Raw genomic sequence first — 144,179 nt, forward strand, 5'->3', positions numbered from 1 at the left:
ATGTTGTTGCTGGACAATGGTAATATGTATCAACTGCCATGACCCTGAAACAGCTAAATTTAATTTAGCTGCCATTCACTTTATGACTTACACCTGTTTCCATGTCTAAATGTCTTTGTGTAGAAAAGGCTCATGTTTCATCCTCATGTGCTGAGATGATTAGATCATATTTCAAGGTGATAGTTGATCAAAATGTCCACATAAGTTTCTTCACAAACTAGTTCTGAGTCAATTGTCCATTAAATTGGAAAATAAAATATGTGCGCAAGCGTGTGTATGTGTGTATCTACGTGTGGGTGTAATGTTATCACCACTTTTCCAAATCCGATTCGAATGAAGACAGAAAATTTAAACAAGCTTATTGGAGGATTGACCTCTTATCATTATTCTTCATCTTGTCTCTTTTCCATTCGGATATCCCAAGCATAAGGGAATCATATTGAAAACACAACACAAGCGTAAGAGGTTTGATTTTATTTAGTCAACTTTTAAAATTTACATTCTCTGTTGAGATTCATTAAAAAAGATAAAGCGTCATCAGCTTTGCAGTCTGCGTCACAAAGAGACTGCAGTAAGGAAAGAGTGAAGTAGAATGAAGACGACTTAGTAGGCACATTTTTCAAATGATATATGTTAATCTAACTGATGGCAAATATGTACAGCAATGATTTTATCTTGTGGCAGCACATGCTCGGGACTGAGAGTTCACAGGTTAGTAAAGCACAGATCTACGCAGACAAAGACTTTTTCACCGTCTATGAAAGATGTATCAAGTTGATGAGGCAGTCGGATTTCCCAACACTGTATGCCTGTTCAATTTTTAGAATTAAAATAATCCTAAAAGGAGAGAGAAATGAGGAATATCAATGAACATGTGAAACTAATTGACCGGCGTTCGTCAAACTAAGCATTTTAACGGACTCTAGAAAATTTTCCTCCATATGAATCAACAATACTGAGCTAAAAGTGGACATGACTTCCACCTGATGAAATAAATTGAGAAATAAATTAGAAGTGGATAGTTGTATTAGTTTGCATTTATGAGGAGTACCTGATATTTTTTCTCTGTAGCCTAAGTTTGATACCTTTGCATAACTTATAGAAAACCTGTCACGTTCTAAAAACTCACAGTAATTCATTCATTAATCACAAGTCCTGATACCACCGTAGAAAGGCACAGGATTCTACCCTGCAGAATCCACATACGTTCGAGCCAAACACACTGGATATTCCATACAAATAAAGGACACTTTTCCTGTTTATATACATAACACTTTTGTACAGTCTTTGCACTTCCATTTTAACAGATTGAAGCATCTCCACTCACAAAGTAAATGGACATCTAAATCATGTTCAGTGGATTAAACCTTGAGTGAATCCAAAGCTTCACTAGAGCACTTGGTTACATGTAAAATGAACAAGTTCAACTGCCTTTGCATTAAAAAAGAAAAAACTAAGGGATTTGCTTTGAAGTTGCCTCAGACAGTTTCTGCTAAAAAGGGAGTAAAACTGAGCTGTGGATGGCACCCAGGGAAACTTCACCCCGCTCCAACCGGATCAACTGAAAGTTAAAACGCCGCTAACTGTGCTAACCAGTGTTGCATTGTGTTATGATCATGTTATCAAGTGATTTCTCTTACACTTCAAAATAACAACAAACAGCATTATAATTTAAGGAAATGTTAACTCTGGTTCAGCGCATCCGGCCGTTGAAAGGTGAACAAAACAAAAAGGAATCCAATCGAGGAGGCAGTGAATGTTCAAAGTTCATGAGTCTACTTAAGTCAAACCCGGAGGACAAGTCCAGTCGTTCCACCTGCTCTCACACTGCACACAGCTTATTTCTGGCGCGCACGTCTTCCTACAACTGTACACACAGTGCTGTTTTGGCCTGACAGCAATGTAAACTAAAAGACAGTTGAGTGGCTATGAAGCTCCACTGGCCCCCGACACACAAAGGATCCTGTTGAGGTGGAACGTGGCGGCTGGACCGGCTCAAAGCACAAACCAGGGCCAACACGAGGGGGGAAATGGCCCACTGGTTTGTGGGTTTGAAGGGTGGCTTGGTGGTTAAGGCGACGGTGTCACTTGGTTCCTTTGGAAAGGGTGTCTGTCTCTGCTAAATGGCGGCCATCGTTCCAGGCCTCCCGGGTGCTCTTAAGGGCTTGTGTTCGTTGCTGGTCCACAACCACATAGTCAACACGCTCATCTGATGCTGCCATACCAGTTCCATTGCTTTTCATCTGAACACGGAAAACCAATAAGTTCGTAAATGTCAGAGTTGAGAATCCTTCCAACTTTTTACTCTAATCGTGAAAGTGTGGCTCAAGGTGCATTCCTACCTTTCTAGGTGGGGTGGACTTGCCGGGGTCAAGATCCAAATCCAGGTACTCCACCTGTTTGTCTCCTTTGGGCTTCACCATGGGGCTGCTACCACCATCCGCGGTCATGGGCGCAACAAGCTTCACGTTCTACAGAAGCCAGAAAAGGATGTTTTTATTTAGAGAAGGGTAAAAGAGAGTGCATAATCAAATAAAGTCCTGTGTTGTCACAATAACCAAAATATCTTTGAAAGTTGATATTTGAATTAGGGTAAAGATGGTATTTAGCACCGTCTTCACAGGGTTTACACTCAGTTACAGATTGTTTGTGGATTTGAATGTTTCCAGAAGGACAGAGAGAGGAATGAAAGATTAAGTTGACTATACAGTCCTCAACAAAGTCACTGTCCATGTGCTGGTTGTTAAATCAAGTAGTACACTGTGGAGGTATTTAGATGAAGTTGATCATTTATTCATAATTAGAATGTATTTGTTTACTTATTCTCACGAAGATGGTTCCATGTCGAACAAGCATAGGTCACTGATGGATTCAATGTCTCTCAAAGCCAAGTAAAACAAATTACCTTTTTTCCATCAGTTTTTCCTTTTGTATTATTTAAAGTGACTGCTTATATTTAAGAGCTGAATGATTGTTATTTGGATATTTTACGGAACTCTCCATATTTTTACAGTAGAATAAAGTATTGTTACAGTGACACTTTATATTTCCTTTTTTATGGTTTTATATCTTCACGTCAAATTTAATAAGGGTTAAAAACGTTTAGTAGAAAAAGTCAAAACTCTAGTATTGTGACAACACACTTGACAACAACAATGACAATATTTGACCTATAGGCCGTGTTAATTTTAAACTACAAGTGGTGTGGAGTTAATAGAGCTAGGATAATGACAGAACTAGAATATACTAAGTGTAAGGTAAGTGATGGTATATGACGGCTGAAACCACTGCAAACTATTCAAGCCGCTGTTTGTGGCTGAAATAAATAAAGCAAAGTCTGTTCCTTCTACTTCCTCATCTGCTAACACCTAAAAACTGTTGACCTCACGTGTTCTGACAGGGCAGGCCATGCATGTCGAACCTGGCAACCCTGCTCACCTCCTCTATGGTGTCAAGTTCCTCCACCTCCCTCTTTACAGGGGTGATGGGGACAGTGCAGTAGAAGGACTCCTCTCTACACACAGTAAGAAGGAAGTAGCCGCAAAGGGGGAAGAAACAAAAGAGAACAGAGAATGGTCAAGAACAAAATGCAGGAAAAAAAGAAAATTGATGAAGCCGGAGCCTGATGAGGTCAGAGAAATGAGGAACAAGGGAGAAAGAAATGAGCGTGAGTGAAGAAAGAAAAGGAAATTAGCAGAACATATTCAAGCAAATGTAGGGGGAAAATGTAAAATTGTTAGAGCAAGAAAAATAGGAAAACTCTACATCTAATACCCAAACTGTAAGAGAAAAACTCCCCTGTTGACAGCAACGTCATCACATCAGTGTAAACTAATGTCGCCAGTGTTACTCTTTAGAATTTAAAAACTGTAGAAGTTAACTACTGGATGACGACAAAACACTTCAACTTGTTCCATTTTATCCATCCCCCATAATAACAAAACAGGGTCTTTTGACTTACAGTAAGGGTACTGATTTAACCAAAAGAAACATTCTTTAAAAAACCTGAAAAGCAAAGGAATATAAAATAAGAGGATAAGGAAAACTGAGCAGCAGGAGAAGAAGAAGAAGAAGAAGCTGCAAAGAAAGAGTTAAATTGTCGAGGAGTCCATCTGCAGCGACCAGAACTTACTCCAGGGAGAGGAGCAAGGACTGGAGATTATCATTTCTATTTCCAACCCTGAGAACATTTATCAACCTCCTACCAAATCTTAAATATATCTGTGGCGCATCTGTATATTTGATATAATTACCTGATATCACAATAAAAGCAAATGAGACATTCACAATATCACAACAATTTCTGTAGCCTTTTCTGTGATTGGAGAAGTAAAGAAAAAAGGAATCATGCAACTTCTTATATCAGAGGATAGTTATGTGTTACATACTGGTTCGTCTGTGGACATATTAGGGACCATGGCTACATAATTCTCTTCACACTCCTCGGAGTCAGTGCTGGAGGCCGTGCTATGCACTGACGGGGGTCTCGCTGGCATTGGAAACCTAGAGAGACTGAGCAGCATTCACAAAGTTTACACACCGACTTCCAGGCATATTCAGTCTCTTGTGAGTAGAAAACATAATACAAGACATAACAGCCACAGCTATAAACCACTGCAGCCCAGAGAGTTCCTGCAGCACTAAGCACAGAAATAGACCTCATCCCGATAAGACCACAAACTGAAGTCTGTGTAATGTAGCCCTGAGGCAGATCCCAGGCCTGTTTGTAGGAACAGTGCTACTTAGGTCACAAAGTGGCTACAGTAATGCATGAAGGGTTAGTGCCTACTTCTTCAGTTAATTATATCCACTATTAAAAAAAAGGCATGTTCACACCAAAAGACATGATCCTAAAGAAAGTGGAAGAAATCTACAACCTGCATTTTATGCTGGTAACATAAGGAGCAGGTAGGACAACACACATACACACACAGCTCCCATAAAAACATCATAGGCTTTAATCACCAGGAGATGAACAGCAGCCATTTATTGCCATTGTCCCACATTTCTTGTTTCTCTAAAAAACTTTTTTCAACTTTTGAGAAGCTCAACACTCTTCCGCAAGATGTTCCACAGCATCCCCACTGGATGTCCAAATAAAAACACAGACCAGGCTCATGGGGAGGCAGAGAACAGTGTGAACATGCCCTTAGTAGTTAGAAAAATGGAAAATTTACGAAAAGGTCTGCACAAGAATGTCTCGATACTTACTCTCGAGCGAATGAGCGTGTGACAGGCGAGCGGATAGGCGTACAGGGCTCCTCCCACTCAGGCAGCGGTATGATCTCCAGTGGAGCGGGTTTTCCTGAATCAAGGTACACATACCAGTCATCCACTGCTAAAGACACATACTTCATGTACATGTGCAGAATATAATGGTGGAGTTAATAGACCTGTGTGTGCATTAGTGTTGTATATCACAGTTATTTCTAATGCAGATTAAAAACATATTATCACATGATGAATTTACATGTAAACAGCACAAATGTGGCTCTTTATTTAACACGTTTAGCTTAAATCTGAAAATGTACAAAATTACAAATTATACAATAACCTTTTGTTGTAGTGCAACTCTAATTGCGTCAAATAAATTAATAAATCCATAAATAAGATTAAAGAGAACACTCGCATTTTAATCCCTGCCAAAACTTCTGTTCCCAAAGTACCTGCTGTATGCAAACCAGCAGGAGGGTGGATTATATGTGTCTCTATAATTAGAGGATGTCACTGTTAAATTTCTTCCTGAGGAGCTATCTGCTACTTTCCAGAGTCTATGTGAGTGTTTGTGTGGCTGTTTCATCTCAATGTGTATTTTGAAAGCACAACATGTTAAACTGCAAACAAAAAAAAGACAAAACAAGAACTGTTTGGAAAGAGAAATGTTAGTAACTTATGGTCCTTGGATGAGGGGATATATAAATAAAGTATTATTAAAAGTTATGTTTTCAAGGTAAGTTGCAGCTGTACATGAGCTCCATTACTGTGACAAGTGCAATCCAACATGCATGAAGTGCACACCATGGTACCCCTGCTTTTATTTGGGAGTTTTCACAGTCTGGTTTGATTTCTCCCTCTGGGGGATTGTGAATGAACCTCGGTCCGACCCAGGTGTCAGGTGGACTATGGAAGGGTGAGCTTAAAAAGCTAGGTGTGCTTTACATTCTGGACTGTGAGGATGATGCCTATATAGTGGTGGTAGCAGCTTACTGGAGAAATAACCATTTAGCTGCGCACTAACTGATTAGTTATACTGTTGTTTAGTCACAAACAAAAAAAGATGTATGATGCTTTTTTATGAGTCGGAGGACAAATTTGACTTATGATCCCAGGTCTTTAAACCGTTGTTGAAAAACAAAACAATCGGCTGAAGGAAAACTTCAGCTCCTGAGCAAAAGATTCCTGGACTAAAAAGTTATGTGTAGTTTTGGTTGGAAAAGCAGCTTTTGACCAGCAACAAGGAATAGGCTAACTTATTATTTACATTTCACTTTCTTGCTACTGCTCAGACACATATGGTCGATAGGTGAATACAATATGTGTGTGTATTTGATTCATATGAAAAGGAATCAAACAGAAGCTCAAATTTGACCAGAGCAATCGAACTATGGTGTGAAAACTTCCAGACAGTTGATTTAATATTTTCGAACCTCTGGATGAATGTGCTCTTCACAGACAGTAAATATGAACATGAGTTTTAGCGGATTCTGGTGTGCACACAGTTAATCTCCTACAGATTCAACAGGCCTGAGAGACAAGAGAAACCCCACAGAACACAATTTTACAACATGCAAAGAATCCAGATGAGGTAGAGTTTGGACAGATCACATCAGAGAATGGAAAGTTTTCAGATACACAACGGCAGATCAGTGTGGGTTACCTACCCTTGCGTCGTCCCCTTGGGAATTCACCTACGGTTTGAGAGTCGGTTCGCTCTAAACCGACACCTTTTGCTCTTATTATTTTAGGACTCTGACCTGATTGGTGAAAGAAGACTTATTATACTTTCTTTTGGTGATCACAACAGTTTAAGCCTGCCTAAGAGCGGCTCTGCCATGCAAAGCAAAAGACGAGACTTCACCGACACCCTCGCGTTCACCCAATCACCTGTTTGTGCAGCACAGTTATCAAGAGGATGATTGTCATGACAACGGCAGACCCATAGTACCCAACATGCACCTCAATCCATGCACCACGGCTTCCCACACAAAGACTGACATCACAGCTGTGCATGCACGATGAGCAGTGTATAAGCACTGTAAAAAATCATGTCATGTTGAGAAGAGCAAAAACAAATCTTCAGAACAGAGAAACTCACTGAGGAGGCACGTGGCCTCACATGAACACACGGATCAGAACGAGACGTGCCACAATCTCACACTGAGAGAGTTAATCTCTCTCACAAACGGTGTTAATGCTAGTGCTGACTGGCCTTGACCACAGATGTCAAAGCCTTTACAACACACGGTCGAGATGAGCAGAGAAAGAAGTGCACAAAGGATGAATACAGTTGATAGTGGGTGGAATTAGAACAGAGTACGGATGAGTTTTGCATGGCTCATGGTGAATAAAAAAATGATCCAGGCATAAATCTGAGGAGCAAGTGGAACGTTGACTTATTTATAAAACATACTCTCATCAATACTCTCAGCTTTAAACCTAACATTCCAGGTGTAAATGCTTCTGAAAAGTGGTGCATCTCATTGATAGTTATATCCCTTCAGTTTTAGTCTGATAATCATATTCACAACATTCAGTGATGTCAACTATTAAGATTTCTCTTCATATTCTGAATTCATTACAGACATTGGTCAATGTGTCATTTTGAATTTCAAAATTAGCTGCAATCAGATTCAAGTGTCTTAAATCCAAAATCCTAGCTCCCGTGTTAACAACATTTTGTACCCGGTGCCACGGTACTGAGAGCTGAATCTACACCCATAAAAACATATCACTTTTATATATATAATATGATAAAATAAATAACAGGTCAGGGGATGTGAGCTGAGTAGGTGGTCCTCCATCTGCGGCCCAGGACACATTTGTTTTCACACAGCAGTAAGTGAGTGGTCACGTGTCCCACACCACATCTGAATGTAGTTTTAGTAATCGGATGTCACGATGCATTTGTGCGTATTCACACCTGTACTTACAGCTGACCACAGATTCTGAGACTTCTCCTAAAACAAATATTCAAGTCTGTCGAATAAGATTCTGTGGCGAATAGTGTTAAATGTGAATTTAAAGTAAACTTAGAAAGTCAAACACAACAAAAATATGAGGGAAACGACCAAGTGAGACATGGGATTTGTGGTTTCAAAAACTGAAACCACAAATATAAATACTGGCAATATGTTTGTTTTTTTTAATCGGTTGTTGCTCAACCTGAGTTTATGTAGTAACAGTGCAAATACCACAAAGTATTCAACCTGCGGAATTCTGACTGTGAGGGTAGATGAAGCTTTTATAAGTACTAAAGATTCTTAGTTATGTGTCTTTAAACGAAACATGAGCAATTCCCTTGGACTGGTTGACGATTTGGAGTAATAAAAATCTTTTAATAAATCTTTAAGACACGATAACTCAGCGATGATCCGTGCCAAATTTGGAGTTCGCTGAAAAAAGCCACTGAGGAAAACGGTATGTCGTGCATGGGAGGATTCCCCCAGTGAGAAATTTAAAACGCCATAAAATGTCCCATTTTCCTCAGAGACAAAAACAGCCCCAAATAAGGGCATAAGGTTCTGCCTATGGGACGACTCTGTGTCTCCTTGTCATTCCTCAACTCTTTCTCTTACTGCCCATTACTCAGCCTTTCAATCTGCCCAGATTGTAATTCCCCTTTGCTATTAGGTCTCTCATCAAAGAGCTCCATTCAGAAGGCGGGAACAAAGGGGATGGAGGTGACCACTCCGGGCTTCAGTCACTCCATGGCACAGGGACCGGCCCCCTCCAAAATGGTTGACAGGGCCTCTTGAGCTCGTGACAAAAGTGCTTTTGACAAGGGGTGAACTGTGTTAGATATAAAAAGATGTAGCGGGTAGCAAACTTATTCATCGAGAGGTGAAAGGCGGCAGTCGAGGAATGACCCAGAGGAGGATGGTGGTATTTAAAATGCCAGATGAGCCGAGGCAGACCAAATGAGAGAGAATCCTTTTCCAATGAATGATGATAAAGAAAGAGATTGCTTTGAGAATGGTGAGAAATGGTGGCTTTATGACCATGAGCCAGCAGTATGACAAAAGCAGCTGAGTGTAGAGCATGTAGATGCATTAGTGAACACTGAGTGGAGTGAAACAAGTTAAGAGCAGGAACAGACGTCAGCACACTTTAAACCCACAGAATATTTACAGACCAAGTCGCAGCTACACATGCACACACACACACACACACACACCCAGCCCTACACACCTACTATCCTCTCACCTTTGCGATCAGGTTTGAGATTTCGGTCCACAGGTGGGGGCTGGCACTCGCTGAGTATCGGCCTGCGAGGGGGGGTCTTGGGACTCAAGCGGAATCCCATGTGTGCGGGCGGGGGCACCTGCTTTCCCAGAGAGGAGAACTCCATGGTGCTGGGAGTCATGGGCACATAGTTGGGTTCGTGCGTTGGCTCTGACAAACTGCCCGAGTGATGATGTGACGGCGAGTTGGCACTCATGGGTACGTAGTTCTGGTCGACCTCTTCTGTGGACTGGCTGCCCACTGGCATCATTCCTTTGTTTTTCTGAGGGGGACAAAGCAAAAACACGCGATCATGAACAAATTAAGACAGAGCTTTCAAATTTCAAAGGCTGTATTGTAGTGTGACTGGGCCAAAACAGAGACAGTTTAAAAACAAGCTCAAAACGTAAACTCGTAACTGAAACAATCATCAGAGTAGCTGACTGAACTCTGGTTTTAAGTTTTCTTTAGTCTTTGTCGATATCAAGCAGCAGGAAAAAAAGTATAAAAACTTCAGTATTCAGTAAATTTCCATATTAAACAGAATCTGGTCCATCATTCTGGAATTTTCTACTATCAACAATGAATTGACTGAGCAAGGAGAGAAAAAATGCAGCCTTAGAAATGAAAATAGGGTCTTGCCTAAAAAGGCATTGCCGTGCATGACACAGGAAAGGTTCCCCCTTTAAGGTGACCTTGTTAGAAGCAGAGCACAGATCAACAGTATTAGGATCACTTACGAAGTAGCTGTTGAAACTTTCATTGAAATCAAACGAGCAGGTTTTTTCGGAAGGGAATGATCGAGGAATGTCGTAGCAGTCCTGGGATCCAAAATCTGCAAAGAAACACATCATATTACCACGTATGCACATTGTTGCAATATACTGGGAGATAATGGGAAAAACAGTGCTAATGATAGTTTTCATTATTTCATCATATGTTGTATTTTAAGTGGCACAGAGCGAAGGGCTCTAATGTCAGGTACATTACAGTGTTTTTGGAACTCTCATTATACACTGATGCAGTCACTAATGCATTTCACTTACAGCCTCAAGAACCACAACAGAGCTGGAAAGAGCGTGTGTACGGCAAATGCAAGTGTCGGCTGAGGAGGACTGAGTGGGTGAGACCATGACGGGGAATAATTGCTAAGATGTCCTCTTCCAAACAACAACAAATCCACACAAATATGTCTCAAAGGATCAGATGAAACGAAGTGAACCTACGCTTCACAGTGAATTTTCATCTTGGTTCCTCTAACACCTCTGGACAACCTGGTCATCAACATGCAGAGTGGAGATCAGTCCTTCCACCCAGTCTCATGTTCAGAGGGATATTCACGGCAGCCTTAACCCCATTCAGCGTGAAATCATACGACTCAGCCTCAGGCCGACCTTAGATATTCACTGTGTGTGCAATGGTTGCTAGTTTAAGAGCTTTTATAAGTGTTGAGCACAGTTTAGAGTTTCACTAGAGACTCGCAATCATTTTGCCACTAATTTTTCTGTAATGACATTTGTCACCACAAGAGGGACAGCTAATGGGGGAACATACTATTTTATGTATGTATTATGCATTGATTTTAAGATTTGTGCTATTTAGGGTTAACTTCATTACTCTCTAATTTTAAACAACTGCTGTGATATAATTAATCCATCTTCAATCTAGATCTTCTCAAGTTTGGATATGACCGATATTCAAACTCCTGTCCTGCGCCCCTTTAACACAGCCTGCCCTTTAACACAGCCTGGTCAGGGTGGGAATGTTGTACATCTCATAATTCTGTAATAAAAGTACAAAAACAGAATGGAGGCACATTGTTCCACATTAAGCTGACGGTGGAGAAGGTCACAGAACCAGAACATCTGCATAAACAAGCCGGCTTAGAGGGAGACAACTGATGTTGTTGTGTCATACATTATGCCCCTGATTCAAGAACATGGCTTGTTGGGCATGTGTTCTAAAAAGAAAAAACAAAAAATGCCAGTTTGTATGGTTCCGTGTGAAAAAGCAAATGTGGCATCGCAAGCCTCCTTCTTAAGAAGAATTAAAAGAAAATAAAACATAGTGGAGGTGATGATGCTGGAGAGATATAACTGTTATTCAATATCGACTTGTGAACATGTCTCACAACAATAAAAGTACTACTGATACACCAGCTGCTGCTACTAAAGCTATCTGTGGCAAGTGACGACTTATGAAGATAACCCATCTTGCTTGCTTTTAAATGTTAAATCTGAGTATTGTGTACTTAGGACCAGAAGTGCTGCACAAACCATCGTCAAGTTCCTTTATCATCGAGACCCTGAAGGCACCTGCTAAAAACTGTTAAGATCTGATAAGCTTTTGACAATTTGAATAGATTGTGAACAAGACAGAAACCAGGATTGCGGCTGGAAGAAAACATGCCAAGAGCTCCGGTGATCTCCTATCATCCATCAAAAGAAAGTGAAAATGGTGAACGCCAACTAGTCAGCTGTGCAAAAGCCTAATACGTCAGTTTATAGTGTTGAAGAAAAATATCCCTTCACAAATTAGGTCAAGACTTAACTGAGGAAAGCGGCTGTGTGATTGTACGATTGTTATATTGGAGGATAATCAAGCATATTTTCTGTTTTCCAGAGCAAATTAAATTTATACTCCCAAAAAAACCCTCTTCCGACACCAACCTTTGCGAAGGCGTGAACTGTCCACGGTGCCAATAGTGTTGCTGCGTAAGGTCTTATTCCCAGCGCTAGTAGGCACACAGTAGTTCCCATCAGTCTCTGAGGCTGAGCGGGGCACACAGTAGGTGTCCGTGGGTGAGCGCTCAGCAGGGGGTGGTGGGGGTCCAGAGATGGAACTGAGCGAAGGCTTGGGTGGTCTTGGAGGGGGGACTACATCTCCCCCGCCCTCTGAGCCTCCAACACTTGTTGACGATGACAAAGTGCGGGGCACCTGGTAGGTACAGTTTGCACCAGGTGTGGGTGGAATATCATAACTAATGGAAAGGTTCCGCAACTGCGACTCCATTGAGGGCTTCCTCGAAGGTGTGTTGAAGACGTAAAGCTCAGAGGCATCCCCGCCGTCCGGGTGGGCTGGAGGCGAGGAGGCTGACTTGGGGAGCAGAACGGTGTCTTGCGAGTAGCTGCGAGGGAGGTGGTAAAGGCCGGCGTCGGTCGTGAGCGAGGCACCACGTGATGGGGGAGAGTCATAGATGGGAGAGGTGGAGGCGGGGGCCGGGTGCTGGGGAAAGAAGCCGTTGTGCGAGGTGTGTTTAGATGAGGAGCTGGAGGACGTGGGGGTGCGGTGCAAGGGGAGGTTGTCATTCAGGTCTGTCTCTGACGAGGTAGACTTGGAACACTCAGCATGGGCTCTGAAAGAAAACATAAAGACCAGAGAATCAAATATCCACAAGAAACATGATGATTTAGGCTAAATCTATTCAACAGCATTTCAAAGTAAAACCATATCTGTCCGTTTTAGCTCTGTATCAGTTTGAATCCCTGTTCATACTAACTCGCCTGTAAACGCTTATCATGTGACCAGTCACAAACTGGGCGTGCACATGTGTTTGTCAGTGTACGCGGGAAATGTCCAAACTATTAGCTTGTCTCCTACGCATGCAAGGAGTAAAATGCAGAATTTAACACCACAACAACTGTAAGCAAAGACGACAGGGTCAGCAACACTTGTGATTAATTATCCATGTTGCAGTTTGTTTTCTTCCAGGAAAGGGTTATGTGATAAGAACCTGACAGATAAGCAAAGGCTACATTTTGACCGAAATTACCACCCAGTCACCCAGTGGCTGCCAGGTCAACGTCATACATCTCTGTTTCAGACTAATACAGAGCGCCAGGAGTAGTGTGGATGCCAGGAGCATCCGAAGCAGAGTTAATGCACTTTACAATGAAGACGTAGAGAAGTTCAGTTATTCAAACAGTCATGGTCAAACTTTACGGCTCTGTTTGCAAGCCATCATTAACCGTCTAAAGGGACGTTCAGACAGTTCTTATCACTGATCTTTGGCATTTCTTCAAAAACAAGCCACCCTCTTTTGGGTAAAGTGGACGAGTCATCGGCGGTTAGGTCATTTCTGGACATGCAGGCAGTGGCAGAATCAATACAATGATACTGTAAGTAATGTAAAAGCTAGTCAGTTTTGATATGGAAAGTAGCAGCTAAAGATTGAAACCCCTCTCATCAAATGATCACTAATAATCGTCTGCTAAATCCATGTAAGTCAATAGTAAAGCGTATGAAGTGTTCTTTTTATATAAACACATGTAGCACAGCACACAAGCAGGCAGTTCCAGCTGGACGACTGGCCACTCACAGACTAGCCTGTGGAGGAAGAGTCTTGCTCTCACAATCCTCCAGGAGCAAATACTCCTGGTCTCCCTCCAATGGAGAGTGAAGCAGCACTGAGCTACACACACCACACAGCAGAGACAAGGACAAGAGTGGCAGTACAGATGAAACACACAACGAGAACAAACGGGCTGAAAAAATGTACAGACAGAAGCTTATATCACAGAAGAGCATTGCAGCAAAATGAATGTGGAGAGTTATCCATATAATTATGTAGAGCTATAAACAGAAACAAAGACTCACCTGTTGGGTTCGGGCTTTTTACTCTCACAGTTGACGAGCCACAGATAATCCTGAGGCTCCTCAGAACTGGACTGAGAGTCCAGGTGTCGCACACTGACCGGCTGGTAAGGAGGCGGCACGCTGGTCAGTATTCCGGAACCCAGTACTGGATGTGGGGGCGTGTCCACTACCAGGCCTCCGATGGCTGACTGGTGAGCAGCTTTGGCAGCTTCTTGAGAAAAGAAACAAGAAGGCACAGGATTAGCTCACACTCAATTGACTGTTTAGTGTTTTCTTCTTCTGAATATCAGGAATGGGAGTGTGTAGTGCGATTTGGCAAAAAAAAATGATTGAAGTCATAAATTATAGTGCATTAACTGAATTGATCATAAATAATGAGACATTATTATAATCTGTCAGACTGCGCTCAGCACACATTAGTGAGTGACTGATCAGGATTAGACACACTCCACACTCTGTGTTGTTGTAATAAATCAGGGCAACACAAAGCCAGAGGACTAATTTCACTGGAACCTACCTTTTAATTCTATTATTCCAATGTGTGGTTACATATGACTCCTGAACCCTAAATTCAAACAAGTAAGGTTCTTCTACTTCTATTTACCCAAGGCCACAGGGAGAGTGCGGCTGATATTAAAGAGGGAAAGTAAACAAAACAAAAAAACAAGCAAACAAAATGGTGAAAACACTGTGAGAGTAAACCCAGACCCAAGCTGTTTCCTAGCAACCCAATGTCTGCAGTCAGTGGCAGCCGTTCTGATTGACACTACATCAACTCTACATCTCTGTAATGTCCAAAATTGGGTCGCTGGTGTGTGTAGTTACACACTGATGAAGCAGCTACTTGACAGATCTCCGATTTCTCTCTGGAACAGCTCCCCGTATTCTGTTTATTTAATTCAACCCCTCAATCACAGCAGTGAGTCTGCAGCGATAACACAGGGTTTCCCATTTCAGCTGATCCATGAAGCCACAACAACCTCTAACCTCACCGCGGCAGATTTCCTGAGAGAAATAAAAACCCTTTTAACAGTCTGGCTTGAGGCGAAGGTTCTGATGTATGGGTGACAATATTCCCTAAACAACACATTCACCTGGCAAACTCTGAGATTACACAAAAACAACATCATGATGAAGTATTTTCATCATTTTTTGCACTCAAAACTTCTATTAGTTAACAGTCTGAATACTGCGTTTGCCTTTCGAAACCCACACACTCTTTCTCAGACAGCATTTCCTCAAGGTCTCTGCTTTGTCACACCAGATATCAGAGTCCTTTCCAAACCCTTCTGCTGCTGCTGCTTGGGCCAACTGTTGCACTGCAGTCAGAGCAAAGATGCGTAAGCCGAGTGAAATATCTTTCTCCCTTTTCACAGTTTTCCTCCCACTCTTTAACTGTTGTGCTTTTATCCAGCACAAGGTCCCGTATTTCTCTGTCTCTTCATGCGTCATTTGCTCCTCTCTCCTGTTATCGTCTTCCCTTTTCCCTCCATTTCTTGGTTATAAGGTTAAAAGCTGATTCATACAGGAAAAAGGGGAAATCCCCTCTGCTGATACGCACATTTATATATACCTCCTACACTCTCTCTGAGCCTTCGAATCCAAGCCCACCTAATGTTCTTTCCTCTACTATCTGCAGTGTAGCGTGGCCACTTACACTTCTCTGCATGTGAGACCCAGCTCCCACTCTTCTGTTGTGTGTGAGGGAAAGCCAAGGACATTCTTTTGTTAGAGGAGCTGCGAGGAAGCCTATCTGCAGAGATGTTTGTCTTTAGACGTAGTTTCTCCTTGAATAATCATATTCTGTAGCAGAAGTGCCACGAGTGTTACTATCAGAGTTGCCCTGCAACACGAGCTGCGTTTGTGAGGCGGAGGCATTGTCACAATACCGTGAGAGAACGACCTTCAAGCTGACTAATTGGTGTCTCGTTTGCCAGGTTTAAGAAGTACATTCTTCACCTAAAATAATATCGTGTTGTGATATGCCAGACGGTGAATTAGTCCAACCTCTAAGCCAATTGTTGTCACACTAAAATGCTTACACATTTAGATGACAAGAGGGAGAAAGAGGACCAGAACTGAGATGTAAATGGTGCAGCTAACATTGAGGCTCAAAGACGGAGAGGGAGACGAGAGACGAGAGGGAAAGAATGGAGGAGAGAGGCAGTGAGGCCTGCAGGCACACAGTTCTTTGATTATCCAGCACTAGGAACTGGAGTAACATGAGCTTAGACACAACACATGGATCAACACATGGACTATTACATTAGACCTTGGCTGAGAAATATGCTGAATAGTGGCCTTCTGGCACATTATGCTGCTTCATCTAACTCTTTCAAAGAGAAGGAAAGAAGATATTTGAGAGGCACAACAGTCAAAAGGGAGACCAGTCAGATGTACAGTGGTGAGCCAGCGAGCTGATATTGTTTTAGTTTCATCCTAACTAATTATCTGATCACTGCTGATGATGAGAATCGGGCGATTAAAAATTACTAAATTATTTCTGCCCTTCTGTGAATTAAGTTTGGCATTTGAAACACTACACAAAGCTGTCACAATGGCTAGATGCAAAAAAAAAATAATAAAAAAACATTCAACACTGATGAGCGAATGACTTTCGAACTCCGATTCTTACCGTCATCGGTCGGGTTAAAACCACAAATGTCGCAGATGCAGCAAACCCACTTATTCATCTCGTCTTCGGTGTCAGCCACCAGGTAGAAGACACGGTCGATGGTCTTGATGTCGAATATGAAGCTATGCTCCAAGTCCTTCTTTTTGAACGACAGCCCAGCATCCACCTGAGGGGATCAACCGATAGGGGTTAGCTTCTATTTACCGCCAGACAATGAAAGCTCCTACGAAAGCTACATCTCAAAAACTTAGTAGCATGCAATCTTTGACGACCTGCATCTACTGGCTTTCTTAAGAGTTATTAATTGTATATGTGGAGCTGGGCCCTTCACTTTGGAGCCTGGTTGCACACACATACCTGCTCGCACAAGTTGAGATCAATCACGCGGATGGGCTTCTTGGCATGGTCATTCTTGTAGTACTCCAACACGTCTGGGTCGCCTGTCAGACGGCCACTGCGAAGTACAAACCACCGCTTCTTCCATGCCTGCAGGGAGAGCACAGAAATGGGGGCAAAGGTCACATGGGTGTTCTCACAATGACTGCTCCATTCCCAACTGACCACAGGCTGGCCAAATGCTTTATTTTTCTAGTTTAGCCGATGTGTCCTAGCGTAGCTGGTTTCTGTGTGTGTGCATTCCCCACCAGCTGCAGTGCCCGCGCTGAAGAATAATGGGGGCCAGAGGGGAAAGGCCTGCAGCCAGAAATATGTGCCTGGGATAACCAGAACAAAAGCCACATAGTTTGGTTTAGCACCCAGAATGGAGTGAATAACAAAATCTATAAGGAGAAACGGGCCATTAGGTCATTTCTGTTAAATGGGATTTGTTGCCAGTGAGAATAAGACATGGCTGTTTAAAGTCAGGCATAGCAGACAGATAAAAGCGACATAAGCATACAAAATGTATGACTTCCACTCAGTGTACATAAATAAAGGACAGTTTAGTAATAAAATCCTTAAGTGACAGTGCATTAAAAGTATTAAAGAGAAAGACGAGACCACTCAATGCTCTTCTTATCTGGGATAATTGAATAAATCAGTAATGGATTACTGAGAGCACACTAACGAAACGTCACTAGCGCCGCCCTGTGTCACTGTTTACTTAAAAAATACTGCTTCAAAACCTGTTTACATATCATGCATGGTTGTCACATGGAGTTGCTGTTTCAACGATAAAAGGTCAGTGAGCGGGGAGAGGCCTTCAAAATAAATACAGAACAAGAACAACACTGACACTGTACCCCTGCTTGTTTTATTATGTTTGTAACTTTATTTTAGAGAACTTATCTAACACTGACTTATTCAAACACGGCTTAAGGAGGCCGGAGAGATCTGATTTCCCTCAATATATAAGCTCTCCACAAAATAAGAGCACGACTTGTCTGAGTGATCACAAGATGTTGTGGTGAGATAAGGATATTTCCAAAAGTGTTTCACTTCCTCCTGTTGCCCAAGAAAGGGTATATGTGTCAGGACACTTTGTACAAGTTTCGACAACCAAAGAGCGTCTCACTAAAAAACACGAACAGCAAAATAAGAAGATCGGCCGAAGAGCAGAAACTTTCCAAGTGCTGTTTGAAATGATAGATGAGACCCAGTGAACAAACAACCGCTTCAGAGATCAGATAGATCGGGCAGCATACCAACAGAGTGAGAGGAATGCAAACTAAAGCTCTGCTGTTGTTGTTTTGGGAATAGGGTTTGAACGTATTAACAATGCTGTGGGCCTGGAGATTCTTCTTCTCTTTTTTTTATCCCCTAGCTGTTTTTCAATCCACAGGGTGTCCTTTGTTAGTGGGCCAGGTCCCGGGCCGAGACAGCGTGAAGAGCATCAGACCTTTTCCTCCGAAAACAGGATGAAGAAACAAGCAGCCCAGTAAGGCCCTGGATTTTAGACTGCACACACACAGGCATACATGCAAAAACAACTACAAGGACAAAAGCACCAAAGAATTTGATAACACACAGAGTTTCCTACAAAAAGGATCAAAACATCAGTCACACCTTCGAACTATGCACACACACATGCAGCACATGTTTCACACGGTGTGGCTCTAAAGGCCTGTATTATATAATCACTCCCACATGAGGCCAAATGAGCTGCTTAAATACCAAATTTAACCGTAAAGGCTGAAGTGAATGAGCAGAGACAACACTGATGTATCTGTGCAGGCTGGATAAAGACAGTGGGTGTGGAGAGGAGAGGGGACCTCTCTCTCTATCTCTCTCTCTCTCTGGCACATGACAAAGCAATCCTGGGTCAAGTTACCCTGTGGGGAACAGAAGGACCAAGAGCTTGGGTTACAGCAGGGCCAGGCCCGCCCAGGGTGAGTGTTGACAACTGTGTGTTGTGTACACTCAAGACAGAGGAAAATGAGACCTGTTTAACAGAATGGCTCAATAGTCATGGAGTTGAGCTCCTTTGGAAATTCAGACGACAACAGGTCACTTACAGTTAAAAGAAAATAAGTAACGCAACGTGTGAATGTCCAAAAAGAGAACCACAAAATGCTGATCGTGGCCAATGAATGTAATGTTGTGTTTTTGTTGAGTTTCATCAAGTCATCATGACCGAGCAGACCAAGGCAATATATGCAGTAATCACAAACACATGTGGCTGTGAGCAGTGTCTGCTAAATCAAAAATTTAACAGCACTTCACAAAACTGATGACCCGACACCGCTGTATGAATACTGTTTGAAAACACTGTATAATAATCACATTAATAATGCAAACATCATGTATTATGCCTCCAAGAAACAATAAATATAGCAAATAGACAAAAGACAAAATAACTATGGATGTCGTGTATAAAAGATGCAAATTTACTTGCAACCTAAAAGATGTAAAAGAATACCACAGAAGGTTCGAGAAGTAAACATATCTCTCACTTCATTTAACAATCACAAGAGAATTTGTTTTCCTGTGCAGGATCCAACTAGTCAATGAAAGGATCCAGACTATGCCATTATAAGTAGTAAATTATTAATTTAATGAATTTTGTTAAAATGTCAAGAGTAAAGGTGTTTGTTTATGCTGTATGCTAATATTATTGATATGACTTGACTTAACATGCATGGCCAAACATCTTGGTCACTGAAATACAAGCAGTCCACAAGCACACAAACAAGCAATGACCTTAGATCAGATAAGATGGTTGGTTCTGTTGGTTCTCAGCTTTCTGAATGCAATATCCAGCAGCAAAGTAGAGGGACTCTTAGATTATTATTGAATTATTCTATACACATCAGAAAATGCACCTTAAAGGAGGGCACATTATGTGAACAGACAAGGTATACCCTATATATATATATATATATATATATTTTTTTTTTTTTTTAACAAACTTAATCTCTTTTTAATCAGTGGTTTGCGATTCCACAAGAGATTCTGCAACTGCTGCTACATTAGCATGGTAAGACTACTAGCTCACGGATGACAAGCTGTGCAGTAGCTGGAACATCTCTCCACCATCTGTGGGCAGTCACATTCACACAGATTTGCTCTGTTTTCTGCCACTGATTTGCTCCCAACAATCAGCACCAGACACGTGCATAAAAATAAGCAACTATATAGTAACAAGCAAATTAAAACACTGTTGAAATAAGTGATGACATCCTAACATCTAGGCGCCATCACAACTACGAATTTAGTCTCAACTACATTTATACACAAACAAGATACAAGGTAAGAGGGAGAAATCAGAACACAATTTGAGAACACATTTATATGCACTACAAACCCTGTTATAGTGACATCCAGCAGTAGTCAATCAATAGATTACTTTACTACCTCATACGTATTTTTTTAAATACAAGAAGTTTTTGTATTTTAATAAGAACACTTGGACTGGCAGCGCAGTGACAGAACAGGCTAGTTCACAGAGACAACTGTTTTCCTAATGTCCAAATGTGTCTAAATTTGAAAATACATTTCTGCTGAGAGGGTTGCTGGAAGATATGGACCAGAATACATACTAGATGTTCGTTTGTAAGTCAAAGCTTTATGTGAGACGTTAAAAAATTTTTTTTACTGAAACCGGTTACTAGTTTACATGGCCTTACAAAACCTGGCATCACTGACAATGAACAGGCTTACAGAAAACACATCAACCGCACCAATGTCCATCAAATCAGCCTTCCTCAAAATCCTTCCACCCATTGCTGTTTTAAGTGCATGTAAAAACATTTGATATCAACACGACGGATATCAAACACACCAGAGTACTTTCAAACCAATGCCACATACACACATTTGGCCAGTATGACAACATGATCTTTGCCACACACCAGTACATACCTTCTGCCAAGGTTTACAGAGTAACCTCTGGTCCTGCTTTTACTATTAAAAATTCCATTTCAGCCAGCATGGAACCGAAGGTTAACCCTTAAAAACTCAACGCCAGATAGCAGTATCAACAACTGGCAGATAAAGATATATCCATTTCAGCTTTCCTTAATACACCAACAGATTTGGAGCCGCTTATCTTATCCAACAATCAAAGCCCACTTCAGCTTGTGGGAGTCTAGTGTTCACTGCCCCACAGTTAGGAATGGGACGGCATGGGACGATACTGGACTGGGTTGGGGAGGGCTCCTCTGGCATGGCAGCTGTCCCCGCCAACCCCTTTCTCTCCCCCTCCCCCCACTTCCTGGTGTCCCAGTGTCTTCTGATAGGGTCAGACACAGGAAGGGACCCAATATTTGCCCGTGGGGGACGGACAGAGATGGTATTGAGGGTCTGACTGGGATTATGATAGGGGAAGGGGAGGGTGGGAGGTTTTGGACAAGATGCCAACTGAGTGGAGTCACACTGTCGTCAGAGGCCTCGAGATCCAACATCACTGGATCATGACAAAGGCTAAAAGGTCTCATCCAACTCAACCAGGAACAAAAGGTCCCATCCTTCTCAGCCAAAAGGCAAAAGGTCCCAACCAACACTCACCATGTAAGAAAATACATGTAGTAAAAAAGTTAGTAACATTAAGTGTCAAACTATTTCTTTAGACGCTGACGGGAATCAACAGAAACAATATTGCAAAATTTTGTGCACCCTTTAGTCTCATTTCTGTTGTGCCACTAATCATTCTTTTGTGTAATCATTTATCAATGGCTTTGCTTTGTCTAGGACAAAAGCCACGAAAGTACAGTCACAAGTTCAAAACAAAGCCCAAACTCAGACAATGCAGGAAACTTGTCCACAATATTAACATGTGACAAAGAATCATGTGGATGGAAAAAGATAAGATTCAAAAAGACATGGCACCAAGGTCAAGGAATAACAAGAAACAAAATGTATTGTAATCTGGACATGAAATGACCTCTATCAGCACTTGAGATTTTGGTTTTATCAAACAGACCCATAAAGATGTGTTAATATGCGTCTGCATTCAAATATCAGACATTAGAAAATCCCTTATTGGCACTGCATCATCACCAAAATCGACAGTTTACTGGCGGAAGTAAAGAAATGAAAGAGAGAATATGGAATCACTCTCGGTTGAATAAAAATGAGTGATATTTGAGTAAACATACAATGGAATAGGCTCATCGTTTTGGTATGCAGCTGATAAAAGAGACCACATCAGCCTCCTACAACAGGAATAAGTCTAATTCATTAGTTAAATATATGAAACTAGTTGCAAGTGAAGCATCCTGCCAACCCCACCGCTTAAGCTCCACCTACTCCAGTTTTATTGCGCTTAAAAAGGCTAATTGTGCTCCATGGTTTAGATAGCTTAATGCAGCTTAAAAGGCCTTTAAGTGCTCTAATTGCTAATGTGAATTTGCTCTCATCACAGGCTGTTAAACTGCATAATAAACTCCTCCTCTATATCTCTAATGGTAAATGGCACAGCGACATAGGCGTTATGTATTCCTATAGCAGCAGCAGTTCGGAATTCACACAAGACTGTGTCATCAGGACATTGTGTCAGACATTATGTGACTAGTTGCATTAGACATTTATAAGCACTCATGCAGCAGCTAAACTAATATGTCCTATGTAAAGATATAGTGGGGTGAGTTTGGTCCAGACCTGACCCTTTGCTGCATGTTTTCCCTTCTCTCCCCATTTCATACTTTCAATTAAGACAGATGATTCTTTCAGTGTTCATCATTCAGTAGGTTTCTAGTGGGAGTTGAATTGCAACCGTTTCCTGTTGAAAACTATTGTGTCTATCACTGTCAACAGCAGTGTTTATTCATTATTTTTCTATTGTGTCATTACTTGACTAAGTCAGAAATTAAACATATCATCCACAAGATTCAAACATTTGAAATGCTGAGGGGTTTGAGTGATAAATTACAGATATTTAATTTTATGGATTTTACCTGTGTCAATAAACTTCAGTAGATTTCAGTTTACCTGCTAGCGTTAGCTTAGCTCACACACTCTGGATGCAGAGTTAGCACTAAGCAGCATGCGAGTGGCCGGGCCATCTGTCCCATCTGAGTGGGATGTGGGTAAATGACCTGCAACCCAGCTGCACTGACTCATCCTGACTAGGACAGCTTCTCTGTTTGTTCCTCAGAAAAACACAGCGATGGGGACTGAGCGAGGGAGCGACGGGGCGCAGGATGAGCACAGGGTGAGGACGGGGGAGAGAAGGTCAAGATTTTTGGTGATAACAGAACAAATTAGTATGTGATATCATTGCATCTGCCAGAAATCCACACCAGACACCATGTCATGGCCACGCAGAAACCAGACCACCTTTTATGGACAGTGGATATGACAAGAAGAAATATACTCGCACAGTGTATCTCACACAAGCAGGATATTAAACACACAATAGATTCCAGAGTTCCAGTATTGATCTGTTTACTTTGCAGGGCAGTCTCATTAGAGGGAACGAGGTCACATTGAGGGAGGTGAGAAAAATGTAAATGAATCAGGTGTTATCTTACTCAGCGTCCGTGGGGAAGAGCATACATTTGAATTTCATTACTTACTGCTATATTACAAAATATTTTACTTTTATTTGATTTCCTGTAGTAGCTCCTTAATAAATACTGGTTTTCCAATGATAATATACGGGAAGAATCTGGAAACATCTTATGATTCAGGCAGAGTCAATGAAAGGTTACACTCAAGCAACACAAACAGTAACAGTAATATTTAGTTTTAAATCATGATTGACACGACTACATCACTATATCTATTCCTCTGCACTGTCCGAATCTAGCAATCATGTGGCATGGAGGGACATACTGTGGGTGTTTGGAGAAACAAAAATAAGGAGTGAATTTCAGAGAGTGCATTTGACATTTGGGCAAATATTTGGAATATCAAATGGCTGCATCTGCTGACGCAGAAACGCAACAAACCTACAAAACAATTCCATGACACTGCAGTCTGACACAAATGCATTAAACAAATATGCAATCTTGCCGACCACAGTGATTCCCTAAGCCTCACTATCAGGGCCCTACGAATGCGCTGAACAAAGGCTGTTCTAAGAGAGAAGTGTCGAGCGCGTCAGAGGTTTTGGCGCTCTTGGCCTTGGTGACGAGGTCTGCAGAAAGAGAAGGAGAGGAGGGACAAAAGCTCCTTTATGCCGAGTGCCGCAAATTGTATAAATCAATCTTTGTTAGCGAGACATGACTGGGATTCTTGCTAAACAGCTATTTTTACTTCCTTGAGCCCCATGGGGCAGTTAACGTACAAGTAAGAGTACGTGTCCTCTGGCTAAGCGAGTGTCCAGCGAGCGTCATCAGCCCTCCGCCTGCTGGAAGGACAAGGGACTACCGTGAAAGATGTGCATGCCTGGGGTCCAGCATCGCACACTGCGGTTAACAGTCAGCCAAATTCTACCACCGCTCTCTGACTCTGAGGTAAACACTCTTGATTTGTACTGGTGGGATCACCGTCATGTTGTTTGATAAATTCACTGCACGCTCGACCAGACATGAACTATGGCTGACACAATATCTGGAAAGCACAAAGGAGTAAATAAGTGTCTGAATACCAGTTCCTCAATGAACTACACCGGCTTTCCCCTTAGAAAGATTCCAGGTGTCTCCCTCTTTACCTGTGATATATATATCACTCATTCACACACACATACATATTCTATGGGCAGCACTTTTTCTATGAGGGGCAAGGACACTTTGGCGGGCAGTTGGGGAAGACTGGGATCGAGCCGCTGACCTTCTGGTTGGAGGACGACCGCTCTGTCCCTCAGCCACAACAGTTTGTTTTATCAATTAAGCGTCTACAGGCTTGCTGTACAAGTGTCATTGAACATGTACAGTGACAGTAAACATCTAATGAATCTATTAATATATTCTATTAATATTAATCATTACCAATTTAGTCTGTTGTCGACATAATGCACAGTGGACTACATTTGGCTTAAAGCAACACAATTGTCACATTATATCTCATTTAGAGTTGAAGTAAACAAAATCCTGAAAGTATATATACAACCAGTGTCACTGTGTGATGCCTCTGCTATGATCCCACAAACCCCTTCATACAAACAAGCATTGTACATTTGCAGGTTAATGTTGTTTCTGCCTCTCGTGTAACCGTCCTCACAGAAACTGAGAGTGCACCCTAAGGAACAGATATAATTGAAAATGACAAAAATATCACCTTTAAATCATACGTATGATGATAAATACTTTGTATATCAGTAAATAACAGTGAGCCTACCTTCCATGCTTGTAGTAGTTGAGTGCTGCTATGAGAGAAATAGCATGTTGTTGTTGTTGTTGTTGTTAGTCTTGTTTGCGCCTAAGTTGTGACGTTATCATGTTGCTGTGTGTGTGTGAGGGTCGGCAGTTTGAGATCGCTCCCTCCCCTGACTTCCTGTTCTATGTAATCAGGTTGTCCCAGACCCTCTTAACTGCCACGGCTAAATCAGAGGGGGAGGGACAACAAGAGACCAGAGGGTTTGTGTTTAGAGAAATGTAGTGGGAGTGCACCCTGACACATTCAACTATTATTACTACTACCAATTATTCCATCTTTGTAACAGTCTTGCTCTTTTTAATAATCATGACTATCAATTAGTATTCAAATCAATATCCTATTCTAATTTTACGCATTGAAACACTTGATTGAAAGTAAAATTGAAGATGAACAACCTGTCTCTTAAGTTCTATTGATTTCGACTGATCTTTCACTGTGTTCTATCCTCACCAACGTTAAAGACATCACATTAAGCAAGTCAACCTGTCTTTTCTCACATGTCATGTTCCTTCTCCTATTTGAATGACGCTCAAAGTCCTGTCCTCAGATTACATCAATTAAATACCCATGTCTTCATTTACATTCTGCTCAAGCTCATAATTATGTACAAATATCTTAATTTGCATCTCTCTTTCTGGTGTTGCGTCTGAAGGCTCCATCCTCTTCCCTGGATGTGAGCCTCCCTCTGCTTCCTGTGGAGACTTTACGATTCTGTTTCCCATCTGCACTCTAGAGATGCCACAGCATGGACAGCTTCCTCTACACGGCCGCTTCACAAAAGGTCTCCCTTGGCAGAGCAGTGACCCCAAACACTAATTCTGCAAAGATACCCTGTCTAGAGGGTGTTAAGTCAGGAAATATAAAAAGTGTGCAGAGTGAATGAACCCAGATTTTAACCAGATATTGAGGTCCTGCAATTTTCTAATCTTCTTTAGAGTCCAGGTTGCAAGTACTCAAACTAACTTAACAAATGCATATTGGAGGAAATAATGTATATTTCATCAGGTTGTGATGTCATATGAATGTTGAACTAACTCTACTACAACAGAGCTGCAGATAGGAAAATAACTATAGAAAAACAACCAGGAAAAGAAGAGTTGATTTGAAGATTTTGTTCATCACTTAATTCCTCAGACAATTATTTACCACACCTAGGAAACACTGAAGGATAATAATGAAAAGTTTAAGTGTCATACAAAATCTCATGTATCAAAATAATTGCATATAATATACACCATGATATAGCACATTTTCTGTAAATTTTAACATGTGAGATAATATATTTGCAGGTTTAAGTGACAACAGCAGCTTTTTTCTCCCATCTCTGAGATTTGTTGTGATAAGGTGCATCAAGGACAGAAGCCTGTTGCAACATCAGACTGCGGTTTGTTTTGAGAACTCAACTGTGCTTTGGCTCTCATCCACAGACACTATGTGCGTGTGTGTCTGTGTGCTGTTTGACACAATTCTTGCTTAAGTGGTAAAATAGGTTAATGGTGTTATTAGTTTGTTGTGTGGACACAGTTTGTTGTACATTTGTATGGACTTTCAAAATCAACACTATGCCACTGAAGAAGAGGGGCCCTTTTTTAGTTACAAGCTCCTTGTTCAGTCTTATCTAGTCCTCAGGTTTGGAATTATCTACTTTCATATAACAAAAAGGTAACGATGTATATCTTCGTATCGCACAGTCATGTAATGCTGTCTTCATATAAACAACTGACAAAGGCTATCCACCTAAATAAACCCTTTAGTAGGAAATTATATAATAAAAGTATGCTTTCCTAGCAGCCATAATAGGAGGGAGGCCAATGAAAGCAGAGGAAATTAACAAGGAGAAACAGAATGAGAACAGTGTTAAAAAAAGGACCACCCAGACAAACCGACTGAAGGAAGAGCAACATTAGCTTATCTGTCCCTGTGTGTGTGTCCTATTGAACACTTGCATGTCGATCCCAAGAACACCCACAACAAGCCCAAAAATTAACTCCCGGGTGTCTCTAAACTTATCAATTATCATTCACATCCAAAGCACAGCGCTGCTCCCATGTGAGAGTCAACCTCTTCATTTCATTCCCTCTCCGAGAGAGGAACAAGAACAAAAGCTTTGTTGCACAGAAACATCACATCCTTGCTTTGTGCACGTCCGACCCATCTTCCCACACAGGTCAGAGACACAACAGTGAGGATCTCAAGTCTTGATTCTTCCACATTAACCAAAGCTCAAATCCAGAAATCCTCAGAAACAAGACATCAATTTTTCATCATCTGCAAACACTTGGACTGCAGCTAACCCTGCATTAACACAACAAGGCCTCCCATACGACATATGCTCCTAATAACCCATGTTCTAGTTTATGTTTTGTATTAAATACCATATGAAAGATCATCACAAGGGGAGTATTCCCACCCGAAAGTGCAGACTTAGATTTTGAGAACATATACTGTATATATACTTATTTCCTTTTTTTAACCATATTAAAAGGATGTAAAACGGCAGTTTGAAAATGCTGTAGCTGATTATGGGTTATCAATTTTTTTCCCTTTCATTTTGACTTCAGAGCTGTGAACCTCAATTTAAGAATTTCCTCAAGATATAATTATTTAAAAAAATATCATAAATAATAATGTATTATTACAGATAATAAAATATTAAGAATATAATACTGTTATAATGAGGTTCTGGAAAGAAACTGGTGCAGCAACGTGAGCCTGCACCAGCCTCTGTACAGGCAACAAGGCCAAATAAGTTGGCTCCATACCAACAACACAGAGCAGTTGTTTTATGCAGCTGGGTTTACGGTGGAGGTAACATTTGTGCATTCCTACTTTGCCAGGAATAAACTGGTGAACCGACATCTGTTGTGTAATGTAAAGACAGTGCGTATGTGTGTGTACAAGTTATAGCTCAGTTTGTGTTGAATCATCAGGTCAACACCAAGTTCCAGCAGCTGTGTCTACATAAGGAGCTCCTCCTGTGAGTGCATCACTTAGACATCATCCTATATATATGTGCGCTCATCATCTGTGTATCGATCCATAAGGAGCAGCTACTCTACGATCAAAACAAGCAAGTTCACTCCTTTCATCCGCCACACAAACCAATACTCCCTCCCTCAATATACAATCCCACAGTCGCTGCGCTTTCATGTGCAGCTGTGAAATTCTCACCCAGCCAGGCGGCATCTGACCCTGGCCCTAACAATCTACGGTAACTGTCCAAAGAACACAGACCCTGGTAGTCACTCTGCTATCTTTGCAAACAGTGCACACAAAGACCAACATTCAAATGAAAGCACGTCTGGAGGCCGCACAAGTGTTCCTAATTCTCGGTCTGCAGCAGGTGACCTACAACAACAAGACAATGTCACGGTTCGTCAAACTATTTTACGTCTCAAACTAAATAATCAAGTTGAATGCAGAAAACAACTCCCTGACAGTAGGTCAAACTTACAGAAGCAGGAGCTGGAATTATTTAATGATGTTTAAACAAAAAATATGAGCAGACTTCAGCGTTCTCCCCCAAACTTTGATGAAAAATATCTGCAGATGAAATAATGGAGCTTACCAATGTGTTCAACGGCAGGTATTACATTCTCTCAGGTTCCTCGGACCTAATCCTGACAGTCCAGAACCATGGTCCTGCTTTTAGTCCATTGGCTTAAACAACCGCACAACTGTGCAACTGCTGTTGTAGCTGCACTGACTCGTTCTCGTTGGGCGGGGACAGGAACTCTCAGTGAAGTAATGATTCCATATCATTCATTAGAGTATCCACAGATAGAGGGAGGAGACTGAGACAGAGAAGGTGGGGAAGATGTAAGAGAAGAGAGCCTGAGGAAGTGAAGGAGGGATGAAGTAGTTCCATTGTCTTGTTATACAACAAGAACGGTTCAATTAAATTTCTGTCAACACCTACCCAGCCTCTCAGGCTTACACTGTGCTCACAGGGTAAAGCATTAACTCAGAGGGAGCAGGTTTAAACATTAACGCAGCTTCACATCATGTATGACTGAGGGAGCACAGAAGTGTCAGTAGTTGCGTTTAATAAAAGGAAACTGTTAAGCAATCCCAGTATCGCCTTTTCATCAGAACTAAACCCACTACATCTGAGTGTGTTTTCCAGGAAACATGGGGCTTTGTGAAACTGAGAAAAAGAGAGCAAAAACACACACAAGGCAAAAAAACATCCCTCAGTGGAAGTTTCCACTTTGTTAGCGCTTTTTATCTTCCTGGTCATCTGTTCCCCAAACACACTCTGCGCAAAAAGATTTCCTGTTTTGCCTCCTTTTGTCACCGTGGTCGCATTTGGGGGTTTGTCAGATGCTAACTTTAGAATCTCTTCTATATTAACGTCTAACTTTGGCTAATGTCTCACAGTTTGTCCAGAAAACAATGCACCTGAATAGTAATGGTCTCGTCTTTCCTATGCTGGACTGAAACCCTCAACATCTATGCTTGGAGAGGAGAAACGGAGAAGGGATCACAGCTGCACCATGAAAACTCAATAACCCAAGTTGATGATTTGCTCACATTATACAGCAGGGTTTTTTTCTGCAAAATGTTTGACCAGCATTGCAGGAACAAATCCCTGTTTTGAACCTCTTGGTCTGGTCTAAAATAATACTAACGCATATATACAGTTAGTGTATAGCAGCTTTATTCTTGTTCCACTAAAACCACAATCGCACACGTCCTTGTTTGCAGCCATCACCCCGTAAACTGCAATAGCATGGAAACCAGTTTTTTCCGGAATGAGTGACCAACAAAGAGATAAAAGCAAAAGTTTACAATGATGACTGTTTTTTAACTATTTGTACTGAGCTACTTATTATGCACAGAAAAGTAGCTGCAGACAAGCTGGTGAACTGCTTCAGTTGTGTTTAAACATAACATGCATCTCCAAGCTGTCGGGGGCCAGATCTATAGAACAACTGCTAAAATAACTATCTAACCAACAAAGTGGCACCTTATTGCAGAGAAAGGATTTCTAGAGAATGAAGTTTGTTTACTATAAGTTTGCTGTGTCAAGATTTCTGATAGGAATACAACACAAACACACAAGAGCTGTCAGTGCTCTCGCTGGAAGTGGTCGCACACTCATGATGGCTATTTCCATGCAAGGGAAGGCTGTGTTATTTTTATGGGACTTAATTCAGAAAAAACAAACTGGACTTAACAACGATATCTCGTTGAGTCATTCCTTTAAACACACAGCCTGATCTTCATTAAGTGCACCTAATCACATGCTCCTTAATAAACATACCGTTCTTTTAAAGTATGCAATCAATTTCTATACAATTCACTAAAGGATTTATTGTGCTTTAATTGCTGTGTAATTATTGACACTCTTGACGAACCTATTCCCAAAACAACCCCACGATCAAGGTGGCTTTCTGGTTACGTAAGAGTCATGAATCTTTCATCCACACTTTTGCACAAAATATTTTTCATGCTAATGTTGGAAGAATAATCGTTTGATAGTTTAATCCGCTCTGATCTTCTGCTGAGAGTCACAAAACTAATTAAAATTGGTTGAAAAACGGTATTCAAATCATCAAAATAAAATAGAAAAGCTGAGTATAACAAGGTCAGTGGTTATAAAAACACAAGTCATATCTCTGTACCTGGTTCTGAAGAGTCCAAGCTTTGCCCGGAGCGAAAGGTTTTGAGCGAAGCGAGGTAAGCAAGCTGCTGACCAGCCACTGTCGTCGAGCGAGTATGGCCACTTTTCCTGCCTACACGGCCGACTTCCCTCCCCTCCTCTTACTCCGTGAAGTCTGCAACACCCTGCTCCAATAACCCCTGACCCACAGGAAGTAGACACAATGGACTGAAAATAACATACCACCTCCCCTGGCAACAACTGCCCACCCCAACACCCATTTCACGCCGCTTCTTCAGTGCAGCACACCTACACCATGCTGGCTGCAGATAGGTGGGTAGAACCCAAAAATATCGACATTGCCGTGCTCAACATTCTGTGCCCACATGCCAAAGGGTGCACCGAGAATTTTTCCAGAGTGGTGTTTGATTCACTCCTGCACATGCGTGAGTCATTACAAACAGGTCAGTCTACAATAATCCAGACTCCATATAGAGGTATCTTCTCCATGTGAAGTCCTGATAAGAGCTTGCAGTGGGGCGCAGCGATGCATGTCTCAGTGAAACACAGGATTTCACACCACAGCAGGTTGTGGGTTGAGCGGCAGACTCGTAACAGTCCCACTTCTTCCTGCAGGGGGACCATTACATGGAGAGATGGATGACTTCTTGAAATCCTGACCCCAAAAGCATCTGTGGTTGAGTGTGTGGACGTACGCGTGTTTCTTTATGAGAGTGTTTGGCTTATTTACCTCATAAAAATGTCTTTAAAAGAAAGTGAAGCTCATAGTTTTTGTATTTAAGGCTTTTTTGATTAAATACTATTCTGGATTGTAGAGATGGATCCTAGGTATCATGTTAACTCGTTTAGTCCACTCTGTGTATCCGTCTAACCTATCCTTATCCATGCAGGGAGCAGCAGCAGTCTAATCCAATGAGACCAATGAAAATTATTCCAAATCACATTTAGCTGCCAGTGAGAGGTTGCCTTCGACATGATCTAATTAGACCCTCTCCTGCCAGAGTCCGTCCAGGAGGAAATGGCTTGAGATGCCGCATGAAGAGATAAGGAAATGGACTCTGATACACACTTGTGTGTCGGCAGTGGTGTTGCTTTCAAAGACGTGTCGCCCGGTTACTCAGCAGAACAGGAGATACAACAAGGTTCAAGTAGAGTTACATTACCAGTTATTCTAGTAAATTATTATTTCAAGCCATTTCATTAAAATGGGAATAAGTGAACGGGTGAATTTGCATATAAGAAACACAACATGTTGATTGTTAGTGGGTGAATTAACCGTGGTAGTGTCCTGATCTATGAGCCGAGCTGTCGAGCATGCCCTGGCTTGTTCCACCGCCAACTTAATATGACACACCTCCTTTTTCAACCAGTCCCCTGAAACTGGTACACACCTCCTCTCTCTATTGTCACATTCAGATGATACTGCTTCACTTTCAGTTGAAAGGGAATGTGCGTGGTGCGAACACATACCTGAGGGTTGTGTGCTGCATGTGCGCTCATGTGATTTCCATACAGTGATTCATGTTTAGAGTAGAATGTGTGGAATCTTTCCCACAGATGCAGTCAGCAATGGTAACGATGACATATTTTCCGACTAAACTATCATGCAAATGACAAAACCACGTCATTTTCTCTCTTTTTTTCACACTACCCTTCTCTTTTGCTGCGTGTTGGCCTCTGTGGGTGTGTGTGTGTTCATGCCTGTAGATTTGTTCTAGAAGCCTGGAGTCAGTCGTACTCAGCTCCTCTGCACTCACATATTTTCTCTAATGCATGCACCTGCAAAGAGGCCAAATGGTAGGTTCTGACCCCACTGTTAACACCATATTTATCCATTAACTGATTTTCAAGATGCATGTATATTCGAATAAACTCATCGCTCTGATTTGACCTTAGGAAACTCAAAACAAAACTAAAAGCAGCCTTCCTTACATACACAAAGCTACCCTAGAAATAACAAGTCTGAATAAGAATAATTTAAATATAGTAGTTGTGTGTGAGAGGAGATAGGCAAAGCCAGAATCATGGCCAGCCTAATTTTGCTCTATTACTTAAGTGTCTTTGCCACTTTCTTGTAATTCATTGTTATCGCTCCTCAAGCGAGGTGTAGAGCCCATGTTGGCTTGTGGTGGCAGGAGCAAAATCCAGGTCACCAATCAATACCTTTTACACTGAAGAGTAGGAAACAACATTAAGCTTATAGGACACAGAGAATCAGAGGTTGTGCATCTACTGTTACCATGAGGGAACAGGTTGTGTTCCGTTTCTCACAGCCACTATAAAATAAAATACAACAGTACTCCCTAATTCGGTTACGAAAAGGAACCAAGGCTTTTCCAATGTGAATAGCTACAGTGAACTAACATTCTAATCTTTAGCCAGAGGATGAAGAAGACAAGGAGGAAGGAAACAAGTGAGAAATACTTGATAAAAAAAATGCTACTAAAAAATACAGTATCTGTAACTTATCACTACTGGAGTGCTGCATAACATTAGTTTCAGGAACCAAAGTTTATTTGGTGGAAAAGGGTAAATATGCGTTCGCTTAAACCTTCTGGTCCAGTTTGGTCAAATTGATACATTTATAAATTGCAATAAAGATTGTTTCCGTTTCATTTTGGGATCTTTGTAACCAATTTAATGTCTATTCGGACACTAAATAACAGCCAATGACCTAATTCATTTCTTGGTAAAAAATGACATCAGCCGCTTATTGACAGAACAACTGTTTGACTGTCTTACGTTTGACTGCTCATCTAAAGGAAACATACTGACAGAAAGACACTGTGACTCCCTGACTTATGCACTAACACCACAATTACTACGGTTCCTTTATACAGTATGTAGCCAATGGGAATCTTTGCTGAAAATGATTCCCAGACTCAATGTACTTAATTGCCCTTGTTCATTCAGTGCCCTATTCAATCTGCATACTCTGAGGACGGTTTGTGAATGCAGATGGCAGCCGACTCTCAGGCATGAGAACCAAAGCTGTGCCGGAGATAAAGACAGGCTCATCTGACTTCAGGATACGCAACTCCCCAAAACTTGAGTTGGTATCATTCCCACAGTAACTCCCCGTTGTTCGGTCCAACGGTTCTAATGCCTTCTGCAGATAAGCAGGAGGTTAAAAAACGTTGCACACTTTGCTCCGCCACGACCTTGACAGTTACATGACATTCTTGCTTTCGATTACGTGCTGCCTATCGTCTCCCGTTTTTGATCCTATCTGCCTCTGGGTCTGCTGCCATCGCCAATCTGGGCTCTCGCACAAAGTCACATGCACTTGTCAAAGCTGCATCGTTAGAATTCAACACATTCCTTTGGCATGGCAGATTTGGTTCACATGATCACGCTGTTCCTTGACCGCTGACGAGAGGGGCTTAAACAATTCTCCTTTCAGCTTCTTTTGGCTTGTGCACAGTGCAGTCAGGCCAAATGGGTACAGTATATGTGGGTATAAAAAATTTGTTCCGTTAGAGCATGACTTGAGTATTGGCATATCTGAAATTGAAGTAATACTAAATCAGGTTAAAAAACATGGCTTCTAAGAACTCATTCAAGACTTGACACATGTGCATATGTTTCCATTTCAGCACCACTAAGGTTTAGCTTGTGCAGCTACTCATTGTTATTATATGCATTGCAGAAAAATACTAGTACGAGACAAAACTTCTCTTGAACTCTAACCTAAATTGCAAGTGGGTGTATTACATAAAACACCTATAACCAAAGCTGCTGATCATAAAAAGCTTGTGTTGGAATTTCCCTTTGCAGCTTCCCACAGTGTTTTACTATTTACATAGCACAACATTTTCTAACATTGTGAATTTAACTATTTCATTTTACCGGCAAATAAATTGACATGTGATATCAATAAATAGTTATTTAATGTGAAGTAATAATATTACCAACCTTGTGCTCTGCTCTGGCAGTTCCCTAACCCTTTTAAACACTAGTTGGTTATCCAAAAGCCACGGTTGTAGAGCGGAGACGAAGAGAGTCAAGGTATTCCACAGGTTTCTAACACACACCAAAAACTAGCATGAAAAAAGAGGAGTACCAGGGAAAGTTCAGAGAACAAAACAACAAGAAAGCAGGTGGACAAGAGGAGTAGGTCCTCCACGCACTCAGCTTCCAGTCAGGCTGAAAACGAATACTCTCTGAGAGCAGGGGTCTCTGGTGCATCCCTGAATCTCTCTCAGTGTGTGTGAGTGTGGGTGTATGATTGTGTGTGTACATGTGTGCAAGTTTAACCACGTCCACTGGCTTGAGGCCAGGCCAAAGATATCAGGCAGCACCATAGTAACTCTAATGCAATCATGGACAGTGGCCACAACAGGACCACTGGTGAAAGCAAGGAGCCATCCATCTTTCTCTGTCCACTTCAGGTTTGCTCTGCAGACTCTTCTTCTTTGACACACAATAAAAGAAACTGATTTTGTAAACCAATTAAAAGACAAATGAATGATAATTCGATACAGACGCAATCCATTTTATGGTGGCCCTGTCTGTCTCACAGCAAGTTGGGAAATAACACAGGTCAGTAGCAATATTTCACACGTAGTCTCTAGCCTCCAGGTTGACCGTACCCCCCCCCCCCCCCAGCCTGTCCTCAAGATGTGACAAACATGCAAACATATTGGTGCTCACGCAGCACTGAGCCAGGGAAGAGAGGCAAAAACTACCATGACAGCAGTGGGCTATATTAAGGGGCTGCAGACACAGCGGCTAGGGTCAGATCACACAGCACCGCATAACTAGAGTGCCAGCTGCATCTGTGTGGGAGTGTGGGAAATGACAGGTGAACCTTTGGAGTTAAATGTGAACAGACACAGTTGCAGACATTTCTTCCTTAAACCCTGATCGTGCTAATCATCCCACTTTCAAGAAGAGATGATACCATTTGTCCCTTCTTGAAACGGATTCCAATAATTGGCCAATACCGAGTGCCGATCCAATACCAGGGCATTTCAAAAAATGACTTATATACTATATTTTTACAGCTGCATGCTTCTAACCATTGTTGTTATATGGCCTGGCTCAGGTTGCCCCCTTATAAAATCAAATACATACACAATTCTTCAAATGCATTGTGACACCATTAGTGTTGTAATTGGCAACAATAGTGCCAAATACTTTAGTACATACATTTGTGTACTCAAGGATGACCAACCCTGCATTTACAACTGCATCTAGGGCATTTCTGAAGCTAGAATCTGTATCAGAACATCTATACCTTCAAGCACCAAACTCCTATGGCTCAATATGAGCTGGAGCGTATGACAAATGCTCCCTGGGAAAGTCTCTTTCAATGAGCCTGGAGAATCTGGAAAAAGACTAATGTAAACGTAGCATTCATCCATCTTCTAAATGTATTTGGCAGTGTTCATACGATTCCAAGGCACACAACTTGGTCACACAATGGAAAATTGGTTGTGTTCAAATTCACCATATAAAAAGAAGCCAACCGAACAAAGCGATAGTTTTCAAGGGGTCAGAGTCACAAGACGTTTGGCAGCAATAGCTTCTCTTTGTCAGACTAACTTGATCGTAAACACCACATTAGTCGGAAATGTTTCAGTCCATGGGTTCTGGCCCCGAGGCACGGTTACACTGATAACATCAAGACGAAATGTAACTTGTGATGTCAAATTTAACTGCTGATTTTAAATCCCTCATAATACAATAGAGGCCTCACAGATGCAAGCTGTGGTTCACGTGTGAATAAGAAAGGAAACACTAACAAAAGTCAAAACACAGAGATAGCTGTTGTCTTCGATTGGTTGATAGGTATTGATAACACTACAGAATAAAAAGGTTTAAAGTTGAACAACGAATTGATTAATCAGGTATTCAATCAACAGGAAGTAAAATGCCAACTACATAGATAATTGATAGATTGTAAAGTCAATGTCAATGAATCCCGGGGGCACCCTTTACCTTTTCCAACCTCACTGATCCAAACTTAGAAATCCTTTAAACCTGGAATATATACGTGGAAAAATACCACAGTCCATATAATTAGTTAGTTAAACCTCTCATTTGTGAGACAGCCTGCATTTGTCTTTTTACCTTTATCAATTACAGAAAGTTGTGTATTTTTTATCTCTAAGTGTTTTCATTCAAATCATCACACTGTATATTGTGTCCAGGAAATCAATCTAGTATAGACAGACAATGCTTGTGCTTCCTCAAAAGCTACTTGAGGGAGAGGCAGCTTAAAAGCACAAACAGGTCAATCAGCAAACAGGGTTAAAAGGGGTCATTTAACCAAGCGAGTGAGTGAAGTCATTTGTGAATGTGTGCGTACCCTGGAAACTCATCTAAAGGGGTAATAAAGGTCTCTGTATGCTGTGAGTTAAGAGGGCCTCCTGTTGGTGAGCAGCAGGTTATTAAACCAGTGAACTGGTCACACAGCTCAGTTCTCACAAGTCCGTTCTCAAACCCACCACCATGCACCACATGTGGTACTTGCTGCTGCTGAAAAGGTGTGTGTGCTACAGTGACAATAAAGCGTAATGTTACACGCAGACTTTTAAAGACAACACAACATGAATAGGCCTTCAAAGTATACTATTCTTGTATGCGAGTCATTGTTCACACGTGAGTCACAGTGACATCTTTTGTTTTCTGAGGGTACACAGCCTGGGACGCCTGCAAGTTCAGGTTCACCATCAGTCACTTTTTCAACCACCTTTATGAAGGTGACAATTAAAAGTGGAAGCAACAGAGGCAAAAAAAAGAGATGACAATGAGATGAAAAAAATAGAAGATTTGCAACGAGAACAATAGGACCATGAAACGGCACAAAGGATGAAGAGAGAATAAGAGGGACAAAGTGTGGGACCCCTCCTCCTCTCTCTTCACCCACCATCTGGTAGCCATCAGCTCCTCACACAGGAAGGGGCGGCCATGCCTTGCTGGGGCGCCAGGGAGCGGCTCCTCTTCCCTCCCAGTGCTGTAGAAACAACAATCAGCCAGTACATTACATCGCTGTGCAGTCCAGCCCATCCTAGCTTGAGCCGAGCGGCGAGCAGCACCAGCGGCAGCCCCAGCCCAGGACCAGGCGCTCACACCCCTGCAGGCCAGCAAAGAGGAGCACAGAGCAGCCTCACATTCCTGCTGCCTATTCCTGCCAAGAGGCGCTGTGAGCGGAAAGAGAGAGGGAGCAAACAGAGAGCTGCTCTCACTGGTCGCTGTCTAATGGTGCTGCTCTGAGGAGCACTCCAGTCTTCCTCATCCCATTTGCTTTCTCTTCACTGTCCACAACAATGACGACAAACTGATTGATTGCCATTGTGGTATATCCCAGCTTGAACATCACTGCATACATATTTATTGTCTTACACCATTAGTCTTGAAGAGGCTCCATCTATTTTGCAAGAATTCAGGGAATGCACATTTCCCCTCAAACGAGACACACACAAGACTGATGGGAACAGAGACCCCTGCAGCCTGTTTGTCTGGTTAGTGTCGACCATCTTTAGCCATGTGTGTTCTCTTAATGTCGTTGTTCTATCGCCATAACAGACCACAACTATACTCTGGAAATCAAGAGCAGACTAGTGACAGATACTGCTTTTGCTTTCTGTGTAAAACAAGTATGTGAGAGTCTTGATTTATTAAAATATCGGAAACTGTATTAATGCACACAAGAGAATCCCATGGCTCAATCATAAGAAACAAAAGAGAAAAAACACATGATGATGTGTACAGATAGGCTTGCCAAATAGTTACTGTCATCTGCGTTTAATAATAGCTGCATTTGAAACTGTTCAACCTGGCACAGGGACAAATAGCACAAAAGGATCATTTTACGACTCAACTGGATTATATTCCAACAAAAAGCATAACTCAGAATCTGCTCCCGAGTTTCAAACAGGAAAACCAAGTCTGCATGAGAACCAGTTCTCGACAGTCACTCCCCGAGCTGCTCTGTGGACTTGGCACGCGGGTCAGTAAACAGCTGCACTGGGCAAAAGGAGACACATCTGTTTACAGCAACTTCACGAAAGCTTTGACCTAACTATATAATTCAACAATATCATTGTGCCGTGAAGGTGACAGATTGAGTTTAAGCTATGATGAAATGTAAACATTTCGAGGGAAATTATGCATAATCAGCACCACCCATGAGGTAAACAACACTGATGCATCGGTCTCAACCACAGACATACTGCATAGCACATTTTTTAAATCCTGAAATCGCTATAGTGAAAAAATAATTGCTGAACAAACATACCTTGCAAACAGTTTCTAAATGACCCTTCCCAAACCATGGGCCACTTCAGTTTCAGCTGGAAAGCTATTCACATGCAACAGGCACTTCAACATTTTATGACCCTTGAGTTGATTTCACTTTCTTTAAACACACAAGACCAGAGTTTGAGCTGCAGCAACTATCGTGACAGGAGAACTAACTAGACAATTAAACAATTAGTTTTCCACTACAACTTTCAGGTCATGCATCACAGGGTTTAGTTCACATAAAAAACATGACATGTGAAAGAAACAGCGTAAGGCTACTTCCACATATATGTTTCTGTTTAAAAAAAAATAATGATTCCATCCAGATTCCATACAAATTGTTTAGGTTAGGGTTAGGGTTGGCTGACATAGAGACTATGTCAGCCATAGTCTCTATTCATGCTAAACCATTCAGGTACATTGGGCATGCATGTGCCGTAAACGCACACAATAGCTGCTAAGACAACAAGGTTCAGCAACTCTTTTAATTTGTTATGTTGCATTGTTGTTTGATTTCCAACAGAAGAGGGTCACCTGATAAGGGCATGACAAATCAGGGAAGGACAAGTCCTGACTGATAAGACCCAATCAGGAGGCAAACATGGGTGACTACGTTGTTTCTATAAATCTGAGTTTCTTCTCATCCAGACTACATCTCCCAACCAGAGTTTTCAACCTAAGCCAGGCTCAGCAATGTTTACAAAACCCCTCTGTTTTAAGCCTGTTTAAATATGTGTGGAATTCAGTCGTAAAAAAGCAGGAGTTTAAAAGTTTAAATATTACTGTGGATGTACCCTAAGTGGGTCACATTTATGACAAACATAGCAGCTGACTTGAGGTTAGTTTAAAACACTTCTGTGGCTTCTGAACTATAATCTCCACTGATCCGAAGCAGACAACCAGATCCTAACAGAGCCTCCTTTTGAAAATGCATAAAGACATGAGAGAAATGCAACAGTTGATATGATCTGCAAAAAGGATGCCAAATATTATCATAAGCAGTCTTTATCACTGAAGGGAGAGACTTGTGAATTATGTAGGACGTGGCAAACACATGACAGGAAGAGCAGCAAGACGTTGAACTGGTGACAGAGACAGCAGCATACCAATGAGGGGACAAACAGACCAGCGCTGGATTTGTTTGATACCAAAACACAGCTGGTTGAGCCAAAGAGACACAAAGCAATGTCCAAAATAGATCTGTTTAGGGGATTTTGTGTGGAGGTGTTTTTCTTCATGATGCAATAACAAGATTTCAGTCTCACTACTACAGTCTCCAGAAACTGGAGACGGACCAGGATTGTGTGCAGGTCTCTGTTGTATTATATATTATAGCAAAGACAAACACCACAGTTGGGGACATAAAACATGTCCAAGGTTATACAACCAACCACTTTGAGGATAAAACAGATCTAAATATCATTAAATATACAGATGTTAAGGATACATTTATTATGTTCTTACTGTCTAACGCTGGCTCCAAGGTGGGCACCAGTGTCGCAACGATGAAAGGGATACACGTATGTATAGTGATGATATTCTGTGCCTGGAACAACAGTGGGCTGGTAAGTATAACTATTGTAGTAGCACAGATATTAATATTTAATGCTCATTTGTTTGTAATGGACATTAAATAATTAATGACACATGCATCCATTTTCAAGCTGTGGCAGATCACACACCCGTAGTGTGCTCGGACCAAATGCAGTGCTGTGGAGCTGTGTTGTCAGGACATGGTCCAGTAATTTCTCCTTTTTTAGCCTAAGAGGCTAATGCTGCACAAGTATCCCTCTGTTGCATCCCATTCGGGTTGCTTGTTTGTTTGTTTCTTCAAGCGTGTGTGGAGGGGGGGGCGGGTTAGCAGAAAGTGGAGTGTTTGTTCTCTGTTCCACTTGCTAAGCAGATTTAATGAATCCTCTACTTAATCAAAAACGCTAGGCCTTCGTATTGGTCTGACTGTGCAGTCACATTTGTTGCGTACACATTTCTCACCAGCAATCAGCAAATGGCAATTGTTTCTTCTGTCATCCTGGTGTAATGGTTGAAAGTCAATGTGGTGTGTACTGTAAATGCATTTTGTCACAGCTGAGAGGTCTCAAGATCTGCATGGAGTACGTCCTCAGTCTCCCTTTACAGCCATCAGAGGAGGACCTTCAGGGTTCAATATTTTCCTTCATCCGGTTTACCCTGGAGTGCTGTGCTCCAGCACTGAGGCCCTATTAAGGGCTGGACAAAGTGTACTACAAAATCCTAATCTGTTTCCAGCGGGTACATGTCAGTGGACTACAGGGATTGTAATGGTCCATAAAGCTATGTGCAGTGGGAGGAAAGAACTGAAAAGCTCAGCCAAATTAGGGCTGAGTATTATAATCAGAAATCAGCATCCATGTAATCTTACATATTTACCAAAGAGATTATAAACTTTTAAATAAATACCCATCCATCATCTATACCACTAATCCTTGGCGGATCGCAATGGTTTCTGTATTTTTATAAACAATAGCTGGCTGACAATTTTGCACTGCATGATCAATGGAATGATTACATTTTACATATACATAACTGCTGAAACAGAAGCCTTAGCAGTTGTTGGGTTTCATGCCTCTTTGTAATCAATTAGAGGAAGAGTAAATGTGGGATGACATTAATGTTGGTATCAATAAAGGAGTTCTCAGACATGTACTCCAGAAAAGGACCGGTCAATGGGCTCCAGACTAAGCTGGAGTTTGCATTTCACATATGAGCGTTCAGTTGAGGGGTGGTCCAGCATGCAGGACGCTGGACAACACCTCGATCTGTTCCCCACTGTCTAAGTGCCCCTGAGCAAGGCACCTTACTCCCCCAAATCCTGCTCCCCGGGTGCCGCGCATGGATGCCCACTGCTCTGTGTGTCCTCCTGTGTTCACCAGATGGGTCAAACGCAGAGAAAAAATGTCCCCCCATTTGCATGTTGTGTGTGTGTGCATGTGTGTGTGGGACCAATAAATGTATCTTCATCTTCTTAAACGTTGCTCTGTATATAACATGATTTAGGTAACATTTCGGTTATAATCACCAAAAGCTCTCAAATCTTGAAGTTAATACCTGTGTCAACTTGTTCTACGTGTCGCTAACCTCTTTTTCCTGAGACATTTGTTTGATTTTCAGTTTTGTGTCCGCTGCATGTCATAAACGTTATCATAGTGGTCCCTCAATAACGTATATTCCTCCCGATTATCTCCAGCTCTCTTATCACATGGCCTCATTCTGACATTAGGAGTTTTTAGTAGAGGGCTAGCAGGAACAACTCTGAGGATTGTCCGAAGCCTCTGACTTGGTCATTTGAGTTGTCACATACAGCAGCTCCAGAAAACCTGAAATTATCTGGAGTTCAGTGCCTGTCTAACAGCAACTCAAATGACAATGGGTCTGCCAAATTTTGATGGTGGCTTGAAATGGTTGTTGTACACAGTAGAAATATGAGCAATCTGGGGGAGGGTGGTGCGGACCTTGCAACTGCATCTCCACATCTCCTCTGGTCCCTGAGATAATACTCTGCAAATGTTCCAAAGACACCAGGTTTCAAAGCTGTTGCTTTGAAGAAGGTTTTACAAGTAGACCCTGACTGAAACTCTCAGATTGAAGGGTAAGAGAAATGAAAGAGAAAAAAGGAGAACCAGATGGAAAATGCACTGTGGATGACATGAAAAAAACACAGAGTATACAGTTATGACAAACCCTGGCTAGGACATTTTCTAACAAAGCAATAATGGTCAGATATTATCCGTAAATGAGATGTTAATGGCCAGGAAGTGTTCACTATGACTGCAGCAATAAAAATACCCACAACTAAGGCAGTACAGAATACTCTATATTCAATTTAATTCAATTTACTTGCACTATTCTCAATCTGTGAGTCGATATACATCAGGTGACAGTGACCAAAATGTGGGCATTTTTGAGAATGGCCTCTTCACACTTACTTCTTTGGTAAAGATTTGAGAGGACAACAATGCTGTCTGAAGCTAATGATGGTTGGGAATGCTCAGACGCAGGCAGGTTGGCTGATCAGCTTTCACCTTTGAGCTCCACCAATCAGTGGCAGAGCCTTAGCGGCAAACTTTGCCCTGAGTGGTTAATCAGCCAAACGGGGGGGCCTCCGGCTTCTGAACTACTGCTGCTCAGTCTGGAGGTGGGGATTAAAGTAGAGAATTGACGGTGACAGCATGTTCCCATATAATTGTACGGTGTTCTATTCTGTTCAGTTTGTTTTGTTTGGGGGTTAGGGTCATTAAACCTGCCACCAAATGTTGGCTATAAGAACACAGAGTGCTCCACTTGTGTCAGATCAAATGCTCACGAGGGTTTCTCTTGTAACTACAAGATTTTACTTCAGAACAAGCTGAATAAAATAATATGTTCTTTAGGCAACTTTTATTTAAAAAACATAACAACAGCTTTGCATCTTTCAGATTAGTGAAGTAAAGTAGTGCCGGTATGCCGTGACACAGGTAGTGTTTGGAGCTATGTCAACTGCATGTTTGAGGGATATGATATTTTGCACTAACAGCATGTGACATATGTGTTATGACAATGGATGAAAACGCTTCACCTCAGTAAACAACATTGGAAAACTATCAAATGCAGGCAGAACTGTCTATTTGGCATTTAGCTTGGCTTAAATCTATTTCACTGGTGACGAGGGGTCAGCGAGAATCCTTTCCCCAAAGTTAATGAATAACAATTTAAGATACATCAAAACCAGGAATATTTTAATATTCAAAAAAGGAGCTCATATGAAACTGCTCACGTTTAAAAAGGGGGGGAAACTATCAAAAACCTTGCATCTACACAGTGACTGAATTATCTGCCTTTTGTAGCTTAATAGAATTATTAGATTTAATAAGAGACAACTGCAAGGCAATTTACATGGAAGCCTGAGTTCAAGCAGGGTGAAAATTGAATCATGTGAGGAACAGTGGAACTTTGTTATCTTATTTCGGGGGGTAAATACGATGGAATAGAAGAGTTAGGAGCTAGCAGCTTCATTATTAGTTAAGCGATTACTAGCCAAACGATTAGTATCAGTTAAATTCAATTAGCTCTTATCAAACCACTTTATTAATTCCTTTATCAGTCACTCTTTGATAACCTCCTTGGTGGAAAACGTGCTTTAAAGGTTTACTGCTAATTTAGTTTCACTATTTAAGCAGAATTAGGCAAAAACTTAAATCTTTCCTGAAAAATACAAGTGTCTGTCCATGAGAAGAACGTTTTTCAGGCTGCACAATAAATCAGTATTGTTCTGCAAATGCTAGTGCGGCATTACTTACAATAGATGAAGAGGATTTTTGTGTGCATGTGTTGGTAAAAGGGGAAAACTGTGAATACATTTAAATAAAATCTACCCACTCTCCGACTCCTGGCAAACACATCAGGTTTGTCCTGATCATTGAAAACCAGTGTGATATTTGTGGGAATCAAACTGTAATATCACTGGTTTTAAACAGAGCCACAGCGGGTGATGAGACAAATGAAGAAGAGAAAACATCTGAGATAGCAATAATTACCCTGGTACCTAAGGTTTGGATTGACAGCTGCCGTGGAGAAAAGGGTAGTGAAATTGTGGCAGGGGACTTCTGTCGCTTGCCTTTTAAGAAGCAATAGAAAATATATATACAGTATTTGATAGGAGTTTCCACCCAGATGGTGACAAGAAATTAAAAACTACTACAGTTTTCTATCCTAAAGTGGTCTTGCTCTCAAGGGACGTTATTGAGAGACACTTAATTATATGGCACAGTGACATACAGACGGTAGAACCACAAGATTTTACTTTGGCTGATATTCAGAGTAGTAATCAGAACTCATTTTAAACTTTGGCAACAGGACAGTTTGATGACGCTGTGAAGCAGCACCGTGATCATGGGAGTTGTCTTCACCACCATTTCAGATTCAAATCTACCTGACGAATCATGTTCACGAGCAATGAATCATCACGATCCATTACGAGTGACCAATACCAACAGCGGAACTGCTCATATGCAGACGATCTCAGATACGTAAGTTTCTAACTGTACAATTGTAGCCCCCAGAATATTGAAATACCAACACAACTCTTCCATTCAGCCCTTAAACTTTCCCACTAATCCTTGTCAGCTTAAAACCACAATGTTTGTCTGTTTTGGGCACAGACTCAAACAGCTGGTGGTAAGTTGCCAGATAGTTAAGTTTTGACTAGTTTTTCATCTGCCAAAAAAGAAAAGCAGTCAGTGGTTGTGCCAATAACCCAGCCTCCTGTGACAAAGCACTTTGACCGTTCACGGAGAGGGGAGGTGGTATGTATCAGCCACCCACTTTTCTGTTAATCACTATTATGTCAATGGAGGAAAAGCCATTTGCAGAGCACATAAAATCTTGAGGCCGTACTGCATTATGGACCATAGGGGCTTGATTTGCCGATCCAGCTGATGAGCTGCGGTGAAGAAACTACTTTGATGCAGAGAGACCAACTTAAAAATATATGGGAATATTTAATGCATGGAAGTTACGATTGGGGCTGACCGTGTGATATCGAAACCTGATGGCTCAAGCACCCATCATGAGATCAGTGTAGAGATGAGGTTTGAAATCTGAGGATTCTTGGTTCTAAAGCACTGTTTTGGTTTGAGCTCATATGGAGGCTTCACTATGGGTCTCTGCAGCCAGCATGGTATAAGAATGGATGTCAGTATCTGTTCTGATAATCCGAATGGAAGACTGGTTGGTGGTGGTGCAGGTCCCTCAAGCCCCTAAAAAACATTTTCACGTGTTGCCCTTGTTTTTAACTTCGTCCTTCCTGGCCAACCAGTGATTTTAAAAATGACAAATTTCTCAACGACAAAGAGCCACAACAACAACCAGCCATGGGTAGTCGCATAAAATATAAAAGGAAACAATAATGTTGTTTGCTGATCAGCTGTAAACCATTAAAGTCTTCCTCAGGAAGAAATTAGAATCAGAAGACTTCCCAGGATCATAATAACATACTGGGAGATGTCCCGCAAGCTATACTCAACTATTCCCATGAGAACAACCAAGTCTGCCACCAGTACTCTATTGAGAAAGAACAATTCTGAATCATTCAGGCTACGGCTGTACCAATACTTTCAGTTTCAAAGAGCATTTGGAAACTAGGATGATCTCTGTCCATACCAGCGTTTTAGCTCAGACAGAAATTCAATCCATGCTCAAACACCTGTAAATGTGCATCACATGACCCTTCAGTTGGCATGTGGGTACAAACAGGAAGTCAATTTTCTACTTGTGGTTAGTGGATTGGGGAAATTCACTAGTTACAGCAGCAGGCAGGTTAGAATGAGGCAAGAGAATACAAATAAAGAACTTAAGACCTGTAGAGACAGTGACGCAACAAATGGCCCTGTCAAGTAGTTAAGTAGGATTTTATCTTCCTGTTCATCCAATTATATTTTATCATGAGTGGGAGACGGCTCCTCCCGTCTGTGTGTCTAGATTTTAGTTTTACTGCTTTAATGAAAAACATTACATTGGACCTGTTGCTTCTGTGAAAACAAACTCCCCCTCTCAAGTTGAGGGCCTCATAATTCCAATATCAATAACAGAGATATCCACTGGTCCACACGGGAAACATGTAGCAAGTTATTTACTATTTTGCGTCATAGCTGATGTTGCAGGAGCCACAAAAGCATTTTTCCCAACTGCACAACAAAACAAGCAGAGGCAACTGCACTCCAGACTGATATGAAACAGGGAATGGCTGCTTGTGGATGGGATGATCTGAGTGAGTAACACCGGTGAAAGTTTAACAGCCAGTGTGGGGCTGTAAACAATAATTGTTACAGTAGCTGTGACAAACAACACTACATTAAGTACATGGAACAACTCTCTGTAACCACCGTTTGAAATCCGCAGAAAAGTTGTCATCCACTGTTGTGTAAATTGTTAAACCCTCAGCTCATCGGGTTGCTGGTCTGAGAAAATCAAATCCTCACACGGGAAATGATATTGGAATGGGTCAATAACTAAAAGCTTAGGAAGGCTATTCCACAAACGTCTGTCTTTTTGTCGGTCTGTATGTGGAATGCATATCTCACCAACCATCTAATCAGCTCACACCTCGCATATCTACTGTAAACTGTCAGAGAAGGTTCATTCTTATTCTTTATGAAAATGTGAATTATCTTTATTGCAGATTAACCAGGTAGGATGAAAGCATAGATTTCTCAGTTCACTCCTGTTCCATAGACTGTATAGCGTGCAACAATCAGCCCCCAAACTACAAGAAGTGACAGTATGTTGCAGAACTGTTGGAGGAGGAATCAAGGAAAGCCTATTCCACGCAGGCATGTTAAGAATGTGCACTGCACCAGTAAAACCAATTCAGTTTCATTTTATGAAAAAAGTTGACTCTAAAAACCTCACTGCAGAGAAACCTGGTAGGATGGACGTAAAGTGTTTCCCCTTCGCTCTGCACCAAAGACTGTTTGTAAAAAGTTCTACACACAACGTCCAGCACACAAACAACAAAAGGTAACAGTACATTACAGAACTGTTGGAGGAGGACTCACTTATGACAAGGAAACAATATCAACTATTACACCTTCACTGCAGATAAACCAGGTAGGATGGACGCAGAGTTTTGTCAAACATCACTCTGCAACCAGGGTCTGTGTACAAAAAGGTCTGCACGCAACATTAAGCACACAAACAACCAAAAGTGAGATTGTATTGTACAACTTTGTGAAGAGGACTCACTACACACAAGGAATGATTGTGAAGTACACTCCTGGCAAGCAAACAGCCCACTCCCAAACAGGCAGAAAGCCTAAAAACAAACAAACATGTGTCCTACGTGCTAACTCGTGGTTAGGTACGCTCAAAGGAGACGCAGGTTCACAAAAAGAGAGAGAGACACACACACTGCGATAAGGTTGTCCTGCAGGAGCTGAGGCCTGCACATGTCTGCCCCCCCCCCCTACAGAACCGACACACCGCGCGCACCACTTATCAAACACAACGCAACAAATACGATATATAAAGTGCACTTACGTAACGTCTCAACTTTTTTTCCGGAGGAGACTTTCTCAGCCAGCCCGAATACACCACGTCCCCCCCGCTCATGGCTGCGGATCTGGGAATCTCTCCCGGGACTCGCGGCGGCGGCGGCTTCGAGCGTCCTGGGGAGTGTCTGCTCCGACCTGCAGCGACAAGAAGAAGGAGAAGAAGGAGGAGAAGAAAAGGAAAAGCTCAGAGTGGGACGCTTCAAAAGTTGCTTTTCCCTTCCTGAGTAAACAGCGTCACTCCTTCGAGAAGCCCAACTCACCGACACGGCCGAGGCTCTGAAATGCACGGACCAGATTTTCCGCGAGTTGGAGTCAAGTAAGCGGCCGCGTCCTGAGCGCGGAGCGGGATCGAACCTCCGAGGCGCCGCCTTCAGTGCGAACACCCGCCGTGACTTGTGCGTTGTGTCCAAACTGGAACACGAAGAGAGAAAAAGCCAGCTGAAGTTTTTTTCTTCTTCTTCTTCTTTTTGTTGTTGTTGTTATATGCGCCGCCTCGTGCTGGTTCCCGTCAAAGTGGAGCGATTCCCGGTTGGCGAAAAGAGGAGTGGTGGGTGTCCCGCAGTGACCCGCAGCATAGTTCACCTGGTCCCCGGAGCGAGAGGAAACTACAGAAACTACCGGATTCACCGTCTCTTCACTGCCATGGCTCCTTCATGGTGATTGACAGGGTGGCTCCTTCTCTCCCTGAACTCACCCTGCTCTGGAACATGGCGGCGTCAAGCTGGCGCGGCTGGCGAGGGGAGTAGCACGGGAAGCGAGAGGGGCTGCGCTTTCAAAATAAAGGGAAAGACGCTCAACGATTCGCTAGAGCTTGAGATTCAAGTTTTTATTGTGAAATTTAAGTTATCACAAGGTCAATGGAAAGACTGGAACTGTTTTAAATCATGTAATTAATAATTTATATATATATATATATACGTTTTCTCTTTTATATTTATTAATTTCAGTTTTAGTATTTTATTTAAACGCGGAGTCAGAAACAATGTTGATTTCATAATAAAAGCCATTAATTAATGGCTCCATAAAAAAGATCTTTACAAAAAAGTTAAAGTCAATACAAAATATCATGATATTTTAATCAATTCATTAATAAACGTTTAATCACGTTTTAGAAAATTGAATAGCCTTCTCATATCTATTGCTACATTTATTTGTAAGTCTAGTTTTGTATGAATACAAATAAAATAAATCAATGTGTTGATGAATCAATGTAGAAAATAATTAAATAAATAAACAAATCAAGGTGTTGACAGAACAATTTGTAATAAGTAAGTAAAATGTTGAATCGCAAGCTCATTCATTCACGTACACTTGTGTAATTGTCTTTTCATGCACGAGGCACAACCCCTTTCATCCTCAAGGGGACATTTGTTCTGAAGGTCGCAGTCGGAAGTTGTATCTATCTAGCTCTGTTGGAATAACCACTGGTGTGGAGGAGGAGGCGAGCAGGGAAAACCGAGTTCCCTGAACCGTGGGACATGTAGTCCAACCCCGCTGTGTCCAGTCCCTGAACACCAGTTGAGGGAGAGTTCAGGGGGTTAGCGGGGGTGAAACACAGCGAAATACAGCTTTTATAAAAGTTCCCTCAGACAAAGAAGAGAATCAGCTCCTGAGAGAAGGTCCCAACAAATCATGACATGGCTGAACTACAGAATCCACAATGACACATGTATTCTGGAGGAACTCCCCCCATATAGCATGTACAGTTTGAATGATGACACTGGACCAACTGACCTACTCACAGGTGTATTTTATGAAATGTATCGGTGTTACTATTATTGTTGTTGATGTTGTTGCTGTTGTTGTTGTTATATTATCAATAATGATAAACAATTACAAACTGCTTTACAAGTCAAAAATATACAATATAAGAAACAACCACAGAAGCAAACAATAGAAACCAAAAGCCGCGTGGAGCACAGATACAAGACTAAAGATATTACGGATGAGAAAAGAGTGACAATAAAATAAAACATAAGGAAAACAACAAAACAGTCTGTTAAAATTAAATAAATAAACATAAGCAATTAAAGGTGAATTCAGACCTCAAGTCCTGAGAAAGCACATGAAAAAAATGACATATTTGACAAATACAGTGTGTTTTGGCCTGTTTATCAACATGACCATGTAACTACAAGCACCATATTTCTAACATAACTTATTGTGTTATTGTGATTAATGCTGTTTTTATTTGAACTGTATCCAAAGAGAAAACATCTGATGTACCAGTACTGGTTTGATTGTCCGACACCAAACTGGTTAACGGAAAGAAAAAGGTTAAACTTGCAATCCTGGCATCGATCTGGCTTCCAAAACCTGATCGATCTCCCAGGCTCAACAGAGCATCTAAACCTGGTCTCATCCACTGAGACGTGTTGCTCCTGGACTCAGATTGCTATCCGAGGAATCTTATTGGAATGCTATTGTAATGGTAAACACATCCCCCAAAGGCTGTTCCCTGTTATTCTATGATTAATGACTTTTCCATTGCACAGGCCCATAGCCTCCCTCTACAGCCTCGCTACTGATGAAGAAACAGGGAGCTATTAAAGGCTAAGGACGCAATACACCAATTCCACTTAATTATCTATTAAGCTCTAATCTGCAGTGTTACAACTTCACATGCACATAAGATCCTGCCATGTTCTCGCTGCACCAGACTTTTACATTTCTACCTCTGTCTTCACGTTGTCTCCTATTGTTGTGTTTCACTGGTGCAGAAATCTTTTCTATACGTGGGCCAAACGGCATTCTTGTGGTCAGCTGATGATATCTGAGTTTTAGTGCATTACGGAATCCTAATGTGACATAACATTTAAAGAGACAATGTAATATATTATTCCCGGGAGGGAAGATTTTCAACAAAAATCTAATGGTTCAGTTGATTAATAATTGAGAGTCATTGATTTTTTTCTCCAAATGCCCTTTGAAAGCTTTGGTGCTACTGCTGTTTTTTTCTGATCTCCTGTAAAATTGTAATTGAGTAAAAACAGCATTGTTTCAAATAACTTGTTGTTGCCCTAGTTGGACTTTTATTTGCCCATGATTGTAGGATTAATAATAAGCAGCGATCTGTGATTTCCCAGTTCCCCTTTCAGTCACTGGTTTGCCTATTCCATATATGCAATTGTGCAAAAATATTTCGCAATCAAAACCACAAATGGAAGGATAAGTATGCAAGTCATGATTAACTCAGCAGAAACACATATATATATAAAAATACATCTCTCTCAATAATGACATGTATTTGCCATGTTTATTTAAGATATTCCTCATTTCACCTTAAAACACTGTGAAATGATTTCATATTTATCATAGCACCTGGATATATTGTGAAACATTCATATATATATATATTAATTTACATATCAGTCACTTATTGTGTATACAGTTATTGAAGTACTTCCTTATATATTTATTTGGGTTATCTTTATACTTTTACAATCAAGGTTATTTTAACTGCGGATCATGTGGTCAAGATTAAGTGGGGACTCCAAGTGGTCAGTAAAGTTTCTGCAGTAGAAATGCTGAAATATGGAAAGAAGGTAATAGGGTCATTTAGGTAAAGCTGGGCTTGACTGTTTGGATCATTACCACAGGGATGAATTACTGGAAACCACTTGCTACCTTCCACGACTCAGTTTAACATTTGTATACTGTCTTTAATTTCTGATTTTACCATTTGTCCTGCCATGTATTTAATATCACATCAATAGTCCAGTCCTCACCATCTACCCACTGATACAACTTTAAATAACTGGGAGGTTGTTTTTTTGTAAAGACAAAGACAATACGACAAACACTGATTTTTTTCCCTTGTTTGTTGAGTTTTTTACTGGAGGGAAAGGTGAAGCCATTATGAATATTAAACACAGTACAGCTGAGGTTGTAAATTCAGATCACTTCTTCAAAAGTCTGCATTAAATATCAAAAGGCACATAAAAATCTGCATGAACCCAAAAGTCTCCCTGAATGATCAAATCAGAGGAATTACATAACAATATGTTGTCAGACAGTAACCTGTTGTAACAAGGACTTTTTAATCCTCTGTAAATCCCACTAGCTGAGAGCATGGAAACAGCTTTAAATATTCTTACTGAAAATGCCTTAACATGGAAATTTTCCCAGTTTTCACTTTTCTTATATATATTTTTTTTTTCATGAATATTCAGAAATGATATTTAGGTTGTATTTACATTTATTGCATGGCATATCAAACCTATAAAACACACACCAAAACACACAGGAAAGAAAATATTTAAGTAAAACTCTGCAGCATTTGATAGCTCCCTGCAAATCAGAAAAGTAAACAAAGTTTGTTCAGGAATCTGACCGCTCAGAAAAAACTCTTACAATTGGATGTGTTATTCTTTGTCATAAATACAAGCCAGATATCAAGAGTATGTTCTAGATGTGTACATTTCCATCAATGTACTTCTATAGTGTAACTGTATGTACTGGCAAATTTTTATAAATTAAGGGAGAAAACACACTTCAATCAATGGGTGTTTTCTACCTATTTTTTTATCAATGGAAGACTACAATAATGAAATCACCAAAACCTAACCTGAATAAATAAAAATAAAATATTAAATGCTGACCATGGTACAGTGGTGTAAAAACTATTCAAGTCAAAATCAAATCTATGATCAGAACCAGCACAGATACTCAATGCTTGATTTAGATTGTTCTTAGATCATTTCAGTGCTCTCTGTCCGAGGTTATGTGCACAAGAGTACAGGGCCCCCCTAGTGTCAGTTCATGTGGGTTTCCTGCTGCATTTATTTGGTTCAGAACACCAGTCTGCTGATGGTATTGAAACCCCCTCCTCCTCCTCCTCCTCCTCCACCAGATGGGCCGCAGCTCCCTGGTGGGTTATTATCATCTGAACCGTTGGGCCTGAATGAACAGGACGATGAAGGGGCCTGCAGAGCCTGGGTCCGAGCATTGAGCTCCTGTTCCTGTTGACATCATGAAGGAAAGAGACATTTTTACACATCAGCCTATTTCTCAACTGCTAAAAATATGCATACTTGCCAAATGCATCTATGCAGCTCTATGAGACGGACATTTACATTGTTACAGCACCCTCTAGAGGTCATTGACTTTAGTCACTTATGCAAGCGTGACGGAATGTCAACCAAAAGTGGCACAGTTCAGTGACTCGTGAAATTGCACTTCACATCTTAACGGGACAGTTCAGATTTAGCTTCAAGTGCAGTCAAAAAAAAAAGATATTCTAACCCTTAGCTATCTGTAAGTGAACGTTCTGTTTGCTCTAAGCCATTTTCCACCTGAGAGAATCTTATACAATGCTTGACTTTCATAATAACCACACACTTAGGAGGTTAGCAGTAATAAGGTTTTAAGTGAAATGCATGACATGCGTTAAAAATAGGTCAGAATATCCATGGAAGTCTTTATGGATTTATGGACACTGATAGTTTAGACGTGTACCACAATGCTGAGGGAGCGGTATGGTTTCTTTTGTTCACCTTCACTTACCTGTAAATACAGCTTGTTGTCCTTGATAATAGCATCCAGCAGGTCTTTCTGCAGGGGAGGCTCAGCACTCAATCTCATTCCATTTGCTGCGGGTCCCCCATTTATGTTCTGCTCTTGTAGCTCCTGTTTTCTGTACATAAGCACATAAGCTGTGTCCTTGGGGAAGCGATTAGTAATGTTTTGCACTGATTGGAAGGAGGTGAATGTCACTCTGCTGTCATTGAACAGCAGCCAATCCTTCGCTTCCTGGACACCGTTAGGGACTGCGTCTCCTTGTTCGGATGGAACTGAGAGAGCTGAGCAAGTGGAGAGGTCACACTCGGCCTGGCCATTCCCCAAATTATCATGGAGGGCAAAGTGATTGGCTGGGTGCTGCGTTGCATCTGTTCCACTGAGGTTACGGCCGTAAGAGTAGTAGTGGCCACTCTCAGATGATATACCAGAATGCATCACCACTGAGCTGAGGACATAGGGCACGGACAACACTGGCATTTCTCCTTCTCCATTTGTCTGCTCTAGTCCATCAATCCTCTCCTTCCCCTCTTCCTCCTCCTCTCTTTGAGACGGTTTGAGTTTCTTGGCCAGATTCTCACTGCTCTCAGGAGAATCCACTTGCAGAGAAGAGGAGGTGGAAGAGGGTAGTGTCATTGAAGGGGGATGTACTGGAAGTCTCATGAGAGATGGGATGGTGACGTTTTCCAGAATCTTCCTCCGGACGTGGCATTTAGCATCATAAGAGAATCGCAGCAGAGTGAGGATCAAGTACTCAGGGGCTGACACCACTTTCAAGGTCTTCTCTGCCCGCTGGAGGGAGCTACACTTCTCACAGAAATAGGCATTGTCTTCATCTAGGGTCTCTGGAGCCAAAAAATAGTTCACCAGGTCCGGCACAGAGAGGGGAGGCTCATTTGTCACTGGCGTAAAAGGGACATTGCTAGCCGGGGATTTGCTTGGTTCAAGAATCTCACTGCCACCATTAACAGATCCCTGACAGAGAACTTTGGGCTCCTCTTGGGGCCCAAAAGGCTGAGGGCCATTCAGAGAGGTGGCAGAGGGACAAAAGGCCAATGGGAGGTCACTGAAAGGCTCTTCTTTCTCAGAGATGCAGTTGCATTGTGTACAGCGAATGCCTGTGATCAGCTTCCCACCAAACATCCTCTCTATCAAAGTCTTCCCATCATTCTCAGGTTTGGTGTCTGCAGGAGCCGAAGGCAACTCTTCACCCTCCTCTGGAGAAGTCAGACCTGTTGGGTCTTTGCTAATTGTGTCGACAGGGGAGGCAACCTTTGGCTTAGCTGATTCCAGGACCTGAATTGTTCTCTCCTCTTCATGTAACCTTGGGACCAGGAGACAGGAACCAATCATCGTCAGGCCAATCTTTATCAAAGAGTCATATCATTTCATTCTTAAGACAACATACGTTACACTAGTAAGCTCCAGTAATAGACTTAACACTTAAAATGCCTAAAGGTCAAAACATAAAAAAAAAAAAGTCTATTCATTTGGCAATACAGGAAAATCATTGGAATCTATTAGTTTTTATCTAAACTCATGCATAAACTTCACTCATTCTAACTGGGATTGATTAGTCCAGGCTACAGTACCTGTCTAGAAGGAACCTGAGGTACTCAGAACAGTCCTGCTGAGAGCCCATGTTGAACCAGGGAGGCCGAGACACTTCCAAGAAGTTTCTGGGAGCATATGCTGCCCTCTACAGGACACACACACAAAAACACACAGAGTCTCATTGTCATCAACCATTGCAATCCACAAGTAATAATATTTGCTATAAATCTGTTATGCAGAGGCAACACTAACCTGTGTGTGCGCAAGGAAAGCAAAGAGCAACTGAAGCTTTTTCATCACTGTGTTGGAGCTGTTCAGATGTAATGATAAAACGTGCCTCCTGAAACTGAGAAAAAACATCATATTCAAACCTGTGTTACATAAAAGGGGTGTGTACATGTGCATGGTGTGTGTGTGTGTGCATACTCACTCTGTGGCCATGAAGAGGGTCTGGATGATGCTGTTCATGAAACAGGTGTTCCCCAGGTTGACCAGGCCTGTCTTGCCTGTCTCAGACTTCCCAGCTTGCTTCAGTAGACCAGACACAAATGAGTTGGACTGAGACGTCCAGGCACTTTGATTCAACACCAGTTTTATCTTCTCCTCGCCAGGGTTTGGGAGATCCTGACGGAAAAAATTTAAATAATGTATAAGATACAGAACACAAAGGGTACCCTGGAAATTCCCTGTTGGAAATTGACAACGAATAATGCAGGTTTTGGTTATTTATTTATTTATTCAATGAAGAACACAAATCAATATATATTTGAAATATTGCTCATGAGGTGTTCTGCACTCTTTTACCTTGATGGCCTCTAGTATGTGGTCATAGAGGTCAGGGAAGCCGGAGTACTGGTACATCATGCAGTGTATGAGCTCCGTGAACTGCACCAGGAAAGCTTTACTGGTGGGGAGACCATCTGTCCTTAAGGATTGGACTAGATGCACCACGTGTGGAACAACCTAAGAAAGTGAGGGATGAAGGGGAAGAGAAGAATAAGGAAACTTCGGTGTTGAAAGCAGTAAAAGCTACTACTTATATTAATCACACAAATCTGCAGTGATGTCATCCAGAGGGAAGCTGCACTTAAGGAACCCCTAAGAGAGTTCAGTCTCATTTTCTGATTATTTTTATTCATTTCATGTTTTATGGATTCTAATAGGCCAACTCAAGGCATTGGTCATCATTTTAGTGCATCACATGTTTTTAATGGTGTAGCAAAAAGCCAGGCCTTAGGTTCTCGGATAAGTCTATGCAGCTTTGAAGTAATTTAAACCCCAAAATGAGAAAACCGATACAGTGGCCGGCCATTTGAGAGGGAAATGGGCTGTGAGGAGACAGGAGATCCCTTACCAAATGGAAGGCCTCAGGAGAGTGCTGGAAACTCAGCAGCATATGAGACAGCACGGTTAAGGCCCCCTGCCGCACTATAGGGTACCACAGACGACTGAATACCTGTGGATTAAAAATAAATCATTGTGTCATTAAAAGATTTAAAAAATCACTACATTCTCTCCTTCCTGAGGGCATCAATACATTAACATGAGGACTTGACTAACCAGTTCAATCTTGAGCAGAGTGACATCGATAAGGATAGTGAACTTCTGAACTGCAGCGAGTCCTTTCAACAGAGCGATGACCCAAGTGTCAACGTGATGGGCCAGAGGCCAAGAGAGCCAGTCAATCATCCTAGACAGACCGAAGAAGAGGGTGTTGAGTGTATATACTGAGCACAATGGAGACATTAAATACATGTATAGTTTGCTATACTTGAGTGACAATGTGAAAGCAAATATTGTGATGCAAACACTACAAACCTCCAGCTTAAATAAGTGTGTTTTAGTTTGTCAAAGTTGCCAATGTGTGAGCTAACCTGCAGAGGGCTTTAGTCATGCTCGCGTCTTTGACATTCTGGTCTGTGGTGAGGCTCTTGATGAGCACCGTGATCATCTGGACCGGGATGTGCTGGACCAGGCTGGCGAGGGCGATGGCTGGCTCAAAGGAAGGGTCTGCGAGATTCAAGCCACAATCAAAATGTAACACAATCACACAACTGTACTCTTTTTGTCTCAGTGGACAGTAAGTGCCGTAAAAACATGACATTTTTTTATTTGTACCATGCAGTGCAAGACCACCGCAAACTAAGGCCTCAACTTAAGTGTTGATTCTTTAAGCTTCACAGTGATGTATTCACAGCAGGGCTGGTTGTGTTGTATTTTAAGTAGTTATTGTTGCTTTATCCATCCCTGGTCAAAGCATTTAACAATCGTCTCCATTGGGACGTCTTGATTAAGCCCCCAACCCTGATCCGAGGTCTGTGCTGAGTATCTGACAATATAGATTGAGACTACATTTCTTCTCACGTAATAGAGCAGCACTTCAACGAAATAAGGCTTATTTTAACATTAAAATATTTGTTATGCTTTAACGGTTGATTAATGAAAAACTTTAGAAATCTCCTCTTAATAAAAAACACTTTACAATTACAGCACTGTCACTGAAATAGAGGGAGAATGACCCTTTAACCCACACAGGCTCTGCTCGCACCGCTCACTGTCACATGCTGTCAGTGTGACTTTCATTGTAACTGAAGCCCGATGTTTATCTCGTGCTGCTTAACAGTTCAGTCACTCAACAACAACACTGCACAGTACGCTCAGGAGACTATCACTAAAATGAACCATTAATAAAAGTTCAGCAGCTGAATGTCAGCTTTTAACCAAAATAGTCTGAAATTAACTACATCTTTGTAAAATTAAGCCTTGAGTCGCCACATTAAAATAACCCTTGTGTCAACAATAATAATAATTATAATAATAATAAGATGCATGTTTCTGTTCCATTAAACTGCATCCCCATGTGTTATAGACAGAATGAGTCTCACCTGTGGACGAGATAATGGAAAAGACTTCCTGCAGTGAGGGAAGCAGTGTGGCGGGGTCAGCCTTCCAGATGTTCTGCAGCAGCGTGCTGACCTTAGTCACCTGACCCACATACTCTCTCAGCTCTCGCTCTTGGCTGGAGAAGCAGTGGAAGTAACTGATGGTCCTGACCAGCTGCTGGCAAAACAGAACGCCTGACTTATCCCTCGGGATGCACTGCACAAAGTCCGACAGCATGGTGCTCAGGCGGGCACAAACAGTTGGCTCCGGACGCTCACAAACCATCCTTAAGACCTCCACCTGGATCATGCTGAAGATCTCCAGCACCGACGGGCAGCTGATGAGCAGCCGCAGACAGCAGTGGATGTGTTCTATTATGATTGGGTCTCTGTTGCTCAGCGGGCCATAGCCCTGCTGGAGAAGACCGAGGACAAAGTCTTTACTGAAGAAATTCTCAAACTCTGGGCGGTGGTAACGCGCATAGGCTTCCAAAACCTGGAAGCCAATCTGCTTCTGGAAGGCATCTTCACCAAGCAAGATGAGGCGGGTGGTGAGAGTAAACAGCGCCCGACACTGCTCCTCGGTCACCTCTTTCTCTGCTGCTTCCACTACCTTCTTCACAATGGCCCTCTTCACTAGAACAGAGTGATCGGAGCTCACAAGGCCCTCCAAAATCTTGTCCATTATGACGGTCTGTAGAAGAGAATACAGGAAATAATTAGCTTGACACTTCCTTATCACAGAGTCTGGCCTCATACTTGACTATCACTTTGGGGATATCACAAATTGGTTATGATGTTTAAATCTCGGTGAAAACAAGAGAGAATTTGGTCTCATTGGTGTGCCGAGCTCTTTCCACTCCAGCTGTCAGAGCGCATCAATTGTCTGCATTCACTGAGTGCACATTGTCAGCGTACAAACACAGAACATGTTTACTCAGCTGAATGGGCAGCGACATGTACTATAGACTGAGCCTCATTAAAGCCAAGTAAACTAGCCATAGCTTTTGTGTATTTTTTTAATCAAACATACAGGTTTTTGATACATTATATTGATTACAATTCCTGCAGGGATCATTCAGTATAATCTAAGATTTTTAAGACCTTTTCAATATGATATAATTTAAAATATGATGCTTGTTATAACTGTTATTCTGGTCGGGGGAGGGGGGGGGTCTTAGAGGGACCAGGCGGGAAGGACAAATACATCACTTCCTATGTCCACTAATCACACATTACGGTACACGCCTTAAAGTGTAGACAACTCGGTGAAAATCGAATGTAAATCATATTAAAGTTGTAAAATCTGTAAATCGGTTGAGCTCAAAAACTCTCTTGTTTCTCTTCAGATCGAGTAAGTCTTTCACCTTCTCAACAGTCTGACTTCATAGGAGTTTCTGACCATTAAAGCACACGGACATCAAACTAACTAACCCTAACCCAATCATTTGGCTTATTAGAGGCGGTTGTTAAACGCATTTACTTTGATGGAGATTGAAAAGTTAAAGCAGTTTCAGGTGCCACTGTTACACGTTGAATTTTCACGCAACGCCACTTATGTATGGACAAAAACTCACAGTTCCCAAAAGACCAAATCATCTGACAATATTTGGGGTTCCTTGGCCTGACATGGTTATGGAAGACGGACGAAGAGTTCGTCAAAGTGTAAGACATGCAAAAAACAAGACATTTTCTATTTCCACCAACAGGCGCTGTGATTTTAAGTCATGATTTCACGAGATGTCATCAGGCTGCGACCTATACCTACATACATTTCCAGTTTGGAGTCAAATGGATCATGTACAACCGAGATACACCTACCTCGTGTTTTGATGGTGATTCATCAATATTTGACGCCACGGTCACACCGTTTGACGAAACCTCACAATTTGAGTTGATTTTAATCTCCATCTTGTTACGATGATACTTGAATATTATATTTGAAGTCTATCTGTTGAAACTTCTAGGAAGAGCTTGTTAAAATAAACAACGTGAAATGCGGCAAGAATGGCCAATTTGTGCCGGGGACTTTTTTTTCGTACGGTCATGATACACGTGTGTACCGAATTTCGTTTAGATCGATTGAACCAGACGGAATTGCAGACGGGGGCGCTGTTGAGCCATTGTACTGTATAATACCTCAAATTGCAAAGTAGTTTGTGTACAATAGCTGTTCCCGAGCTGTTCCTGATAATTGTATTTATTTGCTTAATTTTATAAATCTAGTTACTGTATATAATGATTGTTACCTCCATCATGGTTTCATCATGTGGTTTATGTGAAGGTGCTGCTGCAAAACTACAATTTCCCTTTAAGATAATGAAAGCACTTTATCTTTACACTGTTTATCTGTCTAAGCAGATTAACCAAAAATATTCAACAAACCAAAAACGAGTTTATAACGCAAATATAATTACGTTACACGTGTTCAACAATATTTGAAACATTTTTCTCGCGGTTGTTTTTGTCGGTGAGGAAAACATCGAGCCTGTGTGGAAACAGACAGCTAGCATGCTAACGCTAGCTGTATCGTTAGCGTTAAGGGGCGCTTCTAAGACAGTTTAAAAACATGGCCCGGATGTTAGATACAGCCACAAACATCCGATGCCAGCCCTCCTGCTCCACCATGACAGCTGTTGATAAAATCACATATCTGCATAACAAATAACAAAGCCGCCAGACGGGCCTGACATTAGCTGGGTAACGTCAGGAGCCACTGACTTAGCACAAATGCCGCTAACGTGTAAATGGACGTGAGAAGAGGGGTTTATAATGCACACTTACCAAAATAGAGCATGTCAACAGTGTCCAACCTGAATATCATCAACTGTCGGTCGAAGAAAAACGACTTTTAACAGATAAAACCGTCTTATTTTGGTTCCATTTGTTCGCCCAGCTGATCAACCGTCCGCTGACGTCATCCCGTGGACAGAGACGCTGGAAGGACCCAAGCGAGAAGCAATGTGCGTCGCGTACTGTGCCTGTTCCCGCGGAGGAATTGTTTTTTTTGCATCAACACCGGAAGTGTCATGTGCAGAGACAATGCGGAGTCCTGCTTGATAACAATATTTAAATGTAGTAAACCCGTGGTTGAGATATGTATGAGCTTATATACACTACACAGCAGGGGGTCCGCGGAGGTACTACAGGGGGGCTCTACATTTTTGGTGGATTTGGTGGATTTTGTCCACAAATTTAAATTAACATGAATCAAACATATCGTAGCGAACGGATACATGGAGGCAGAAGACGTCATCTTTCTGTGTATTGATTGAATAGCTTAGTATTGAATGCACAATAATAGGGTAGCTATGTTTACACATGGCATAAGGCCCAGTTTAATATAAAACACAATTGTACACAATATATATAGTAGGGGGTCCCTGCTCCATCTCTCTATCAGTTTGGGGGTCCTTGGCCTGGAAAACGATGAAGTCCCCTGCTGCAAATCATCACTTCCCGAGCTCTCAAGTATTCACATCCTTTATGAAGACCAGCGTATATTTAACAATACTACATTGTTATGATATTTGATAACAAGTTAAAGTCAAGCACTCATATTTTACCCAAAGCATAGATATTAATTCGAGAAATGTGCTTTAAATATACATATTTAAACAAAAGAAGATAAAAGTTTAAATGAACTAAGAATTTTATCTAATCTTTTCAAGTCTAGTTTATTTATTCATATTAAAATCCCTGGAGGGAATGGCATCAGGTAAGAACTCTATAAAGGCTAGCTAGATAGAAAGGTTTCCAACGGTCCTGAAGGCATCATCCCAGAGTCTCGCGATAGCACGCACGCACCGGATAACATTATCGGGCTGAGAGCGCGGGTGCCCGAAAGAAACCTTTGCTAGCGAGGCTGCGGCTCCTGAGACGCTGCGGAGTCTTTTCATTAAAAACAACAGGATTCTTCTCGTTTAACGAGACCTAGCCCGGAGTATCTTCAGCGGCTTCCACACGGGACGACACCGGGCAGCTGATTACGGACCATAGACCCGGACCGAAGGGGAAATTCGTCTGAAAATGTCCGAAAGCGAAAACTTCGTGCTGCCGCGGGAAGAGCTCCCTGAAGTTGAAGAAGCCGGAGGAGCGGAGGTAAAGACGGTGAATACCCGGAGAGTCTCCTCAACACCGGAGACATTTCTCACTAAACCCCCGGCATGAGTCTAAACTTTGACCCTCCTATGTCTGTTTAATTCGGCTTCGTGAAAAACTTTCACTGTTGTCGACGTGAATGCGGGCTGTGTTAGCTAGTTAGCCGGTGATAGCATTAGCTCTCTCCGGTGCTGAAGCTAACGTCAGAGCTCTGAGCATCAGCGGTGAGGCCAGGCCGTTTCATAAGGGCTCACGCTGCTAGCTTAACCCCGTTAGCTTAACCCCGTTAGCTTCCCAGTTATGGTCGCGGCGTGTGTTTTTGTTTACCACCGGACCAAAGTCACTCGAAGTTCGGATCGTAGTGACCGTGATGCTGCGGCTCTTTGGGGAAGCATTAGAACAGAGGAGAGCCGCAGCAGCAGCTCGGGGCTCAGCGCGGTCCCACCAGGGTCTTTGTTTTCAGATGCTGCCTCAGAGCTCCCCGGTCTGTCACTAGACTTCCGCTGCTGTTGTTGTGAAGAGGATCAACAAACAAACAGCTCGAGTTCTCTCATCTGAGCACAGCGGTATCTTAGATAAGATCAATAAAAATGATTGAACACAGAACATATAAATACGTTAACTCTTTAAAAACAACTCCATGAGATTGGAATACTACTCCACAGCACGTGCTGTATTACTATTTCATTTACATATCCTATATGTGCCAAATTATTTTTGATTATTTAATGATCAATACATTATCTCTATTCCAAATTTGAACTAGTTAATTTAATTATATAACTAGGTAATAGTCTCTTTATTATCATTTGATCGTTTTAAACCTCTCGTACTTTTTATTTTATTATACTTTGTTATATTTAGAGCAAGATCTGGTACAGGTTTTTACTTTGGGATTTATAAAGGTATGTCTTATATTATGAAGAGTTAAGATATTCTCCTCTGTACAAATATAACATGTCACATCGTCCAACTAATCTAAAGGAAGTCAATGCTGTTAGTCTCTGAGTGAATAGTATTGATTAAGTGTATTAACTTAAGTGGTCTTCTCGTGTTCCTCCTGCTCAGGAGAAGTCTGACTCTTCAGATGCTGGAAAGGAGTCCTCCTCAGATGCCGGTGCAGATGGAGCAGATGCACCATCTTCCTCAGCTGTTGCTCCAGGCTACGAGGAGAAAGTGGTAAGTGGCCCTGTAGCTCACATCGCACGCCACAACTCCCTGTTCTCAGATTAATAAGTTAAAGACAATTTTTTTTCCCCGTGTGTGTGTGTAGCTAACGGACCGGACCAACAGATTTGAGTACCTGTTGAAGCAAACAGAGTTGTTTGCTCATTTCATCCAACCAGCCGCACAGAAGACCCCTACCTCTCCGCTGAAGATGAAACCAGGACGTCCTCGCATAAAGAAGGATGAAAAGCAAAACTTGCTGACTGCTGGAGAGTGAGTTTATAACCTCCTACTGTAGAAGTTTAACTCTAAATAGAGTCCGCTGTTTTATGATTTGGAAAGATTGTCTGTGGTTGACAGCAACCGGCACCGTCGGACGGAGCAGGAGGAGGATGAGGAGCTTCTGAGCGAAAGCACCAAGACGACCAATGTCTGCGCTCGTTTTGACGATTCTCCCTCTTGTAAGCAATTACCTGTTTTTATCTGAGCACGAGAAGAAGATACTTTGTGAAGTAGTTGTGGGAAGACTTATTCACCATCAGATAGTGACTGCATCTATTAAAAGTCTGAGAAGGAGTGTTGTGTCGAAATATCACTATGGCAAATAAACCCATGGGAGCTTAATGTTCAATGGAGTTTTGTTAAACTAGCACTCATTCAAAATACCCTAACTGGATGTGCACGTTGCTCCCATGTTTTGGGGAATTATGATCTGGAGTCTGATTTGAGCCTTAAATCCTTACTGACAAAGTTTACAGATAACTTGCTTTGAGAAATAATTGACTGTGCACTGCCAATGCCCTGCATGCACTAGCTACTTATCCGCCATGCTGCTAGCTCATGTAGAACTTTCTGTAAGCCAACAATCCTTCCTTGGTTTGAGAACAGAGCTTGGATCCACATTATTAGGGTAGAAGGAGTGTTAATGCCATAAAATGTCACATTTCCTCGATTAAAATGGATAGTGGATTGTTGACATCTCAAAGATCTCGATATAAAATTGTCAGTTGGCCCACCCTAATGCAAAAGTGATCATTATTTGTGTTTTTATCCCACATCTAGATGTCAAAGCTGGAAAAATGAGGGACTATCAGGTCCGTGGCCTGAACTGGCTCATCTCTTTGTATGAAAATGGCATCAATGGCATCCTCGCTGATGAAATGGTGAGTGGCTCTCTAGCGGTCCAAAGCATCACTTTTACATTAGTATGTGTATATTTAGTTTTTCCATGAATTGTCCTGCCTCACACCCTCTCTCGCTCTGCTGTTTCTTAGGGTTTGGGTAAAACTCTACAGACCATCGCCCTGCTGGGTTACATGAAGCACTACAGAAGCATCCCGGGTCCCCACATGGTGCTGGTGCCCAAGTCCACGTTATACAACTGGATGAACGAGTTCAAACGATGGGTGCCTTCTCTTCGTGCAGTCTGCCTGATTGGAGACAGAGAGCAGAGGGTAGGCTGCGTCTGAATTTTGTATTTATCTGGAAGCTGACCTTCAACAAAAAACATGATTATTTTAATTAGATTTTGTGTTTCAGTCTAATGCTTCATATTAGATTCATTAAAGTCGGTCAAGCCACATTTTAGCATAGTTGCTTCAGTTTTTACAAAATAACAGTTTTCAGACTCTATTTTGATGTCTGGTTTGGGGGTATAGTTACTATCATTACTGATCTGAAATTTGGGTAAAATACATTCACGGCTGGGATCTTTAAAAGGAAATCCTTAAGATCATGTGATAATGTCCTTTCTTCTTCTGTGAGAGTCAACGTGAGTATCTGATGAGTTGAGAAAGAGAACTGAGGAGATGCTTTAGTTGTCAACAGCATGCACAAGATTCTTTTTCAGATATGCCGAATTAGCATTGTAAATTCTAGGTTACTGTCACAGGTCAAGAAAGTAAAATGCTGAACATGTTTGCCTTGTTCTCAGAATGCTTTGATCAGAGATGTGCTGCTACCAGGAGAGTGGGATGTGTGCGTCACATCCTACGAGATGCTCATCATTGAAAAGGCGGTGTTCAAGAAGTTCAACTGGAGGTACCTCGTAATCGACGAAGCCCACAGGATCAAGAATGAGAAATCAAAGGTCAGACAATAAAACAGATATTCACATGTTTAGCAACCATTAAATGTAGCAGGGTAGTCCAGGAAAGCTAAAACTGTGTTTGTTTTCCCACAGCTATCAGAAATTGTACGAGAATTCAAGACCACCAATCGTTTACTGCTGACTGGAACACCCCTTCAAAACAACCTCCACGAGCTATGGGCTCTGCTCAACTTCCTGCTGCCTGACGTCTTTAACTCCTCAGAGGTGAGACCTGATGAGAATCAAGGGGAATATTACTGAAAACATAACATCTTTACTTCAAGTCTGTTTAGTAGAACAGTGTTTTCCCCAGTTGTACTAATCTTTCACATTTTAATTTTCCCCTACCTCTTAAGGACTTTGACTCCTGGTTCGACACAAACAACTGCTTGGGTGACACGAAGTTGGTTGAACGTCTTCACACTGTATGTATTGAATTCCCTCGATGACAACTTATAGCTGAACTGTTCTTTCAAATTCATTCTAAACGTATTATTCTGGTGTGGATTGTAGCTTTTTAAAGCCGCTGTTCTTTTGTGTAGGTTCTACGCCCTTTCTTGCTCCGTCGTATTAAAGCTGACGTGGAAAAAACTTTGCTCCCAAAAAAAGAGATCAAGATGTACGTGGGCCTTAGCAAGATGCAGCGAGAGTGGTAAGCAGTTGACCTTTACATGTTTAAAATTTAGCCCCAAGCATGTCCCCTCCCCCCTCCATCTTTAATGCAGGTAATGTAATATGGACCTTTGTTGCAACCCGTCAGGTACACAAAGATTCTGATGAAGGACATTGACATTCTGAACTCAGCGGGTAAGACGGACAAGATGCGCCTGCTGAACGTTCTCATGCAGCTCAGAAAATGTTGCAACCACCCGTACCTGTTCGACGGAGCTGAGCCAGGTCCTCCGTACACAACTGACCTGCATCTGGCCGTGAACAGCGGGAAGATGGTGGTGCTGGAGAAGCTGCTACCCAAGATGAAGCAGCAGGGTATGTGGATTATCACTGGAATGTCCTGTTCTTTTTCAATTAGCATTTCATTTAAAAACTGTTCATATATTGTGAACAAAGATGTGCAGAGCAGACGTAATATATCGAAAGGAATATTCCTTGAATAGTCAATATTTAAACATACCAAGACGTAATTAAACTCTTCTGTAAATTTAACTTACAACCATTATCCATTTTCCCAGGTTCCCGTGTGCTCATCTTCAGTCAGATGACCAGGGTGCTGGACATCTTGGAGGACTACTGCATGTGGAGGAACTACTCGTACTGCCGCTTGGATGGTCAGACGCCGCACGAGGAAAGACAGGTAAGACGCTCACTGTCTCGAATTATGTTACAAGTCAGGGTCTTTGAGATTAGATTTATATGAAGTGAGTGTATGGGTACTGAGTGCAATATGAGACACTCAAGCTTCTAGTATCTTTGCTTGTTTTCAGATCTCTATCAACGCATTCAATGAGCCCGACAGCCCTAAGTTCATCTTCATGTTGAGCACCAGGGCCGGTGGGTTGGGGATCAACCTGGCAACAGCCGACGTCGTCATCCTCTACGACTCGGACTGGAACCCTCAAGTCGACCTGCAGGCCATGGTTCGTACTTTGAAGTAGTTAGGGGACGGATACCTGAACACGGTTGGTTTCTGACCTGGGATAACATAATTAGTTTGATCTTCTCATTTCAGGACCGAGCTCACAGGATTGGTCAGCAGAAGCAGGTACGCGTCTTTCGTTTCATCACCGAAAACACAGTGGAGGAGAGGATCGTAGAGAGGGCCGAGATGAAACTGCGGCTGGACTCCATTGTCATCCAGCAAGGTAAATCCTCATCAGCTGAGTTATGATTTCAAGTGAACATGGCCATAAAAGCAAGTTTTAACATCCACATGTGCTATGAGAGAGAGAGCAGATTGAACCTGTCACACTTGAACAAACAGATTTGATTGAAATTCAGAATAATATTCAAGAATTAGCGTTTCTCATCGGTACAGAATTTTTTAAATTGTAAATAAAATAAGATGGGAGGTTTGTGTTAGTGATCGTTTTTGGGGTTTCTTTGTTTTACAGGAAGACTCGTGGATCCGAACGCAAACAAGCTGGGTAAGGATGAGATGCTGTCCATCATCCGTCACGGTGCCACACACGTGTTCGCTTCCAAAGATAGTGAGATCACAGATGAGGACATTGATGAAATCCTGGAGAGAGGTGAAAGAAAGGTGAGCAAAAGAGTCAATCTCTTGATCAGCATTTCCTAATAAATGCTTTTTCTTGCGTGAAATTTAAACTTAAAACTCTGATCTTGTCATATACTAGACCATGGAGATGAAAGAGAAGATGTCGTCTCTGGGTGAGAGTACCCTGAGAAACTTCACCATGGACACAGAGAACAGCAGCGTGTACAAATTTGAAGGAGAGGACTATAGAGAGAAGAAAAAGGTAAAGAAACCAACAACAGTAATCCGTCTATTTCTCATCCCAGCGATAGGAACCCTCGAGACATTACCTTATTCCCTTCTTTTGTCTTCATTCAGGTCATTAACAACTGGATCGAGCCGCCCAAGAGAGAGAGGAAAGCCAATTACGCTGTGGATGCCTACTTTAGAGAAGCCCTGCGTGTCAGTGAACCCAAAGCGCCCAAGGTATGGACTGATCATCGTTCAAACACCCAGAGGAAAAAAATATATAAGAAAGAATGTGTAATGTCAGCGTACTTATGCTGGATGGTTTGTAATCCGGTTTGTAATCCGGTTTGTGGCATAACATTTGTCTATTTGACTCGATTTCCCAGGCTCCTCGTCCTCCCAAGCAGCCAAATGTCCAGGACTTCCAGTTCTTCCCTCCTCGTCTCTTTGAGCTTCTTGAAAAGGAAATTCTCTTCTATAGGAAGACCATAGGCTACAAGGTACAAATATATATTTCAGACAAGATTGGGTTTGCTATTAATATCTTGAGAAATGTCTCTTAAGTCGTTCTGTGGCCTTGTCTTCTTAGGTTCCCCGTAACCCGGAAGTGCCAAACTCTGCTCAGGCGCAGAAAGAGGAGCAGGCAAAGATTGACGAGGCCGAGGCTCTCACAGAGGAGGAGCTGGAGGAGAAGGAGAACCTGCTGCAACAGGTACTGAATCTTCTCAATCAATGGTCTCAATTTTTGACTGGTGTACTGCAAATCCAAAACCTTGTTTGTGTGCACGCTGTGATTATGTGTACTGTCTCTGCAGGGATTTACTATTTGGAACAAACGTGACTTCAACCAGTTCATCAAAGCCAACGAGAAGTGGGGAAGAGATGATATCGAGAACATCGCCAGAGAAGTGGAGGGGAAAACCCCTGAAGAAGTGATGGAATATTCTGGTAAAAAATCTAGCTGTCCTCTTCTGCCTGGAAAGCCAAACCAAATCTAAAAGCAAAAACGACTGACTGTTTTAAACCTAAATTTGTGGGTAGATGATGATTTAGATTTGAATATTGGCTTCTTCCTCCAGCTGTTTTCTGGGAGCGCTGCAATGAGCTGCAGGACATCGAGAAGATCATGGCCCAGATCGAGAGAGGAGAGGCCAGGATTCAGAGAAGGATTAGCATCAAGAAAGCACTCGACTCAAAGGTAGCTGACTGTTCACTTGTGGTTTAAACAAGTTACTTTGATTTGGTAAAAGTCTTCAACTCTAGATCGCCCTCTGATCCCTTAACTGTCTCTAAATCACATTATCCTCGGTTCTTGGTTAATTAATGGTGCCTCAACGTGTTCCCATCTCCTCCCTTAGATTGGTCGCTACAAGGCTCCCTTCCACCAGCTCCGTATTTCCTACGGCACCAACAAAGGCAAGAACTACACGGAGGAGGAGGACCGCTTCCTCATCTGTATGCTCCACAAGCTGGGCTTCGACAAGGAGAGTGTGTACGATGAGCTGCGCCAGTGCATCCGCAACTCGCCTCAGTTCCGCTTCGACTGGTTCCTCAAGTCCAGGACCGCCATGGTGAATTTTGGCTTCATTGCACCATTTGTCCTGTATTTATATTATATAGTGTTATTGACCTAATGATTAAAATTGTGCTTTTGTAAATTTGTTGTACAGGAGCTTCAGAGACGATGCAACACCCTAATTACGCTGATAGAGAGAGAGAACATGGAGCTGGAGGAGAGGGAGAAGGCGGAGAAGAAGAAACGAGGTCCAAAGGGTGCATCAGTAAGTCATGAGTCCAAAAACTAAAAACTCAGGGCAGAAACATTAATACAGTCCAGAAATAGAACATTTTGGGAGATGTATATGATTTTCCTGTATCCTTTACGTCTGGTTAATTGAATGTGTAGAAGTATTTTTGGATAACACTGAAATTAGCTAAACTAATCAAATTCTTAAAGTCCTGTGTGTTTGATCCATTAATCCACCATGATCTGCTTTATATGCCGACTGTGTCACTCTTTTTATAGTAACTCTCCTGACTCACTCCAAACTACTTACACCACTACCGTTGCACAAAACTCAATTCCTGCTCATATGTCTTTCCTCTTTGTCTCCTCTTCTTCCAGGCTCAAAAACGAAAGTCAGAGGGAACCCCCGACGGTCGCGGACGCAGGAAGAAGCTCAAGTTGTGAAGCTGTTGACGAGCAGCGGGATCAGAATTTGAGAGCGCAGCCAGCTCCAGTACTGTTAGTTCTAGTGTCTGTGTTTGTTTAGCAGGTACTGTGTTAAACACCCCGACGGACTGATCTGGTCGTTTTTTAGGTTTTTAGGAAGTGCTCCTCTACAAGCCGGCCTCGTCGTCACTGGCCCTGAACACTGCAGCTGTGCTGGTTTAGTTTTTGTTTGCTAGTCCTTTTTTTTTTTACAAGTACTTCATTGAAATAAATGTATTTATGCCTGTTGGTTGTACTACATTCCATTGCTTGAAACGATATGTACCTTCTTTTTTTTTTAAGAAAAACATTTGTTCTTTTATCTTCCTATGTGAAGTAGAAAATGTCTTTTGATCAAAAATAAACCTCCCCCCTTTTTTAAAGAAGTGTGTGCACTATATTAAATAAAACACCAATTCCAAAAAAAGGACATTTATATTTGGCAGTTGAAGTGTACAAACATCCATCACTAGAAACTGACACAAAATAAAAAAGCCATAAAATTCTACTAACAATTGGCACATTCAAATAAACTGTAGAGGAATATTCATAATGTTTGATACTGCACTTGTTTTGTCTCCAAACTTGACTGACAAACTAGAAATAAGTATAGTTCATGATTCTTCAAGTTTCACCAGGTTGTAATACCTTTTAGTCCTGCTGTGAAATGTACACAGATTGTTTTTTGCATCCGACTTCAGCCACATTAACCTGAAAAAATGTTTTATAATCTGCTTTATCAAGACAAAATATGACATTTAAATATCCCTTTCGGTGACACCATGGTGATATTGTTAAATCAGCGGTGGGCTGGTATACTGAAGGCTTCTCGAAGCACAACAGAGACAACAGCAATATTAACAATCATTTATCACATCATTCTTTAAGGTCAACTAACATTCAATCTGCTATTGCTCTAGACAAAACAAATAAATGAACACAGTGAATCACAGTAATAATAAAAAAAACTTTAACTAATTATTTTTAAAGGAGGAACATAGAAAATGTTTCACTTAATGGTTGCCTTTTACTTGGTAAATAATTGCATTCAGTTAATTGGGATTTTCATGCACTTTGCAACCGGTAAAGCTGGGGAATATTTTAAAGGCCTCTACATACATCCAGGATTCAGAATAGGCAATGACCTATAATACATTACAGCGAGAACTAACCACCACCAGAGATCAGTAAGAACACTGGTGCTTCCTCTGTGCGTGGGCCACACACACGTACTGTGCCGTCCACCTGGTTGTTCTCGGCTCCTCAGTGCTACGAGAGTTGGGCATTGAAGGCACATTGGTGAGGGAGACTACAATAGTCTTTTATTTTTAAATAGCAGGCGGGTGCTTGAGGTGGTCCACCTCTAGACCTCCGAGCTGTCTGAGCTGCTCCACATGCCCGCTGAGCCCTGGCTGTGGCCCCTGTACGCAGAAGAAGTTGAGGTGGCGTAGGGCGGGAACTGGCTGCTCTTTTCCCGCCTCTTGCGTCGCAGCAGCAGAATGACGACGGTGGCGATGAGGCAGATGAGCAGGACCAGTCCGATGAGCCCCATCAACATGGGCAGGGTGGAGCGGTTGGCCGGCTCCCTACCAGAGCTCTCCAGCAGGGGGCGCTCCAGGAGAGCGTCGCGGTTTGGGGACCAGGGCTGGCGCTGGCTGACCACCATGCGGTCCGCCCGGTCCAGAGAGATGTGCTGGATGTTGGTGCCCCGGTTGTTGTCGACTCCGATGTCCTGGGCCACGTTGGGGTCGGAGAGGGCGGGGGCGGCGCGGCGGTGGCGAGTGTGGGGCTGCTCAGCGGAGGACACGCTGTGATGGAGGTACTCCACACTGCGCTTGCCAATGTTGCGGTTGGCGTTTTCTTTGGAGCGGACGGTGTAGATAGTGTGGATGAACCATTCTCGACCGGCAGCCACCTGGGGAAGAGAGATAGTTCAGCTGGATCCTTCTGTGTCTACGTGTTAATATGAAACTCATGAATATCGTAAGTATTCAAAGACCTGGAAAAGTGGAGATGACGACAGCGTGAATCCGTCTGACCCCGGCTGTCGGACCAAAGACAGAGCTCCAGCTGTGTCCTGGGCCAGTGTGGCCTTAAAAGCGACATCGCCAAAGGCTGTAGCCTGAGTGTCCGGCTGGGCCTTGTCCTGCAGAGCAACACACACACAAATCAGGAATGAGATCCAGCTCGTTCGGCTTCAACAACACAACCCAAAGTCTTGTCCTTTCCCATCTTACCAGAATCTTGAATCTGTAAAGCAGAGTGGAAGCGTCGGCCAGGCAGCCGTACTCCTTGTTGGTTGGGTTGTATTTGGGAACGTAGCCGTCTGCTCCGGTGCAGAGGAAAACCTTCTCGATGCTGCAGGCGAACGAGTCGCCCAGATTCTGGACCGGGTCCACCATCACACGACCGTAGATCATGGAGCCTGAAGCACAAGAACAGGTGGAATGGTAAGAGGGACTACAATCTGGGATTCTCTTAAGGGTCATGAGCTGTAAATTGACTTAAGGCCCCTGGGTGGCAGTGTTGTCGTACCGTCTGAGAAGGCAGCATCAGTCCCCTCTCCGAAGCCCAGGGAGCCATCGGACAACCACAACTCCTTCTTGGACAACAGGAACATCTGAGTGTTGAGGCTGAACTCTGCCGCAACCGGGTCGCTCACCTGGAACACACGACACGGGTGATCATACCAAGACCAGTTCAGCGATTAGGAAATAAACAGCAATAAGCAATGGTGGAGAGACGGACATGGGACAACAAAGGGGTGAATCCAAGATTTTTCTTTTAATTTTCTTTAACTTTCTTAACCTTTCATAATAAGATGAGCCCTTTCCCTTGTGCCCTTCTAGTGTCGTAGATGTATTTGTTTCATTATAAAACCATAAGGTGCAAGATAATATAACCTTGGTTTCCTGAACTATATTCCAATTAGTTTTGAGGTATTTTGATATTTCCAACTTGCGGACCAACCAGAGAAACCAGAAAGCCATATTCAACTTATTTGAAAGTTATTGTGAAGGTGGCATTTTGCAGTGTCCTCATTAAAATCTGTGCTCTCTGTGGGGGGGATTTATGTCAGGATGTCTAGACGAACCTGCTGGAAGCGAATGTCCATGTCAAAGGTCAGAGGCTCTCTTGGGTGGCAGACAGGAGGGATGCTGAACTCTCCGTTGGGGGAGGCGATGCAGGGGGTCATCTTCACCGTGTAGGTTCCAGAGTAATCTCGCACCTACAGAGCACGTCACAGGGGAACGATGTGAGCGCCTGGGGTTAAGTGTGTGAGGTCTGCTTTACATTGGGATTCTGCTTCCTCAGCGACGACTCACAGCAAAGTCTGAGACGAAGCTCCACTGCTGCATGGGCTGGTTGTAGGTGGGCTCCGTCCGGACGAGGCCGAGGGTGAACGTCAGCCCGGGGTGGTTGGCGCACATCACCATGGAGGACACGCTGCTCCCTGAAAACAAGTGTATAAACTCGTCATAAATCGTCAACGCTGCGTTAAAGTTGTGTTCATCTTTTTTTTGTATTTATAGAATGACTTTTGATGTATTGTTTGTGCCACTTGCTTCCTGACTGTAAACGCTGCAGGGTGATTTTGACATTTACTGAAATGACCTCTGGCACTTAAACACAGGAAGGACCCCCGATGTGGAACTCCAGGAATAGATGAAGAGGGGACGTGGACCACAGGGTAATCCAATATGTGGCTGCATGTATAGAATGACCCCACAGAATAGGTTTAGGGTGTGGGTTGGGTGTGTACGTGTGTCTTGGTGTGTGTGTGTGTGTGTGTGTGTGTGTGTACATGTCAGCAGCTCTCTACCTGGATGAGACATCACAAACTGTCCCCTGAAGCGAGCCTCGGTCTTGAAGTTGACAACCAGACGGCCCTCCTCATTTATCCGCATGCTGGTGGGGTACATGGCTCCTATGAGAACAGAGAGTATAGTTTTACAAATGTCAGTTATTGTCTCCACCAACCCGGAGCCGCGTGGTTCCTAGGGGAGGACGCACCTTGCAGCTCAGACTCAGGAGGGCTGCCGATGCCGTCCTGCCACAGAATAGCCGTATCGTACACGAAGGTGAGTTTGAGCTCGGACTGCAGGTCGAAATGCTGCCAGCCTCCCACACCCACGGGAGAGTGGAAGACGTATGACACGAAGAGTGGGACACGCAAGGTGACGTAGGACTGGACGAGGTTCAGCACCTGAACAAGAGGGAAGAAAAGAGACAATTTGGAGAAAGCTGTAAGAAGTTTTTACTATGGATTTAATTTACCCTTTCAAGCTAACATTGTGCGAGCTGTTTTTCCTCTATGTACTTCCTACCTGTCCATCTGTGCCGATGGAGCCTCCGCAGTCATTCAGGAGCTCGGACATGTCGTAGTAGCTGGTGAACTCCCAGAGGCAGGCCTCCAGGTTGAGGTTCCTGTAGAAGCGCAGAGAGTTGGCCGAGCGCATGATGTTGCTGTACTGGTAGGGGGAAGTCTCGCCGATGATCTCCGGGTTCTTTGTGGCGTCGGTGATGAAGCCGTGGCCCGTTTGGATCTCGTTGAAGTCCAGTAAGTTGGAGCAGCGGTGGTTTCCCACACGTGTGCCGTCCGGGCTCAGGGTGAGCTCGAAGTTGGACATAGGGCGTGTGGAGATCACCGGCAACATGCCTGTCGAGAGCAGGAAGCTGGTTGTTATCAGGGTTTACTTAAGATTAATAACTAATGATGATCGTATGTTGAAAGCTTACCATCCATGTGAGGCATGTTGACAGTCAGTTTGATGAGGTTGGGGAAGTCTGGGTCGTCGGGGCCGGTGTAACGGATCTTAGCAGAGAAAGGTTCGGCTCCGACAGTCCCTTGGACACGAGGCTGACACATACCTGCCAAGAGTTAAAGTCAGTTAAAGCAATTATCTCCATATCAGCACAACACTCTTCACCGGAGTCTCCTCTGTGTCCTGCTCACCCTCCTCCTTGCTGATTACAGCTATGGGACTGGACAGCTCCAGGCCTGCGTCTCCGTTGGCGTTGAAGGCTCTCGCCGCACACTGAACCCTGGAGCCGGCTTGGAAGTAGATTGAATCCAAGGTGATGGACTTGGTGTTGGTGAAGAAAGTGTTGGTGTCCACCTCCCTCATGGGGCTGGTCACCCCATCGGACCCGGTGGGAGCGCTGACCAGCCAGCGGTACTGGGTGAGGGTGTCGTTGATGTTCTCCGAAGAGCAGATGGAGCCCGTTTTGTCAAAGTCGTTGTACTTAGGGTTGCAGGCCTGACAGAGAAGAAGGAAAAACAGATAAACAACCATTCAAGTTCTGTATTTTCTAAATGATGAACAGAAAGTGAAGCAGCAGCATCCCACTCACCGTCACGCAGACAACAGGGTAACCGTTTTGTGGCTGGGGCTTGTCTTTGGTTTTCATGGTGTCATCGTACATGAGCAGGGAGACCACCTGGGGCACTGCAGGGAAGGTGACGTCTGCTACACTGTCCATCTCCTCAATGTAGACGATGGCTTTGTTCATCTGGCGAGGACAAGAAAGTTAGCAGGCTGTCCACATTAAAGACTGGCCAACATTTTAAATGAAGCTGTGACCTCTGCTGGTGAGGTTACAGTTTTGGTCTGATCCAAGGTCAAAGGATGAGACCAAAGACGAGAGGCTGGTCTCATGCTAATCCCTCTCCAACAAATCAAAAGTTTGTTAGTTTAATAACTATACCATCTTGGCAGCCAGTATGTAAAAGCAATTACCTTTCAGTACATTGTGCATTTAACATCCAATTGAACATGCAATATTAACTCTGAGCTGTCCCACACAATTTGATGGCAATTCACACATACAGCGTACGTGATGCTGTGGCTGCATGATCGTCTTACAGGTCGTAACTCATAGGTCATGGGTCTAATAATCTTTAAATTTAGATTCCTGCACAAAGACCTTATAGTCTGTGTGTTGATTGAGATATTACCAAAAAATATTAGCTGAATTATCTACAAGTCTCCTCTGGTTCAGATTAATATGAAAACACCTATATTATTGGGATCGTTTTTGATGCAAATTAGAATTTTTTTTTTCATCTACCATAAAAGCTAAAGACAATTTAGCCAGAGACAAAGCTATTTCTGTCACGTGAGCAGTACCTGCCTGATGTGGAGTACAGGGTTAGAATATCACGGTTCTGTTTTTAGGTTCGTCTACTGTTTGGCTCGGCTGGGACATTCCCCTCAGCATCTCATTCCAACCGGACAAGCTTTTTATATAGCTCTGTGGTTCAGGCTTGCTGACAGCAATGCCAGCTGCTGCCTGGCTATTTAAACATGGGGCTGACATGACAGGGCGCACGCTCACGTGTGTAGATGTACAGCACTGTACATGTGCACCTGCAGGATTTGAGGATTTACACCTTATGTAAGTGTGTGTGTCTGATTGTGTGTGTGCCATTGTCTCACCTGTACTTCAGCCACCATGTTGTCGTCAGGCTTCATGTGCACGACGAAGGCCTCTCTCATCTCTCTCTGACCGTCGTAGAGGATCTCGATCTCCACAAAGTGTTCCTTCTCACCCTCCTTGAACTCGACATCTTAGAAACCCAGACAAAGGAGTGAGGAACGAGCCAAAAGATCAAATCTCCAACGTAAAATTGCCACTACACCGGGTTCTTACCCTCTGACAGAGGGTTGTAGTCCTCCCCAGAGGTCGCAGAGCCATCTTTGGTGTGCACCCTCACTACTGAGACCTTGGATGTGTCTCCGCTACGCACGATAGGAATCTTCACTATCGCCACATCTCCTTTGACCTGGGGTTCACGAATACTGTACTTGATCTCAGAGAAACGGATGATGGGCTCTGGACGAGGAAATAGAGGGAACCACCATCAATATCAGGTTAATCACAAAACCTTTCACTGATATGAACTGAATATGTCCAGAAACAGAAGAACAACACTAGTTGTTTGCTTGTTTCTGGGAATCTTAAATATGTAAACCACTCACTGTCTTTCTCATCTGTGACTGTGACCAGCGCCTCCTTCTGCTCCCCGACAGAGGCTCCGTATGGAGACTTGCTCTTCGGAGATCCCAGGACCAGGCGGAACTCCTCGTCCTCCTCGTGGACGGAGTCGTCCATCAGGCTGACCACACACGGCTTCTCTGTCTCACCTGGAGGACGATTGTCAACAGAGTCAGTGAAGTGCTGCGATGGAACAGATTAGAAAGCTGGAGAGGGGGCGAGTCTCACCTGGTTGGAAGGTGATGATGGATGCATCGGTGTTGGGCCTCTCACTGTAGTCCATCATGACCTGAGCAGAGCCCTGGCGGGTGTAGCAGCGCACCGTGGACACGAGGCTGATGTCTCCACTGCGGTACACTATGGCTTTTACCTCACTGTCAGACTCATCCACCTTGTAGCTGCCTTCTTTAAACTGAACCTTCGGCACTGCAAGGACAATAATCAGCTTGTTACAAGAGCATCTACAGTGAATAACATTTGCACAAATTAGTTACTATATACTATATATTACTCTATAAGCACACACAGCATTATTGTAAGCAGATATAGGGGAATTTGTGTTTGATTGATCATTTGTTAACAAATAAAACTGCTATAACTATTTGTAAAGACACTAGTTAATGATTGTATATATATGTATATAGAAACTGTTTATAAATGTTTCATAATATGATATTTTAATTATTATAGGTCAATGTGTACATGTCTTGTAGTTTGTTATTTGTAAAGGTATAAGAGAAAACTGGAGAGCAATTTATAATCACATAAAACAAATGTATAACACATTTATAACAATGTACTTGTGTGTACTTACTGCTTAAATAATACTTCTAAATAGGGGGATAAAATACACTATTACCAACTTCCGGATTTGTGAATTTGACACTTACAGTCAGTGACGCTATCATTGATGGTGATGGTGGTCTTGCTTGGTTCTCCTAGCACGGCATTCATGGGCATCCTCAACACCAGGTCAAAGGTCTCGGGCCCCTCCAGCTCCGGCTGACCCAGGTCGTCCAGGATGGTCACTCTGAACGTCTGCATGGTCACTCCGGGAGCGAAGTCGAGGTTGCGACTAATGCCGACGTAGTCGAGTCCGGCTGTGGGATGGAGATAGAGAGGAAGGTTGAGTAACGAGGAAATGCACATAACTGAGTGTATGTTTTGTTTGTCAAAGTGCGGCTGACTTCACCTTCTGCAGAGACGGGTTCACTCTTTCTGGAGCGCACGGTGACAGTAGCCGTCTTGGACAGATCAGTCCCTGTCCTCCAAACCTTCACCTCGACGTAGCCTGAACTCTCGTCCACAATATACTCTGGTTCCCCAAAGTACAGCGAGGGCTCTGTGGGATATGAATAAAAGATGAGACATGGATGGGCAGAGCTTCACAAACCGTTAATCAACTTGCTACTTGGTTGGTTTCTCTCAGTAGATCAACATGTTTTGTATCTTTGTGATCGGGCTCAGATTGACTGAGCTGAGCGACCTCCTTCATCTCTGAGTCAGCACAGGAAGAGAGCTGTCATCCCTTCTATCCTGTCCTCCTTCTACCTTCCTCTCACATCCCCTCATCTCATCTGAGTCCAGACCGCTCCGTCTCAACTCAACGCCACAGGACTGAGTTGAACCTGAACATTAAGGTGTGTGCTTGTGTGTGTGTGTGTGTGCACTCAGGATGATGCATGAGCCACAGGAAGCTCTACAGATAGAGCAGCAGATAAGCACTATGGAGAAAGAGGAGTGGGGGTTGGCAGGGACGGAGACCGAGGCAGGGGCAACCTTCCACTTTGCAGAGGGAGAGGGCAAGAATTCGGACCCCTGGAACTCACTGTCAATTCATCTCTCTTCACTAAGGAATAAAGTTTGTTTTCATCATACTCTTTCCAGCCAGTGGTCTTAAAGATCGAGCTGATAGAGCTGCAGATTTGGGCCCAGGCTGTAAATGGTGAGGGGGGGGGGGGGGGGGAAGGGCAATAAAGAAGAAACAGAGAAATCTGCTTTGTCATCTTTGGTACCAAAGTCGTTGTTCTTTATTTCCAGCAAATTGTTTACTAATGCTTAATAGATCAGCTGTTAAGTTTAGGATTATTATTGTGAGAAAAATACTTAGTTTACTTAATGTAATCTATTTTTGGGAATGATGCAGAATAACATGTACATCTATTAGTATCCCCGATAGTGGATGTTTGTAGTCATATACCTTGATGAATCTCACAATGAATTAGAAGAGAAAGGCGTCAGAATGTTTCAAAAGCTGGCATCCTGAAGTTTGTCAACTTTAATGTCTTTTAACTAATTGTCAAAGCATTAGCATAGATCATTCATTAACCACTAATAAAACCATTAGCTGCAATACTGAAACCCATTATGAATTATGTCTTATTAGTAAATGCTTTCTTAATAATTTGCTGGAGGAGGTGAAAACTCAACTTACCATTGACATATTGTTAATTGCTATTGTAGCAATATAAGCGAATATTTGAAAACTTTAGATGGATATTGCCGTTCAACTGACTTTTCTGTGTCCTTTTGTTGACTTTATCACTCCTGTGGTGTTGTCATGTTATATTTAAGCTTTAGTACTTAGAACTACACTAGGTATTAGTGCTTGAGCAGCAGTGGCAGATCTTTAGCGGATTGATTTAGAAGATGACTGACAGGGCGACAGACAACTGATGCTGAGGGAAGGATTTCTGGCAAACGTTCAATGTCTTTCACCCTCCAAGACAGCTACTTAGTATCACAGGGGTTGTGTGGGGGGGAAACTAGAGCCAACATGGCAACCTTAAAGATCAGCGGGAGGAAGAGGAGGACAAATACAGTAACAAAAGAGGCCCGATGTTGGCGAGACTCCAGACCCCAAGTTTACACAGACAGGCAGATGGTTGTACACAGACACACACAGACACACACACACACACACAAACACACACACAGAACCCGATTTATGATGGGGGTGTTACTTCAAGACCCACCAAGAAGTAGCATCACAATAGAGGTTAACACTGAGGAGTCGTCTCTTGTCTCTTCACATGTCTGGGAATGCACGCTGATTATTTATACATAAAATGTCAATTGTGCCTCTGCTCCAAATGGCATGGGAGGGATGCTTGTTCTGCGGGAGGGCCTGTCACTACAAGAGGCAAGTGCAGGAAATTAGCTTCGGTGAAAAGGTGGAGGAAATGTGAGGAAAACAAAATAAAACTTGCAAAAGAAAGAAAGACGAGAAGGACCCAGAGGATTGTCAGAATTTGAGGGGCTACAGTTTGTCAATATTGTTAAGACAAGAGGAAAAAAAAAACAGCATTCCTTCTCAGGTTGAAAATGGAAATGCAGGTAGTCGTATATCTTTAGCAGCATCGTGGTGAATACCATCAAACAGAGGAAGAGTGCAAAAACATGCCAGTCATTTGGATTCCCTGCACAATAGTCCCTCTTTCTCCACCACCTGCCTTTTGGTCCCCGCAGACAAAGGGATGCCCTGTGTTTCCCCCTGAGCTCCCCTGAATGCCAATTAGGACGGGGTCGCTCCAGGAACACAGCGAGGTTCAAAGCTCTTTTATCTGTCAGATGTGCAGATGTGGCCCAACGTTCCCAGAGGCCGCCATTCTCCATCTCAATACCTGCCTATTGTCATCGTGTTTCTAACACTCAGCCAGACAGACAGACTGACACAGACAGAGTGTGTGTGGAGTGTGTAAACAGAGGAGTTATCGTCTGAGCCATTGGAAAAGTTAATGGAGCTGAAAATACAGTCAAGCCTTTGACATAAGTGTCCAGGAGAGCTTTTGTTTTTTGGGAGTTGTGGTTACAGTGCTGATTCTATTAATAATGTGCAGATACCAAAATGACAATGTGGGCAAAGGGCGTAACAGCAGCACATAACGCCATGTGTCCCAGACCTCATAACTCCATAAGTACCTGAATCCAAAACAAAGGCAGACAACTGAAATAACTTTAAAACTCTATCTGCCCCTCCTTCTGTCCATTTATCATTTATCCTTCCATCCATCCATACCTCTGTCTGCTGTAAATAACTATCTATCTATCTCTCTCTCTCTCTCTCTCTCTCTCTCTCTCTCTCTCTCTCTCTCTCTCTCTCTCTCTCTCTCTCTCTCTCTCTCTCTCTCTCTCTACCTACCTACCTACCTACCTACCTACCTATCTATCTATCTATCTATCTTTCTATCTATCTATCTATCTATCTATCTATCTATCCAGCTATCTATCTTGTGCGCCTCTACTCACCATCATCGCTGTCTGCCAAGATGGTGACCCTGGCGGATGGGAAGCTGGCGCCCACCTGGCCGCTCATGGGCATGCTGAGGCTGATGTTGAAGCTCTCCTCCTCCTCATACAGCGAGTCGTCGATGATGATGATGCGACAGAGTTTCTCCCGCTCGTCTTTGTCGAACCGCAGAACGCTGGTGTGGTCCTCGGGCCGAGTGATGTAGTCGGAGTAGGACAAGACAGTGCTTGGCATGGTGCCGGTGGCCGTGGCTGAGGAAATATGGGAATAGAGATGATACTGGGTCATTAAACAGAAAGACATTGAAACAGTAGCTATCAAAAATGGAGAAAATCAGAAAGTCATTATCCTTAATGCGGGTTTTTACGATTTGATGATTGAATTTCTGGCATGTGATGTGATCTTGGTCCCTTAACTCTTCATTCAGGTTCATCTCACCTTGCTGAGTGAAACAAACAACCATGAGTTCTTGGCTGGCGTCTCCCGATCGTCTCACTGGTACCAGCAGCTCCCCAATATCCTCCTCAATCTTAAACTCTGCTTGAGGAATAAACACTGTCGACTCTGTTTTGGACGAGAAACAGATCCAAAGTGTTAAGATCTACTAAAGTTCATTCTTTGGTCAGGAAACCTCTTTTGAAACAACTCAAAAATCTGATTCTCACCATCTCCAGGATCCACAATCTCCACTGTGGCAATGTTTGGAAACTCCAGCACCGCCATGACCGGGTCGGACAGCTGTATCTCGAAGGTCTCCGAGATCTCGAACTCCTGGTCGGTGATGATCTTCACCCTCCAGGTCGCTGTGGTCTGACCAGGGTTGAACTGAACCTGTTTCTGAGCTTTACCTCGGAAGTCCTTATCCTTCTTGGCGGTGCCATCCTTCGTGGCAATACCTGAGGGAGAGGGAGGAAGATAAGTTTGAGACGAAGAAGAAAAGAAGATTCAGGTTCTGACTTAAGTGCTGTTAGATTTCTAAGAGCACTGTTCACACATGCATGTCCAAATAGTCAAATAATGGGAATAATGATTTATTTCACTGGAAATTGCTCACCTTAATGTGATTTTGGAATTAACTAAATATTTAATAAAATTAGAAATCTGACAAAATAATTGCTTCAACTCACTTTATTTATTTTTAGTATAAAGTTGACCTTAATACTTAACTTATAAATGGTAATGTAACCCATCAGAGAGGAAACTCAGTAACTGGATGTGAGTAGAACAAATGCTTAAAGTTGATCTGCTGTTATTGTTTGGAATTCTTAATATGTTGAACTTCCCGGAACAAAAGAAAAATTAGTTGGCACAATTCTTCTGAAAAACCCAATAATTTGGGTGGACCACAAAATTATACAACCGAGTGCAGTAGACCTCCATTTCTAACTGTATAGGTTAGAAGCTTATAGATTCTACCTGTTGTATCAAACCATACATCACACTGACTACACCTGTATCCTCTCGAGCAGAAGAGATTTTTCTCGCCTTATTTGTTCCTTTGCATCTTCAAAGACAGAAGCGAACATGGCGACAAACCGTGCGTGGTCATAAATCTGTTGCCTGCGAGTGTCAGCCACCAACATGGCGACATTTCCATGTGACCTTTCCTGGGAACGACCTGTGCTCTCAATCACAGCTCAGTCGCAAAGACCAGAGGAAACAAAGCTCTAGTTAAACAAGGAAACAAAAGACTGGGTTTATTTTGTAGTTTTTCTTCTGTTTAACCATGGAGGTGAGGTGAGGACATCCTGCAGCCTTTAGGGAATCTGCACAGATTTTTTAATTGAGAGGCTTGACACTGTCGTTTTACAGCAAGTGTGGCCTTTAAAATGACACATAAATTACACAATATAGTCGAAAGGAACAGTTTTAGGGGCAACAATTCTTTGTAAAACTGTCAGTTTAATAAGGGCACGTTGTAAAGTGCCATTATCCTTCGTATAAATTTAGCAGTGTGACAAATGCTACAGAAATCCCAGCTGCCTTAGAAAATAAGGAAAAGTTATGATGAAAAAAGTTGAATACAATTATATTTCTGCAACTTCGCCCGAAATAATGTCAGGTATTCCAAACATTTACTACAAATATAGTAATTTAATACCATTTATTTCAAAAAATTCAAGTTAATAATAACGTAAAAGTTAATTTATTCAGTTCTAAATGTCTCCACACTTACTGACAAAGGAGGTCTCCCCCAGGTATCCTCTGCGCTTCAGTGTCACCTCCAGGAATTTGGCGTCCTCGTCCACCAGGTAGTATTCCTGCTCCAGAGAGATCCAGGCCCAGTTGAGCCGGAAAGGCTGAGGCTTGAGTTTGTTTCCACCTGAAGAGAGAAAGGAAGCTTAAAGGCCTGCTCAGCTGCCGAAGGAAACCAAACTGTTTAGTTCTTATTAGGAGTCAGTGAGGCGTGTAAAGTGCAATCTGCTTCAGGATGAAAGGAATCAAAAGGGTGTTTTAATTCTGGAAGGGAAACATGATAACTTAATGCCAGGGCTTCCCTAGAACTCACTTCACAGGGTTCAAGAGGAGTTACTTTGCTTCCTGTTTGCACTGATTCTCCACCGAACACTCGGTTTATGGAAAAAGTCTGTCAGAGTTTGTTTTCCTTCATTAATGAGCGGCCCCTCTTGTGACTCAGCCTCTTCTCCCCCACGCTCTGTTGCTCTCCCACTCCAACACGGTAAAGTGTGAGCTGCTTTCTGCTCTGATAGTGACCTCAAAGGGCGACTGTAGAGACAGACTGGTTTTTGCCAGATTATTTCCCTTCTTCAAACTAATGTGACCACATAGCTTCTATGTCCCAAGCCACTGAATATGGTAACTTTGTTAGAGGTGCTCCAACACCATCTTGTAATAATGAACCGTAAACATTCATTTTAGCTGCACCTTTCAATAGCCTGGTCAGCTGGTTTTATGAATCTTATTATTGTCCTTGTCTGTTTATAATATTATTTATCACACTTTATTCCTACTTTTGAATGTTTGTGGTTATTTTAATCTGTGTCTAATGTTTATCTCTTTAATTTCCACATAGTTTTGTGGTTACAACTTAAATGGAATAAAATGTACGCGATAAATAAAGATCTGCCGGTTTGCTTGCAGCTTACTAAAGTTTATGCTTTGGAAAAAGTCAGCAGTATATTTAAGCGGACGGTTGGAAGGTATGCACTCTACTCAGGTGCCATTCGCTCACCCTGAAAACACACATCTGAACAAAACATGAATCATCCGCAGCTCAGAATCACCCATCACTGATCCACAACTATCGGCCCAATCCTGTCCTTAATCCACACTATCTCATGACTCCTGTAATCCCTCGGACTGTCAGCTCCGGTCTGGTCAGAGACTCGATACTGGCTGCTTCAGAGATATTTAAGATTATGGATTCTGCTGGATAACATATATGTTTTTGAACAACAGCGGTTTAAACGTCTTATCCTCCGGTGAGACCCGCCTGGTGACCTGTGACAGGGGAGAAGTGAAACGGGTCAGGCTCAGAGGGTTCTTTGAATCAGAGAGGTTAGAGAGGGTAGTCCCTCTTTAGTCCTGCACGGCTGGTCACACTGGACGCCGCCCCGTTGACCTAACTCTGTTCAAGACACTTGTCGGGGAAGAGGGACCCTCCCCGGTTCAGAAACATTGAGTTCAGCAGCGACGTGCACTGCAGGTATTGGATCCGATTATTCTAAACTAATAATTTGCTACGTGCTGAGAGGCACATCATGTCACAGATATTAAAAACCTGAACGGTGAACCTGGCATCATTTGTCAAAGGCACATAAAGAACAGCGTAGAGAGGAGCTTCTCCCCATCCACACAATACGCCGGCATTGAGCTCAGTTTTGCCTCAGTGAGGAAGAATGAGGCTGCGCTCTTTATGCTACGTGAGTGGGGAGAATGAAAACACTGGGGGGTTGAGTGTGGGTATTCACGATGGGAAAGGGGCCACTTCCTCAAAGCCCACATGTCAAAACTGAAGCCGAGCACAACACGGACAAACAACATGTCACCAAAAAGCAAAAGCACGATCAGGAGGAACTGATAACGATGAGAGGTTTTGTGTTTTGGGGAAGATAAAACTGCAGCGCTGGAATGAAGAACCTGGGAAAAGTGAGGATGGGGCAGAAAACAGAAAGACCTGTTAACTTAATGAGTTCAAATAATAAGTTCCTCTCTGTTATGACCCTGGGGGTTTATGAAATGTTCTATATATCAGTGTATGTGCTTTAATCTACTATGTTGTGGGTCTCTCTCTGCTGTGGTGCTTGTGTGTGATGTGCTGCCGGTGACTGAGTGGGAGCTGATTGGTTCCAGCCTCCAAACTTACAGGTTAAGAGAACGGCTCTTGTAGTCTCTCCTCTTGCCACTGCCAGCCAGAATTGTAACTTGTGAAATGTGTTAAGATCTGTTGTTTGATTTATCAGCCTGGTTTGGTAGGGGTGGTTTTGAATTAGGAGTTAGGTTAGTAGCTTGTCTTATAGTTTCTTAAATTTAAGTAGATACGTTTAGGTTGTTTGCCGTAAGGTTGTTTTTGTTTGTTGTTTTGCTGTTGGCCCGTCCTGAAGTGCAAAAACAAAGTTTCAATAAATCTTTAAACGAGGTGTTATACTTTGTTGCTGGTGGTTCTTAGGAGCTGAGAACAGGAGAGACTCATTCATCATGCTGCGACTGGGTTTCCGCCTCTTTTCTGTGCATCTCCAGACAGACAGACGGACATATCAATGTAAGAGGAGGAGACAGGGAGCAGCAGACTCCAGCGGGCACACCCACCCTGGACCACGCTCGGGTTTCCAACAGTCACGGCTAAAAATATGGGAAACGTATCATGTCTGCTTTTTGCTCGCCCCAAATTCCTCAAGTGTTGATACGGGACATGCATGAATTGAGTTTGGAAAACGGGGGCCGGTCATTTCGAAACTATAGAGTCGCTCTTCTCTCTTCAATAGAGAAGGTTCTGACTGATGAGACTCGATCTGCACTCGAGGAGGAATCCAGTTCTCGTCTCCACATTTCAACCTGATGCACGAGCTTCGATAATGAGATTGTTTCTGTGCAGGAGAACGTGTGTCCTGGCGCTCGGCCACGTTCTGAGCTGATACGAGGAGAAGTTTAATCAGCACAGATTACAGACGATTATCAAAAGAACACGGCCGAGACAAAAAGCTTCCCCTGTTTCAGCATTTTCTTTTAATTGATAAAAAGTGAAGTAATGACTCACTTTCCTTCTTCCAAGCAGTGGTTGGGTTTTTGAGAAATGGTTCAAACAGACAAGTGGAGCATAGACTGATTTTTAAAACAGAGCTGATGAAGTGTGTGTGTCACATTGAGAACTGATATGTGTGAACTAGAGGCACAGGTGTGACGCGACTTATTAATAATGAAATAAGGGGGCTTGTACGTCTTCCACCATGGCCGTCAAATGGAAACTTGTTCAGGGACTTTTCAGTGGCTTGTGATTTAAGTCCAAGACAATGGCAGATGTCACTTATTCCCATCTTCTCAGTCCTTTGACCACAGTGGTTACTACCTTGTGTTTTCTCCCCTGTCGTCTGTTTGTTGGTTCGTTTATGTATTTTAAATTTTATCTATATGTCAACTTTAAAAAAAGTTGCATTTAAGAAGATGGGAATAAGTGACATCTGCCATTGTCTTGGACCTGCTCAGTGGATTTAACACTGTGTGGACAACAGGTGTTTTTCTTTTGCTGTACAAACACCACAGCAAATAACTTTTGTCCATCATCTCTTGTACTGCTTCAATGTGAAAGTTCCAGAATTCACTCTCATCCCCAGTGATATAAAGTCACATGACACATCAGTATCGTCCAACACAACTATGGAGAAAGGACTGGGCTCAATGTCATCAAAGGAAAGCTCTCTCTTTGTCTTTGTCCGTCTGTCTCCGTCCCTGTCTCTGTCTCTCCCGTCTCCCATAGAGTGACAGCTGTACACCCCCCAACAGCCACCTCCAAGTTCCCCTTGCTCCCTGTGTCGGCTTTGTCCTCTCAGGGGTTGAACGACCGAGAGGGACAGCAGGCCACAGTGTGGGTGGGCCAGGTCTATACCACCATGGCATGTCCCCCCCCCAACCCCAGCCCCAGCCCGCCTCTGCATTGTTCAAGCCAGTGTAAGAGAGGAGGGAATCTCCCTTTCTCCGACTCCTATTGAACAGGGCGTCAGACACCGAGGCTGAGGTTGGCATGAGTCTCAACAAATCAGGAAATAAACAAGATGTAGAGGAGATTGTCCTGAGAAACACTGACAACGTTTCAAACTTTAAGACCCCCGGGACGAAGAAACATAGCCGCACACGTAGAAGTCCATACATCTGCTCGAACGTGAATATAAACATGATTAATGGTCTGATTTATTACAATATTTATGACACACATACTATATTGGACTGGTCATTAAATCCAATACACTGTCGCTGCCTGCCTCAGCTCACATTTCCTGTAGCTTTTCAAACTGACAATCATCGTGATTTTCCGCTTGGATGAAAAGTTTGATGGGCAGCACGTATTTCTGAATGTCCCTGTTAGCGGCTATTTCATCAATGAGCCCCCTTGTGATTGATGGTAACAAATGAGGCGGGCGGGGAAGGAATATTCAGGGGGTGAGATGATTTGATCCGGTTTTGGAACGTTAGTGAGACCAACAGGTCCAAACCCCTACTCACAAAGCGGTTTCCCTCAAAGTGGCTCATATTTGCTCTTTCGATTCAGATCCAAACAGAAATCCGTCAGTGAAAAAATGTGAAACAACCTGGAAGGAGGCGCATCGTGGCTCGGAATGACTCAGCTGTGCTTCACATCATTTCAAGTATCCTTCATCCTGCGTCATCAAACCAAACATCAACACAAGTATCCATGACATTACAGCCTCAGGTTCTGTCAAGCGGCGTCAGCGGACTGCAGATTCTTCATCAGCTCCTCATATATTTACACAGCCGGGCTGCCTGCACCATACATAGATGGATAGGGGGGGGGGGGGGGGTCAACATGAGGCTTTGACGTCCACCAACATGATGCAAGGAGGAGCAACCTTCTAAGAATACCTCCATCAAGTGACAAGCGTTGCCATTATTGCATTTCCTCATTAATCATCCTGTTGATATAAATACACGGGAGCTTCCAGGCAGCTATGTTTGGTATTTGAATATGAGAGTATTTTCAAGTATGTTAAATATTTATAAGTATGTTCTTTTAAATCGCGGAGACGTCAAAAGTCGATGTTTATTTTTATTCCTGTAAAATTTAAAAAAAAGAAATAGTAAGAACTTGGCGCAGCCTCCTCTCTTCCTTCGGAGCACTTCATGTTATAAATTCTGGACGATCCGATGTATTAATAACTGTGAGCCTTCTTCCTGGACAGTGACAACTTGCACTGTCAATCGACGCGTTACAGAGGAGAGCGGCTGCTTCGCTTCAGGACAGTAAAGATCTCAGGAGGATGTTGCAAATCAGGATTTGACAGGACCCAAGGGGCACATCCTCTTTGACCTTTGCTTGCTACACTAGGTTCATGGTGCCACAGACATTTGCAACAGTATGGAGCAAGTGTCTTACTGAAAATTATGTCTTTAATCTTAATAATATTTACATGAATAAAGGAGAGAGGAAAGCAGACACCAAAAGAGAGGCAAGGGATTTCTACCAACAATGTCCATTCATGTGCCATGCTAGCCAAAACATGTCAAGTCATGTAGCCAGCTCAAGATTTATCTTCATGCACCAACCACACTCCACCTGCCGTCTGCCATGCCCCATTAAAATCTAAATCAACTTAACAGCAGAATTATTTTCTTTCCTTCCTTCCTTGTTGCAGACTTGATGGATCCAGGATTATTTTACACTTTCTTTAACAATGGAAGATTGGGTAGAGTTTTTTTTATTTTTTTTACATTTTAACAGTTTTTCCATTTTACGGCTATAGTTTTGGATTCACTCCCCCGTTAAACCCACAAATGAGCTCCTCATGGTCACTGAAGCCATGAGGATACATCCCCTGGGCACCAAGAGTGTCTCCACCAACACAAATGGTAATCCATTCAAAAGTTGTCAAAATATTACAGTCTACAGCAAACTGCTCGTGTGGCTAAAAGGAAAAGGACAAAGACGAGAGTAAGAGTAACTGAATGAGAGCCTGGCTAGAAGCGGCAACAGCTTTGCCATATGAGAGAAGATAAGAATAACCTCTGTAGCCATACATCATAACTCCAAACCCCAGCTGCCATAAATATAAAGAAAGAGGACAAAAGACAGATAACCACAGTAAAACCAAGTTTCATTGAAAAGGATCTGAGAAAAACCTGAACGGAAGGAAATGAGAATGAAATTGAGACAAGGTCAAAGAGTTGAAGACGCCATAGGAAGAGAACAGCGAAACCCAAAGGGGTCTTAGAGCAGGGGCGGGAGGGGGAATGAGCACAGAGCGTGTGGTGTGGTGGAGGGCGACTGAGAGGCCTCCGCTTCTCCAGGTCAGAGGGGACACACCGAGTGTGGCTCCAGGAGCCAGTAAATCTCCTGGTGACTGTTGACACGGGTGACATGTAAGATCCCACAGTTAGGAAGTGGGGGTGTAACATGGCTCCGTCAATCCACACACTCTTGTATTGTGCAGCAGGAGACTCACACGGTACTGAAGAACATATTCACAGTTTCTCTTGCTGTTTTTAAATCCTCGGTATCAACGCAGCCTGTGCTCCCAGAGCAGGTAGCTCCGCGGTGGAAGTCTGCGGGTTATCGGGCTATCTGAGCGTGGCTTGGGTTTCTGCAGAGCTCGGAGTGGGGTGACGGAAGACTTTGAAAGGGGATCTCCCCGGAGCCTTCCCTCTCACGTACACACCTGTCTGCCCGGGATACCACTGCACTTCCACGCCTGGCTCTGTCTGTGGCCCTGGAGTCTGGAGTCTCCAAGGAAGTGCATTCCTCTCCCGGCTCTGTACGATCACATAACACTCAACCCACTGGGGTCTATGATCCCTCTCTGGAGCTGGAAGACTATATTGTTGCGATTGGGGGGAAGGAAAGCACAGAGGCTGATTCAACTTATTTGAATGCAGAGGCTCCGCTCTGTTTTAATCCTTATCTCTTGATCAGAGGAGTTTGATTCGTGTTGCAATGAAATCTAAGACTATCTTGCACCTGAGATTTGCAGGATTTCTGAAGACAAATACTACAAAGTCTAAACATCTGACATAGTGCACTGGTTTTGAGTCTTAGAAACCTACAGGTGTCCTGACACGTCTGAACGTTTGGGTTTCTTCTCTTAGCCTGTGGCTCACTGGCCCATGTCAGGTGAACGAGGATATATGTAAACTGTGTACCCACTTGTAAAAGCAAGTATATTGCCTGAGTATCCCATACTTTGAAGGGCCCTTGGGGGTTTCTGACCTATTCACTTGCAAACAGGTTAGTGCTTTTGCCATAGAAATTCCTAAAAGACAGCGAGAATGACCCGAGTGGAATAACAGTTTGTGTTTGAGGTCACCGCCACATCATTCCTGCAGGGTAAAGTTTGTGATTCTAAGTATCTTACGAGTAAAGAATTTACAAGTAAAGTAATCATAAAGAAGAGGCCAAAAGTAAAAGAATATTGGATACATTAATTTCTCTATAATTACTACTTCATTGGCCTTTTTTCATCATGGTTATCAAACCAAGAAAATATCAATGAACATAATTAACATAATAATTCAGGATAGAAAACATCAAACTCCTTCACCTACTTCTGCAGCTTTCCCACTTTCTAAAATAAGGGTCTTAGTGGGTCATGAGGAGTCAAATTTTCTGTATAAGCCGCTTAAGTAAACGTAAAATGCTGCTGCTTGTCTCACCTTCTTAGGAACTATGCATTGTAAGTACTAAAATCAGCATGTTAATTAATAACATCTAAATCTGTAAATTGTAGCTTTTAGCAGCTCACCGTATACATGGAATCATGCATTGCACACTGAGTACCCAGGTAGTTTGATTTAGTTATTCTTACAATAAAAAATGTGTTAGTTCCTGCATATTTCAGCTGTGAAGGATTTATGCGGCTCTGACACGTTTGTGCTTAGAGGTGAGAAGCTGAGTGACCTGCTGATGTGTCCTGACTCGATAAGAGCAGACTTTCTCCTCAAGAGTTTGGCATTCCACCGCTGACCAGCAGGTTCCGTCCACGCCAAGACGTTCCACAGCTGAGCGTCCACTCCTGACCTTTTTACTGGGACACGCACTTGTTCTACGCCTCAGCTGTTCCTGGCCACACACATGCTGTTCCTACTTCACACGGCTCCTCAAAGTCTCTGATTAAGGTCTTTATGTCCTTTACATACAGACATGCTGCCAACATTTGAGCCTGAAAGACTCCAAGCCAACATGCGCCATTACGATATGTTAATGACTGTGTGTGTGTCTGTCTGTATGTGTGTGTGTCTGTGTGTTATTCACCCACTAAAGAAGCATCAGTGCAATACAAGTAGCGGCAGGTACCTTTCAAAGACCCTCAGGCAGCTGCCCGTAAGGGTTTCATCACACAAAGTAACACTCAAGCAGTCTTTGACATGATGACTTATTTAGCTAAATAGTTTTACAACACTATGACTTGGAAACCCAGCGATTAAACCTGATTTTAGGTAAAAACAACCTTTAACAACGGAGGTTAACAGCTCGTTACATCATTGTGGTCGGTTCCCATTTAGGAAGGATTCTCCCTGTTTTGGATATTTGCAGTTGAATTTCTGTTTCTGTGTTTCTGTCAGAATGATTTACTCGGCCAATGAGGCTAGCTTTTCACCTGCGTTTGTTTGTCAGTTGGCGGGATGACGCAATAACTACTGGATTGATTACTGCAAAACTAGTTGATCACCTTAATTATCACTGCGAGATATATAGATTGTTTTCACACATTTGTATTGATTTCTCAGGAAGTAACTCATAGATCTTCATATCAGACATGTTTAGGGCGATGTTTATGAGTGTGTTTTATCCAAATAAAAAACTGGATCTAGAGAATTTAAGTGTGGTTTAATTGTATTGTAAGACCAAAGACTTAGCCGCTATTTATTTTCATTCCAAACCTCAAAGTTGTGAATCATGTTTTCATTCTGTGGAGTCAAATTATAAAAACCCCATGAAAAGCTTTGCTAACGGAGGCCAGTTTAAGTGGGAAGTCTTTGATGCAAATCTCTCCTGACACAGAGTTCTCTTTCCGTCACAAACAGCTCACCTACTTAGATTTATCACCAGATAGGCTGACCATCCACATGCTCTCCAGCTACATGCCCCTACACGTCCTGGATAATACCCCCCAGACCAACCCCTCCTCCAGCAGTCACCTCTTCAACACTTCACATCAGTGATTCACCGGTCGGCTCACCTCCTTTATCTCTTATCTGATCTCTTTACCAGATGTTTGTGTGAATACCGATGGATACGTGGTGTGCTGAGGGTTCACCCCCACCATTATGTGCAATGACATGTGTTTACGCTATTAATTACATAAATATACAGTGATGTGAGGCCATGTCTGTGCCCCCTACATGTGAACTGGGGTCATGCAGAAACATGGGTTTTATTCCGTGTCCCGGCCTGCACCACTGCACCTGGTTCAGCTGAGTTGGATGGAAGCTTAGACAAAGTGGGAAAGCAAACAAAAAATCAGCACTGAGCTAATTGAAGCCCTTGTTCCCTTCCTGTGGTTAAACCTCCACTTAGACACAGACGTGCCAACCACATTCGCTTCAGGCAGATTTAAAGGCAAAATTTCTTAATAAGGAAGAATACACTGAAAAGAAATCTCATTAACAACATTGGTGAAGAGTATAGATGCTAATAATGGCTATGTTGTCTATTTCAAGCAACCTTAGAGCTGCTGACGCCTATTAGAATTATCACCTCCCTCACTAACAGTCTGGGGAAACAGATAATTAGTAGGTGTTCAGTCGAGGCTAATATGAGGCTTCACTTTGCCGACAAAAATACGGTAATTTGGCAAAAGCTCACGTAATCGTTGTCCAGCCTTCTCAATGGGACTGAACACGACCCTCAATGCAGCATAATTACAGACTAAACTTTCCCTCCTCCACCGACTGCAGTTACACATTTTGCATTTTGGAAATGACGCTGACGTAGCAAGAGGCACCCGCTGCATTTTATGCATCTATGTCATAGGGGGTAAAGATTCTGAAAAGCTCATACATTGTACTGTAACCCATCACCGTGTCTGCACCACGTACGTCTGCTTTATTTAAGAGAATTCTAAAGATAAACGGCTAATATTTTTACAACCCCCAGATTCCCATGTAATACCTGTGGATACAATTTTATATGTGATGCTCAAATGACATATGGCCATAAAGAAACACTATCGTCTGTAAAATCTCAAGAGTAACTGAAAACCTGAGAGTATCAATGGAGCGTTCAAGTAAGCTGAGAAAGTAGGATTAACAAAATATTGTTAATTTTCACCTTTTTGCACATGTACTGATATTAATGCAGCCAAACCAAAAGAGGTGTTTTGTTTTTCAGTGACTTATTCCAAGAAGACATTTTAAACTAAATATCTGATCATGCATTCCTCTACACATTTCACAGTGTCACTTCAAACAGATGATGAAAGAGCTCATTTGAAAGCTCTGTGGAGCACCCTGAGGGAATGGCCCCTATTGTTCATTGACAATAAAGTTTAGAGAATGAGATATAGTCCCACCTCTTTCACTTTTACCTACCAACACTCAGTGTTTGGCTTAAGTCTCCGTTGACCCCTGTCATTTAAACCTGCTAGCCTTTCCAGTGGGGCGAAAAGAGATGGCGGCTCTGTACTGGGTGTCAGTCATGGCCAACTGCCTTAAGTCTTTGTGATGCAAACACTTGGGAGGTTGACAGAGAGCAGGAAGTTTCAATTTTAAGAAGCCATTAAAATAGACGGACAAAGTCCGGGGACAGCCTTGAGGCAAATGGATCCTCTGTAATGGGCCCCGGTTTGGTGTCAGTGTTCACTAGTATGACATTTTTAAAGGGTTCCTACCGTTGTCCTCAACCGTGAAGTAGAAGATATCACTTGTGGCGTTGCTCCTATCCAGCAGCACGTAACAGATCTTCATGTCATTGATATCAGCTGTTGGCATGACAGAAAGAGAGAATATGGAGTGGCAGCTGGAAACAGTATGGTGAGATAACTGTGACGACTAAGACACTTAAACAAGGCTTTAGTTACAACCCACAGGCTGCAAAGAAATATAGGTCACAGAGGACATGTGTTACAAAACATTCAGAATGAGGTTAGGAAAAGTGGTAATTCAAAAACATCTATTAGAGGATTATTATCTATAGTGAATATTATGATTATTATTATCATATCATTATGCACTGATAATGAGAAATGTATCCTATATATCAGTACATCAGTATTATAGTGAATTATTATTGTATACACACATATGTATATATATATACTAAAATGTTAAGATGCTCTGTAGATGGAGGGGGAACTGCAATAATGAGCTAATAAATGAGAAAACCGTATATTCAAACACAATTCAATCTAGGGTTAATATCAAAATATTGATCAAATGATGAAAACTCTGTTGAAAGATGTAATTGTGTTCTATTGGCTTACCTTGTGTGAAGGTCTTGATGCTGTCATTGCCCTGGGCAGTGTTCATGATGAAGCCGTGTAGAGGTGCCTCAGACACACTGTATTTCAGGACCCTGTTGGCGCTGTCGCGGTCCTCTGATCGAAGGGCCTTGCTGGTTATCACAAAGCCCACATGGCCAGTTTGCATGACCTTCAGTGAGGCTGCAGCCTTATTGACCACAATCTGGGGCACACCATTGTCCACTGTGTTGATGTAAATGGTCATCATCTGGGGTTTGCGTGTTTCGTACACGGTGTCAGGGAAGACGTAGAAATCTGTGTGTGTTCCGTCTGTGACCGTGAAGGAGAAGCTGTCTTCGTTGGTCTCAGTGCCGTCATGCTTGTAGCTGATCAGGTTCTCATTTAGGTCCTGCTTGGTAAAGGATGTGATTGGTTGTGTTTTGTTGAAAAGCAACTGCCCGTGCACTGGCAACTGGGTGACTATGAAGCGCAACTGGTTGTCGGGTGTGTCCCGGTCCTCGGCTGTCAACTCAAATGGCGTGACAAGTTTGGTTTCTCCCTCCTCCACAACCAGCCTGTTTATAGTCAGGACAGGTTTCTTGTTATCTACATCAGTGATGGACACTCTGAAGGTTCGGAAGACAGGATTGTAACCGTCTGTTACCTCGAACTCGAAGCTGTCCATTTTCATCTCATCATCAGAGGTGTGGATGTAGTAGATCTTGTTGCCCGCAAGCTGCAGTTGGGTGAAGGTGGAGATGGGAACACCCGGTAGGTCGGTGCACTCTAAGTGGCCTCTGCTTGGCGCCCTTGTGATGCTAAAGCTGAGATATTCATCCGGACTGTTGATGTCAGTGGTGCTGAGGAGGTCGGTGGTGAGAGTGACTCTCCCCCCTTCCTTGAGAGTCACGCCTTTGTTGATTACATCTGGGAAGACCATGTCAATGCTTCCGATGTTGATGTAAAAGTAACGATCGATAAGGGGATTGATTCCATCTGTGACGTCAAATTTCAACAGGTCTCGGATTCCTTCCTGGCCTGTGTGTACATATTGAATGAGCTGTTTGTCGAGTTCATTCTGTGTGAAATTCATCCCCAGTGTGATGTTACCTAAAACATCACCAAACTTGCTGATTCGTTGGAGGTAGCCTTGTCCAGGGCCGTACCGCACAATATACATGAGGTCTTTGTCCTCAGAGTCGAGATCTGTGGCCTTTAAAACCCTGTTGCTGATGACTTTTGTCTCTCCAATCTCCACTTCAAGGCCGTCGTTTATAGTCATCCTGGGTGTCTCATCGTCAACAGGAATAACCATGATAAGAACTGTTTTTTCCACTGTGTGTGTCCCATCTGAGAGTCTGATTTCAAAGCTGTCCTCTTTGGTCTCAGAGTCATCATGTTCGTAGACAATGTTGGATGCCTCTTTGATTTGTTCCAAGTTGAATGTTTCTACAGGGATGGTGCCAGTGCTGAGCTGCTGAACTATTGTACCATGTTGGGGGTTTTTGATGATCTCAAAGTACAGTTCATCTCCAGGGATGTCAGCATCAGCTGCATTCAGAATTGGTGTATCAATTACGAGGCTCATGCCCTCCATTACCACAAACTCTCGAATGAAAATTTCAGGCTTCTCGTCATTGGCTGGCATGATGACTATGGGGAAGAAATGGCGTTCGGAGAAATTAATACCATCTGAACAACGAAAGGTGAAACGATCCTCGACCGGTTCAACACCTTTGTGGATGCTTTGGACATAGTGGATATGACCTTGGGCGACATCTTTAATGCTGAATGCTGTGATTGCTGTCCCTGCTCTGGTTTTCTCTGAGCCTGCGGCTGGGGCGATGTTTTCCACGTAACCAGATGTTGGTTGGACGATGATGGTGCACAGGATATCGTCGTTGTCTGTGTCAATATCTTCAGCTTGGATGTGGTCCAGAGTGATGACATTTTTCTCTCCCTCAACAACAACAAACTGCTCTATGACACTAACAATAGGTGGAATGCTGTCAACAGGAAGGATGGTGACGTACACTGTCACACCTTGGACATTGTTGCCGCCAACGACCCACTGATCGGACATATCAGACAGAGTGAGGTTGAAGGAGTCGTACTCTCTGACCGGACCGATTTCACCGGATGTGTGAGCATACACCACCACACCATTAATGATGTCCCCCTGGGTGAATCTCTCAGCTGGTGCACCGTTGACCAGGATTTCACCCAGCCTGGGAGGTTCCTCAACAATAAAAGTAAGCATGAAGTCATCTGTGTCTTCGTCACGGCCCTGAATCACGTTACTTGTAATTTCTGTTGCTCCATTCTCCAGGACATCGATGGCGGCACCGAGCAGGCCGGCTGGGAGCATAATCGTGGGGGTCTCGTCATCAACGGGCTCGATGGTGATCTTAATGATGATGGGTACCTCATGGAAACCATCACTTACATCAAGCTTGATTAGATCACTCACAGACTCTTCTCCCCCATGGATATAAGCTAGACGGCTATTTGCAACATCTTCAAGAACAAATGTTTCACCGTTTGACATGTCGATCCCAAAATACTGCAGCTGCCCGTACCGAGGAATCTGCGTAACAGTAAAGACGATATTTTCATCATCTGTATCTGTGTCGGTGGCATGCAGCTCCTTCCTAGTGATGATATATGTACTTCTTTCCATAACAGTAAACCCTGTGTTGGTGATAACTGGTGGTTTGTTGTCAACAGGCTGCAAGAAAATGGTGAATAGTCCATCTACTGTGTTACCTGCTGTGTCTTCCACAATGAATGTGAACTGAGCCACTTTTGGAGTGATGCCCAGCTCCTGGTCTGGAGGTCTGTAAGCTACTTTATGGTGATTAACCTGGGCCTGTGTGAACTCTGTAATTAAAGTGTCAGGACTATCAGTCAGTACGATCTCGCCCAAGGGGGCAGGATTGTTCTCATCTGTGTCGGTTGGGGGCTTGATGATAGTATACTTGAGGTCCCTGTCATCTGAATCCAAATCAGTGTAGCACAAGAATTTCTTGTTGAAGTGTGTCAGCTCATACTCCTGAACTGTAATGTGAAGGGTGGTGCCTGGGAAAAGCTCTGGGGGGAGGTCATCAACAGGGTGGATTTTGATGGTGAACATGTGCTCGCCTGACTGATTAGGAGGGTCATTATCATCTTGGACCCTGAACACAAACTGATCGATCACAGTGGTGGTGCTGTGGGGTCCGATGTGACGATAGAACAGCTTTCCGTCCAGAATATCCTGCTGAAACCACTCAGTTACCACCTGCTCAAACATCTCATCTGTTTCACTGAACTTCCAGGTAGACGGATCGGATGGAGGCTCGACTTGTCTCAGCAGCAGCTCCCCGACGGTGGAGTATGGAGCCTCCACGACAAACTTAATGGTGGAGTCTTCTGAATCGATATCTGATGCGCTCAGAATGAACGGAGAGATCTGCATGACTTCATTCTTGAAAAGCACCACACCGGTGTTAGCATTGATAATCGGGGGCTCATCATCCGTGGGAGCAATAGTGATAGGGAACAAAAACTCCACTTCGTTAGTGCCATCAGTCATTCTAAAAATAATGTTGTCGCTGTAGGTGTCGCTCCCGTCGTGTTGGTACACCACGATGCCGGCGTCTAGGTCGGCGGGTGTGAAGAATTTCCTGCGACTACCAAGCATGGTCAGCTCTCCGTGCTTTAAGCCATCAACAACAGTAATTCTCACGTCTTCTAGGTTGTCCTCATCACTGATCTCTAAATTCTGGGAGCTGGAGAGCGCCCGGGACTGCCCTTCAAACAATAGCTGCCCTGTATTTTTGGTTGCCACAGGAGCCAGTGTATTCATAGGCTTCACCACAATCATAAAAGCAAATGTATCAGACACGGTACCATCAGTGTCAACAATTTCAAACTCAAGCTGGAAAATCCTTTCCACCTCTGAGTCCTCCGAGGGGGGCTTGTAGGCTATTTTAAGATCTTTGATGTCTCTCTGATAGAAGGAGGTGATAGGCAGGTTCTGGTCATCAGTGCTGATGATGTAACCCTGCTCAGGGCTCAGATATGAAGTAATATTGAAGATTAAATCATCAGGGTCAGATTCGACATCTTCAGCAGCCAGCATGTCACTTGTAATAGCTGTCATCACAAACTGATCAACCTCCATCATCATCATGGCTACAAAGCTGGGTTTAGGAGCGCTGTTCTCTGCACCCTCTCTGATTCTAACCATCATTTGGAAATGTTCTTGCATTATAGTGTTGCCGTCATTATCTTGCAGCTCCACCATCATTGGAATATAGTCTCTGTTTGGTGACTTTGTTTTAGCTGTGTGCTTGTAGCGAAGGCCCTGTTTCACAAACTCATCACAGTCAATCAATTGGCCGTTGTTGGGGTTATTCAATAGAGTGCCATACCTGGGGAGACCTCCAGCGCCGACCAGAGCGGTGATCTTACACTGCGTGACACCGTCCTCAAAGGAAAACTCCAGACCCTTTTTGTCAATGGGGTTGCTGTCACCGTTGAACTTTTCGACATTGATAGGCATATTCCTGGTGAGGATCTCAAGCTGCTGGAAAACCACCTCCACTTCCAGCATGAAGGGGATGATCACTGTGTCCGTCTGCGAGTCATAACGCAGCTGCAGCTTCACACGGTCCTTGCTGGGGCTCCGAGATCCAAAATGTGTGTACTTCACCTCATCTGGTCCAAATGAGCAGGGGAACTTCTTGGGGGTCAGCATCCCAGGTTGCTGGGCCAGTGGGTCATTGTCCAAAACTGTGATGTGACAGCGGTCGCCGGGCTGCACTTCTGTTACCAGGTCGCTCACAGGGTCTAGATACACAGACCTCCCAAAAGGCACCCTGATCCCGTTGTTAGCGATGATGATGTTGTCTTCATTAAGTCCTGATCGGTGGCGATACAGGTGAGCAGGGTCAAAAGGTTCAGCCTTTGCTGTGGCAAAACAGAAGCTAAAAGAAAATATCACAAGCAGGCATCTCAAAAATGCCCACTTTTTACAAAGTTGGGAACCTTGCAGACAACCAGCCATGTCCACTGCTAGTTGCCTTCCAACTTTTCCACAAGTCAGCAGCTTCTGTCTAATAATTTTTGTCTTGGAGTGTGTCCCCTCTCTCTCTCTCTGCTTCTGTGTGTGTGGCCACACAGAGACACAAGTGTGGTGAAAGCTGCAGGGCTGTGCAGGTAATAATGAAACAGTAGACAGTGACAGGCACAGACTCCTCCCTCTGTCAGCACAGGGAGGGAGCGTCCTGCCCCCATGGCTAATTTAAGAAAGATCATTGGATAAGACTGTGAAAGTGCTCCCCCCAGCCAACACTCGCCCTTCTCCCCTTGTCTCAGTGAAAGAAAACTGTCAGTGATAAAAAAAAAAGTCAGAGCAGAAACCAATATAACCTTATTTAATGGAATCAGCTCAATCAGAAATACTCTCTCTCTAAGGTTGAACAAATTAGACAGGTTTTATTAATGTGATATAGATTTGGTATTTAAGTGGTCTTTACATTTTATTTATAAAGTAATACAAAATTATTACAAGTGATTCTTTCTTTAGCTTTTAAAAGGAAATGACTGTGCACATGATCATTTTACTGTAAGTTAAGCGTTTTTGCTTTATTCGACCCATTGCATTTAAATTGAATAAATTAAGTGAAGAAATGAGGTTCATCTGGATAAAGTATGTATCATCACTGACCTGTGTGATTTCACATTGCATAATTTAGCCTCTTACAGCTGTCAGTCAAAAGGAGAAATGTAGAAATGTAAATATTAATTATTAATATCATACACTTATTTTATTAATTGTTACGAAAATGGTCAAGAAATAATCTAGATTAAATACGTATATATGTATATTTTACAACATTCTTCCTTGGCTCTTACATATACTTAAACTACCAGTCGTTACAATTCACGAAATGTGCTAACTCTTTCAACAACAAAATGAGCGATACACAAGAACTGTGTGAAATGATCATCCAGTAGCTCTCGTTTTCAGTTCAGGGGTCAGAGCGGCTGTGAGGTGGTGTCAGAGGGACGCCTCGGCACCGGAGGGACCAGTGGTCCTGCAGTGAGGGACAATGACCTGGCATCAGCTGGCAAGACAGGTGTGTGGACACTGTTTGGTCCCTCACATACACACACAGAGAAAACACAACACAGCCAAGATACTGCCCAGGTGCTCAGTGTTGTCAAATTACAGCTTTTTAAGATGCGGCTGGTTTATCTACATGAGTTACTGCACAGCTGTGATTGAGTCATACAGCTTCCGATGGGAACCCCTCTTTATTAATACTTGAAGTGCACGACTTAAGATTTTTGACGTGTAACGTTGTGGGTCATTCTAACAACCCTTTAAGTTTCGCTGGTGGAGGTGAAATGTCTATAAATAATAGTCATGTTGTGGTTTTTCGGCGGCGAATCAGTCAAAGCTCGGCAGGGAGACGTCGGACCGTCAAACTGGCCGCGGTGAGAATGTGAGAATGTGTACTCAGTGTGTTGCACAAGGTCAAGTTAAGATAAAAATACCTAGTAGCCTTTTATGGATCATCTTTTGAGTCGGGCCTGACACTCGATGAAGTGATCTGTGTGCATTGCTCAAACATTTTTACACAGTTCCCTCTCTCTCTCCTGGAATTTATGACGTTTTAACATTTTACAATCCATTATTTAACGATGTAAGATCCCTGTGAAGAAGGGCTGATCTTTTACTCAGCTAAATGTTTTAAATAGACAAATACATCTGTCGGTTTATCATGACAAGCACTCATGATCAATAAATCTCTTTGATTCAAGGTTTTAAATCTGTAATGACACCTATAAGCTGCTGATGAATTAAACTTATTTTAAACGCTAACTGTGACTATTTTAGTTATCCTTGCTGTAAACGTTCCTCTCTTTACTGGACACGATAATTTGTTTAGGACAACACTGTGAACCGCTCGGTAACCTTCCCCTATGAGTGTGGGCCAAATAGCAGACATGCCATTTGCATCCAGGCATTCTGTATCACACTTTTCATTGCATCCTCTAAATAAATCTTGCGCTCCTCACTTGACCAGCCAAGAATAAAAAGGGGACACGCCACCACCAGCAGCAGCGGGGGGGAGTCACTATAGAAACAAACCCTGCACTCTTTTTATACTCTGTTATTCTTGGATTTCACTCACATTGCTCTCACGCTGTGTCCGGCAAAATATCAAGACACAAGGATTCACAACAGATAAGTTCTGATATCGCTATCACTTCTTTGGTGATGGAGCATGAGAAATGAAACGTCCCCCTCAGTAGACGTACTGTAGAAGTTCGGCTATGAGCTGCAACATGACGTTCAAAGAGACATTAATTTGCCTTTGTCCAATTTAGAAATGGAAGACACAACATGCCTTTAGCGAGCGCCTTAGGTAAACCGAGAGAGACGCTGGGTGGAGGCCAGTGCCGCTGCATGTGATCGACTCCTCATCCGGGGGGGGTGCAGCTCACGATGACAGCAGCCGCTAATGACCTCATGATAGATGGAAAACAAAGCCGGCGCGGATCCCATCCCTGTATCCTCAGCAGGGAGGACGGGGTTTGCTCTCTTTCCTCTCGGTGCAGTTGTTCCGTCCGTCAAGATGAAAGCGTGTTCAGGTCTCCATCACTCTCCAACTCTGTTAAGCTCTTCAGGAACGTGTTTCCTTTAAATAACACAGACGGGAAAGATCTGAAGCCTGTGCTTTCCTTTTCTTTTTAATCACACGTTTGTCATATTGTGTCATGTTTTCATCACGTCAGTATTGCGGCTATGTGTCATTTCAACCATGCTCCAGGGACTCAAGGGGAATGTAGAGATTCTTATTCTTGAGGGTGTAGCAACTTTGATCATACTGTTATAATACAAGGCAATAAGTAACACTCTAATTTGAAAAAAATCATAAAAACTGAATTAAAATTAAGATTTGGCTGTAGAGCCAAGAGAAGAAAATAGCATATAAAGATAGATTATAAACTAGAACGGCCTCAGTGTGACTCATTCCTCTGTCATGGCCAAACAATTCAAATAAAAGCCACACCAAATTACACAGAAACATAGATATCAGTCCCCTAAATATGCCAAATTATTCCTCACTCGAAATATTAAAGAGTGTGATAAGAAAAATCCCCGGATGTGCCCCTTTGTCTAGATTTGCACCATATAAAACCCATCTTGGGTCATTACCCTTCATTCCACCAAGTTCCGAGGAAATCTGTTGAGTAGTTTTTTATTTTCCTGTTGACAAAATGGAAATATGCAGAGGGAATATTCTGCTGTAATCGGGACACTTGGGTTGAGTTGGTGTCTCAAACAGGTCAGGAAATCTGTCTTAATAAACTTAAATCATTATAACATTCCCCAGTGTTGTTCTGGTGATCATTTTTCTCGTTCCGAGCACGTCCTTAACGTTTATCACTCCAGAACATCTCAACCTTTTACACAGCTGTCAAATGTCTGTCAAGCTGGTCATGAGTTAAAGAGCCGGCCATAGTGTTTTAATCACGGGTTTGTTGCACATGAATTATCTGTAGTTATTTGTAATTATATAAGATCATCTAATTTTGTTTTATTTCAGGTTGCCTTGTTAAATCTGGCTGTAGGAACAACAATGAAAAACCTTGGGTCATAATTTGTTTGTATATTAATGAGCACTGCACCTATCAGATGAAGAAACAAGTAAAGTTCAAAGCTCTCTTGCGATAGAGATATGAATCTGACTAAGATTACTTGATTAAATAAAGGTTCAGAAGGAAAAAAAATTAAGGGATCAACGGGTGAATGTGTGAAGTGGCTCAGGAAAGCAGCTCCGATAGATTCTTTGAAATCGAGCTTTGACATCAGAGAGGTCGCTCACCCCCCATAAACTCCTTGTCTCCTTAGAATAGCCAAAGAAGATTGGGCCTACATTTTCTTTTGCTCGCGCGCTATTCGCTAGCATCCTAATCATCCGGCCTGTTGTAAATATACACAGTGTATAAATAGAGGATCTTGAGACCTGAGACATTTGGATCCAGTTCCGGGGAGGAAGAGGTTTGTGTTCTGCTGCACTGGGTGGTTTGGTGCAGGGTGTCCATGACTGTGGTCAGGTTTGACCGGGGGCGAGCACAAATTTTAGAACCGCTCCTGCCGTCACTGCTGCGCCGCGGCTCAGTGCAACATTTCATCTGCTTAATGGTGGATTAAAGCATCCTGCGGGCAGATTGATATAGGCCCGACGCTCTCACTCGTCTTTAAAGGAGAGCAGAAGCCCATGGAAACAGGATGGATAAACATAGCAGCTGGAGCAGCCCCAAACACTGGGCAACACACCACTGTAGATGGATATAATACAAATATTATGTGGCTCATGAAATTAAAGTCATATAATTAGGCTGTTTCTTTAGTGATGAGCTCGATCCCCACACAAATATATTCAGCTTTATTTTCCATTAAATAGCAAATTCATATTTTATCATTCTCACACTGACATATTTAATATAAAGCCCAATACAAACTTTCTGTATCCTCCGTCCAAGTCTCTGTTTATGGCTTAATTAGCACAGATATGATGTAAATGCCCATTTACACCTTGACAACACTGGTTCTATAAAGAGAATCCCGGCTACTGACCCAGGAATGTGTGCAGCACAATGTGTTGGGGGGGATTCCTGTCTTTTAACAGCGTCACTTTGAACTCGATGTGTTTGCACCTGGAGCTTGTGTTTGCTCTTATACAGTTAAACATGTGTGGGGGCGATGTGAAGAGGAGTTTGTAAAAGTCGGCAGAGACGCAGTGTGTTAAACTTAACAGATGCTAATAGAGCTAATAAATTGACAACGAGCGGAGACATATCAGGTCTTATGTTTACCACGGGTCGTTCAGTTAAACTATGAAAGACAAAAACAAGTATTAAGAAATAATAATTTTGTGATAAAAAATTATTTATCTGTCTTTATTTATTTATTTAATTATATATGTCACCATTTTGCCCTTCATATATAACAGCCTGCTAGTTAAAAGTATGAATCAGGCCATAAACATGCGTCACAAAATTATATTTAATACAATCCAATGACATTCACATTATAGCAATTTTGGGAAATAATACAAACTTTACTCCTGCTGAATGGTAATATTGTGAAAAAGCAGAATATAACATGTACAAAAAAAAGAAGAAAACACTGATTTAAATCTGACCTGTCTTGTAATGTTACATGTTAAAATACTATTTGATGAATGATATATTTAGTTGTTAAGTGTAAAGAGGAAAAGGTTTAAGTTATCGAGTTGCAACCCACTTTTATGCATATCTTATTCGAAGTGGGAGTGCAAGTGCCTGCAAATGCTTCTATTTACACATCAATATAGCAACATGAACTTATTTACATTATGAATTAGCTTTCACAGAGTCATTAACAATGATTTTAAAGTCTTTTGTATCTGCACCTTACAGCAAAATGTTACCAGAAATAATAACATTTAGTCTATTAAACCAGTTAATCTGATTTCAACAATTTTCAATCAATGCAAATCCTCTTGAATATAAAATCTGTAAATTGTTGAACTCAGGAGACATTTACTTTGATAAAAAGCTGTTGTGTGACAATAAATGAAATTCTAACCAGAGGCCACCAGCCAATGGAGTTTCTCACAGCGTGTGAGAAGACGTGTCCTTTGGTCGTTTGAGTTAACGACTCTTTTTTTCCATCTGAGAGAGAGAGAAAGCGAGAGAAAGAGAGAGAGAGAGAGAGAACAGATGAGTGAAGAAGACAACATATTTTGTCCCACAGTCACGTGTCCTGCGATCACCTGCTTTTTCCACTTGCAACTTCTGCTTTTGCCAAGTTTATGTGGCCTTTGCCACGGCCTTTGACCTCTGCGGAGGAACATCTGTTTGAGGGAAAGGGTTCCTGACATAATCCCACTCCAGATCTATTGATGTGATTTATGCACAGCCATTAAAAAAACCCCACTGTTGTGCCAGAAAGGTGAAGTGAAAACAGCACTGGGATGTTTGGACTTATCCAAATATTTGTCCAAAGCTGTTATCTATTTCTGTCAATTGTCTCTTTACAGCAATTACTTAAAGACACCGCTTGATGCTTTCAACAGGGGTTTGGAGCTCACACGTTGACAATCACTCAAACAGGTTGCATCCGTCAAAGAAGTGTTTTGTTCTCACAAACTCACAATCTCAAAAATGACCCTAGCTAATCTGAACTGCATCCCGTATAGAGACTGTGGTCTTAGAGCAGTAACGTGACCAGCGGGGCTCAGGTTGCAGGTGAGACTTCACATTGATCTGAGTCTCTATGGCCGAGCTGAGCTGAGCCACTGGGACAGATAGGGATCTGTGGAGACCAGTCGGCCACCGCAGTGAAACCTGGCTGCTGAAAGACTGGGCATTCCAAGGGGGATTTGGGAGTGTAGGAGAAAATTCTCTACTGAATCCCTTGTGCATGTGCATCCCTTTCAGTCAGTCACAAAGAGCAAACCCACACAACCCGCAGTGGTTTGTCCTGTTTGGATGAAACAATGGGAGTTGTGGAAGTAGAAGTTTAATTGTTCAATAAAAATTGACACTGGTGATATTGTGACAGGACGTTAACGCACACCTACAACCTAACATCATGTCTCCATAACCTGGTCTATGTTTTTTACATAGTGATGAATATATCAACCTGTGATGCAGTCAGTAACCTGGGACAATAAAAAGTGGACGAAGGTCAGAGATGCTGCGACCCACTATCACTCAGAACTGGTCAACATGTCACCAGTTAGCCCGCCAGCTACAGTTAAATCCTGGGGTTCAAGGAGACGTGGTGATAAAGTAACCAGGCTTTCGCGGTTAGAGAGTTCACTGAAGCTTGTTTCAGACAGGCACTGAGCTCCGGAGATTCTCTGCTCTTCCTCAAAAGGAGTTGGAGCCTCCGTATTTCTGTGGACACTTCAATACAATTCTTATGTTGTATCATGTTTCAACATTCAACACGTTCCATGCATCAAAACACAGCCCAACAACGGAAGTGTACGTTTAACACTTTGTTGATGAGTCAGCATCATCTGAGGTTCTACCCTGTGTGCGAATAACAGAGATGTAATAAAGCCACAATGTGACGCTGACAGTTTGACGCTGCCTGAGGAATGTGGAGCCGATGCCAGAGTGGGATACCAGCAGGTGAATGAAGGTCTGTCTGTGAGAAGGCCTCGACAGGCCTGATCACAGCAACTGCACAAAGTCAGGCCAGGAATGTTTCCACCAGCCCGGGGAGGTCAGCAGCAGAGGGACGGCCTTTTCACAGCAGCCATTTTGACATGAAATAGTGCTTAAACACATGTTCTGTTTGGTGACTCAGCCTTAATTAATGTGGTAACACCTGTGTCCATCTTCATGTCAAAAAGGCTGCCGTGAAATTTTTTTATAATCATTGGACAATCATTTCTTTGATCCACCGCTTTGCTCCAGACTTATAGGATGGATGGTAAATTCCCCCGGGGAATCAGCAACATTAACTAAAGTCCTGTGCAGCATCTTGACAAATTTCTGAGCTGCAGTGAGTTGTCATTACTTCAACATAAACTTGACACCTGTTTCCTCGTCGCAGAAGGTGAATTACCAGAGACAACAAAGCCTCAGTGACCGTCAGTAACCAGGCAGAGCAGAGGCAGCTCAGTCAGTTGATCACGAAATGTCAAAGGTGTGACTGTTAACACCTGAATCCACAGCGAGTCCACATTATAGGACTGGAGTGCAAACTCTCCTTCTGTGATCTCAACAAATTATTATCGTTGTGTTACGCCCCCGTCTCGTTGAAGTGAAACATGCACCGCTAAACTGAGCCCTATGAATGTTTTGCTTGCCACCAGCCAACGTCTGGACCGAAGAACAAAGGAAGAATCTAGAATATCTTTTTACGGTGTGAACAGTCAAGCTGAAGGCCATGCATACTCAGCCATGTCTTAAAATAGAATTATCAGGAAAAGTAGAAGTGAGAAATCCATTAAGAGACCACTGTCTTTTTTATATCTTGCTTCAGTTCCACTGTCTAATAAACCTCCTGTTGTAAATGTGTTATAAGGTAATTATTACCTAGTGCTGTTGTATAAAAACCTTTAATCAGTATAAACTATTCATTAGAACAAATTTAATTTTACATTCAGCTCAGCCTCCTGTAGATAGAAAGCCTATAATAAATATGTAACAATCAAAATGATACACTAACGTCTCCTTATTAACAATGTATCAACATTTATAATTAGTCTACAAAATGTTTATCTAATTAATGGCTCATTAATGATCTGAAAAGTAAATGATGTATCAAATCGTAAATAAAGTAATAAGTGATTGGCTACAGGATATGAAACAAGATGAAATTGAATATATCATAAATTAGATCAGTGATGGATGAATGAGGCTCTGTCCTAAGGGACATTAACACCAGCCAGTGAACAGCTTTTCATGTCTCTGTCGGTTTTTCTCACTAACATATATTTTTTTCCAATGTATTTCAGGTTGTGTCATGTGCTGTGGTCTTCCTGAAGTGCATCTCACATCACAGCAGCCGCTACACATCCAATTCTGCAGGGACTTGCTCAATGACAGCCAAAGAATGTGAGCCATGTTGCCTCTGACATTGAGGACACATTATTCACTGTGGACCCTTTAATTAGGACGGACTGAGCTATGACCCATGGAGAGGACATAGCCCGCACCTCTTCAGGTCAAGGAACAGAGGGAGGAAAAGGCCAGGACCCGTGGTTTTGAATTATAGGCATAAGACAGGAAACCAACATTTTGAGGTTAATACATGTTGTGCACACAAACATAGAGGAAGGAATCCATCCACATGCATCTTGACAGCAACCAGAAATGTTTTGTTTCCTAAACCTGACCTCATGATGGACTCAGGATGCAAACACTGGTTTCCAAAGTTGATGGACCCGCCGTCAACTCCAAGATGTAGCAAAAAAAAAAAAATCATAATCATTCCTCTTCTGTGACAGCATTGCCTTAAGTTGCAATCATCAACTCGAGCACATCTTCTTCAGATGTAATGGATCTAGCTATGTGTCTGTCTGATGGTGAAAGATGAAGTCTTGACCTTGATATCCGCAGTCTACATGGGAACTCCCAAAATATTGGCTGTTGCCCCCAGAGGCTAATTTGAAGTCAGTCTGATAGAGATTGAATGAAATATAAAAAAGCAATAACTTGTTTATCTTCCACTTAATTATTTGTGATTCCACATGTTGTTGACCCTTGCAGGTGACAGCAGGTAACACCTGCTGTGCAACAGCTGCTAGTGAGCTGTCAAACATGCTATAGATAAGGCTGGACGTGAAGACGCCTCAGGTTTGGACTCAAAGATGAAGGATGTTTCTCCATTATCGACCCGAGAATATCTTCACATGTATCTTTGTCATCATCCTTCCTGGCCCTGAAATTCACAGAATTGCATTGAAGCCCCATCTTCTGGTCCATTTAGGATGGAAGAGATTTTTAAACTTCTTGTTAAAGAAAATGCATTTATAGACAAATTAATCCTTTCACACTGTGAGAAAATATTCTGTGCAATTCAGGAAAAACTGCCAAGGAAAGAAAAGCTCTTGACTCACTCCCACCTGGGTCGGGAAGTGATGACCGGGCTGGAAACTGAGGTGGAGGAGCTGTTTGCAAATACTGCGCCGCTGGATAATGGATATGAAGTGACAGCTCATAAACTAAACCAGCATAATTAGACCTGGGACTTCACTGTGTTATTTTCCAGTCAGAGCTCCGCTTTCATGTTTTGATGGAGGAAAAATGTTTGTGCACCGCCTGGGCCGAATAATTCACAGCGAGGAGGAGGGAAGGAAAAGAGAGTGACAGACTGAGATTTAACCGTGTGAGACAAACGAGGCTTGGAGTCGGCCAGACGCAGCTTGTTTTATTTGCAGGGTCTTCATTACTGGAAGGAGCTGCTGCTGCCGGTTCAGAGGCAGGTCACACAAAGAAGAGGTGGGTTAAGGTTCTGAGGCCGAAGAGGGTCGTTTATCTCAGGGGCCTTTTGTGTGTGTGTGTCGTCAGGAGAATAAAATGTGTGAAGAAGCATAAAATAAACACTTTTCTTGATTCTTGCCACTTTCCTCATCTCCTTTCTCATCTTAAATATGCTTTTCTTGGGCAGCACTGAAGGTCTAAACACAGATTTATGGTGGCCGGGATGACAATGGCGTATATGCAGTGATGCATTTTTTCTATCTCAGTAATAACAGTGAGGTGAGGCTTCCTGCTCTTGGGTTTTGATGTGGTTGAGACTGGCAGGTAGAGCGTTACACCTGGGCAGCTTTACAGGAGGGAGGGACTGTCGGATAGACGCAGACCGACACTCCCTTCACTCTACAAGAGGAAAAACAGCTGCATGGCGGAGGAGGGTTCGGCCCCTTCCTCCCAGCACTTCCTACCACAAACCATCAAGTTTTGGTCAAAGAAAATTGAAAATTAAAACTCAACACAATTGCAGAGCAGTGAACGTAGCAATTAGACCTGCGTCATCAAAGGGCTTCACCGGCAGGATGTGCTGCACATGCAGTTTCGAGGCTGACGATGGCGGAAACGTCTGTTTACCACTTGGTCTACTCTTTTATAATCTTTTCGTCTTTCTTCTCCAACAGCTACTTTTTTAGGGTTGATGGAGTTTTATTGTGTTTTTTAAAGCTAAACTTAATGCAGAAGAGGATTGCTTTCAATATAAGACTCGCAAGGGTTCTCTTAATCAAAATAAATAACGAAAAGCTTAGTTTGAGGATGTTGTGAAGCTGCGTGGGATCATAGGAGTTGTGGTCTTCACCAAGTTGATATGATGCAATTAAAGGGCCGACTGATCCCGTTACCTTTAAAAAAAATTGGGTATTATGTATGTATATATGCATATTTATTTTATTCTTATTTATTTATTTTTTCAATGTTTTACTCTTTTTTGTACCCTCGGCACCATTGTAAATGACGGTCTTATTCCTCAATGTGTATTCCGAGGCTTAAATAAATAATCAATCAATCAATTAATCATTTCACTGGATTTGATCACAAAATACAAAGACACTTAATCTGTCAGTGGAGTTCTGAGGAAGCCAGTCTCTTACCCCCCCCCCCCCCCCCCCCCTCCATCAGCACATCAGGAACTGTGCACCGAACAAATGGGAGCGAGTGGACGAGCTGATTGTTTCCCAAACAGTTTAGTGGAGTTTGTTTTGAAACTGAGCCCCTGATGAGGTCACGGTGCGCTTCTGCTGAAAGAGGTTAGACGCTGACAAATTAGGTCAACCTGCTGCTCTTTAAGGTTAAGGTAAGATGATGGTTTAAAGTAGATAAAGTAAACACATTCTGACGTTTACCTGGTTTAAGTCCTCAATTAATGTGGATTTTACCAGCAGGAAAAGCAGATCGAAATTTAGAGCTGAGAGTTGAGATTTCAGAAAAATGTAGTATTAAACTGACCTAAGCAAAAGATATAAAGGTTAAAGCCTGTCAGTGAAATTTATATTTTTATGGCCCGAGTGAGGCACTATTGAAATTTTAAGGATTATTATTATTATTATATATTATAAATTATTCTTACCAAATTTGCAGAAAATGTGTTGTATTTCTTTTCTATTTCCTTTTCTTTTTAAATGTAAATTCAACATGTTCTTATGTTACTTCAAATGTGTTCTATTATATGATTTACTTTTTTTTAAGTAGTAATAGTATCACTGCTTTTATTATTATTATTATGCTGAGCATGTGAGATACCCAGAGACAACATGTGGAGGTGAACATAGCATAGCTGTGTTGGCTATTCACGACACAAAGGTAAACAACAAACACTTTACGGCATCAAATATGGCGTTGCACTTTAGCGGTGTGCTGCATTTGACCGATCTGGATGGTTTTATTTTTTGTTTAATGTTTCAAGGTTTTCCTCTCGCTACGTGAACAGGTAGAGAACCAGAGCTGATCCCTGCCTGAATCAGGATGCTTGAGATTTCTGAAGCTTGTGTTTTTGTGAGAACGGGGATGATCCGTGACTGCTAACACTGAGTTCCTGAGCGGTTAGCGTCTAAGATGTGAGCTTATCATCAGCTGTTAAGAGCAGTGTGAATTCCTCGAGGCCTTGGGGCTTCGACCCTGGGTGTCTGTGAGCGGATGGGAAGAGCGAGGAGGACACAGGTGCAGATGTGGGCCTTCACATCCTGAAGCACATGATGATTAGACTGAGAGGGCCTCGTGTTCCTACTCGTGTGAGAAGAATCTCCTCTTTGATTGGAGGATTGACGAGGACGCACCGGGGGAGGGGGGGGGGGGGAGGAAGGAAGGAAGCCAGATGTGGTTTTGTGAGCACGAATACAGTGGTTTGATAGAAAGGAAGTGGTTTTGAAACATTAATATAAAAGAGCAACTGCTTTTTCATAATTGTTTTGAGCATGAGACGAATCATCTCCATGTCTGGACTCAAGGTTCACTGACTAGCTTTTTTCAACCTGTCTGCATGAGTGAGTTGAGTTTGCTCAGTTGTCATCACCTGTCGCACAAAGTGTGGATCATTGTTCACGTGATGATAATGACGGACACTGAGTGATGCAGTGGACAGAACCGGAAAAACCAAGTGAGTTTGAGTCAGTGTGATCAGCAGACAGTTTGAAATAATGAAAAACTAGATGTTGTATACAATGAGCTTCAATTGTGGATGCAGCTTCCGTGTTGTGTTTTTATAAACTGCTTGACAATAGGTTTTCAATGAGATTTAGAATACTTGAGACGAGATAATTTTAGAATAAATGATTATGACATCTATAACCAATCCCCCAGCAAATTCTAAATATGAAAAAGGCACCACTTCACTACCTGATTAACCTAATCGTTATGTTTCAATAGGAAATAAATAAATAATAAATGATCACTATATCAGTTTTTTAGAGAACTCTCTTTTTTTCTGTATTAACCCATGAACTGGCTGAGCTGGATCAGAGGAACTGATCCATGCACTCTGGTCTTACCACGATTGTGAGTAATGGCGTTCAGGACAGTGAGGCACTGGTGTCACACTGGAGAGTCAAGAGGGACGTCCCTGAAAATGTTGCTCGAATCCAATTCTGCTCAAAAGACAAGAAGTGAATTTTGATGTTAAACCAATACTTTGCTGTAAAAAAGTTGGAGGATCTAAAGTAAACACAAAATAATCTATGACTGAACATTTTGTAATTCATTTAAAGTCATTAGAATAAAATCTCTACGTCCCTCCATGTGCACTTACTGTAAAATTGTAATACATATCACAACTATTAATAGGGACTGAATGTCTCCCTGTCCTATATGTAAGGGGACATTCACTTTCCCCCTTAACGAATATTAAAGTTTCTCGCTTTTATCCTATCGATTCTGATGTTATATCTTAAGAAATTGTAGTATACATTTCTTTGCATACATTTTAATGGACATATGTATGTCTGCTATGTATTAATGTACTTGAAAAAAACGTTAATCAATCTTTACAAGTTGCGCAAGATAGGAAGTTGTACAATCTCAGTTTTGTCACCCAGTAGGTGGTAAATGAGTGGAAATGACACGTTGCAGTCAACTGGAACTGAGACATGAACCAGTAAAGGAGCTGTCACTCTCACTATTCTGTCAAAATAAACCCCAAGCAGGGCTTGCACTGCATCACACACAATGTACAGTGCACACTAATCCCTGTGTGTGCTGTAAACTGTCTATGAAAGGTTTGAAATGTTGTCATACATTTCTATTAGGTGGCCAAATCCTTTAAATACCAACCTGTCGGCTGTCTGAAGTCAGCACTGTTGCTGTTGTTCTCATTTGTCTCCCTCAGCGATTCCACTGAGGTCTTGTTGGAGACGGTGCCTTCGTCGTCGGTTTTCTCCTCCGCACTTGGCTGCACAGGTGCAGGAGTCGGACTCGGCTCGGCCACGTCCTCCTTGGGTTTGTCCTCAGAGTCGTGTGGAGAAGGAGCCGCGGCTGCAGACTCGGCGCCGGGGTCGACCACAGATTTGTCCGCCTCGGCTGCGAAAGACAAACCCCACAAACAACAACACAATCCACATAGATTTCAGTCAGGGCCTCTCATGGAGCATTGAGGCGTCTAAATCAGTTATATGAAAACAACATGAGCTGAGTCATATTGACATATATTGGAAAGACATAACAGTCCCCTATTGCGTTTTTCTTATGGTGTGTTAAACTGTCGAAACAAATCAATTGTGTAACGTTGTTCAGACATCTCTCTCTGTCATTTTAACCTCCTGTGACTCAGCAGTTTGCCTGTGTAGAGTCAGTGTGTTCTGTGTTTAGCTACCACATAATAACAGTATTTTCACTCATGTAGCCTGAAGTGGTTTTGCTCTCTCTGAAAGTCTGGGGGGTTGGGGGACTTTTTCTTGGGCAAAGGCATTTGAAGGGGGGGGGGGGGGGGGCACCCTGTTGGTAATGAGGCGGCTGATTACTGACCAGTTGCTAATGAGCTACAACCATGCAGCTGTTGGAGACTGTGGGAAAGTAGGGCGGCCCCATCATTATCTGACCCGGGGTTAGGTGGAGGGAAAGCGGGGATGGAGGGGAGAGGAAGGTGATCGCGGCCCGAGACATAATGCTACGGCTAACATGGCTCCTCAGGCCACATTCCAACCTGCACAAAGTCATCAGGTCTGTCTGCTTTATGGCGGCTGACTAACGCTCGGTTACAGGTGGACTGTTGCCTCCGATTCCCAGTTTTCTCACGTCATACACTTGGACTGGGAATGGAAATACCTGGATGTGCCTCTTAATGGTTGTCTGCTTTGTTCCTCAGGGTTAAAGTTCCCTTTGATTGTGGTCTGAACCTGATGTAACACCAGTATGCCTCCTTCTCACCAGGGACGGTTGCAACTGGTAAAACACGCTTGGGGCGACGAGCTGCCGCCCACTGCCGGTACTGATGGCTGTGCTGGTAATGTGGGAGTGATGTAGAGTGAATGCTGCAGGTGCATGCACTGTATGAATGTGTTGATGGGTTTGAATGGTCATTATTTTATGAATGATGGTAAGTTTTTGGCCTGTTTTTCCATCTGGGCTCATCATGTGAATGATACTATAATAAAAATCTAAAAAACGTTGTCATAAAAGAGGTTTTAATTGCAATAAATGTTCCTTCTTGCACTGAACTCACAGAAGATGATAAATCTGATTCCTGATTATGTTTTGTCTCTTTTTGTTGTAGTAGCTTTCAAACATCAATTTACAAGGTTTCTGGGCACTAATACACTAATTCTCTTTACTTCATACCAGTTACCCAGCATTGCTTCATCAGGTTGTGTTGTTTCTGGAAATGTTTATTTTAATGCCGATCTCATCACTTAGGTTGGACTGAGAGTTGAGTGTCTCCATGAGTTCAAGGGTGTGGCTGTGTGTCAGCAGAGTTATTTTCTGTCTTGTCCTCTCCGTGAACATTTCAAGTAGGTGCTATATGATAAGCTTTCATGCAGAATTTGTAGTTTTTTTAAATGTCTGGCTGGTTTCTTCTTTTTCTCCACCAGTGACTGAAACCCTTGAGATATAAAACAAGTGAGTCTGAGACCTGCTTGGACAATCAGTTTTCCTCAGTTAAATCTGTTTGCATTCAAAACAGCAGCCAATCCAAGTGCATGGTTTAAATTCTGCTGTGAATGCTGCAAAAGTTGTATTTTTACTTTCCCATTAGAAAGAAAGCTTCTCTTTTCAAAGAGGCCATCAGCTCTGTCCATTCAAACAATGTGGCTCAAGGCAGAGACGCAGGCCCGGACATGACTGCACCTCATACCTTTCAATGTGGGGGAGACCTCTGGGGAAACGGAAACTTTTCTCAGAGAAATGAAAATGTCCTAACAGGAAGACCAGAGGCAAGTATAGGTTTTTGGGATTGGATGCATTGAACAGTAAGGCACCTCATCAAGTAGCATAAAATATGCCCCGCACAGAAGAAGCAGTCTTCATATTCATAAATACTTAACACTAAAGACGTACTTTCCGACTTGCTGCTAATGAAATCAAATGTTATCAGAGTGGGCTTCATACAGAATAACTCTCATTCTTCCATTATAGCTTAATGTCAGGTTGTCTTGGTGTCAGCTGCAGGTCTGACAAACTGCATTGGCTGGAAGTTTCTTAACGTAGCTTCCATTTCCATCCAGTGGTTGACTGAAGTACTGCGGGCCACATTTAAAAGCTGTACTCCCTCCAAACTAATGAAACTCTGAGTTCACTGATGAATCTTTCAACATTTTCAGTAGAGGATCTTAACTGATCTCACCTTTACACAATCTATTTTTAAAAAGCTCTGTGTGAGTCAGGTCGCTTGCATAATGTCCAATTTCCTTCCTTTAAAAGTCCCACCAGCCACACTGGTATGAAACGCACTGTGGTGTATATTTGACAAGTTATTTAAAATAAAGTGGTGCATTTTTTAAATATTTTCTATTAATATTATGTTGTAAAATCAATGTGTGTAGTGAAAAAAATATTATTTTTGTTCATGTGAAATGGTTTTGTCGGGATCTTGACATTCATACACCCTCACAACATGTGGTAAAACAGTGTCACGTACAGATTGTACTTCCTTTTTTACTCAAACTAACCAACCTTGAGAAAGAGGAAAGAAAGTAGCAAGCAACTCGTTTACAAGACACGTTTACAGTCAAACCTAAAGCAAGTTACTTCCTTTATATATCTCAATAAAACCATACTGACCAGCCACAGACTTGTTCTCTTCCTCCTGTCCCTCAGGTCCTTGGGGCTCTTTTGCCTTCGTTTCTGTACTTTCAAAGGTTGTCAGACCTGAAAGGTGTTCAGAGAGTTTGTGTTTGTGCAAAACAACAAAACAAGGACAGATGCTATCAGGGATATTTCTGTTGCTGTAAGTGGTTGGGTTAGACGGACCATTCTGAGAGACAGTATCAGCATGAAACTCAGGGTCCACAATGCTGAGAGGGATGTTGGCTTCATCCTGTCTGGACGTGAAGTCGACAGAGTAACGCTGTAGGAATATACACACACATACAAACACACAAACAAACACACACACACACACACACACACACATACACACACAAATAAACACATGTAAACACACATCAGGGGAACAACATTTGTTTCCATGTTTGTTCAATCAAAATTTCAAATATGTGTTGATAATATGTAGCCACAGCCAGCAGCCAATTAACTAAGCCTAATTTATCAATCAATCAAATTGTATTTGTATAGCACATATTCACAAATTACAATTTGTCTTATAGACTGAACGAACACACCATTTCTTGCTGGATTAATCGACACAAAAACAGAAGTTTAAAGAGTAATGCGTGTAAAGTTGCGTATATAATTACAAAACATAACTAAAAACTTCATTTTGATTCTAGGCTAAGCTAACTGACAGCTGTTACTATTAACAAATAACTATAACTAATCCCATGTTGTGGTGGAGGTGAGCAGCCATCGCTCCATACTCACCCTTCCTCTTTTCCGCACAATGAAGCAAGCAACTCCAAATCCAAGCGCCACGAGGATGATCACAATTAGGATGGCAATACCTGAAAGGAAACAGACGAAGAAGAAGGCGCCTCTGACACAACAGCAACAGTCTCATAACTACATTAGAATTTGAGATGTACCGGGTGACAGGACAAGATTTAAATGTAACTCACCAGGTAGGTCTCCTTCGGTTTGGGGCGTGGTAGTGGGCTCTGTAAGAAATAAAGAAATTTTTCATTTGCCGATTGAAGTTACCACAGGTTCTCTGTCAAGTTTGGAAAGGGGGGATGAGGGGAAGGGGTATTCAGCTGCAACATGCAACTTCTCCACTAGATGTCACTAAAGTCTACACACTGAACCTTTAAAGTTGCAAAGCTGATTTCTTTATGGCCGCTTGGGGGGGCGGCAGAGCGAGCTGAATACACAATCGTGACACACAACTAAACATAGCCAGTGTATGATTATGTTAAAAGCAGCTATACCTAAAGAGGCTTAAAGACAAATGGTTGTGAATTCAAGCAACATCTTTAACACAGTTATCAAAATCAATTATTATAGTACAAACATTTTATTCAATAAGCAGAAAAAGCAGGTCTCTATATTTAGCTCGCTCATAGTTAAATATCTTTGAGGAAAAAGGCTACTCTCCATCCATTTCACTGTGTTTGTACATAGAGTCCATGATGTAGAAAATGTCAACATGCCAAGCTTACCAGGGAACACCAATTTGTTGAGTTTGCTTTATTCATCAGCACCGTCAACTCACTTTTGTCTGTTTTTTTCTTTTTGTCCGATGTAGTTTTAGTTCGACCAATGGGATTGGTTATGCCACCTTTAGTTGTCTCACCACCTGAATCAGAGAAGTGTGTTATGACACAAGAAAAGAAACAGGCACAATCAAAGGAAGGCGTGGTCATGAAGAGATTGGCTTTGACGTCCAACATCTCCGACCAAACCTCGTTTGGCGTAGACAACATTCACGGGAGAACAGTTCAGATAATGTCTCTCACCTTTCTGCTCTGTTGTTGAGGTTGCTGTTGTTGAGGGTGCTGTTGTTGAGGGGGCTGTTGTTGAGGGGGCTGTGGTGATGTTGGGGCTGGTGATGTTCATATCACTGGCGATATGGGAGATACTGGTGTTGTGCATGGTGGTTTTGGTGGAGGGCATTTCAGTGGTAAGGTTGTACTGGCTGCTGTTAAGACCCTGTGCAGCTGTGAACAACACTCTGGTTGTTGTTGTTGGCTCGTTTTCCATGGCCGAAGCCATAATCAAACCTGCAGGAAAGCATACAGCTTTTACAACACTTTTTCTTAAATGTCACCTGAAAACCAAAAAACAAGATTTTATCAAACATTTTATGGTTGGACAACCTTCGCTGTCATGGATGTAATAATAAAGTTGTTGTTAAAGCTGGGGAATGCTCTTGGTTAAAAGAAAACATCTACTGGTTTCAAACAGGAAATGAAAAAGAGTCCATGTCAAAGTAATGTGTTCTGTGGACCCATCTATCAGACTCAACCTCCTGCGAGCAGCTGTTGGGGGAAGTTTGCCCTCAGGAGGTTGAGGCTGGAAAGCCTTCCTCGTAGAAGTTTCACTTTTTTTGTTCCAGTTTGATAAAGTTTAAGAAAAGATGATGATTTAAAAAAAAAAAAAAACTACTTTAACAACATTAAGCATGTGCAAAGGCTTTGTGGGTGAAAACCTTGAGGGCAAACGTCTCCCATGTACCTCCTGACATGCACTTTGTCACTCTGTATACCCCGTCGACAATAAAAGGCATTTACGGGTCGCAATAAGCTTCTGGCACAGATGACCTGCGGGGTTGTGTTTTTTTTTACAAGAGGACAGTTTCCTGTTAAACTGTGAATTAGGTCATTTGTCAAACCCTCACAGTGGCATTCTTAACCCAAAACGCTAAAGGGAATCAGCCATGCAAGTAAGGTGTGGCCCTGTTTCCTCAATCATGTTTAACTCATACAATATAGAGCAAATCGATTTATATTGTATTCATCGATAACTGTCTTTAAAAGTACATTCTTTGTTTGTGTTAGATTTTTTTTAATCAATTAATACAGTTTGCTGACCCCAGACAGAACACTTGTAGGGATAACAAAATGTAATACTTGGCTCTTTATTAGACACATTACTTATGCTGTGTTTAATATAATAAACAAAAAAGCCTTACCCAGGATAAAGAAGGATGGATCAATCAACCCCATTTTACGATTGTTCTGTTGCAGCAGCTGGCGTCTGGATAAATGTTCTATCAAAGCTCTGTCCCCCGAGGTGACGCAGTCCTGTAGCTCATCTTCCTCACTGCTTCACAACATCACTTGTATTTCAGAGAAGCAAAAAAGGGATCAACGCCGGTGACCACAGCAGGATGTAAAATGTTGCTGAAATGGTGCGAGAGGAAACACACTATCTGTTCTTCACACGTCTCCTCTCACCACAGAGCGATATGAGACAGCAGATATTCGTTAGTCAAGAACCACTTTACGTATCAAGTTAAGTCATTTAGTGGACTAAGAATATGGAACATTGGCACCAACTTTAACATGTGAAAGCAAACATGCATCTAATATTGTCCAGTAGTATTTTTTTTTCAGTTTGAATTAAAAATATTGCAATGGTAATATTACAGATTTAAATGTGGGTTTTCTTGAAATAAACTGATAAATTTCACAAATATTTTCAATTCTGTCAGTACCATTTTCTGCTCACTAGATGTCGCTGTGACTATGGGGAATATGCCAGTTGCTCTTCTCTTCTTGGTGAAGGTATGTATGACTGACTGAACTAAATGTATTTCCTGTCTGATGTATTGTCAAAGAAGTGAGGTAAAAGATAAAAAAATAATATAGGAATAGTGGTGATGAATCTAACTCTGAGGAAATAAAGAGCACATCATAGCATGTTCTTGTGTCGTGCTGACTGAGGAAAGTATAATATGAGGAGGAAGGAAGAGATCAGTTAATTATTTCACAAATCATAAATCATTAACATTGACATTTTTATTTAACTATTATGAATAGTGAAAAATAATGCAATGATACATTAAAGAAAAAAGCCAAACTTTCACTGATGGAGTCTCACAAACCCGATTATTTGTCTTTCCTTTTTGGTTTTTAGGCAAATAACAAAAGAACTTAAAACTAAGTTAGTACTTGTCACAATTTTCTTACATTTAATAGACCAAACAATTAGATGATCAATTGGGGAAATAATGGGCGGATCAATGAAAGGCAATCGGTTTAAACATTAACAATCTGTACCACCTTTCCGGATGTGCATGTCCGTGTGTATCACTGTACAATGTGTGGTAGGGGTTGTGAGGTTGTGTGTGTGCTCGGCCTCGTAGGTTCATTTATTACTGTTTATTTCCCCATGCCAGTGGTAATCAGCAGCAGGATTAGTGTTAACTGCCACCCAGTCACTGGCAGGCTCCACGTGGGCCACCGCAGGCCCCTTCTGCCGAGGGGCCTGACCGGGTCTGTGCGGGACCCGCTCACAGTGACGAGGTACTGGGAGTCTACTGGGAGTCTGCTAATCCCGAAGAAAGACCCCCGTCTGGCTTCCTCTCCGGGCCACCTATCACCATATCACAGAACCTGGGCCAGTGGATGAGCTAATGAGCACTGAGAGGAGAGGAGAGCAGAGTGTGTTTCTCTGTGTATGTGTGTGAGAGAGACTCAGGGAGAGGGGAGAGAGAGCCGGACCACCCACCCGGAGGATTCAGAGGCACAGGATTCACAGCCCATTCTGTTGACCTGCCACACCGCCCCGGCTCTGGGCAAGGCCCTCCCCAATTGTTCCGCCTGCTAACATGGGGAGGGGGGTTAGACAAGGGGGGAATGGGGGTGGACGAGCAGTAAACAGTGGGCTGAGCTTCTCTCCTTCAGCGCACAAAGGGGCTGAATTGTGTCGGGACTGGAGCACTTTTTAGAGTGGCCCTGCCATGGGGCCTGAATGAAACATCTGTGGAGGCTGAGCCCGAGGGAGAAAATGCTATTTTGCTGTTCAACCACACTGACAACCTGTTTTCTCTTTCTTCAGCCACCCCCCTACCCCCAATTCAACACAACACACAAACACACACACACACACTCACACACTCACACACCAACACACACACACCACCCTCACTGTTGTTTCTCCCTTGGCCTTGTAAAACTATTCATACTGTATATTCACATTTGCCAAGCAAGTCAAAGAGGAGCAACAGCAAATGCAGGAGAAAGTTGAGAGGTGACTTCAAAGTTTGTCGAGGGATACAAGTGAACCTTTTTCAATTCAATTTACCTAATTACAAATATCAATATGTTTTTCCAGAGTGTGAGATTATCCTACAAACAATTTCAAGATTTTTGAGTACTACAAGGACAACCATTTTAAAACTTGGACTTTAAACCACTGCCAAGAAGGAAATGTTTTTCCATGAAGATTTGTTTCATGGTGTCGTGTGAATCAGTGCATTTTAGTGCAGCTTGTGAGATATTTATGTTTATTTAATGTTTAACTCATTTGGCTGTTTCCTGAATTAATAATTATCATTATAAAAAAAATGCAGTTTTGAGGAACAGATATATCTACGAGTGCGTGAAGTGGATTTAAGGGAACTGTTGGGCCTTCTTGGAAGTGTGTGCTCTACTGAGTGCTATTGTAATTTTAGTCGTTTAAAAAAAAGTTTTAACCATCATCTCTCTCAGTTCTGATGACACTGCTGAGATCTCAACCCGGTGATTCAAACCACTTTATTTTAAGCCAAAACTTAGAGACAGTGCACCCGAGATTGTCAAGGACGTGACGGACAGTAGGTCTATGTGGATCGATGGAGTCAGTGTGTAAACTCAGGTGGATGTTCACAGTGTTGGTTGATAACTTTGCCGTTTGCCTCCATGTTCTCCTCCGGCTAACTTCAGCTGACCTGAGGGTTCATGTTCGTCCAACTGCTAACATCAGGTTTAGAAGTGTTATGTGGATTCTTCACCCACCACCTCCATCGGCAAAGTTGAAAGTGGATTTTCATTTTTCCGCGAACCATCCCTTTAATTCCTCAAGTGTGCGGGTGTTCACTCTGCAGGTAGCTGACTTGACGGACAGTGTGTATACAGTTGCGTGTTGAGGCTATCACAAGTGTCAGCCTCCACAGAGAGTGCTGGGAGTGCATCCATCCATCAACATCACCTCCGTAGACCCCCCCCCCCCCTCCAACCTTCCTCGAGCAAACCCCCCCACACCCCGAGGCCTCTCTCCCTTGCAGCCCCGTGCTTCTCGACCATATGCAGCTCAAAGAGAGGGACCGCTGAGACATTTCAGTTTAATTGAAGGGGAAACAAAGATCCCTGCTTACTTCCTGGTCAACCATTTTCTTTAATCAATTTCCTCCCTTTGGTCCTGTGTCATCTGTAATTACTTTCCCTTTCCCGCCCCATGTGGGTTACCTCCTGGAGCACACACACACACACACACACACACACACACACACACACACTTATTGCTCACCCCCTACCGTAAGCAGGCAATACCTTCGGCATCAGTACTCTTTGGCCCCCTTTGGCTCTTCCAGCCTGAACAATGAAGTAGACCCACTGGCTTCAGAACCCCACCAAGTCACCTCTGACCCAGCCCACCTACGCTACTAAACCCCTGAACCCCCCCCCCCCCCACACACACACACACACACACTCATACACATGCAGGTTCATATGCCATGTAATCTTGTGCACATCGGAGACACTATCACACAAGCACCCAACCAACACGAGCCCGCAGTGAATGGGGGAGGGAGACGAGGAAGGGGAGGTGAGGGAGGGGGGCCACTTTAAATACCAGCTCAGCTTATAATCGCTGAAGTTTGAACTCAGAAGACTTCTTATGCTCCGAGGTCAAGAAGCCAGAACACTCAATGCTGGCCTCTTTCTTCCCCGCTGCCCTGTGTCAGTCCCTCCTGTCGATGGGTCCCTCTGACCCATCGACTGGTTACGTACAGTGACACCAGCAGCAGACACTGGGCCAACGCTCGTATCCAGAGGAAATCTCCCAGCAAAACAATGAGTGTGTTCTCTGACCAGTCAACGTGCACATAAGTCAGACAAATTCATCGCTGCACTCCAGCAACACACAGTGGATCTTTAGCTAAAGGACATTTTCTGAGAGACTTGCGCTTCATTGAGAACAGCTCCCAAGGGACATCACTAAACATAACTTTGCTGCCAAAGTGGAATATGAAGACAATGCTTGTAAATATATAACATCTAGCTGTTGAACCCAGTGTCGAACATCTGGATGAAAACGCTCTCCAAATTATACACCTTTCTTGGACTTCACATTTCCCAAATATGACCACCCAGAGAACACAGACCAAACCACCCACACACACACACACTGTCGAGTGGATTTATCTCCCAGCTGATTCTGGCGCTCGATGAATGAAAGCAGCTCACAGTATTGGCATTGTTGCCTTATTTGATGGGGAAGTGAAACACCAGAACCTCTTATATAAATAGGTACACGCCATATAAGAGGAGAGGTGTTACCTGCAGGCAACAGTTGCAATGTAAATGCCAAGAAAAGTGCTCAAGCAATAATATTAAACATAAAAGGCTTAGACAGAATTATTTGTGTGTGGTGAAGACACACAGAGTCTAAAACTGGCTTCCAGTTAGTCAGCAGGGTGGTGGGAGGTGAACAGAGGTATCAGCCACAGGACACAGACACTGCTGCAGCTAGTGATTATTATCATTTGCATTAAGATTAATTAGGCAACGATTTCGTCCAAAACTGACAGATGAGTGTGAAAAGGGCATCTCACAATTTCCAGGATCTCAAGGAGACTTTTCTCCGACCTTTTCTCTCAACAGTCAAAAACTAAAACTTGTTCAATCTATGTCTTTAAAAAAAGAGAAAAGCAACAAATTCTGAAGATTTGAAAAATTGAAACCAGTCCTCCATCTTTCCTTGATAAATAAATAATTAAAATCAATCGTTAATTAATTTTCTACAGATCTAGTGGTTGACCAATTGGCTAGTTCTTATGTTGCAGGGTGACGCTGACAAACCCAGACTTGGTCAGTGGAGGCCTGTTGTTTCAGGTAATGATCAATATTTTCATAATTTAACGACATGTTATAGACTAAACAATGACTCAATTATCAATAATTATCAATAATGAAAAATCTCTGTGAGCTGCTGCCCTCCAGCTGCTTCTAGATATGGACAGAACTAAAGCACTTTCAGAATTTCATCATCTCTACTGTGCCACCGAGGCAGTAGTTAAAACGAAGTGGTATCTATCTACACACACACACACCCACACACACACGCACACACACACACACACACACATGCACACACACACACACACACACACACACGCACACACACACAAGTGCACTACAGACCAGTGCTGTGGGTCTTCTTGTGTGGGATTGGAGAAAGAAGACAGCAGGAGGAGGCAGAAGCAGAAGAGAAGGACGAGACGGCCCCAGACTTTCTGGACTATGTTCAAGTCTAAGTCTAATGTGCAAATGATAATGGTTCATCCAAACCGTGTGTGTGGTCAGGTGGTGACACACATGCAAGCATGTTAACACACAGCCTTGCCCACACACATACTGCTGGAACACACACGCGCTCGCACATTCAACTGCAGTGATTGGAGCCTTTGGTCTTCATCAGGTCAATCAGTGGAACCGTGAGGCCTGGAGGCTGCGAGGCTGGATGTCCTTCTGGCCCGTTCCAGTAAGTCCTGAGCAAATACAGACCATCAGCGAGTGTGTGTGTGTGTGTGTGTGTGTGTGTGTGTGTGTGTGTGTGTGTGTGTTTGTGTGTGTGTGTATGTGAGGGAGGGAGAAAGGTTTCGAGAGAGGGGAAGGGAGTAGCAGCAGCAGCGGTAGTAGAGTCTGGGAACAAGCTCTGTGTGGGGTACACACTGGAAATTAGAGGTGACCTCACTGTCATTTACTGTAACACACATCGCACATTATCCATCCAGGTCATTAACCCAACCATCAGCTCTGAGGCACCCACAATCCTCAGGGTCTGGTCGGACATCACGTACAGGATGTGTTAGTGCGGCGCTCGGTAGTTATGCTCAGTGTATTCATCATGGGAGACGTTTGTTGTTGCGATCACACTAGGGGCACACCTGCAACTGTTTGTGAGCACGTACACACACACACACACACACACACACACACACATGCACCCAGTAAAAGCCCACAACAGGGAGAGCCCACCACAGAAGGTGCACAGATGTGCCGCTGGCTAAAGGCAGAGGTAGGTCTTGCATTCAGAAGTGATAGCTCTCATACGGCATATGGCAGTAATAGTGAAATCTGACATCATTTCTGTTCTGAAATATGCAGCCAGAGAAGGAAGGCAGATCGTTTCGCTATTTAGTGTCAAAGGAATATTCATGACCTTTCTGAGAGAAAGAAAAAATAAAGTTACGGGCGTTTACGAATGGACACTGATAAGAACGAGCGTATAATCATGGAGTCACACTTCACTGGTGGGTTGTGTGACAGTAGGTGATTGATTTTGTTTGTGTTGAGAATTTCTGTAAAAACAATATATAGGTTTAGCCGGAATTCAGAGCCACATAAGTCGAAAGACCACATGAAGATTAACACAACTTCTCCTCCTCACACACACAAGGAGCTTAATGTCTGTACAGTGTGTTCTTAAAAATACACACATGCAAACACTCTTAATGAACAGTATCTGCTCAGTGAGTTACTGTATAAATACAAAGTAAACAGATGAACAAAAACAGAAAATATACATTTTTAACTCTCGTGGTATCTGTTCATAAAAGGCTTTTGAATATGTGGCCCATGCTGCTTTTAGACCTGAGCAAAGGTAATTTAAACAAGAACCTATGGTAAGCTCCTCCAGGTCAATCCTCTACACTACCGAAAGTGTGCTTGGCCTTATTCTCTAATTATATCAAAATCCTTGAACTAAGTGGTAAACTCTATTTCATGGAGCTAGAATAGGTGCTGAGGGACGTTGATACCAAATTACATGGAATAACTCGAAAGCTCTCAAATTTACAGATGTCAATTAAACGGTAGAACCAAACAGTTGGAAGATCACCAGAAGATAATCCATCATCAAGGAATCATTGATGTACAAACGCTGTGCCATCATATGTGGTAGCTGTAGTGATATTTCACAGGATACTTGAAACCACTGAACTACTGGTGGCACCAGATGGAGTCAGATGGTCGTCAGTCATTCGGTTTTTCAGGGACAATCGAAGACATGCTGCTAAAAATTCAAAAACATTGACAAACACAAATCTTTCTCACACAGGAAGTTAGAGTAGTGGTGTAAATCTCAACGCACAATATCGAAACTACATGGTTGACGTAATACCACTGGACTTCTTCTACACACTGTTCCTTGTATTTAACCAACAAAGAAGATTTAAAAAACCTTGACAAATGCCAAAAAATGTCCAGTTTTTTGAAGAACGGACCACAGCAGATTAAATCTAGTCCACATCCGCCAATACCAACTGGTTTCATCTGCCCTTTTAAGACTTCTAATCCATCATTAGCAACAAGTTAGTCCCGGTGAAGCCACAAGCTTTTCTCTTCGCTGGATTGCTACCACACAGTCTCCTCTGACTTTCTGCCACCAGGTTTAATACTGAAACACGTGCATACAAACACACACGCACACACACACTGGAAATATCTCATTTCCCGACAACAGCATGCGCCTTTCTCCACCTCATAAAACTTGTTTATTTCATTTTAAAGGTCCTTCAATAAAAATCATTTTTACAGAAAGCCTCCCCGCTTGTTTGTTCCCAACAACTTCCTTTTGATCCGACCCGCACAACAAGTGCGGCGCGGCGTCGGCCTTACTGTAAATCACGGGGCCCGAGTTTTTTCCCCGGCACCGTTGACACACAGCGCAACAGTTAATGATGGCGGGGAGGGTCGTGGTGGGAGTGGGGGGGGGGGGAGCAGAGCAGGGGTGTCCGGCAATGCGTCACCGATCCCCCGAGTGCTTTCATCTCCGCTGATAAGTGCCATACCTAATCAGGTTAAAGCAGCGCATGCCACGGAAGGAGAGGAAATTCCGGCCAAAATGGTAACGTATCTGTTCCGCTCTCATGCGTCGCATTCCTCCGGCTAATTAGGAGTAAATATCTGACCCCGGACAGAAAACGTCCACATTAGTCCAACCAGTCAGTCGGTGTGGTCCATCTGCACTCTCTCTTTTTTCGCCCCCTCCCCCCCCACCCCCAGCCCTAATTTGGCACACAGATGACAAGAAACATAGGGGAGTTCTCGGTAGGTTTCTTTCTTTCTTCCGTGGCTCCCCTCCTTTTTTCTTCTCCAGCATTAGGCCCCATCATTACTGACAGGCTATCAGTTGTTCTCATACCAGATTATCTACTGCCAATGACCTCCGGGTCGTGGCACCGTGCTCTCTGCCACTTTCTCTCTTTGCTTTGCCTTTGTCACGCCACAGATTCACTTCAATGAGTTTTCAGGCTTTGCTGACTCCAAATCAAAGATACTATCGATAAGAGCAGCGTTTTAAAGTTGGGGATTTTCAGATAAAAGAGAAGATTAACAGCATGGCGTGTTATTTTTCTTAAAAACACCTCCGTCTTAAGTGATGAAATAGGATTTGTTTAAAGAGATATATTCACTGACAGAACATTTTAAGGCTTAGTTCTTTTAATTTTTGTATTATCATTTAATTTTCATCTGCCTTTAAAAATGGTAAACAGATCCCTCTTACACTGAAGATTTCTCTTTCACCCATTCAATCAATTGTGATGGAGCGACCATGCAACACAATGGCCTTTCCATCAGGAGCAACTTGAGATTCAGTAACACTTGGACATGTGGACAGGGGGAGATCGAGACACCCACCCACCCTGAGATTAGTGGATGACCTGCAAACACCCGGCCTGAAGTGGGTGCAAACGTACTTTACGACGATGGCAGGAGGTTGTTTCACAATCCAACATGGAGTTCTGATGGAATGAGCTTCACAGGTGCCTGGTTTCGCCTCCATTTTGCAGTTTCCCATCCATCACATAGAAATAATCATTAAAAGACATATCGAGATCAACCTACATGCTGGAATTCGTGTGAATGTTTCACCCTCTCTCTTTAGTGTGAAATTCGGTGTGGATATACCTGTAGGGGGCGCCCTTCACCACCCCCATTAAAATACAAGTACAAATATCTTTTAGGAGTATAAGGGTCATCCCTGCATGTTGCAAGGACTGGCAGAATCTATAGTAAAAGACAAAAAATAAATAAATAAACAGGTTCTCACAAATTCAAAATACCTTAGTTAGAGAGGCTAATGCAAAGCGAATGCTTAAAGTAACAAGACAGGACTGGGAGATATCAGGAAGTGACATCTTAACTGGATATCATAACAAACTGTGCAGGGGACTCAGAGGAAAGTAGCCACAACTAGACTGCAGAAAAAACATTTATATATCTATACATTATATACACACCATATTACAGATACAATAACATTAACTCATCCTCCCAAATCAAGTTATAAGAGGGGAGAATAACATATTTCTCCATTAAGAGCAGGATATACCATGACCCTAATTTGGAAAATCCCAAAAGTTTCTTGTTGCATCAGTTGACACTGGTGTCGTAGATTTCTGTGTTGTTTTAACCGGGTCTGACCAGAGAACTGTGCGGAGGATCTCAGAAATTTGTGTCTGAAAACGGCTTAAAGGTTCAGTGTGTAAGATTTAATGACATCTAGTGGTGAAGTAACATGTTGCAGCTGAATCCCCCTCACCTCACCCTCCCCTTCCAAATATGAATGAGAACCTGAGATAATTTGAATTTGTCCTAAAAACCCAAAAGGTGCATGTAAAAAAAATGTCGGCCTCCATAGAGAGGACCCACTCCTGATGTAAATATAAAGTATTTAAATATAAAGTACTCATTCTAGAGAAAATAAAACTACAATTTCTACAATTCCGATGAAGCACCAATAGATCCGTTTGACCTAAATCTTACTGACTGAAATTAAGAAGATTGGAAGATGATCTGGAGACTTGTGGTGACTCATCACTATCGAAGACCTTTCACATCGGGTTTAAATACGCTGACCGTCACAGCTCAAAACAACACAGGATCGTTCCTCTCTCAAGTCGGTTACCTTGGCGTGTGATTGAAACAAAATATGCAAAGCATCATCATTATGTCATTAAGTCTTTCATTCTTTAGATTTTTAGAGGAAACAAGCAAGAATGTAATTCCCTGAAGCCTGAAGTCCATTTACAACACCAGCTCTTTCCTGTCAGAGCTTTTGTGCTTTGTTGATTACATCCTCCTGCAGAGAAAACATAGTTCAACACACGTTCACTCGTGGCGTTCGTGCTCCAATAATACAGAACGTTTTCCAAAAATGATTTTCACTTCATTGTCAGCTTCAGGTCATGATCAATTTATGCAAAAAGTTTCCACACCGCACTCCGACAGCTAAATCAAAACAGTCCTTGGTCATTTGGCTGCTTCCATTCACGCTCAGTGTATTTACAACTGCGCAAACAGACTCACTTTATGTCTCATCAGCTGACGTTCGCAGCATGCCACACACATAGCAGCAGGAAGCCGCCCCGTGTAATACACTTGGAGCTGTTTACATGACATTTCAGAGAGAGAGAGAGAGGAAGGTGCTCGCGAGGCACATCATCCTCCCGACCCACCATCCTGACCTGTGACCAAGTGGATGTCGGACCAACGTCCACATGTTCCGCACTGGACGGTGTCAAGAGCAATTTTCACCGGGGTTTGGCAGATAAAATTCAGGATGGATTGAACTACAGACTATGTAAATAAGTACAGACTGTGCCGACTGTTTGAGTGTGTGAGCATTCAACCACCACAACAACCTGTCAGGCCCTCGCTACACCTCCTCTATGTTTGCACGTCATGGAGCGTGAAGTTATGCTCCGCTCGCTAAGATGTTGACTTCATCGGGGAACGTGGGACTGAGAAGCAGGTGGGAGTGACAAATGTTTCCGAGGCCAGCGACAGATCTGTGCATGTGCAGAAGCTGCCTGGACCCTTGATCACAGATACGACTGTGAAGCACCAAAAAAGGCTGCATCAGCTCCAGGCGTTTGTCTGCAGGGAGGGGAGGACTGAGCAGCGAGGATATTGCTGGGTTATGTAGCTGCAGCAGCAACACACACACACACACACACACACACACACACACACACACAGACACACACTCTTTCAATTTCAAAGCGCCTTAAGACCACAGCTAGCATTTTACACCAGGGTGGCACACAGTGTTTTTGTAACCTCTTTATTCTTTTTTTACAAATTCACATTTCCTCAGTGGAAGGTATTTAGCGAGCTGATCAGAAACCATATTCGTTCCCCTGTGGTCAGCCACAGCACTCGCTCCACTTTGAAGTGTTTGCTGAGCAAAAACAACAACATCTAAATGCTTCCAGATATTAAGAGAAGAACTATTCTCAGCACGCTGTTACTTTATTTAATCCTACATGTTGCTTTAAGCGGGGCGGAAATTACAGCGGACTGAAATAAAGTAATTCATATGTACACATGTGCTATATAAGGAATACAATATGGACAGATAACTTCTCTGTGGTGTTCCACTCCATTCAGTTTTCTATACTACTCTTAATTACCACCAATTGTGGCCGTGGCCGCTCATTATTTTAAACATTACTCAGCGGAGAAACATTTTAAATATTATGATTGAGTTGAGAGGAGACGATGCATGTCCCCACCTAATAAATTACACATGAGGTATTTTTAAAACTATAATACAGTACAGTAATGTTATTTTATTCTTAAACCACATTTTTTTTTGCAGCAGAATAGCTGCTTATTCACACATCCAGCAGTTTGCAGGGTAACATTATCGTTCATCCTCTTCAATTCTTAAGCGAATCCTGGAGGAAATCTGTCAGCTGCTAAACGCTCCCCTGTGCTCACCAGTTTGAACCCTGTCTGTGTGGTGCTGAGCAGGCGAGTTGTGCCTCAGCTGTACCTGAAAATCAGTTTAAGGCTCTATGAAGCTGAGCTGCAGATTCAGGTCATGATCGTCGTTAGGCTCTTATAAATACTTTTTACATTGTTGTGATAAAAAATATTCCTCATAGCTGCTTCAAAAAGAAAATGGCCTCTAACTCGTCAAGCCTCGCTATCCACAATCCTCGATCACACTCACCCTCCCAGTTTGGTGTTCTGTTTAAGCTGTTGACATTTCCCATCTCTCCCATTGCTCGTCAATACCTCTGCGGGTCTGCGTCAGCCTGTGGATTCAGCCCCTCCACCGCCCCAGCATCCAGCTGCAGGCTCCAACAGACGGCTTCAAGATATCTGCTCATCACTCCTCATTATATCGATATAACAATCATATCTGGGGAAGTGATGACGTCAGAGGTCTGACTGAAATACATGAAGGCAAGGGAAGAGCCTGAGAAAACTGAAAGGGTGGGACTGTAGATTTCCTTTGCAGTTTTACCTGAAGATCCAGGCTGCTCTGGAGCTTTCAGTCAGAGCACATGATCTTCATCAGCAATGTGAGAATTTGCCCATGAATCATGAAATCATAGGTGTTTTTTTCTGATCATTTGAAAGATCGCTTGTCCATGCTCGCTTACAAAGTTAAAACAAATGTTTGTCTTTGACCTTGGAAAAATCTGTTTGCAAATACAAGGTCAATTTAACTGTTGTTCTGTCGCTTAAAGTCACCACATACAATCTTCATTAGTAGAGTTTGAGAGATTGTTCTGTTCATTGCCGTTGAGTAAAAAATCCACTTTGAACATCAGTGTATTTAACGTATATAGAAATGTGTTTTTTCACCCGTTCAGTCAATTGAGCACAGACCATAAAACGCACCCTGACGTCAGTCCACGAGCAAAAATCTACAGATTTCTGGGAAATACAAAAGATGACAGCTAATCCACATACGTCTGCACGTTCCTGTTTGGTCAGCAGTCTGGGGCTCGAGCCTTGTTGTCGCCAGAACACATGATGAAGTGTGTGAGACCAGGAGAGAAAGGAAAGTGCTTCCTGGGCAGTGATGTGTGACAGGAGATATCAGAGATCTGGTGCTGGGTCAACCGTCACTGACAGCCACAGCATCTCTTGACACCCACCCGAGACCCGGGGAGTTGTGCTCAGCAGATACGGGTCAGTGGAGGCTGGAGATGTGTGGGTTCATCACCTCAGTGTGTGTGTGTGAGTGCGATCATCATTTATTGTTTGTGTGTGTGAACTCTGCTTTATGTGTCTCTCTCTCCCTCGTCTGATTCCTTTGCGGAGCAGCGGCGGCTACCCAGGTGGTCCCGAGAAGAGGAGTCGGTGTGTTCAGGCAGCGAGCAGGTAACCTAAACCTTCACACCCCCTGCCTGCAGCTGCCCCATCTCCTCCCTCAGGGAACCCGGGCTTCTTTTACATGCTCTGCGCTTTGTTCCCCGCCCTGCAGAACATTAGCACCACAATGACCTCCGCAGAGAAACCTGAGTCCATAAGAACCTAAAGGAGTGGGATGAGGGAGGTGGGCTGCAAAACAAAAAAGGGGTAGCTGATCAAAAAAGGATGGAAAAAGTTTAGATTCCTCACAGTTCTTTAAGAAAAGGTGTCAACAGGGCTAAGTTGGACCTATTTCATTTTTTTTATACATGTAGCGAGTGCGGTTTTGATTCAGACCCGAGCATTTTAGAAAAGTATCCCCCCCATCAGTGGTGAGGAAGGGGGAGAGCGGAGGGGACAGCCACGATATGTAATAATGGCCTGTCATTTTTCATCAACATTCCCGACAATGCATGACCCAGACTGGAGCCAGAACACACACTTTGCACAGAAATACATCACTTGGGTCAGAGGGTCGACCAGCTTCATGATTACTGGGACCAGGAGAGAGACGTGTGTGTGTGTCTGTGTGTGTGTATCCTTCAACATCATGGCTGAGAGTTTCGGGATCCCTCTGTAGTTTGCAGGAAAAAGACCAGAGCACAGAGAGGATGTTGGTCTAATATCCATCTCAATTTCTGCTTGTTCTTCGTCTCCCCTTGTTTGTTCCATCAGGATGTATTTCTTCAGAGAAAGTCAAGGACACAGGCCCTGGAGCCGAGAGCCCTCTGGGAGACGATGGCTGCGCCACACGGACCCCCCACACCCCGAAAAACCCACTCTTAGCCCCCTTCTCAAATTAGATCCCAGGTCTAATCAGAGACAGCTTGGCGTTGTGGGTGGAAACTAGCCACAAACCTCATCTTCAAATGAGTGCTGGTTGGCTTGTGAGAGGCCCCCCTGTTCTGTTGACTGGGCAGGATGGAGCACTGTACTGGGCGCACTCAATTCTCTTGACCACACAATGGAAAATGGGAGAGAGAGACCACACAACAATGAGTGATTTCCAACACAGCGGCCGACCCAAACCAAGTCTCAAAGTGAAAGCTCACTGTAATAATACCCCGACAAGAACAATATCCAATGCTGTGCTGACTAATATCTCTCTTTCTCTTGGATGGCAGGTCGGGACGTCAAACAGCAAGGTAGGAGAAAACTAAAGTCAACGTAGAAATGGATACAAGTGGTTGAGGGATGATGAAAATTAGCTTAAACGTCCCAAAAAACACCATTTGCATAAGGAAAAAAACAGAGACTGTATATATGGATAAGCAGTGGTCTAGGTTATTAATCCCACCTCCTCCAAGTAGAAGGGGAACAAACACAAAAAAAGTCAGATTAAATATTGAATAAAGATGGTGAAACTGATGTTTGTGTAAGAGTACATTTTTCTAACAAGATTGGTTTGGAGTAGATGACAGCTGAGACTGACTCGTGATTGCAGACCACTGCGACCTGCACATTTTCCCCACATCTTGCTAATGGCAAAACAGTTCCACCCGAAGAGCAGGTCATGAAATCATAGGTGTTTATGTGGATGGTGGTCTGACATCCACTTAAAGTTAGTAGTTCCTTTGACCTTGGAAACAGCAGTGGGAAAAAACAAGGTCAATGCGATGGCCGGGATATTTTGCCCTCTTTTCTGTATTATTTACAGTCTATTAAAAAACCATACAATGCAAACACATACGAAGAATCAGGACCCTTGAGGAGCTACCATGTTCCAGGGAGGCTACCATGTTCCAGGGAGGAAAAACACAAGACGCATGAATAAATGGAATCATTAGAAAACAGTTTCCTGAATCATCTAACATGAAAACCTACAAATATAGTAGCAGCGTTTTTGACCTTGGACGACTCTGTAGTGGTTCACGTCATCGCTCAATTAGTCAGCAATCTGCCGAGGATGAGCTCTTCTTATCCACTGGGATGAGGAAAAACAAAACAAAATGGCGCACTAGTGGATTTCTGGCAGCATCTCTTTTGGCAAGGCGTCATGATTATCACTTTGTGTGGAAGCATTCATTTTGCTCTCAATTGCAACACGGGAAAAAAAAGTCAGCGCCCCTTATTACACTGGTAATGATAGATTGCTCTGGCGGAGAGCACCAGTCCAGCCAGCCAACCCTGCTGCTCCGCTACCTACACCACCGATGCCAGAGCAAATGGCTCCTTATTTAAATCTTCTCAAGGGTAAAATTGGGGCTCTAGCTAGTCATTACAAAGTGGCACATAAAGTCTAATTTGGGTCATGCTGTGGTGGCTTAAAAGCAGTGTGAGTCGTTTTTACGGCTGCTCCCTATGTGTCTTTGTGCAAATGAAACAAATGTGCTTGTTTCCATTAGTGACAAATGGAAATTTGTAATGGCAAGCACTCGCTCCCTGAGGATGTTTTTTTTATTCTCCAACCAATAAACACGAGGAAGCGGAGAACTCCCACCAGTCGGTCGACTCCTGATGGAGGTGGATATTTTTCATACGCGCGAAACAATAGCTTGATATAGACACGACAACAACATTCGGCCCGGGAGCCTGTAGGTCGTCCGTAAAGGTAACATCCTCCGCGGGGTCAGAGCAAATATCACCATCTCAATTCTTTTTCCATTAATGGAGACTCCACATATAGCCAAACTCTCTCTCTCTCTCTCTCCATGGTGAAGTTATTAATGTTGAGTGCTCATTACAGCTGTTCAAACACTAGATGGCCAAACGACCCACGCTCTACGCAAACACTGCGATCCACTCTGGCAGCATGTGCTAAAATAATGTGAAAGGGAGCATAATAACGTTTGTCATAACTCATAGGACACGGAGGACCGGCCCGGGAGAGGCCTTCAAACCCAAACACACTGTGTGGATGAGATGTTTGTGTGTCTGACGCAAACCAAAACAGGCCGCTGTTCACACCAGGTCGGCAAACAGAGCGGCGGGTCCGGAGACTGAGGCCCTCCGCGGAGCGCTCGTTTCATCTGTTGAGGAGGTCCAGAGATCTGAGGGAGCGCGAGGGGCAGGCGCCGGGGGGGGGGGAGTCACCTACGGGGCCGAAGTCAGGGGCCAAAAATAGCGGTGAAGGCCTCCCAGCTGTGACTCTCTCCCCCTGTGACTCACCGGTGTGCGGTAATCGTCGCTGGAACCGCACAGCGCATGGGTGGTGACAAGGCCCAAAACAAACGCTCCTTTAAGAGGGACAGGGTGGCAGAGTGGGGGAGGTGAGCAGGAGCGTGAGGATATGTCACAACTTGGAACTGATTGACATTACCAAACTATTCCGAGGGGCAGGAGGAAGCGAGTAGGCGGGAGGAAGGGAGCCAGAACGTCAAGGTGCGACAGAGCGAGAGTTCATCCCTTCGCTCACACACACCCTCCTACCCAGTACACTGAAGTAAACAGGTGAACAGCTCTTTGTGCAGCAGCAGGGGGTTCAGCAGCTTCAGACTCCCACAGCAGGTCTTTACTTGCAGTGGCTGGATTACTGCAGGTCACTTTTAAATTTTACAGAAGCCGCAACCAGCAGGGCCAGGCAAACAGCCCATTCCTAACGGGCCTGTTCACAATGGCTACTGCACTGAAATGAGTTGAAAGGTGGATTTCCCTCTTTTTCTCTTGACCTTTTCCACATGTTCTCCTCATGCACCGCAGCAGTGGAGGTCCGTTCAGGAGCTAAACCAGGGAACCTACATCACCAGTAAATCCCCAGTCGGTTATAATGGACTCAGCAGACCCCTGGACATTGAATTACAGCTGCTTGCACATCAATTAATTCACCTCCAGTTTCTGTGCAAACTAAATGGTCCATTCACATATCATCGCTGAGCAAACAGATGCCTTCATCCTCTCTGTATGTTTTGGGTCAATGTTTTCTTTGCATTTTGAGTCATATTGATTTATGTCTGGACCTGGAAGCATGAGTGTGTGTGTAAGAGAAAGAAAGAAAAAAAAGAGATACTGAAAGCAGACAGAGACGTGTGTGTGTGTGTGTGTGTGTGTGTGTGTGTGTCTGTCTGTACATCTGTGTGTTTACTGAAGACCCTTTGAGATGCTACTGGAAATAAGCCATTAAACCTGACATAGCTCACCATGTAAAAATCACATAATATGTTTTGTGGGAGGGATTGTTGGGGATCAGAGACAGAGCAGCAGATATGAGTTTTCTGTTCCTGGCTAGTCGAAGAGGGGGTGGGGGGGGCGGCTTGTCATACCAGACACGGTGAGCACATACATTTCCTCGGGCCCTGGGCGTGTGCTGCGGTTCTGCTGGGTGGACTCATTACTCAGTGTGTGAGCTCTGAGCCTCGGGATGACGGAGAAGCCTGTGTCACACCCACTCTACTGCGCTGACCGTTGTGTAATCCCTCCTGGGGTTGTGGAATGAGCTTGTAATGATGACTGGTTTGATATGGCTTCACCCTCTGACACACATACAGAGCTGCTCAGGAGGCGTTCATGCAAAATGAGACTGGAACCCGCTGCGCTGCAAGTAACACTATCCTCGCAGAGCTTCTGTCCAGAACAGGAAGCACTTCAAAGTGTTTTTAAAAACTCAAAGGCAGTTTCTGGCAAAATTCTCGTTTTTCTTTAAATCGGTATGAATCTTTTATGGCAGTTTCAACTGTCTTTGACCAAACGATTCTATCTATACAAATCTTTAAGAGACGGAGAGTCCAAAATAGAGGAAGCTATGTATTGTAGCCTACTGGTTGTGTGTTCTAAAATCAAAGTGTATTTAACCTTGTGACGTTGTAATACACTGCTCCACAGACAGGGGATGTGCAGACAGAAACAGATGTTAAAAAATGACGCAATTTACGCAAAAAAGGGAACACACAAATATAACATGATGAACAAGAGGAGCCGTACACACATGATGCAGATGAAGATGTCAACTTGGAAAAACACAATTCAAGAACTTTCCACTCCTCCACTGAATGTTCCAGATTTTGCTGCTGTTGTGAATGCATCTGATCCGGACAATCTCCAGTTGCTGTGTGTGGAGCGAGTGGTGTGTGGAGCGAGTGGTGTGTGGAGCGAGTGGTTGCTTGTCTCTGTACCTTGGCCCTGCGACATGATGGCGTCCTGAATAGAGGGTTGACCCCGCCTCTCGCCCAATGTCAACTGATGGCTGTTACAGGACAAGAGGTAAAGATAAGGGATGGATGGATGCGTAAACTGAAGAAGTAAAATTGAATTGTGCATTAATATATGTGTTTAATTATATTGTTTACACATTTACTCTGTTTACTGTAAGATGTGAAAAAGATAATCCTCATTCATGCATGCGTAATCTTTGAAGAATGCAACAAAACATTATTTTAAAACACCGAAATGGACCTGGAGAAGAACACGGATCCGTATAGATCCCCGACCTGTTCACACTCGTGCAGCATTCATCGGGCTCGGCCCCGTGATTTTGTCTCTTTATCAAGAATGTTCACAAATCCCTGAGAATGACATCATCTTGTTCTGTGGAACTGCAGCCAAACACACACACACACACACACACACACACAAACACACACACGCTCAGAGAGAGAGAGAGGCAACACCGAGCGTAGCATCCAAATCCAAGCCCTCAGCAGTCACTCTCCTCAGCCAGCAGACCTGGACACCGACAGAGAAAAATATGCCAAATACCTCCCCCCCCTAAAATGCCACCCCTGCCCAACATTGCCCCCCCACCACCACCCACCCCTCCTATTATTTCTGCCCCCTCTGCCTGTTCTTGAGAGCTCGGTTACATCATCCTCAGTGTCTACATTTCAATAATGCCTCTGAAATCTCCCACTGGCTGTGAGACTCAGAGGGGGCTGGAGAAAGAAAAACAGCCAGAATGTGTGTTAAAGAATAATAGCAGGCGTACAGCAATGGCTGAGCGTTCGCTGACAGACGTGAGCTTAAAACATTTGGAACATGCCAATCGGATGTAGCTTTAACTGTCTGTCTTCTCCCTCCCTTCGTAATCCCTCCCAGTAGATGTGCAGTGGTAGGTGTCTGAATTGACTCAGGGGCCGGTCAGCCGGGCTGTCTTTTCAACCCCTGCCTCCCCACCGTTCGGCCAGTGGGGGGGCTCGGAGCTCCGCGCGGGCCCAGCCATAGCAGACATTTTTGCGGTGAAATCATTAAACCCACGTGCAGCTCTCTCTCTGTGGTCACTGGGGGTCGTGCTCCTCTGCCTTTAGCTGAATAAATCATAAAGTTTGCCGGGGGACCACACAAGAAGACCAGCCCAGTGCAGCCAGCCCATCCAGCCTATGCAGCCAGCGCAAAAACACATGCACACGCACAAGCCCCAGACCTTGTTATTTTTCAGAAAAACACCAGAAGGGAGACAGAGACAGAGGGAGTGAGACCCAGAGAAGCGAGGAGGCAAAGCTGCAAAGGCACAAAGATACAATAGAAGGAACAGTGCAATGGACAAAAACGTTAACGCAATTGTAAAGTGTAGAAAACAAACGTGGAATTCTCTTGTTCTCAGGCAGAAAGTAAATGTGTGCAGCGACAGCAAGGTGTAAATAGAAAAAACACACAGGACGGAATCTGAAAAAGATGTCAACAACATTCGCTGCTGGTAACATCAGACCAGACAGAGCTGGGGGGAAAAAAACACTACATTTTTTCAGAGCATTCTCAGGAGCATCATAAAGGAGAGAGATCCTCTCTCCCTCTCCGTCTGGATGACCTCGCCAGACTGATCCTTCAAACAAGACCTGACGACTGGAGGAGGAAGCACTGTCCTGTCTGAGGATCACATACTGTCTGGGGAACACTTAAACACAGCCGGCTGAGAATGTGCATGTTTGTGTTTGTGTCTGTGTGTGTGAGTGTGTGAGTTTGTGTCTGTGTCCATATTTTGCGGGTTGCACCAATTGATACCATAAATTACTGCAACAGATCGCTACTTAAAGTGCCTGTGTGATTTCAGAGAGGGAAGCGCTTCTGTTTGTGGACACTTCACACTCTTCACACTTCACACTCTCCATGTTTTCATGATCATTTATACTGCAGTGCAAAGTCGCTGCGTGTTGTGGGAAGTTTTTCACTCAAAGCTGCTCTATATGTTTTTCATATTTAACATTTTAACAAAGCTGAAGTGTAGTGAGCCAAAGGTAGTTACCATGTAAGCCTACAGTTTCCCTCAGCTTAATTGGACCTTTTTTTAGTTTCCTTTAGTTTGTTGGACCGCACGTTTGACTGTTCGCTCTCATCGCTTGTAGCTTTGCGGCAGAGGCAGGTGGCTGTTTTCACCCATAAAACCCCTCTGACAAACCCACTGTAGTGTATCTGCACAGCACCAAATTAAAGGCAAACCCCAGTTACCAGCTTGCTCATTAAAATAGCGGAGTATTTATCATCAAAATAGTCGGTGGAGACCAAAACAAAGCTGAAAGGACTTATGACGCAGGAGGTCAAAAACATGGCCACACATGAACGATACTTCTGCTCTGTGTCTGCTGGGTTCGTCAACATCTCACGTGAACAACTTCGTAAAGAGGTGTTCGCCACTGATGTGCATTATACCTGAAAACCGCTTTTATTGCTGCCTCCGAGTGGCCAAAATCATATGTTGCAGGTTTAAGTATAACGCATGAACACGAAAAGATGAAGTTCAGTTGAACTTCATTACAATTTAGAATCAACTTAAGTGCATAAGCATAAAGGAACATACTTAGATCTCAAGCGATAGAGTACCCATTAAGCAGCAAAATACATCTATAGCAATTATACCCTATATTTATATACTGTGTATGTTTTCTTAATTTTCAAAGTAACAGGCAGCTATAGATTTCAGTTATAGCTACAGAGTATTAATTCCTATGAAATAGTGTTATGTTGCTCCACTTTAAACTGAGAACAATATATGAGTGATTGCAATGAAACTCTACCACCTCTCTAATCGATACTGACTTCTTTCATCTTAACCTCCAAACCGCTGCGCTCCACTGTGTTTTTTGACACCCCGCTGCCCCGCGCTGTTGTCTGCTCTTTCTTCACCTCCATCAAGCCGCTGTCACCTGACTTAAAGGTGGGGGTCGTCACACGTGTCACGGTGAGAAATGTTAGTGGCACAGCAGCCTGGAGAAAGAGGAGAGGGTAAGGGTGGAGGTTGAAACTCTACCCTCACCGTTAACGGAGGCCATAGCACCTCTCGACCCCAGGCCACACATTTCTGGGTGAACTTTGGCCCTGTGACCACACCAGTGGTGCGGTCACACGCACACACACACAGGCATGCACACACAGTATATCCTCAGACACCCTCTGGCTTGGGCAGGCAGCCATTACCTGGAGATTGTATCAGTGTCAGTTTGTGGGGGATTCTTGCTCCCTGGGGTAAACGCACAGAGGGCAGGCGCCTGATCTCTCTGTGAAATGTTAATGTGGAACAAAACAGGCTGAACTCTGAGTGTAGCAATATGCGGAGCCCTGCTCATTGGGTAAGAAACTCTATCCCCTTTAGCATCAACTGGCATGTGACCAGGCCCGAAAAACAAATCAAACAGCTTTGAGTGCTTTGCAAAGCGTTTTAAGCGCACAATGGCTCCACAGTTGGATCAGTGGAGCATGCTTTACAGTATATCTGCTGCGCTCTGCCCTCATTAAACCGAGACAAAAATCTCCCATTCAAGCCGCAGTCTTCATCAGTATTGGTACTTCAATCTTGAAGACAGTAAATTGACCAAGGAATGCAGCCCGCGCCTTATCAAAGTCTAGAAGCCGGGGATCTGGAAATGCCTTGCTTTGTTGAGCGTTTAGTTTATCTGTCCCATAATTGCACATTGTAAAACTGTCTCTCTGGGCTTCTTGCAGTCCCCCAGTGGCCAATGTAACCATCTGGCCCTCGCAAAGATCTGAGCAGGAAGTTATGTGGGACGTCAGAGGACAGGAACTCTGATAACGGATATTTAGCCTCACATAAAGTTGGCTGACTCGTCGACATTCCCGCCATTGTCTGCAGTACCTGTCACTGCGTGTTTAGCCACCTCGCCACGGTCGTCAATCTCGACGCTGACGCTCAACAAAAGGTTTTCTGGGTGCAATGCTCTCTGCAGTGCTGTGCAGGTGGAAAGCACGAAGACACCATGTTACTCGACCTTTTATAAATGGTTCATTGAATCAGAAGTTCTGGCGTCTCTACCAAAGTGCAGGTGGATGGAGTGCACAGCCGAGTCTTTGTGCACGCCAGCATTTCAGTTTCACTATGGGAGCACCTGCTGTCTTCCTGCACAAATATGTCTCTATTAGGAGTTCTTGTGTCAACCGCATGACATGATGAGAATCTGTTTTTTTTCAATATTCCCCCTTTATATCGCTGATATCCTGTCATTTCAGGGCTTGTGAGGTTATCAAGACACGTGTTCTTTGTCTGCCGTCATGACCGAGGGCCCGACCATTAACAATAAATCATTCTGTTAACACATATGAGCAGGTGGCTGGCAGCTTCTTACCACCCGAGTCACACAGTCCAATTGTAAAGGACAAGAGTATGTGTGTGTGTGTGTGTGTGTGTGTGTGTGTGTGTGATTACATCCTGCATCCATACCTTCCCGAGGGTTGTCAGAGAGCTGGAGACAGACCTGCTGATATTAAGACAAGGAGGTCTGAGGAGAGTCACCCCTTGCAGGGCACCCCCTCTGCACAGATCCCTCTTTATGCTCCTGTTTATTATGGTCCCAAGTAATCCATGCCTTGTGCACTACACCAGAGCCGCCATATATCAACATCTTGCTGGTGGTTTGCTGGGTTCCAAATAACAGATAGGGTGCACTGAACCTACCATGTAAACTTTATAAAACACATTCAGCAGAACTATAATTATTTACAAAACCAGAGCATGGGAATATTTTTTGTAGGGGAGGGTCGGGTCGGAGATTTCTTTCCTTTTTTCTGACTCTGTTGCCCACAGAATTTGTGTTAAAAACTTTATTAGGGATTATTTTTTATGAGCGCCTTGTTATCACGGCGCTTTCAAAGCAATCGAATAGGGAAAACAAATCAGAGCCGCTCCGATTGGCTGGAATGGCGGAGAAAGCGGTATTGTACGGTACATGTGTTAAATTTGCTCAGCTTGTCCCACACAGGTTTGTGTAAGTCAACATTTCATCTCCGGTGTTTAGTGCCTCAACGGTCTAAGGGAGGGTTCTGCAGAAATGTAGTCTACCTTTCTTCAGAGCAGGCGTGGCAACCAAAAAAAAAAAAAGAAAAAGAAGAGAAACGGATGGGGGAGAGGGGTTGATGGTGAGGAGGAGAGGGGGGGTTATTTTTGTGAGCACCCCTACAATGCTCCACCTGTGCCTCAGCCATACCCCAGAGGACCACCCACTTAGGGAGAGAGAGGGCAGTCGAGAATCCCTATAACCTCTTTGGGTGGGCAATAAGGCCCTGCGCTGAAGTAGAGTGTTTCAGACAACTGAAAGACTCAGGAGGAACGACTCTCGGCGAATACTATCACACCACCAGCGAAGAATAGCAAGTGCTGGTGTGAATTAAAGAGGTGCTACATCAGGGCAGCCTGTGTGTGTGTGTGTGTGTGTGTGTGTGTGTGTGTGTGTGTGTGTGTGTAGGGAGGACGTAGTAGAAAATGTAAATGCATATATATATATATATATATATATTCGTTTCTTTAAATCAAGAACAAGTCAGTGGTCGCAGCTCTCCTGTAATGAATTAAAAGCTTATGTGTATTTCACCGTGACACACAATACCACGAATAGCAAACTTTCACGAAATCCTTCAACTCCCCCCCCCAACACTCATCTCATGCCTCTCACCACCGCCGTCAGTGCTGATTTCATGCAGATAACCATAAACATTAATAACTGTCAGTTGCGATACCAGCATGAAACAGCGAACACCAGATGAGTAGCAGGCCTCCGCAGAAGACACGGCGAGGTCTCGGAGGTCAAAGACACACTTCACCACTGCTGACATATGTAATGCTGAGCAGGTTTGGTGCAAAGGGGGAAAACAAAACCCCCCCCAGGGACGGAGATGCAAATAAGCCCAGATTGTTAGCATTTTATCCCTGGAGTCTGAAATGTTGTATATTATAACAACAGTCAAACTTTGTATCATTTACACGTGTGTTGTTATGATAAAGACACTCTTCAAGGTCGCAGGAAAAAATGCATTTTACATTGAGAAAAAAAATCATGTTCATCAAGCTTCCTTTAG

At 43.0% G+C, this 144,179-nt stretch overlaps 5 protein-coding genes across 11 annotated transcripts; 1 reads left to right on the forward strand and 4 right to left on the reverse strand.

The window, feature by feature from the left end:
* Positions 1 to 459: 459 nt before the first annotated feature.
* Positions 460 to 49,023, reverse strand: gab1 (GRB2-associated binding protein 1). 6 transcript variants are annotated; one of them, XM_062387343.1, is made up of 14 exons: positions 48,568 to 49,023; positions 48,294 to 48,442; positions 17,030 to 17,158; positions 16,673 to 16,838; positions 14,038 to 14,248; positions 13,760 to 13,852; positions 12,111 to 12,796; positions 10,182 to 10,276; positions 9,424 to 9,724; positions 6,882 to 6,974; positions 5,212 to 5,305; positions 3,439 to 3,514; positions 2,343 to 2,471; positions 460 to 2,243 (listed from the first exon to the last, which is right to left on the reverse strand). In XM_062387343.1, the coding sequence occupies exons 2-14, from the start codon at positions 48,363 to 48,365 to the stop codon at positions 2,085 to 2,087; spliced, it is 2,304 nt and encodes a 767-aa protein (XP_062243327.1). In that variant the 5' UTR covers positions 48,366 to 48,442; positions 48,568 to 49,023; the 3' UTR covers positions 460 to 2,084. The 6 variants fall into 6 exon arrangements, with proteins under 6 accessions (XP_062243327.1, XP_062243326.1, XP_062243330.1 ...); XM_062387342.1 differs by lacking the exon at positions 3,439 to 3,514 and adding an exon at positions 4,389 to 4,512; XM_062387346.1 differs by lacking the exons at positions 3,439 to 3,514; positions 13,760 to 13,852 and adding an exon at positions 4,389 to 4,512 and having other exon boundaries at positions 14,038 to 14,245.
* A 3,464-nt stretch (positions 49,024 to 52,487) lies between these two features.
* Positions 52,488 to 61,198, reverse strand: usp38 (ubiquitin specific peptidase 38). Its single transcript, XM_062388482.1, has 11 exons — positions 61,045 to 61,198; positions 58,264 to 58,954; positions 57,253 to 57,388; positions 56,939 to 57,068; positions 56,733 to 56,834; positions 56,183 to 56,341; positions 55,809 to 56,002; positions 55,631 to 55,724; positions 55,417 to 55,523; positions 53,813 to 55,148; positions 52,488 to 53,268 (listed from the first exon to the last, which is right to left on the reverse strand). Exons 2-11 carry the CDS (start codon positions 58,943 to 58,945, stop codon positions 53,098 to 53,100), a joined length of 3,111 nt encoding a protein of 1,036 aa, XP_062244466.1. The 5' UTR covers positions 58,946 to 58,954; positions 61,045 to 61,198; the 3' UTR covers positions 52,488 to 53,097.
* Positions 61,199 to 62,092: 894 nt separating this feature from the next.
* Positions 62,093 to 70,619, forward strand: smarca5 (SWI/SNF related, matrix associated, actin dependent regulator of chromatin, subfamily a, member 5). Of its 2 annotated transcripts, none has more exons than XM_062387938.1 (24): positions 62,093 to 62,361; positions 63,430 to 63,540; positions 63,635 to 63,801; positions 63,871 to 63,989; positions 64,591 to 64,691; positions 64,803 to 64,982; positions 65,462 to 65,617; positions 65,711 to 65,842; positions 65,974 to 66,042; positions 66,160 to 66,269; positions 66,378 to 66,604; positions 66,808 to 66,929; positions 67,060 to 67,212; positions 67,305 to 67,437; positions 67,687 to 67,835; positions 67,933 to 68,055; positions 68,151 to 68,258; positions 68,408 to 68,521; positions 68,611 to 68,733; positions 68,837 to 68,969; positions 69,101 to 69,219; positions 69,380 to 69,592; positions 69,692 to 69,802; positions 70,147 to 70,619. In XM_062387938.1, the coding sequence occupies exons 1-24, from the start codon at positions 62,290 to 62,292 to the stop codon at positions 70,210 to 70,212; spliced, it is 3,111 nt and encodes a 1,036-aa protein (XP_062243922.1). In that variant the 5' UTR covers positions 62,093 to 62,289; the 3' UTR covers positions 70,213 to 70,619. The 2 variants fall into 2 exon arrangements, with proteins under 2 accessions (XP_062243922.1, XP_062243923.1); XM_062387939.1 differs by having other exon boundaries at positions 63,889 to 63,989.
* Positions 70,620 to 70,649: 30 nt separating this feature from the next.
* frem3 (Fras1 related extracellular matrix 3) lies at positions 70,650 to 100,114 on the reverse strand. The gene is made up of 24 exons (XM_062387940.1): positions 95,086 to 100,114; positions 94,495 to 94,584; positions 83,658 to 83,804; positions 82,147 to 82,377; positions 81,920 to 82,045; positions 81,481 to 81,732; positions 78,425 to 78,574; positions 78,123 to 78,332; positions 77,461 to 77,658; positions 77,217 to 77,381; positions 76,888 to 77,070; positions 76,674 to 76,804; positions 75,589 to 75,747; positions 75,191 to 75,494; positions 74,974 to 75,105; positions 74,562 to 74,893; positions 74,248 to 74,440; positions 74,057 to 74,161; positions 73,560 to 73,687; positions 73,328 to 73,462; positions 72,769 to 72,895; positions 72,471 to 72,658; positions 72,233 to 72,379; positions 70,650 to 72,148 (listed from the first exon to the last, which is right to left on the reverse strand). The coding sequence occupies exons 1-24, from the start codon at positions 100,112 to 100,114 to the stop codon at positions 71,597 to 71,599; spliced, it is 9,414 nt and encodes a 3,137-aa protein (XP_062243924.1). The 3' UTR covers positions 70,650 to 71,596.
* Positions 100,115 to 105,114: 5,000 nt separating this feature from the next.
* On the reverse strand, positions 105,115 to 119,920 carry si:dkey-27h10.2 (mucin-2). The gene is made up of 10 exons (XM_062386943.1): positions 119,777 to 119,920; positions 118,602 to 118,865; positions 118,358 to 118,441; positions 117,765 to 117,803; positions 117,571 to 117,650; positions 117,001 to 117,097; positions 116,812 to 116,898; positions 113,869 to 114,114; positions 113,091 to 113,186; positions 105,115 to 105,783 (listed from the first exon to the last, which is right to left on the reverse strand). The coding sequence occupies exons 1-9, from the start codon at positions 119,808 to 119,810 to the stop codon at positions 113,134 to 113,136; spliced, it is 984 nt and encodes a 327-aa protein (XP_062242927.1). The 5' UTR covers positions 119,811 to 119,920; the 3' UTR covers positions 105,115 to 105,783; positions 113,091 to 113,133.
* Positions 119,921 to 144,179: the final 24,259 nt, after the last annotated feature.

The sequence above is a fragment of the Platichthys flesus genome, chromosome 5 (genome assembly GCF_949316205.1).
Source record: "Platichthys flesus chromosome 5, fPlaFle2.1, whole genome shotgun sequence".
Classification (NCBI taxonomy): domain Eukaryota; kingdom Metazoa; phylum Chordata; class Actinopteri; order Pleuronectiformes; family Pleuronectidae; genus Platichthys; species Platichthys flesus.

Coding starts and splice junctions, on each gene's coding strand:
- usp38 (XM_062388482.1), bottom strand. CDS start 58,945: ATGGACAAGATTTTGGAGGGCCTTGTGAGCTCCGATCACTCTGTTCTA. Junction 57,069..57,252: donor ATGACTAAAGCCCTCTGCAG/GTTAGCTCACAC, acceptor CGGTCTGTCTAG/GATGATTGACTGGCTCTCTT. Junction 56,342..56,732: donor CTCCTGAGGCCTTCCATTTG/GTAAGGGATCTC, acceptor TCACTTTCTTAG/GTTGTTCCACACGTGGTGCA.
- si:dkey-27h10.2 (XM_062386943.1), bottom strand. CDS start 119,810: ATGGGGTTGATTGATCCATCCTTCTTTATCCTGG. Junction 117,098..117,570: donor TTGTGCGGAAAAGAGGAAGG/GTGAGTATGGAG, acceptor ATATTCCTACAG/CGTTACTCTGTCGACTTCAC. Junction 116,899..117,000: donor TGATACTGTCTCTCAGAATG/GTCCGTCTAACC, acceptor AACACCTTTCAG/GTCTGACAACCTTTGAAAGT.
- smarca5 (XM_062387938.1), top strand. CDS start 62,290: ATGTCCGAAAGCGAAAACTTCGTGCTGCCGCGGGAAGAGCTCCCTGAA. Junction 66,270..66,377: donor AGCAAGATGCAGCGAGAGTG/GTAAGCAGTTGA, acceptor GCAACCCGTCAG/GTACACAAAGATTCTGATGA. Junction 68,056..68,150: donor ACTATAGAGAGAAGAAAAAG/GTAAAGAAACCA, acceptor GTCTTCATTCAG/GTCATTAACAACTGGATCGA.
- frem3 (XM_062387940.1), bottom strand. CDS start 100,114: ATGGCTGGTTGTCTGCAAGGTTCCCAACTTTGTAAAAAGTGGGCATTT. Junction 81,733..81,919: donor TGTTTGTTTCACTCAGCAAG/GTGAGATGAACC, acceptor ATATTTCCTCAG/CCACGGCCACCGGCACCATG. Junction 75,748..76,673: donor ACATGGTGGCTGAAGTACAG/GTGAGACAATGG, acceptor TGTCCTCGCCAG/ATGAACAAAGCCATCGTCTA.
- gab1 (XM_062387342.1), bottom strand. CDS start 48,365: ATGAGCGGGGGGGACGTGGTGTATTCGGGCTGGCTGAGAAAGTCTCCT. Junction 9,725..10,181: donor AAAGTTTCAACAGCTACTTC/GTAAGTGATCCT, acceptor TGTCCCCCTCAG/AAAAACAAAGGAATGATGCC. Junction 6,975..9,423: donor TCTCAAACCTGATCGCAAAG/GTGAGAGGATAG, acceptor TTCACCAATCAG/GTCAGAGTCCTAAAATAATA.